Source organism: Diadema antillarum, unplaced genomic scaffold (genome assembly GCF_040938485.1).
Source record: "Diadema antillarum isolate AM-2024a unplaced genomic scaffold, OU_Dant_1.0 seq00001573_RagTag, whole genome shotgun sequence".
Lineage (NCBI taxonomy): Eukaryota > Metazoa > Echinodermata > Echinoidea > Diadematoida > Diadematidae > Diadema > Diadema antillarum.
In genome coordinates, this window is record NW_027272293.1 from 731,106 (window position 1) to 875,284 (window position 144,179).

General features: G+C 39.6%; 2 protein-coding genes across 2 annotated transcripts; one reads left to right on the forward strand and one right to left on the reverse strand.

The window, feature by feature from the left end:
• The first annotated feature begins 2,928 nt into the window (after positions 1–2,928).
• Positions 2,929–81,508, forward strand: LOC139710816 (ras-related and estrogen-regulated growth inhibitor-like). Its single transcript, XM_071622727.1, has 4 exons — positions 2,929–3,873; positions 39,398–39,454; positions 78,498–78,574; positions 80,790–81,508. The coding sequence occupies exons 1-4, from the start codon at positions 3,786–3,788 to the stop codon at positions 81,219–81,221; spliced, it is 654 nt and encodes a 217-aa protein (XP_071478828.1). The 5' UTR covers positions 2,929–3,785; the 3' UTR covers positions 81,222–81,508.
• A 22,831-nt stretch (positions 81,509–104,339) lies between these two features.
• On the reverse strand, positions 104,340–114,678 carry LOC139710834 (C-Jun-amino-terminal kinase-interacting protein 1-like). Its single transcript, XM_071622753.1, has 8 exons — positions 114,629–114,678; positions 114,123–114,260; positions 112,909–113,196; positions 111,085–111,339; positions 107,488–107,714; positions 106,914–107,032; positions 105,311–105,415; positions 104,340–104,412 (listed from the first exon to the last, which is right to left on the reverse strand). The coding sequence occupies exons 1-8, from the start codon at positions 114,645–114,647 to the stop codon at positions 104,340–104,342; spliced, it is 1,224 nt and encodes a 407-aa protein (XP_071478854.1). The 5' UTR covers positions 114,648–114,678.
• Between the last annotated feature and the right edge of the window lie 29,501 nt (positions 114,679–144,179).

A 144,179-nucleotide genomic window follows, 5' to 3' on the forward strand; every position in this document is an offset into this window, starting at 1 on the left:
GACCTGTGTTTCACTTAAACACTAAGTAGAATGAACGCAAACTACTTTTACCACTCGTAAGAGTGAGTTCATGACAGAGGGACTAAAAAGGTGGTTCTATTGGAATAATGGGTGATGTTCTTTATTCCGAAGGTTCGTCACTCCAAAAATGAAATACGATTCGTTATTCCGAAGGTCCGTTATTCCGAAACACACACATTCTTTATGTATACCTAGATGTTCATTAATCTAAAAATTTAATAGAGTTCGTTGATCCGAACATTTGTCGCGTTGTTCGAAGGTTTATTCCAAAGGTTAGTTAATCAAAAAAAAAAGAATAATGTTCGTATTTCGCTGCTTCGTTAATCCGAAAATGAGAAAAAAGAGTGCGTATACTAATGAACCTTCGAAATTACGAACTTTATGTCATTTTCTGATTAACGGACTGTAACCGGAATGATAATGAGTACATCGTATATAAACACTTATCTTTTCACCCTCAATCGTTGTCTTTTAGACATGGCATATCTTATGTTATATGCAATAAGCCCTCAAAATCACTTGCCATTGCCCTAGGAAGCCTAAATATACAAACGAGTAAATGCTAAGAGCCTATACGACGCATTTCACTGCAAGCAGTGTCAGCAATGGCCGTATTTGGCACAAATGATAAAATATGATGTTTATATTGCGTGAATTTGTACAGTAGCTAAAAAAAACAAACAAACAAACAAACTGTGGTAGTCTTGCTGCGATCTCAGCATCACACATGTGATCTTTGGCACAAGCGCCGCGGATCAAAGTATTCATATCATAGCGTGTCATAGTATTGTTTCTCGTAGACGCCGCATATGAGCTATCTATCTATCTACGAGTATCTATCCATCTATCTATCTATCTATCTATCTATCTATCTATCTATCTATCTGTCTGTCTATCTATCTATATATCTATCTATCTATCTATCTATCTATCTATCTATCTATCTATCTATTTATATGTATGTATGTATACATATAATTTCAATTTAGATTTATTTCTGCAACGTCCTTTTTTAAAGAATACAATGTACAAACGAAAATACAGTAGCAATTTTGGTTACATAATATTTTCTAAGGAAGATCAAGTGTTCAAACAAAATCTATCAATCTTTTAGAGGTAAAATACATTAAATTATTGCATTTTCACTTTCATGTCGTGTTCAGCGTTGCAAGGGCCGTCACAATCAAAGTACGTATTGATGTTTGACGAGATTACAAACCCTTCCTGACAGAGCCACTGGAAAACTATTCTGAATGATTTACTCGCATATTCTATAATACATACCATCATGGACCGTACCACTAGGGTCCATGATACCATTGATGATATTAATAATGTTATGATATAATATATCAATTTATAAAGAACAAAACCTATAGACATGATTATGTTCTTTTGCCCTGCAAAAACTCCTGATGTGCTTGATGATAATAGACAGTTAAATGAAAAGATGTGTTTTGAGTCGAGATTTAAAGACTGCTACATTTGGGGATTTCCTGTCTTCTATTATGGTAGGTCATTCCACAGTTTGGGAGCTGCACAGGCAAATGCTCGGTCTCAAAATGTTATTTTTGATATTTTTTAATATATTATTTGTTATTTTAAGAAATAGATATCGGATCAGATAACACCCACTCTTGATCAATCAGTGCGGCGATCCCTGACTCCACTTGATTCTTCCAAACTGAAATCCAAATCAGAAGTGTTGGCAGTCAGTGCTTGATATTATCAACAAGCAATAACAAGTAGATCACGTAAATTTTATATTTCAGAAGTCAATTAAATCTGCAGCTGTAAAGCAAAGAAATATAGTTATTATTATATGTGATTTCGGCAAATCAACTAGCGAAGAATGAAAAAAGACTGATGATCAAAAAAAAAAAGATTACAAGGTCTTAAAAGTCTTTTGTATGACAGGAACACAAATACCTTGTAAAAATCCCTATGTACATGTACTTCTAAGCACGGATGCTATTGCTACAACAAGTTCTCTGCTTTTATAGAGCGGGGAGGACGAAAAAGTGAAAGGTAGTCACAACAGTCGACTGGTCTAAATCTGACATTGGACGACCCAATTCACATATCGAAAGGAAGCTTGCGTTGTGCTTCAATATTCTATGCAGTGTAATATTCATATTTTCAGGACCAATCAGTCTAGACGTTCGCCATATGCTTATGAGATATTGATTTGAAAAGACCCCAAACTTGTCGTAACGACTTGTCGTAAACAGATTATGAAAATCTATCCCAAAAATGTATAATTCCTGACAAAAGAAAATTTATGATGATCATCTCAATTGCCATTAGGATGCGGCGTTTTTCTTTTCTGCTCATTTAGTCCTATTTTGATAAAAATTTAAATGCAAAAGGAGTGCTTTTCACACTGGAGGGTTTTGACAGGGCTGTTTTCACATCAAATCATTAGGAGGGTGCGAACGAACCAGCGCGTGAGCATACACACAATGATGCGTCTATTTAGGATGAGAATGGATAGACACTCTGACGACGACAAGCATGATATGATCGTCTATGCGACGCGTACTCCCATGATGTTACCCATGAGGAGGTAAACTATGTTCTAGGATTAATTTATCAGAGCGCCACCTCTTGATCAAAAAGTGACGAATGCTTTGTCCAATCGCGTGTGTCGCTGCGCCCGGGATTCCTTCGACTGCGGTCTATTCACATTCACTTTTGCACGGCGGCTTAGCAACATCGACAGGCAGGTTCTTCTGGTATCCTGTCAACCGTTACGACCACTTAAGTTCTTGTTAGTAGTGCATTTCTGTCTGGTTCGTGTTCTATGACTTTCAGCTTGAGAGGGAAGGTTTAGGAGCACTTCCGCCAGTACAAGCCATCATTTCATATCGTCATTTCCAGTTTGTAGCTATCAGGAAACATTCATGACAGTGGAAAGGAGGTGGATGTGGTTGGCCCATCCTGAAATACTCATGCACCAAAATTCCTATTTCAAGAAGAGTACATCCTGCAAAACTTAACCTTCTAAAACACGCTCCGATGAACGAAGTACATGGGCGTGGGACCTAATTTACCATTACAGATTGGAACAAGCCTGAGCTTCTATTGAAAATTTCACTTTGAACAGCCAATGTCATCGTGGGACGCAAAACATTTCGGAACAGCGAGTAAGGTGCCTATCTGGCATGTGACATAGCAAGAGATATTGGATACTCTGCGAAATACTCGTGTCACTTCGAATTTGTCCCGTGGCCGACTGACTGTCGAATTGAGAGCTGAGAAACGAACGAGTTTGCTCTCGAAGGAAAGAGCTGTCAGGCTTGCAGCAATCTCCGGGGACCAGGGATCCGTTTACTATCCCATCACTGAGGAACAACTTGCTCTATCTCTCGAACACCGAGATGTTATTGAAGTCTTCTTGATGTGGAGCCCTCCTACGTGCCTGACACGAGAGGAACAATAGGAGAAAGAAGTCCTTCTAAAGTTGTAATCTGTAGGGGGTTATTCGTGTTCGCTTTACATTCTCATTTCCTTTAGATAGAAAATGGTATGACATAATATATCTTCCTTTCATCCGGCGCTCATACTAGACATTATCCCTCATTTGTATGGAATAAGGACGTACATTTTGTTCTGTTCCTTGGGAAACGGAAAATTGGAGCAAGTAACAATCGGAAAGCTTTGTTTCATATCCAATTGAAAACCTCACCCCGATCAAAAGAAGAAAGTGACATCCGCCACGTTCAGTCAAGTTTTTGAGACCGTGGAGACAGAGAAGTGTCATCATGACGGGTTCGAACAAACAGTCACCAGTTAAAATGCAGCGTGACATTCGTTTCACCATCCTAGGACAAAGAGGGGTAGGCAAGTCAGGTAAGAAAGTCACTTTTTGCATGCCATTGCACCATGTGTTCCCAAAAATTCTTGAGTCAGGTGTAAGTGATATAGCAATCATGTGAATCCGTAAACCATCTCGGTCTGGCCTCGTTTAACCCCATCATGGCATCATTAAAACCATTGATCTGTGGATGTCTTTGTTTAAAGGATTACCGTTGACTCAGTGCATACTGTCATTCGCGGTATCAGCAAAATTAGCGGGGTTAACTTCGTTTCCTGATCTAACTCTATGGCAGAAATCCATATGTATGCAGGCTTCCTCCCCCCCCCCCTCCAGTGACAAGTGGCACCTCACTAATATTCATGTAATAAGATTAGAGATCATCAAGTGCGGAGTACACTTGAAAGTCAAATTTCAATATGGTGCCGAAATATAGAGCAAGTATTCTCAGAATTCAAATCCTGAGGCCCTGGTGGAATATTGTTTCCCACTCCACTCTCGGTTTGCGAATTCTCGAGCGATTATACCAGCATAGTGTGAGATGAACCATGGGTTGCGCTTTTGTTATGTCGGGTGTCTAAACTCTGTTATCCAAGTCGCAAGTAGGTGTGACGGCATTGTGTCGTCATGGTCGCGCGACGCAGAATGAAGTTCCAAATCCTTGCGATAAACACTTTTGTCTCGAGCCGTCATCCGCGACTCGGTGTATCAGCCTCAAACCACCGAAATGCTTAGAGAGAAGACTCATTCACTTCTCATTATCCTCCGCACCAGTAAGGTGTGAAACCAAAGAAAGCAAGCCTTTCGTTGTGGTTGAAAGTTCTCGCCCATTGAGAAGCGATTTCAGTGGCTATTCCTGCCAAACCCTCCGAGGAGAAGAATCCTCGCATGGCTGCTGTGTATTGCGATTGTTACTCGACTCATTTCAGTGTTCAACCTCTATCTCACATCTATTTATGTAAATCTAACATGCAATGGTTCATTCGCAGTATTAAAGGTCAGCGTCAGCGTTCTTTGTCTTTGTCTTTTAATCATGGATATTTTCCATTCTATTTCACACGTGTCCACCAGTGCCCCCTTTTTAGAGATATGTCTGGGTTAAACAATGACCTGTAATAGTATACAAAATCTATTAGTGGAAAATTGAGCTAATCATATACGGATATGTCTGGTCAGTTATCTTTTGTTTGAGTATACAGAGTGTTGTTAGTATTACGTAAACACTACAGGTTAGCACGTGTTCTGGAGTTTATAAAAGTGCCTGTGATGGAAATTGTCGAATAGCATTTTGTCAAAAGCTGGATAGTCATCGAATGAAAATATCTTGAAGCTGAATTTATCTGAATTAAGGACTGAATTCTTTGTAAATGATATTTAGCTAATTAGAGTAGGTCTCCCTATACCATATCTGCGAAAGATTTAGCGAAATAGGAACTGCATCAACAAATTGAAATTACACAACATTATGCCGGACTAGGACCTTGTGACTGGACTTGATGATAACTTCGCATCCAGTGTTGTGGGGGAGGGGAACGAAAATAGTCCAAGAGCATGATTATATTTCTGGATTTGTAGAGAGAACATCTTCCGTTGTGTTGGAGGAAGTGTTATAACACGTCATCCTGAATGCGTGTCAAACAGAAGTCATGAAGAATGTATATGCCTTTCGGAAGAATGTAAAGTTAAAAAATGTTTTACCCTATAACCGAAGTAGTCATGTGATCCCAGGGACGTCACAAATCATAGTTACGCTCAAGATAACCCTCTGGCGAGCCTGGAGCACGTTATGTGAGATGACCCACCAACATGCAAATTACCGTGGTTATTTCCGACAGTCAAATTAAGAAATAAGATGTCTGATTAATTTTTTGTTTCTGCCGTTTTATATGGTCTTATTTTTCTGCCGAGAATAATTGTTTGTATCATAATTGCCATTTCTTTTATGGGGGTACATGACTGATGTGGAAGAAAGCCAATCCATCATTTATCATTTAGAAGTCGTTCCAATTAATATTCACTTTTTGACAGAAAATAATTCATCATGGAGATTATTGTCACATAAATGACCATCACCATATTTTCAGCTCATAAACACATTGATCTTACTATTTTTGAATGAAACTAGCTCAGTGGAACCGATCCAGCAGAAATTTCAGAAGTGCTGCCGACATTTATCACAAGATTTTTGTCTTCCTTTGAACATTTATGATAAGTTAATTTCCCGGGAATGGTGATGCTTGTTTTCTAATTTAAAATCATGACGGGTGGTGGTTTCTCGATGCTATCCACACCCAAACACCTAGACGTGAGATCACGTTCTATTGCCATCATTCAAACTCTGTGTGTTGAGTCATCCCTGACTCGAAGCGAGCGGATGACGGGGGTTTCACATTCCTAATTGCCATTGCCAAGACTTTTTGGACTCGGGATACTGGATGGGATGGAGACCTGGGAGGACTTAACACAAGCCAAGTCATGGACTAGAGGAAGGAAATTATTTGCCGCAACACCCCCTTGCGATTAGCGTGTATAATTAGCGCACTCCTGATGACATGATTGTACTTTGTTATCATGTATACAGAGTGTTTGGGCGTGGATTGGGCTGTGAGCCCTGACACACGATCACGACTCTGTCATAACTGCCACCATGCCCGTCTTGCTAATCACTTTCTATCGAGGCAGCTTCACTATGCGATTGAGACCTCCTCAGTCTCAACTATGGCTAATTCAAATGGCGACTTTAGTCTTTATGATGTCGCGATTAAGTGGCCTATTGACAGAAATTTAATTCATAGTCCCAACGGGTGTAGTGATTTTAAATAATGGATAGTCTTATTTTGCTTTTTTATCTTTTATTGCAGGTTATAGGGAGCAAAGACGGATGAATCCACCCCTAGCAAGCTTTCCAAATCTTCACTATAACTCATCCGCAGATGTCGTTTTCGACGACATCGATTTTATAAAATTTGAAGCTCATACTACTGGTACCATACACATTTAGTGCAAAACGGGGAAACGTCTGTGCATTAGTATTTGCAGTAGTATAGCACAAAGCATAGAAAATCATAGTATTGTACCGTTTTTACCGAGTCTCACGTTAATTGCAACTCCTGTGAATCGAATTCCGACACTTTTTTTAAAGAGGGTTTATAGTAAAAAACGGATATAATGAAATGTCCGGCAGAGGAGAGTGGGATACGAGACCAGTTTCATCACGTCAGGTGTCCCGTTGTATCAAAAGATATAATCGATTATAAATATCCTTACCACACAGACTGCCGAAGACTTATGATAGAAATCAAATAATCACTCTTCATAAAACAGGTCCCAGAACTGATAATAGTTTTCCTTCAATCAGCGGTTGTAGGTGAGCCACATCGGTAGTTATTGAATATGTCTTTGTAAAGATAAAAACCTGAGATTCCCATTTAAATGCGACATTGCGACCGTGAATCATGTGCGACGCAGATATGTCATGACTCACTATTTTCTTTTTCATCGTATACTACATTGAGCCTTCAGTGCATTTCGGATGTGGGATCCCACAAGGCAGTCCACATGATGGCTTCGAAGGCAGTGGAGACGCGAGGAAGGGGGGGGGGTGCCAATAGAGACTTAAAGGACAAGTTCACCTTCATAAACATAAGGATTGAAAGAATGTAGCAATATTAGTAGAACACATCATTGAAAGTTTGAGGAAAATCAGACAATCCGTTCAAAAGTTATGAATTTTTGAAGTTTTTGTGCAGTACCCGCTGGATGAGAAGACTACTGCAGTGTATGAATAACTTAGATGTCACATGCGTACAACAATATAAGGAAAATATAAAGAGAATTTCACAAAATTCCATCTTTTGAAAAAAGTACACATTCCCTTGACTCGTTACCGATAAATGTTATGGGTAATACTATTCCCCCTGCCTTTTGAAAGAGGCAAGTCAATTGCTCTTTTATTATGCGAAAAAAGTGAAAATATGTTGAATTTTCTTTTATATTTTCTTTATACTGTTGTACGCATATGACTCACAAGCTGTAGTAGTCTGCTCATCCAGCGGTTCCAACTCAAAAATTTAAAAAATTCATAACTTTTGCACCGATTGTCCAATTTTCTTCAAACTTTCACTGATGTGTTCTACTAATATTGTTGCATTTTCTCAATCCTTATGTTTGTGAAGGTGAACTTGTCCTTTAAGTAGAGAGTATGGACTCGCCGTCGTCTATCTAATCCAAACGAGCAGACAGTTACAGCCAATTTCAACACGAGTACCTCTTAACATGAGCTGCTTTCGCTCTACACTTGTACTTGACCGTGATATGCTGACTCGCCCAATCACCATGTAATAACCGCCCCTCCGCATCAATCTCACAGTGCGCATGCTCGATGAAGTGAACATAGAGAGAGTGTGAATGGCTAGCGTTTCAGATGTATGAAGTGGGGATTAATGAAAAGAAATAAATCATGCTATCGTGCGCCGTTCTTTCATCAACACAAGATTGGTGAGTCATCGCATAAAGGATTTAAGAAGCGGGCAGACAGATAATGGGAAATCCCCTCAGTGCACCTGGTTGCCATACAGGAGAAATCCACATCACAGGACAGAATTTCAACACGCTTCTATAGGAGGACATTACGTGTACAAAGCTCAGTACCTTAAAAATAGATAAAAAGGGTAAGAGAAGAACAAGGCTGACTCGAATCAATGTCTCGAACAAACACGAAATGTTTTTCATCAAGTTTTGTAGGAGAGTGTGTTTTTTATGTGTGGAGTCCTGCTATGAAATTTCAGAATAATCATCTGTTTGGACAAACATTGTATTTGCTTTGATACTGAGTGAAACGTGGAATGGTCGAGCGGACGGACCAAGTCATCCCAGGGTCAGTGGCCGGGCTAATTGGCACAGTAAGCCTGTGTCACCTGGTGTAAGGTGATAATTATCTGATGGGCAGTTGGCAAAAGAAGCTCGGCTCTCCAACACAACAAATATTATTAACGAACACATCGGACATATTCATCATGGTTTTGGCAACACACATTGGCATCTAACGAAAGAGAAAAGCTTCGGTCAATAACGCCAACGACAAGTAAACAAAACGTTATGAGGTGTGAAAATGTCAATCCAATTACTTACAGTGACCACTTGGCAATAATCACATTGATTTTTTTTTCTATGAGTGTGTGCAAACACGATACATTGGATCATTAACAAGAATGTCAAATGAAGAGATGAACTTGAGAACACGAGAAAAGTTTCCCTTGTGTCCAAATGCAACCAAATTTGAAAGCGATGATGGTCTCCTAAGTCAATATGGATGTGATTCGTACATGCGTCCATTATGTTGATATAATGAATAAAAACTACATTAACGTGAGAGATATTGCATGTAATTTTCTCCAAACGTATGAAATATTCACTGATGGAGCACCGAGGATTTCTTAATAATCAAAATAATGGTCAGGAATTTGAATTAACATGATTAAGCAAAGGGTAAATGTGATGCATTACCAGTCTACCAATGGCAGGTCTGCTACCAAACCGCACAAGAGGTGTGACCACTATTGTTTCGTTCTTTCATCAACGAAAACTTGGTATCAAAGCTATCATAATATTCATTCGGATGAACTTTATCTAGGGTTTTCTACAAACGATGCTGTTGACAAGGCCATTTATTCCTTCCAGAGATAGCCGAGCAACTCATTATTATTCCTAAGCAAAATAAAAGAATACCATCTTCATCAATAACATGCTCGTTGTGCGGATCATTCTGCGCGTCCCACACTTGCATCTACGTTTTCTCAGTTCCTTTCAGGGAAGTGATATCACCTCCCTGGTTCCTTTGGAGCATGTCTCAAGCGTCGATGGCGTTTCACACTTTCATGTGCCTAGAATTTCAATGGTTGCAATTATTTTCAAACGACTGTGGGCGTATAACAAGTTATTCAGTCGTTTCTATCCTCGAAAGCATAATGTTTCCCTCCCACTCTTCCCACATCTCCCTCTCTCTTTCTCTCCTTCTCTACCCCCCCCCCCCCCCCCCCCCCCCCCTCCGTCTCTCTCTCTTTCGTTTCAAACGAATAAAAGTTTGAATGGACGGAAGAAGCGCAGCGTCGTTTGGGCTCCGCCAGCAAGCTGGAGACGGAAATGAAGCCTGGCCGTTGAGAAGCAGGCTGCGGGGTTGTTGGCACACATCTGACACTTTTGATGTTACGGTGGGCGATGATTGCCAACATGTACAGGTGATGACGCTAAAGTGTGCATTTATTTTCATATCGGAAAGGTGATAACTTGTTTGGCGGGCTGACTTGTTGTTTCTGGCCGCAGGCTTTCTCGGCGCCCCCCTTATATTTCATTTTGATCGTAATAAAATCTTAGCTTTCTTTCGCAGATTTACGAGAATTCTTTTATTGCTTTCTTTGTTTCCTTTGGTCGCAACGTCTATCCTCCGCTTTGCATCTGTCTGTATCTATTTCATGGTGAATCTTCAAGCTGTTGTATCAGTTTACCTCTACATCCACGTATCGGATCTCATATTCTTTTTTTTTTCAATCCGCTATTTCTGTCAACTTATTCATAGACTGTTGTTATTAAGTGGAATTATTGCATTCCTCTAAAGAAAACCACCAAACCATGCAATTGCATATTTCGTTACCTGATATTTCCTACGAACCTGATTCTTTTACTTTTGAAGACATGCTGGGTTGGAGAAATTCTGTGCACATTCTTGGTTCTGTCTATGTCACCTTTCTGCATACCGTAAATAATTAACTCATAATGATGCTGGCACTCGTGGAGAATAGAATGGAAACACAGCGACGAAACAGAAACGAACAAACTAGGACAAATAAAATGCGATTAGGATGTCTAAATCATGTTAATCGACGCTCCCATAAATCTATCGAGAATCAAATTTTGCAGACTTGTTGAAAGCTGTATGCCAGCTATACACCAAATACATCACCAGCAACAGCAGTAGATTCGCAAGTTCACACGTTAATTGTGTACCTACCAACTACACTAGCCTATTCCCCTAATGCAGTGTCTAGTTAGACAATAGACTTTTAAAGTTTTGCATTAGTTTTCTCTATAGAAAGCTGCAGTCTTGTTCGTCTGATTTTTACTCTTTTGTATTTGATTCAAGTTGATCCTGGAGTGAAGATTCCCTTTAAAAACCATCCGATATACCTCTTTCTCCGCAATTTAGAGATCTGTGCAAGGTGTGTGGATTCTGACATTTTCAAGCTTACTCTCACAAGACAGGCTCGAATTCGTCTGCACCCCGCAAGTGTGACAAGGCAGCTATTGCAAACGACAGTTTTGTGTGTGTTTTTCTCCCCACCCCCACCCCCTTTCACTCCGTTCATCTCTCTCCCCTGCCCCTCCCCTCTTTCTCCCTCTCTCGTTGTCTCATTATCAAGACCTCATCCTGTGAACACAGATTCCTTTACAGAAAGGTCATCAGAAAAGTTCACATTTCCGCCGTCCAGTTTCTAATCTGTCAAAATCTGAGATTTGATTTTCCATCACGGTAACTTAAAACGATTGACACTTGGTTTGAGGTGCATCGCAGCTAAGGGAGTCCAGGATTCAAACTCGGCTAACTTGAAACAGTGGGAATAGAATCCTCAAAGTGAGACAGATCCATGCGTATTGTATTGCAAACCTTAATAATATCTGGAAGCAGAGTGAAGCCCGAGTTGGTTTCATTTTCTGAGACCAACTCCTAAGATACAGCATTTTTGGAAGGATAAGTCACTAGTCTTAAGATGATCGATGAAAGGTATTTTTTTCTTCTCGCCAGCCTTCCACTTTCTTTTGAGTTGCTTTTGTTTTTTTTTTTAGGGAATGTGAGGAGGTTACCTGAGCTGATATCTAATCTTCAACGCATGTATTCCGTGGGATCTTTTAATAAAGTTCGAACTCACTCTCATATGTGAAATGCTGTGAGGAGTGAAGGCCCAAAATTCGGAAATCAACCCAATAATTCACTGTAGTATTGATATCATTTTTATCATTGTATTTTAATTATTATTATTATTATCATTATCATTATTATTATTATCATTATTATTATTATCATTATCATTATTATTATTATTATCATTATTATTATTATTATTATTATTATTATTATTATTATTATCATTATCATTATTGTTATTATCATTATTATTATTGCTATTATTACAATAAATTGTTATCATTATCATCATCATCATCATCATCATTATCATCATCATCATTATTTCTTTGATAACATCTTTGAAGAAGAGAATTATTTTCTATGTGTGCACAATAGAGCGCAAGGAGCCTTAGTTTTGCTTTAAACTAAAAGCTTGTGTAACTGAAAATAGCTGCCTTTGAGCAGGTGAATACACGTGACCTATCGTCATGTTTCAGATACATAAATGATGAAACATCGTGCGCTTGTCAGCTAAGGAAGGGACCGCAAGCCAGCAAAATCTCGAAGGCTTTCTAAAGTATGATAAAAGGCAGGTACAGCTGTACAAACATGTCGGGATAAGCGGTTGACATTATAGGCGTGAGACCCAAGAAAGTAGGCAAAATAATCAGCATAGGAAAAGGGTAAGGGTAAATGGGCTGGGGGACGGAAGGAGAGAGAGGGAAGGGATGGGGAGAGGGAGCCCTGTGACAGACAGACAGACAGACAAACAGGGGAGGGGACAGCTACAGTGACAATTAAATCGCTAAGCGCTCTTGTCTGCACGCCATCACAAACACACACACACACACACACACACACACACACACACACACACACACACACAAATGAAAATTCTTCATTGAAATAGTAATATATGCGTCGTAGGCCTAGATAGTAGATACTGCATCTTATAGTTATTGGTCACTGTCATATGAGGAGCCCTTACTGTAGGCCTCACGCTCCTAATTCAACTCGCGCATTGCCTACCGGGAAGGCAGTACAAAGATGAGGTAATGTTATTTTTTACCAAAAAAATCATTTAAAATCAGTCAAGTGGAAAATTGCCACTTTTGGTAGTGTTTGACATTGCTTGAGGACAGGAGCTTCTGCAGGTTATGAAGAAGTTGAATGAATCAGGGTTTTTGTATTTTTAATGATTTTTTATTGATGTATGAGGTAATTTGCTATTTTTATCATTTTTGAGAGTGACTGGATGACTAGTCTCGTATGGAGGCTCTTAACTTTTTTTAGAGCTGGACAACATCCCAAAATATGTTGTTTGCTTGAAAGCAGAGAAAATTTCCCTTCATCTACTTCAATTTAAAAAAATTCTATGATTCGATTGATTTTTTATGATTCATGGAATATGCTGCATTTAACACAGGTTTATATGGGAGCCCGGAAAAGGAGCGTGAGGCCTATACTGTGAGACTGGTAGGCAGTGGGCATGAGAGTCGTCTGCTAGAATGCGATGTTCTCGCCAGCGAACGGCGTGCAGAGTGTACGGGAAGGTTCCCGGGGTTACTGCCGTGGTACCTGCTAGCTTAAATTCGGAAATATTCTTTAAGGGGTAAGTCAGACCACTAGTAAACAAGTGTAGTCCTATTTCTAAGGTAGCCCTTGCCCTCAACTCTTACCATAGAACTAAAGTTGAATGCATTGCCAACCCAAAGTTAGATTTCAGCCCCAAATCAGATTCTAACCCCAAATTTAACACTAACATTAGCTTTTAAAACCCTTACCCTAACCCTAACCCAAACCCAAACCCTAACCCAACTCTAACCATAGCCCTAAAGTTGAATCCATTGCCGACCCAAAGTTAGATTTCAGCCCCAAATCAGATTCTAACCCCAAATTTAACCCTAGCTGTTAAAACCCTAACCCTAAAACCCTATTAACCCTAACCCTGTACTAACCCTAACCCTAACCTAACCCTAACCCTAGCTAACCCTAACCCTAACTAACCCTAACTAGCCCTAACTAGCCCTAACTAGCCCCAACCCAAACCCTAACCCTTACCTAACCCTAACCCTAACCCTAATCCAAACCATAGCCCTAAATGCCAACCCAAAGTAAGATTTCAGCCCAAACTCAGATTCTAACCCCAAATTTAACCCTAGCTGCCTAGTTAATGTGAACAAGGCTCAAATTTAACCCAGTCTAAGCTAGTGTAGAACTCTAGTCTAAAGTTAGACCGAGTAACTTACGCCCTAGCCCTCACCCTGCCTAGCTTCCCCTCGTCCTAACTGTGGGCCTATATCCTTAAGTTTACTTGTACACCTCAAAATTAGCACCCAGTGACAGTGTAACTGTATTATTTTCACTTTTACTGTGAAAATGGAGAGCTATGTGTGTAAAAACTGTGATGGACGTGCTTGGTCCCATGCAGACAGTGGTTTTTTGTGTTGGAAGTTTCCTTGCTGTACGAATTCATGTTCACGCACCAGCCATGTGCCATTTATTCACCACTCATGGTCTACACATTCACTCCATTGCATTTCATTCTAACAACGAACTCAGCATCATTCTCTCAGAAAAATGTAGCAGGACTATCAGTTTTCAAAGTGTCATAGTCATTTACTGACATTTAATGAATAATATATCTGTGTTGCAGGTTGTCATACACAATATTCTGGTCCTGGATCTGAGGGAGCCTGCAGGTTTGTTCATGAACGTTTTTATACAACAGTGTTTGTTTGTTTGTTTGTTTGTTTGTTTGTTTGTTTGTTTCTTTCTTTCTTTCTTTCTTTCTTTCTTTCTTTCTTTCTTTCTTTGTTGTTGTTTTTTGATGGGGGGGGGGGGTGTTTTATGGCGACAAGCAAGAAGATTTGGATATGAATGCGGAAGAGTGGAGCAAACATTATTCCAAACAGTTAGAAATTAAGATGGACAAGAGTGCGGGTGATGATCCAGTGGTATGCTGGCTTTTTACAGGCCGAGTCAACAAGGCTGTGACCATGTAAATGGAATAATAATACTGGAGAACAGTGAATAAAGAACACTTGCATTCTGACTCCAGATCCAAGCAGTCAAGCATCTCACTAACCCCACAAAACATAAAATGTATAAACCTGTACTCATGCTCTCTGTTGTTGCCCTTGTGTAGGGCCATTCTGTAGGCATGTCCTGGAACCCCCCCCCCCCCCCCCCCCACATTTCCCATCCTATCTTATTCTATCCTTCATATTCTAACCTCTGTGAACTCTAATCCCTACCTTATATCGAGTTTTACAGTGATATATATTTTAAAAGTACATCATAGTATATTTATGGCCTGGTGGTGGGCTCAAATGCTCCATGGAACAGTGAAATTGAACTTCCCTTTCTTGCTCATTGAACTTAAATATTTACCTTGATATAATATGAATAATTATTTTGATATTTTGGGAGGTTTTCAGGGTATCCAGCATTTAAACCTTCAAATTGGACTGAATGAATGTCATTGAATTATTGTCTATTTGGGCCCTACATCCAATTTCACCGAACCCAAGGTATAATGCCAGCAAGGGTGCATTGATTGGATTTCAGTACATGGTGCATTGTAGCTTGATGGGGTCCACTCTGCTGAAAACAAGCATGAAATGTAGAAAGTTTTATATCGTTGTAGTCGGAATTAATATCTCTACAAGATGAAAGCGTTCAAAAAGTGTTTGGAAGCACTTGACTGCTCTATAGGCCTCACGCTCCTAATTCAACTCGCGCATTGCCTACCGGGAAGGCAGTACAAAGATGAGGTAATGTTATTTTTTACCAAAAAAATCATTTAAAATCAGTCAAGTGGAAAATTGCCACTTTTGGTAGTGTTTGACATTGCTTGAGGACAGGAGCTTCTGCAGGTTATGAAGAAGTTGAATGAATCAGGGTTTTTGTATTTTTAATGATTTTTTATTGATGTATGAGGTAATTTGCTATTTTTATCATTTTTGAGAGTGACTGGATGACTAGTCTCGTATGGAGGCTCTTAACTTTTTTTAGAGCTGGACAACATCCCAAAATATGTTGTTTGCTTGAAAGCAGAGAAAATTTCCCTTCATCTACTTCAATTTAAAAAAATTCTATGATTCGATTGATTTTTTATGATTCATGGAATATGCTGCATTTAACACAGGTTTATATGGGAGCCCGGAAAAGGAGCGTGAGGCCTGTAACGGGGGCAATTTGATACCAAGTCACGCACATCGTTCAAAGATGGCCAGACTTCCGGTGGATAATTCGAGGCAAGACGTGCACGACAGTGCATTAACCCGTGAGTTTGCGAGTACATGACTACACCGGCATTACTATCTGTACATATTCAGCCGTTATTTCTGGGCTTAGAGCCGAAATTCAGAGGGATCAATAATTGAAAGCCGTACCATTTGGCGTGTGTGTGTCAATTAAACTGTACTCTTGTGTGCTTGTTTTCTCATGGTGACCCTTGCGAACTTGGAAAAAACTGTGAAAAGGTGTTTGAGCAACTGTAACATGTGTCTAATCATTTTTGCGTGTTATGAACAATGATTTCATTCCCTTAGACGGATTGATGCAAGTCACAGATAACTACGTCGTCGTGTATTCCACAACTATTTGGTTTAACATTTTGACTCTGTTGTTTTTTCGTTGACATTAAACTTCAAACTCCTCGGTAATGACTTCTTCTTTTTTTACATCACAGACTTGGTTCCCTATTTCTTTCAAAATGTATGAAAGTTTACTCTTAGTTAAATTATCAAAAAGTAGCTTCACATTGCACATTTTTTACTGAACAGTAATAAGTCCAGCAGAATGATAGAAATTAAGCTGAAGCTGGAAAAAAAATCTCATTTGAAATTGGCGTAAAAAAAAATGGAAAACAGGCCCAGGTGGAGTCGCGTACAAATTGCGCTGACACACCACAGCACAGGTCGCTCATGCATTGTCAAGGACAGAATGCCAAGGTTGAGGGCGAAATTTGATTAATTTCGATTTTTGCCCTCTCTGCCCAGATCTAGCTTTCTTACAACCTGTTCGTTTGTTTTTGTCTCTATTTTCTTTGTCTGATTTGTCTGCTTGATTATTTGCTACTTTCGCCGCAGTCGTACATTTATTTGATGTAATTTTATGCCCGGCAGCTACCGAATTTTTGAAATAAATCAGTCAATCTGTTACACACATGAGATATTACACGTAGAAAATACGTGAAGTACAAATTCATGTTTAGGGCAATATCATTTTGCCATGTCTGCATAACACAGTGCCTCAACCTTCTTCGCATCTTTTTGAAGTGAAAAAAAAAATGTAATCTTGATTTCGTAAAACTCATCTCTTCTTCTTTATATTATTGCATCGTCACCATCAGCGCAACGTATTAGCTTACTGTACCTTTAAACGGTTTTTTAGTAGTGGCCATGTGAGAGTAAACAATCCGCAAGCTTATAGGCTGACATTGCTCAATTTGTGACTGTACATGCTTCTGAATACTGTAGGCTGCATGCCATTTAGAGTCATTATTATTACATGACGAGTCAAATGAAGTGAACTGTTCTTCCCGGCTGGTACGCGTTATGGATTCACGTCTCGTCACGCCGCACTTTCATCATATCTATACATTATTATTATGGTTCCGCAAAAACACAAATATATGAATATGTAACTTTTTAGATATCTATCTCTCTTTAATATAACTGTATGATATATACATCTGTTTATCTATTCATCCATCTACCCTTTATTATTCTGTACTTTTTTCATCGATGAGTGAGTCAAAATTATTTCGTCGGGTCTCATTTCCGTTCCCTGTTGGGCTCGCGGGAGATTCCTTTGGTCTCAGCACTTGTCGTCTGCTGTCATTAATTCATTCAAAACATGAGCCCGCCTTGTTTGAGGCTCTATCTTTGCCATCAATCTTAGACGCACACCAATGTAGTAGAAATAGACTCCGATATTGTATGGGGCTTAGAATATCTATGCAACGTATGCAGTTGTTTTTCCTGTTGTTTTAGGTATCTATTTGTAGTCATCACAGCCATTCTGCGATGCATTGAAACCAACGGCACTGAGTTTGTCCGTGCCATATTTTGTCATACTGGTTGGACAACGGATTCAAACATTGTCTCTTCTCGTCACGTTTTAGCTCAATCAGCTGGAGTAACTACAGGTTCGTCAGCTGTCGCTGAAGTCTGTGGCTGGTGTGTGCACACATGTCTCTTCTTTGCTTTTTTTACTGCCTACTTCATACATTCAGATTGAGAGTCTCAGCGTGTAGAAGAAGATGATACAATAAAGGGAAGTTCATACATCACCATCTAACTTGTCTTTTGATTTCATGTACTACTTATTAAGATGGGAGTAGATATATAGTTAGATTTCTGTAATTTGCGGTGTCATTCGAGGTTCTGCCAAAATAACAAGAATATATGTGTGTGTGTGTGTGTGTTTGTGTGTGTGCTGTCTGTGTGTTTATTCTCTGTCCTTTTTCAAGGAAAAGGCTTACGATGTGTTTATCAACCCTGCCTCCACTCAAGACCGGGTCAAGCAGACCAATAACTATATAGGCATGGCGTCTGCGGACAGTTTTTCCTCAGTCACTTTTGGGTGGATGATATAAGAGCGTATGGGCAATATTCTCCTTTGAATGATTAATGGTAATGCGAATGCTCGCATCGTGATTCTACGGAGAGGATGTTCACGTTTTTAAGAAATTTACGTTTTGAAGGAATCAAACAGAACCAAACGGCAGCGAAGGTGTACCGGTAGCTCTCCCATACTTAAATGACAACGTATGATTAAAAAAAAAGAGAGTCTTGAATAAAGAAAGAAAAAGGAAATCACTTCAATCAGCATGAGTGAGGGTAAAGGGAAATATAATTCATGTCCATGTCATGGTTTGAGCTGATGTACTTCCACAGACCTATGCCAGTTTAACCCGGTGAAGTGGTCCCACCTCACATCCAACTGGACCCCATGGAAGACCAGCTTAACGTAGCTGAATATGGGCTATCCAGCCATCCTTTCAGATGGAAAAGAACAAACAAACAAACAAGCAAACAAACAAACAAACAAACAAACAAACAAACAAACAAACAAACGAACAAACAAACAAACAAACCTTTGATTCTTGCCAAGGTATTTGCGTATGTACTTGAATGATGGGTTGGGATTGAAAGGAAGCGAAAGTGTTAGTGATAATGTGTGTCTGTGTTAAAAGAAAACTCCACACGAGGGAGTCATCATGATATATCAAAAATATCATTTAGAAGCATCATAGCAATCAAACGTTTTGTTCAAGACAGTTGTGATCCTCACCAGAATAAGCCCCTTCACAGTTAGCAATTATTAATGGTCTGTGATGACCTCAGAACCGTAAAATTTTGAAAAACATGAATTTATTTTTAATCTCGAAGTGCAGTTGAAAGCAGCCAAGCAGAAGAGGTGGTAATTTGTATGTAAGTGCTGCATAAATGTCTTTTGTTAATTTGGTTGAAAAGAATATACATTGAAAAGAATATACATTTACTTGTGTATTGATCCCATATGCACCTAGCGCATCCATGAATACATTGTAACATAGCTTTCCTATCCGTCTTTTTTTTTCTTCTTCAAACAAATCAGTTACATATCAATTTCAAGAGATGATACATGCAAATATCCTTCATCTGTATGTTCAGATTAATTTGTAACTGTGAACTGCAATGGCTTGTATGACCAGAATACCAAGTCCTATATTCGCTCTCTCATTTCAATGACCAAAACTACACGATTTCTAAAAGCATTCAGGAAGCTCATGACTTCTATCTGTCGGCTGCAGAGGAGCAGACAGTGATGTGTGTATCACAGAGAAATGTAGGTATAGAAAGTGTTTACTTTAGGTACAGTACAATACACATAAAATCCACTTTCATAGTAAGCGCCCTCGCGATTATGTGGCAAATACGTCATCTTTTCATTTTTCGGTCAGCATTCAGCAGTCCCACATCGGTTGTTGACCTCCCTGTCATTCAATGATTATAACGTCCGTGATATAATCTCTCATAACAAATGCCTACATTTTCGCCGAACCTTTGCTATTATTGCATTAACTACATATTAGATAGCATTTATTCTACTCTTATACTAGGAGAGATTCCATCTACCAAGGCCTGTGCTGACTGATTTTTCCATCTAGTTAACATGACATTAGGGTGAATAATATGATCATGTACTACTTCCGTCGATCAGTGATTAATCGGTGGCTCTCTTCGGCGGCTCTCTTCGACCGACACTGCCTGCGGCGTCTTGCAGAATGCGTGTTGGGAGAGAAGGTGGACGAGCCGCAAACTGACTTGCTTTATGCAATCTTCAAGGCTGTTGAGTATCAAACGTGGCGCGAGATTGCTCCTTCCGGTAACCCAGGATGAGAGAGGAGAGAAAAACAAAATTCTACTCTCAGTTTTTACTTCCAGCTCTCCTTTTCTGCCAGGTGTGCCCACGTTTAATGTTTAGTCTAAGTTAGGTGAAAAAACAGGGCATGTTACTCAAACGTTATTATGAATGTGATAACCCCAACTGTATGTTTGTGTGCGTGTGTGTGCCTTCGTGTTGTCTGCGTATTATTGTGTTTACTTATAAGATTGCAATTCAAAGAATTTTGTGTTTCTTTCTTGTTTCCTTTTTTTTTTTTTGGGGGGGGGGTGATTTACGGCACTTCTTCCTGTGCTAATAGCACAACTTGATGAAGTAAGTCTTTCATATAAAGGTGAGCACTACGTGTATTTATCTTATTCTTGCCTAGAACTTCTGAGATGACAATTCTATGACGCCATGACTGACCTAGGCCCTATAATACACCAATTATCATCCAGAGCAGACACGTGGGTAATGACATGTCAGTAGTGACGTAATCGTAGTTAAGAATTTGTGCGATGCGATGCATGTGGGCGCCAAACTGAATCACGGAAACGAGCGAGTCAAGTATGATTCTTGAGAGAACATTAGCTCAAAAGGACTCATTCTGCTAGTCAACAATTAACTAATTTCGTGTGAATGAGCCCTTTATTGGGTTGCATTTTTAAGACAACATTGTCTGTCCAATAGAATATTATTCATCTATGGTTATATAAGACTGAAAGACAAGTCGTTTCTAATGAACTAGCAAAATAAGTGTTTTTATCCACAAAGGTCCAAATTATGTTTAATGTAGTGACGTCATGTTCAATTAAATGATTGTAGATTGTATTTCAGCACTGCAAACTTATCTCCATACCACTCCACTCATTACTATGTTGACTTTATTCTGCGCACGGCCACATGCAGTGTTGAGCATCTTAACTTCGTATCACACCCGACAATTTACGGAGCAGTACGTGATGTTAGTTTGTCTCAGTTCATTTTCAGGGAGAATGATTTGATGTATACCAGGTTTAGATGGGAAGTGTTTGTTGTTGAGGTGTATATGCATGAGAATCAGGAATCAATGAGAAATTAATGGGGGAGGGGTAAATGCGTGGGGCGATCTTTCTTGTTTATTCTGGGAGATTGTGTATACCACTAAAAATTCAATATAGCATGAAATTCAAGCTCAAGCGAGGAGCCATCACTTATTTATGATTCACTCTTCTACATAACACTTACCAGGTAGCATAGGAAATGTGAAATCGTAGCCTAAAAAAATATGAATAGGACTGTTACTTGCTATCTGAGATGTGAAGTAAGAATTTAAGAAGTAATGTTTTGATATCATCATGTATTTCGAAAATGTAACTCCCATCATTCTCCACCCCCTCCCCCCGGAAAGAACGCAGTGTCTCATAGTGTCCTCACAATATATTCACATAGTCGACTATGACTGTGAAAACGCTCGAATTTAACAGTGTGAAGATGATAATACTGTGGTGTGGTTTTTTACACAGAGTTGAGATAGCAATGTTTTCTTTCAAACTGTGAATTAATTTACATTGCGAACTGATGTTCACATTGTCAAAACGCTCGAAATTAAGGGGTCATCCCACTAGACCGACATCCATGAGTCATACAGCTCACGAGTTCGACATTGAAAACAGGTCCATGAGTCATACTGCTCACGAGTCATACAACCCATGAGGTCGACATTAGGCAAATAAAGCCCATGAGTTCGACACTAGGTAAAACCAGCCCACGAGTTCGACAGCAACACGGAGCTTAATGTGTCGGTCTCGTGGGCCTTGTTAGCTTAGTGTCGAACTAATGGGCTGTATGGCTCGTGAGGTGTATAACTCATGGGATGTATGACTGTCTCTTGACGTGCACCCGAAATTAACAGTGTGAAGAGATTTCACACGGTGTTCATAGTGTGTTCACACTGTGTTTCACATTATGACACACTGTGTTCATAGTGTGTTCACACTGTGTTTCACATTATGACACACTGTGTTCATAGTGTGTTCACACTGTGTTTCACATAATGACACACTTGTGTTCATAGTGTGTTCACACTGTGTTTCACATTATGACACACTGTGTTCATAGTGTGTTCACACTGGGTTTCACATTATGACAAACTGTGTTCACAGTGTGTTCACACTGGGTTTCACATTATGACAAACTGTGTTCACAGTGTGTTCACACTGTGTTTCACATTATAACACACTGTGTTCATAGTGTGTTCACACTGTGTTTCACATTATGACACACTGTGTTCATAGTGTGTTCACACTGTGTTTCACATTATGACACACTGTGTTCTTTCCAGCGGGGCGATCCTCTCTCCATCCATCCCTCCTTCCTCTCTCCCCCTCTCCTCCTTTCCCTCCCTCCGTCTCTATCCCTCCCTCTTTCTCCCCCTTCCAATATTATGTGTGGATTTGTTGGGTCTTTATTTCTTTTACCAAGGTGACAAACAGATGCAAGATTTGACATGAAAACGCTGAACGCCCTTTTGCGAAAATACGATGGACGATCTTATGAAGATGTGTATGTATAATGGTCATTTAGGATCTATTACTTTTCACCTCCCAATCTGGGGCCGACAAACCGTGTTATATTCATCATCTCGCTCTTCTGCCTTCATAGTACATGTAGGCCCATATGACGATGAAGAAAACTTTTTTTTTTTTTTTTTCAAGCAGACCTTGTTTTGTTGGTAGCTTGATGTAGATACAATCTACGAGTCCGATAACTGCCGGTGGGTGTGGCTGCCAACACGATGTCACTTCGATCTATAAGATCACCTGCTACCCCTATGGACTGATGTTTTTATACGTAATGTCTCGCCAGCATCTACAGCAATAGGTGTGGTCAGTTAATGGCAAAAGTATTTTAAAATGTAGTTTAATTTCCGAACGTGGGAAAGATGTTACTTGTGTGCTTGTGTAAGTAATCTGTAAGGGCATTTGTGTTTGTCTGTGTGTAGTGCGTAGTGTGTCTGTCGTCTGGGCACTCGATGTACGTATGATTCTACTGCGAGGACTAATGAATTATTTCAAACATCTGCGAACATTTGATGTGGTCATCCACTACATCTTTAGTCCAAACAAGCCTGCACTAATCAGTGTAGTTCCGCTGAATCAATGATATACCACAGGCCTACAGCACCTCCTTGGCCGTACACAAGTGGTAATAGATGTGGTAAACTCCCATATAGCAAGCTGCGGAAGTATTATAGTAGACGTGTTTGAGTGTGAATGACCAACCCCTAACTATTTACCCATTGCTTGATTTATATAATACAATATTAATTGGTTGCATGACTTGTTTTATTTTACAACTTTTATCATACGACGATTTACTTAAAAATTTGAAGTACTTAGCATTCATATTACCATGTTGTGTTCGTGAGTGTTATAAATAATTTGGTAAGAAATTAAAAATAATTGAAAAGAAATGAAATAAAATGTAGAAGTCACCACTGGCAACACCTGAGGAAAAACATACATACACACACACACACACACACACACACACACACACACAACACAGAGGGAGTGAGAGCGCGAGACAAAAAGAGAGATGAGAGCAGGTGCTACAGAAAAAAAAACGGAGTAGAAGCGGTCGTATAATGGTAAAAGGAGTCCACCTCTCAAAACGAGGAAAAGACATAAGAGATTTAGCCAAAGTCATGGTGGAAAGAGTTGAATGTTAAGTGATAACTGATTATTGCCAGCAGCTAGGTTAATGTGGTCTTATCATTGATCATTTTAACTGGCGTTTATACTGATCTGTACTCCTGTCTATTCCATACTTTGTTTTCGCACACCTATGTACGTGGTATATAATGCCATCGATTATTTCCCTTCTATTATGTAAGTCAAGAGTGTATTCAAAGATAGGCAATGCTGTGTTTACAATGAGCCTCCACCAAGAATAAAAAAAGAAACAACAAAACAGCAGTAATCAGTAATATCGAAGAGTACTTTTTTTTTCTTTAGTCCGAAACTCTCACCAACAATTCTCACCATTTGGTAAATCATGCAAACACTTCATCTAAAATCAATTCATAGAAATGCTAGAAAATATTAATACCTCCTCCTGTTCGCCTGCATCTCATCCATAATCCGAAGCTGTAGAAAATAAAGCGGGAATTGGCAGGACATTTGGAACTTTGGATTACAATGCATTATTTCATTTTATCCCTAACTGCAAGTTTTTTGCAAGAGGACCCAGGAGATTATACGGCGTTTTCTCATCCGAGATTTTCTTTCTGCTGTACCAGGGATGTATACGTTACAAAAGAAATGATGATTATTCCGGTATACTTTCGATAAAGAAAACCCCTTACTCTGAAGCAAAAGTTACGATGAGCTATGACACAGGCATACTACCAAACATACAACAAACACACAAACACACATACACACAGACAAATGTAATACTCGTATTGACGTCTGTTTGTTTCTTTTAAGTTTAAATGGTAAGGGCGCTCATTACGTTCATGACAGATCATGGAGTCCCCTGTGTAGGTTTGGCTGTCGTTTTCACCCATCATACCATCATAATAATGTGATTGGTGATAATAGCTGTCATTAAATTTCAGCCGTCACGAGTTTGATTGTCGAACCTTGGGTTCCTTTCAATTGTTTATAAAGAAAATCATACTCGCAATATTCATAAATTTTTAGTCAGTTGAGATACGGAGGAAAAACCTTGTTCATAATTGTTGATATTGTCGGTCGCTCCGACTTCCCGTCATTATCCATACCAATATCATCATAATTATTACTATGCGGATTCATCATAACAAGTTCTTATCATATTATGTTAGTTATTTCAAAAAGTAAGCAGTTATAATCTTGATGTCATTACGAACCGTCCTTGTATTTTGCAAATTTTGTATTGCAAAGTAGGACTTGAAGAAAAATAGATTTTGAAGAAGGTCCATGCACGAAATCCACAATTATCTCTTACTTTTTTTACTCACTTCTGATACTTATTTCCCGATACTTATTTTCTGTTCTTCAATAGTTTACTTACAAATGTTACAAATGCTATTTGTAACATTTGCAATGGTTATGTTTTCATATTTTATCAATATTTTTTTGAAGGGGATACATTTTACAAGACCTGCCTTTTAGCTTCCCTTCCATTTTCAACATTGTCAACATTATGTAGTAAATTGAATGTGTTTCTTCCTGAATTTATTGTGTTGATGTTATATTTCGATGTATGTAAGATATGCATTTTTTCCTTTCCTCATGCTACGTCTTCCACACAGACAACCTTTGTTGAAAATGAAAATATATGAAGTAAAAAAAGTCTTTGATGGAGGATATCTTTATCATGGGCAAAAATGTCAAGGTGCACTATAATTCATCATCAAAAAGTGAAATACAAAAAAAAATATTTGTTTTATCACACCTAACAAGTGCAAAGTATATAAATTCTTACTATTATCATGCTAATAGTTGACTGAACATACAACATGAACTGTACAACATTGGCATATTATATAGTAGACAATACATGTAACAGTGATCACAGGTTAAAATATCGCATTACAGAAGAAACTAGATTTAAAACAGTAATAAGAAAGCCGAAGAAAGGAGGGAGTGATTAAGCAATGCATACTTCTGGTTGTTATGAAATTGTTTAAAAGCTCGGCCCCATCCAGATGCCAATACATTATGCCAGAGCACTTTTCCAGCCTAACTCAGGTACACATACACAAGACACATGTACATGTCAAATTACGGTGTATCGTCAGAAGGAGCTGAGTTGTGTTTTGTCGATTGCCTTGTAGCACCCATTGATTTGATTATGTTTTGATGCTACTGTATTTATTTTTGTCTTCTTATTCCCTCTTTTTTAGAGTCTAGTGCTGTATGTAGAGTGACATCGTATTTCCAGATTGTGGCATAGATAAACGGGTTGGGTTGGCAGTGATGAAGGAGGAACAATTATAGAAGGTACTGTAGTTTAGAAAACACCCATCTAGTGGTCACGTGGGTGTCTGTAACTCTGACGTCATAGTCTCGGTATCCTCCTCTCCGTAACATAGATGGATGTCACAAAGGTGTAGGGAAGGACTTCACACTGCTAGGAGTGAAAAAAACAACAACATCCCATTCTCACTTGACCATACCAACGGATCACAGCTTCATAACAACGACTGAAACATTCAAAGATAGCGAGCCAAATCCATCTCGAGAGTAATTGATTGCTAATAGAATGTCAAACCGAATAATTTCGCAAATTTATGCTCATATTGGGAATGCAATAACCGTTTGTTGCCTCCATCATCGCTATAGATGGATACCCGTTCCAACTCTCTGTGTGTTCTGTTCTGATGGTAATTGCTTGGAGTTTGGTGGATGTCATCCTACTTATTTTAATTTCTTACCTGCGGGCCTTGTGAAATTAGGTCAAAACAAGGAGGACCAATCGTGTTTTCTTTGTCGCGGAGTTGGTTTGTGTGTACAGATGTAGATTTATATACCTATGTGTGTGTGTGTGTGTGTGTGTGTGTGTGTGTGTGTGTGTGTGTGTGCGTGCGTGTTTGTGTGTGTGGGGGCGGTGGGTGGGTGGGTGCTGGAGATCTCACTGTATCTGATTGGGTGGGTCAATGGGTTAATGCACCCTTCGGCCCGAATTCACGAAGATGGTACAATCTTGTCCATGGTTTAAACCATGGACAAAGACCATGGGGTGCCAAGTAGTGTCCCATGAAATATTTCGTTACGAAATCAGTCCTTTCGTCGACGAAATGGTTATTTTATATAACGAAATTACATTTTGTTAACGAAATGGTCAGTTCATCGACGAAATGACTGATTTCGAAACGAAATATTTCATGGAACACTTGGCACCCCATGGTCTTTGTCCATGGTTTAAACCATGGACAAGATTAAAACCATGAACAAGATTGTTCCACCTTCGTGGATTCGAGCCTTGAGTCTTGACGTATGTATGAGCTTGGTTGGCACAAACGGTCCCTGGAACCCCCACGCACGTTGTGACTACTATACGTCACCAGATGCAGGTATTACCAATAATGATAACCATCTTCATCTGGTGGCAAGGCTGCGGTCTAACGAAGCGAGGTCTTGTTCCTCGCGGATAGAACTGTAATAGGCGCAGGATGAGCTTTGACTATTCACTATTCACATCGACGAAGATCTTCTCGCTTATCACGTAATCAATCTTACTCGCGATTCACTCACGCAGAGAAAAAGCAGTGCATGATCCGTGATCTCACAAGAGAAAGGCTATAAAGCTGAGGAAAAACAAAACAAATAGCAAACGGAGATAGCAAGGTTGGGTTGTTTTCGTTGTGTTTTGTTTTAAACTGACCAAAGTGAGGAAAGCACACATACACCAAGTTAAGCAGGCAAGCATTCACAACAGTCCAAACAGGCGGAGCCGCAAGCGTACTCAAGCCTACTCGAACACTAGGAAATGTATCGGTGCTGTCTCCTTTTACTCCTGGCTAGGGAAGTTAAGAGTGTTCGCGGTTGAAGATGGATGGGGCACTCTTAAAAGTCCAGCCGCCGTGTCGTTACGCATGTGTAAACGATGATCTAAGAGTTACGATAATGAAGATGCTGCGGCACACAAACACGCCGATATATTACTTCAAGAGCAGATTGTCATGGCACAGTTCTTGACATCAGGTAAAGCGCATAACGTATTTCACCCTCTTTCACCTGCCGAAGTACCTCAAAGCATTCCCTGTGGTATACACAAGGCAGGCTACGGAATATCATGCTTACAAACCCCAAGCTTTAAACAGTCTTTGACGTTCAGTGCAAGTATATTTTCACAGTCCTCGTCTAAATTATGTACCTGGCACTAATTATGGACGGATGTGTGTCGACTTTATATCAACAAATTACGAATCCCATTTCTTTAAATACCCCCTTGGTGTAAACATGGGTGTCAGTGCCGATAAAATCAACCGAGTTAGTTTGACGGGAAAAGTGGTGACGATAAAATTTACAATCAGTCAGAGCGCTGTGGAACATCAAAGGAATCCCGGCTAAAGAACTTTAGTGAAGCAAGGTTTATTTGACACATTTTGTAATGAACCCGGGGCAATTCTGAGGCATATTTGGAAACTCTCCTCAGCAAGTGAACGTAATTTATTCTAAGTTTGATGATCCTGCGGAATATTGTAGCCGATATCATTCAGAACTTACCCCAAAATATTCCGAGAACTTTTTTTTCAGATAATTTTGATTGGTCCAAGTTCATTCATTCATTCATTCATTCATTCATTCATTTATATTTCATTTCCAACAGAAACATATTACAAAAATTGAATACAGTGCATAAATTTCATCATACAAAGTAAAGGATAAATTTACAGAAAACTTGTAGGTATAGGAAAATGTTGGAAATGGGGAGGAATGCTCAGATTTGTCTGTTGATAGAAAGTTCAGATTTGTCTGATGATAACTGAAACTTCGATAACACTAACGTATAGGTTTAACGAAATGTATACAAAATCAAACATTTTATTGTATCCAGTCACACAATTCGTTTTCTTTTGATTCTTTCTTTCTTTCTCTCTTTCTCAATCACTTCTCTTTTTTTTTCCCCACAATGGTTTAAGGTCACGTAAAAATGAAAGTAAAATTGGATTCATTTACTGCGGGCATTTATCAGGTCAAACAGGCGGAAAATGTCGAGTATGGTATTTGGAGATTGGAGCTGATGTTGATGCTCCAAACAGTCATGTTTCAGTAAAATGTCATGGATGTACGGAGTAATAGGTATGACAGGACAGACGTCGAAAAACTCGATGGCGTCGCTACGCCCCCTATTTCCTCTCGGCTCGTGGAATCAACGGCAATGCTCTCTTCGTCCCATCCCAAATCCCAAATCCCTTCTCCTTGCCCCACCCCCCCCCCCCCCGCCGAAAAACCAAAAGACACAAAAACATATCTCTTCCGACGGACGTTGACGGGAGAAAACAGCATGATATCTACATATTGCACGGTGCAGTGCTAGAAGTGGAGGCGGGGAGGCTCGTATTCATGCAATGGTATGAATCTGATCAGGAGAATGAAGTAGCACTCAGGAAGCGCGCGGAGATGTTGTGACTATGATGGAATTCGACTATGTAGAACGAACAGATCAAAATAAGAAACAACCGAAAACACGGCTAATATTTTGGCTCACACACACACACACACACACACACCCACACGAATAAGATGTTTGTTATGACGTCACTATTGATCTGCCTCGTTTTTTTTTTTGGGGTTTTTTTTTGTGCTGCCATGTAACTTTTTTTTAAATTCGTTTTTTCTCGGTGTTTATTGAGGTTCCCCACGAATAACATCTTTGATGAGTATGGTGTTCTAAGCGCATGTCACGTTAGTGATAGAAGGTAGTAAGCGCCTTTTTAATCTGCCTTAGATGACACCACCTCGCAATCGAAATGAGAACCCAGGGAGGAGATAGAGTTTACAGCAGTGTCCATAGATAATACATGGTCCTAGGGTAACGTTTGTGAGACATGTTCAAGTATTTTAGTTAGTCGATTGATATACGAGTCAAAGATGTCGTAAGCGCACAAAACAATCACTAGGCAAACTTTTAGGCAGTTCCCTATATGGGTTGAGCACGCGCTGTTTTAAAGTGTTTAGAGCTGAAACTACGATTTAAACGCGCTCCGCCACATCGCCCTATATCTTTCTTTTCCCCTCTGATGTCCTTTCCAGATCTAAGCCCCCCCCCCCTCCCCACCTCCATCCTCTTTTCTCTCTGATGAAGAGTACACCCAAATATGCCTCGATGTTGAGTGTTTTACCCATCCATGATCACTCAGTTTATCGTCCCTGCGATCAATTACAATCAAAGCGTAGGTCCACGAAAATGCCCTTTTATTCCATTAGCTATGGTTAGCGGTAGCATTAAAATGCGTGTGTGCACTGGGGCCCGCTATCGGTGAGCTCGAACTCGAAATTCAAATTTGCATACTGCCAGAAAAGGTCAGTTGTGGCGAGAGCACGAAGCAATTTCTAAAATCCTGTAAATTCCGACCGAACTGTGCCCGTGGAATACACGTTGACCATTAGTCATACGGTCCAAGGATGACATTTAGCGTAACGAATTGTCTGATACATTAACTTCCATTGTAGCTATATGCCAAGAGTTACTATGAGAGAGTCGCTATGTCTTTGAGATTGATTACGGAAAATCTAGAGATGGCATATGCCCATACCGAAAAAAACTTGGGACTGATTATTGTCAATTGGAACCAGCGCCAAACACAAAGTGGTAAATTACCGAAAGGGATATTAAGTCCATGCCTTGTCATACTTCGTATGCCTTCTGTTCCTTTTAGTTGAATCAATAAACAAACTTTAATTGTTTCGCCTACAAATTACCATGTTTCCTTCCTCACTTTGACTTTCAAGAGCTTGTTTTTGAAGGAAAAGATAAATTGCGGTCATCGGGAAAGAAGAGTTTATAACATCTCATCTATCTTAGTTGTTTCCTAAATCGGAATGGGTGAAAAGAGGAGGGTAGTTGGACTTTAAATCATTGGAGAGTTAGTTCTCTTCAGCGAATGTCAGTTAACGTCATTGCTTTTGGGGCAACAAGCTTGTCAGTTAATGTCTTGTGGGTTGTAGTTTTCTTTTTTCCAAGTCAGTTTAATCTATAATGTGAATTTCATTTGCCAGCAAATTAATTGAGAAGACAACAAGTAACATATTTTCATGGTCAGCGTAAATTAAGGAATTACAAGTCAAATTTCACTTTTTTTTTGTAATCTTTAACTATCAAGGGAACGTGTGCGGTCCACTGGAACAAGATGTCTGTAAACTGTATAGGTCCCTCGCATAAAATGATCACCATAGGAATATTGAAACTACGAAATACGAGATTTTAGAATCCTAGAATGCGGATCCTTGAAAGACTATATAGTGATCGCAATATTGAATGTTACTATTTATGTGCTATAAAAATGTTGTATCAATGTATATCGTTTTATAGATTTTATGGTGAAAAGGTTTAATCTCAGGTTTTCCCCTTAAATGTGTATAATTGCTTATGATCATAACCACTTCATAGACATACACAGTGTATCATAGTCCTGATTTTATGGCGGCGATGAAATGGGGAAGTGTTGAGTGACGTCACTAATTTGACACGGGAACGAGGTAAAGTTTAGGAGGGAAAATTTGAGGCTATTTTTGGAGACGTTCAATGATAGAACATCTTTGATGTCACCAACAGGGGAGTTCCAAAATCTCACATTGATCAGATGCTGATGCACAAGAATTATTCGGGCTAATGGTGTTCTCAGAAGGGGTAAAATGATTCTCATTAGACCGTCTGGTGTAGGATAATTTATGAGCGGATTGGTTCGGGGGAATAGTGGTAGGCAAAGTGCATGGGTGTGCATAGTTATTTTGATAATGCATAGATTGTCCCAAACAGTGGAGGTATTCCATCATGATATTGGGTTGCTTTGAATGAAAACAGAACCAAAAAAGAAAAAGAGAACTAAATCAGTAAAATTGGGGGGGGGGGGGGAGTCAGACACGCACACAAAAGGTATGAAAGACAAATTGGCAACTCTGTGTGACGTAGATGTTGAGTGGCTCTCCATACGTTTTATATACAAATTTCACTATGTATTAATTTTCCCTGAAGGACAACAAAAAGCTGCGCTTTAAATCCTTGATATTTTGATAATGATAAATAGTGAAGGGGGGGGGGGGGGTCATGAATTCCTCTCTTGTCTCAGTACATTATGCTTTAAACTTCGTCAAACTCTCCTCTCAAAGACGTTGCTCCTTGGCAATGTTACCCCCTTATCGGCCTCGCTGGATTCCACGTGAACCTAACTCCTGATGAGTAATGACTTCTTATACCTCGACTCGGAATCAAATGTAATTCCCAAAGCTCAAAGCAAGAGTCCTTAAAACGCATCCAAACTTACGCTTTCACTGTCAGTCTGACGTTTTTCATCTTGACTAGACAGGGAAGTACAATTGAGAATTTGATTGACGTTTACTGTTTTTGAAATATTCTTTAGGGCATATTATACATAATTCTCCATCCATTGTGCCTTTACCGACCAGATGCTGCTTTTTAATGTCAAAAAGTTCGTACTTTAGTTTGTATGATTGTTAGGATCTTTAATGCGACGAACGACTCGTCCCACATTTTACGAGATCTTGAGGGAATGGCTGTGCAGATTTGTACATGATTGAGTGTGGATAAGAATGAGTCGTTCTCTCTCGCTGATTACATTCGCCTTTATTTACGAATGTCTAGTTCTATCAGGTAGTTAGGTAATAAACCGATCAACCTCAACCTGTCCTACTATTGCGTGCCCTCTGAAAGTGGTAGTTGGGTAGGAAAGGAAGGTTTTTTTTTCTCACTATTCTGACAAGGTATAAGCAGCAGGACTCATTATTTCAAAGCCATAAACCATCAACCACAGTACTCAGATCTTTCAGCATTTGAAAGTGTACTAATCCGATATTAGCCTCTAGATATATGTGGATAATCTATACTTGCCATCTCCGTAAATCTAAAGGCGGGTCCTTGTCTTCATCTGCTGCAAATTCTCTGATTTGTGGTAGCACTTTCAGTTTAGATTGTCTGTGTTGATTTCACCAGAATACATCATTTGCTCATGTTCTTACTTTATGTCGTGTCGGTACAAATTTACAAATGACCGGTCAAAAAGTCCAATTATAGGACGACGAGGCTTGTACATGTATTCCATTTGCAGACTTCGAATCACTTCAAATGCCATACCCCACGAGTATGCGTTTGAATAAATATCCGATGATAATTTATTGGTGTGTTTTGAAGCCCAGTGAGGTTGACATCCTGGTCGTTATATTTTCTTGGGTTCTTCTTTTTCGCGCCTAGACGATGGCCCAAAGGTAACATGAGACATTGACTGCCTTGAACAGACAGCAGAACATGAAATGACCTATAACATGTTTACTGCTCTATAAATTATAGAGTTTTGATCAACCTATCGTTATTAGTACCATCAACACATCAACAAAAAGAAGGGAAGAGAGTAAGAAGAAGAATTTAAAGACGAAGTAGAAGAAGTCAGAGAAACAACAGGAGGAGGGGACAAGCAAAGATGATGACGGCGACACAGTCATGTGTAAATGTAAAGCTAAAACCTCCCGTTTGTGTCTTGACGGGGAGATGGGCGTACCCCATGTTGCGATGACAACGCATATTGCATCAACCATTTCGTTTCCACCAGTAACTAATAGCTCATATGTCATTGTCTTTATGAAGCGATGGTCTTGATACCCCTGGGTTCATTATGGGCTATTCACTTTAAAAGGCTTTAAGGCGCCCCTCGCAGGTGCAATTAAAGCGATTCTCTTTCGATTGACAACGATTGATCATGTGAAAGTTTGTAAAAAGGACTTCACATCTCAGAATCCCAAATGGATACGTAGTGTTATCACACGACCTGTAGCATAAGATAAATTCATAAACATCAAATGGATGGCGTCATACTTGTGGTGTTTTTGTTTTTGATTGTTTATTTGTGTGTGTGTTTTGTTTTTGTTTTTTATTGTTTGTTTATTCGATTGTTTGTTTCTTCATTCGAGCAACAAGAAGACGCTGCTTATACGATGGATGTTATCTCGGTGTCGAAAAACTCTCTTCAACGTGCAAAACTTCAGTCGTAACGTATCGATCGATCAAGATTCCCTATTTCATTTTTTCAAGATCATCACGTACAGGCATATTAATCTAAGACATAGTTAAAGTGATTTGCGTAATTTACTGGGCAATGGTATCGCTGAGGCAGATTTTCCTATCACATTGCGTTCAATGTCTTTGCCCGTAGAGGTTGTTGTTGTTGTTTTTTTTTAATGTCTAATGAGTGGAGGGGGTAGGACATCGAAACGATCTGGTAATGTCTATGGGAATCGGATCACAGGGTAGTTTAATGACTAAAAAGCATCTGGAAAGTAGAACAAATCACCGTTGCAGTATTCTGTGAAAGACGAGCCGAGAGAGCTAGGGGGTCAATAGCAAGCGCCCCTCCGAGCAGGGACCTCATGAACAGGTAGTTGATCCAATAGCAGGATACTTGGCACCGGAAAAGAAAATAGACAATCGGTGTGGCTTGTAATGGCAGCGAATAGTCGCATATACCAACTTCTGCTTTGGCTTCTGCTGAAATAACGAGTGAAATGACTGTAATCAGCTGTCAGAACAGACGATAGTGTTCTGTATTGACCTAGTCATTGAAATTTTGTCCCTATCATGTATCGAGACTTTTTTCTTTTTCTATACAAGTGTATATTCCTTCTCTCTCTCTCTCTCTCTCTTTAAATATTTCCTATTTTTGTTGGTGGGGGGGGGGGGGAAATATGCTGACCTGCTCTTTGTGATGAATGAATGAAGTGGAACCTTTTACTTTTTTTTTTTTACTTGCGTGCGGAGTGGCTAACTCACACTTGGGATCTCCATTCTATGTCTTATCCGAGGGACAGAGTGTTTTGCCTTTTAGTAGAGGTGACGACATGATTACAATGACCTTACTAGTTGTTAAAGATGATAGTAATCACACAAGAAGCTAGCATTATGTATCTCACAAGAAGAAATAGGAGCACAGCGACCACAGACCATCACCATCGAGGTATTTGGGTACCACCGAGACTGCAAGAATTTCCTCACATAACTGCTTATTCCCTCTCTAGTCACTTTCAGAAAGTTCTACTATCCAATAAGAACTTGGTGTCTGCAACGCTGTCTTTATACTGTTCTCAACTTATTGGCCCTGCTAGTTTTCCTCGGGTCAAACGTTATTACGTCACACGAGCCCCCTCTTTCGTCGTCGTCAGTACCCAGCCTCTCTCCCTTCACATCTAACAATGACAGCAACACTGCGGACTGGAACACAAACAGTAAATCCACGCACTATACGCGTGCCATGACTTGTTGATCCGCCAATGTACGGATTGCTAAATACAATGTACCACGAATGACCCGCTTTACATTGATTTCTGCATAGAGCGACGCTCCTTTTTACACCATATCCAGCCGAGCTCACTCCCTCTTTCCCTACCCCCCCCCCCGTCTCTCTCTGTCTCCCTCTCTTTCACTTTCTGTATTTGAAATCTCTGCACCTATCTCTGTATCTATCTATCAACCACAAGTTCAGGGAAGAGCATTTCACGGCGACCACTTTAACTCAAGAAATTCATCTTCTTCGGATACGAGGAGAAACCTCCTATCTGGTCAACAAAGGATGAAGTCTTTCTCGTCTTCCTTTAATCCATGTATGCCTGATGAATGAGATGTTGCACGGTAACATTTCGGTAAAATGGAGATATTGTATTAGTTTTCAGAGCAGATGAAGATTGATTGAGGATACTGGTATGCTTTGAAAGCAATTTCAAGCGCATTTCTGTTTGACAGGACACCGACCGTAGGCATAGACGGTGTCGATGTCATTTCTACATTGCCTGTAAAACCCTTTACTGTCCTTCTGATAGTCAGTTACTGGTTTGGGCCGCGGCTAGAGGCCGGACAATCTGGATGCGTGTGGAAGAAAAAATATAGCATATTTTGGCAGCTTCTTACACTATGTTGAAACGTTTGCCGATGTTTTTTTTCCCGTTTCTTTTTCTTATTTGCTGCTATACTGATGAAGTGGAAAGAGTTTACTAATCTGGGGTCGCATTATTTTGACCTTGAGCACATTATCCTGTGTCAATAAGTTCCATTTCTGTGCTTTTCTGTTCATCGGTAATTCTTATATTACAGAATATGTCATATTACAGAATATTTCATTTTACAGAATATGAAATTCTGAATTCCTCATGCTGATCTTTACGTATACGTGTATCTTGGAGCGGTGGGGGATAATGTGCAACATTAGACTGGGGTTTTCATCATGTTTACTTTCAAATACAGTAATGCCTTAAAATCATTATTTCCGTTCTTCAACGTTGATGGTATATCAAGAGACTTTTCCGCTGTTGCCCGCATTCTGTTTCTCCTTTAAAAAAATAAAAATGACATTTTCTCATGTTACTCTGTAAAGAGAGAGCTTAGGGTGGGAGACCTTTCCTCTTCTTTTTTTTTAAATAATAAATGCATGTTTTTAAATCTCACGTTTTCACAAACCGAACCTAATACATGCAAATATCAATAATAGCCTCACCTGGTGTAGTATGAATCGATGTAGCTGTCTATCGTGGTGCGAGCTCGTGTGCGATATATAGCGTGTGTGATTGTGGGTAGTTTTGACATAAAAGGCAACCATGCCAAGGGGAAAGGTTTGTTTGACATCCCCATTTCAATAATTAGGTCAGTATTAATTTGCGCCACCCTGCGGCAACATGGCGTCAACCATGTCGTTATGTTCACAAGTCAAATGGCGCCTCCCTGCACTGAGAAGGAACGACACCTCGAAGAAATACGCGTGGTGGTAGGAGAGGATACTAGTCTAAGCACAATGCTGCCCTCATAGAATGTATTCTCAACCTGCTGACTTATGCAAACATCTGAAAGTGCTTTGGTTTATGCTACGCATTTGTCACGAATGTAGACAGGAATATTGCCTCGTTGTTGCTGTCATTGTTGTTGTTGCTTTTTCTTTTTACTTCAAAGTGACGCAATGATGCAAACACTGTCCTCTGCAGGATTTCCAAATGCACTTTAGAAAGAATGTATCCACGACATTAGATCTGTGAGGCAATATTCCTTACTTGATGTTTATGTCAAGAGACGTACGATGTTAACCTATCACCTCCATGTAGCGTGGACATTGCATGGTAGAAATACATTACACCCTAACGGCAACACCACTCTGAACTCCCGTGACAGAGGAAGTACCGTTCGATCTCCTCCTGTTTGTTGCTTTAATTCTCAGTGCAGCCTTCCGATCATACTGTTACACATTATTTTAAGCTACAAAAACAATTATTCTGCCCTTCTTCCACTCAGGTTTAAACTATGCTCTCTTGCTGTGAGATTGCATTTATTAGAAGACGCATCTGGAGAGACGCCCATGGCCCTTGCCAAAAATGGCGCACAGACAGAGCTACGTCATCGGTACACAGCAAAAAGCGGAAGGCAGTGTACGAGAAGGAGGTTAATGATTTATGCGTGCCGCTAAACTACCATTTTTGAAGGGCTTTGTCCTCTGTGGCGAGCAGGGTTGAGCAACAGTTACGATGAACATCGGAGTAGCATTTGGAAAGTTAATAAGAGCTGCTGCCTCAGGCGAGTCAGTCTGATGTTTTCCTCCTCTCAGCCAACAGCTTCTCCAGCTCATTTCATCTCCTCCTGCTACCCAAGTGCGCTGGAAGATCACAATAAAGCTGAACAGTCAGTTTGATTTAGACATTTAGGTGAGAATATTGAAGCCATCAAGAGGGGTTCGCTGATGAAAACGGTTCGACAAAAGGAATCAGAGGGTAACAGTGGGTGATCCCGCTGTTTATGCGCGGGAAGTCCAGCTTGTGTGGCTGATGAGGGAAACCCGGCTGCGTGTTAATTAAAAGAAGCAAGTAGGACAGGGTGAAGACCTAGCATCTGATACTAACATGCAGAGACTCTGCCTGCAGGACTAGCTGGATGGCTGTTGTAGTATAGAGAATAGCAGGAATAGATACCAGTAGATGACTGTGATAGATAACTTAAAGCTAATAAGGGCATACACCCCCTGCTGGGAAAAACAACAGCGTCCCACAGTGTGGAACATAATGTGAAACACAGTATGAAGACACTGAGAACGCAGACTGTGAAATTGCTTCACACTGTTTAATTTAACAATTCTAACATTGTGAACACATGTCATTGTGATTCATAAATTCACAGCGTGAAACAGAGCACGGATGTGAACTCTCAGTGTAAAACCACACCATAGTGTGAAATCATTTTCGCACTGTTAAATTCGAGCGTTTTCATAATAGCTCTAGTCGACTATGTGAACATTATCATCGTGATCACACTGTGGGACACTGTTCTTTCCAGCAAGGCAATACGAATATTGACAATGGATACATTCAAGATGCAAAAGAGAAAGCTCGATCGACAGACAGACAGACAGACAGACAGACAGATAGATAGATAGATAGATAAATCAATAGATAGATAGATAGATAGATAGATTGACAGGGAGATAGAAAATTGATAGATAGATAGATAGATAGACAGATAGATAGATAGATAGATAGATAGATAGATAAATTGATAGATAGATAGATAGATAGATAGATAGATAAATAGATAGATAGATAGATAGATAGATAAATAGATAGATAGATAGATAGATAGATAAATTGAGAGATAGATAGATAGATAGATGGACAGATAGATAAAGGAAGAGAGAGGGAGGGAGAGAGCGAGAGAATGAGGACTTGAGTAGGGAGAATATCACGAACGACTAATCAGTTACGTTTCTTGCTTGTTGTGTATTTTTTTTCCTTTAATGGACTTTTTTCCCTAACCGCCCATTTTCCCTCTCAAGAATAAAATCCTGGCGGTTTGTGTGATCCTTCTGCATCGTATCGATAAACCTACAGGGATATTGCCAGCATTTTTCTCACCCAACCTCTCTCCAACAATGAATGATCCCCCCCCCCCCCGTGGGAGAAATACAAGCCGTAGAAGAGATGAGATCAACTTGACGCTAACGCCTCCATATTGAAATCGCAATAAGATCAAATCCACTTTGATTTGAAATATTGTTTTACAAAGAAGCTGATTTAACCATGCAGTTTGTTTGTCAAAGGCATGGATAGGGGTTATCCTCGCTGTATTTGCCTCGACCGGAACCAAAGGATTGTAAACGGCTGGATCAACCTTTCAAGCGGAGCTTTATCCACAATCAATAATTATGACTTGCTGGATCAACGTTGTCAAACAAGGTCGAGCTATTTTTCTCATTCTGTGAATAATTAGCTCTTCTTCTCATCAATCGAGGCATAACATTTGCAAATGTTGATTATAATTACAGTTCACTAACTAGTGTTCTTTCTTGTTCTGCGTTTTGAGAAAAGACCCCCCCCCAAAAAAAAAACAAAAAAAACACAACAACAACAACAACAAAACACCAAAATAAAATAAAACTTAATGAAGGTCAAGCCGCATTTGTGAGTAAAAGTTGGAAATCGGACTCTTTGTTCATGGTATGAAATTGATGTTTAAGAAAATCCCACTGCAATCCTTATTGCTAGATTATCATTAGTGATGACCCAGTAAAGCGTTCCCATTTCTTTTTCTTTCATTTTTATTTTCTACAGCTCTCGTCGTCCGATACCTGACACATCGATATATCGGCGATTACGATCCGGACCTCGGTGAGTACAACGCGAATCAAGATTCTTTCACCTCTTTTTTGTGTGTGCGTCATTTTCCTTTTTTTGTGTGTGTGATTTAGTTTCCCTTCTTTTCTTTTCTGTTTTTTTTCTTTTCTTTACTTATCACTGAATATTGTAGACTCTCACTGTACCTGTAAATTTTTTCATTTAGTTCCTTTTTTTTTTAATGTTTAGCGTATACAGTGTATTATTTTGAATTATAAACGTGGGACTCTGCCAAGCGAGAGTCGTATTTTACAAATGCGGCTGAACGGGCAGCACATCCCCTTTTTCTTCATACTACATAATGAATTTTTCCTGCAGACTGCAGATATATTTTATCTGAATAGGGAAATACAACAAAAACAACAACAACAATAGCAATATCTACTTCTCAATTCGACTGTTACAATTTGCAGGTGTTACATTCTGAAAGCCTGCGCTAAAGAGTTTGAAGTCTTCTTATTCTAATATTTGACAGCTTAGATATAATATTTTTTCGGGTTTTATATGATTTGTCTCTTTTTTTATAGGAATTTGAAAAGTCTCAATACCTGTGGAATTGAGAGACACCTTGACATTAACATCCTGATCAAAAATTGATTGGACATTCATCCTTCGAATTTTATTATATTTTGATATACAAGTATATTTATAAATACAAAACGAAAAGGGTAAATTTAATAGATGCTATTACTAAACGACAATTACAATTTACAGAAAAGTAACAGCGAACATTGTAAGATGCATTTCACAAAACTAACAGCTGACGATAACAATGACTCTCATCAACGGAGTACATTTTATGTCTTGCTGCACTAGCTAGGACAAATATATAAAAAAGAACCAATGATACAAGACAAAAAAAGACAAATGAGAAAAGATAGCACCTGAGGCAAAATACATTCGGGACAAAAAAAAAGAAGAAAATCCTGCAACAAGTTAAAATTTAACAATACAGACGCATGGTTGAAACACAAAACCTAAGACAGTCGAATAAAAAAAAGATGCCGGGCCACGACTACAACACCTTTAACGCTAAATAAGGTAATCATTACCCAACGTCACATTGTTATATAATGCCATGGACCCAAAGAGCGAGCTGGTGTTCGCACTATCGCACCTTGGCGTGTCTAAACCAGATGCTCACCCTAATGATGTTGTTGCATCAAACACTGCGTGTTAGAGATAGCAACGTTTCAATTCCCTCGTCTGAGATAAAGAGAGTGCCTGAAACCTCCGTGACGCAAATCATGGCATGCATTGGTATGAACAAGTTTTATTCAAATCATTCCTTTTATCTTTTATGATATCTCCTATCATCCCTTCAATTTTTCATGTTGTCCATTTCATGAGACTATCGCACCTCGCCATCTGCAATGGCCTTTGAGCACATGGAAGCAAATTCCAACCCCCCCCCCCCTCCAGAAATTTGCAATAATCTTCCGATGGATTGTAGGCTAAATTGCGATGACTGCGCATCCGGGCGAGGAAGAAAATTGAAATGATTCTCGTGGTGACAAAGTGTTCTACAAGAATGGAGGCAAATTTCAAGCGTAGATGGCTATCAAGCGGTATTTCTCGTATCCTTTGTGTCACGATACCATGTCATACACACACATATACACACAACATACACAACTCTTTGTCTCTGTCTGTCTGTCTGTCTCTTTCTCTCTCTATCTATCTATTTCATATCTCCCCTTTGTAAAAACATTTATACTCACATAGACACTAACATACATGTTCCTTTTTTTAACAGATATATTTCACACACCATCCGAATTTGAGTAGGGACATTACTGTATAATCGTGTAGAAATGTATTTTCATGTTGCAAGGAAGTAAAGCAAAGAAAGATGTACACGAAGCAACTCCAGATTAATCTTACAAGTATATGATATAATTTACATACAAATTACAAGAGATGAAACGAAAATGAGAACAGATGAAACAAAGTCGAGGAAGAGTCCTTTTGTAAAAATTTGAATCAGTATTTATATGTTAAGTATTGTTAAATATTCAAAATGTGAACAATAGTTGTAATAAAAATGTTTCGAGACTAAACCGTCGATAGTTTATAAGTTTAGTCAGAAAAATAGAGATATCTCCTTATATTTTGGGCTTAATTAGGACATTTTTAAATGGTAGGATATTTTGTTATACAACTGACCTACACATATGCATCAAATGTGATATCTCAAACATTCTTTAAATCACTGCTCCCAATGGTAAAGAGTACCTTTAACATTGATTTCCTTTCACTATTTTTGCACTCGTTCTCTTTACGCAAACAGTCCCCATGCAAAACATTAGACGAGAATATGAGCGCCCGACATGGCAATTTATTCATGATAAACAATAAATCATATCTATGCTTCAGACCGAGCGCCGATCGAGGCTATGATAAACCATCAACCCATCACCATGCGCCAGTGTGCTTCTGTTTTTCCATTTCCTTCCCTTCTATTTAACGCAGTGACGGGCGCCTGACATTCTCCGCGACTGAACTGTATATTATATGCTCGAATTGAGCTGCTTAAAGGGTGGCATGGAGACTCAATCTCCTGGCATTAAACTTCTGCAGACATCATAGCTGTCATTTTGCTTGGGTTAGCATGCAGGAAAGATGCTAATGTATGCAGTTATAGTATATGTTCATATATCAATAAATAGTAAAGGATAAATATCAATTATTGATTTGTTGAGAAGATGTCATGATAGGTAGGCCTATACTAGTCATGGTCACTTACGTGCTATTGTTTACTTCCAATGTCTTATACACTGCTACAGCTAGATTATAATTATACATATTCCTCCTCTTTGTGTTAAAAAAAAAAAAAATCTGTCGTGATTTCTTTCACAGCCTTAGTGTAAGTTTTAGCAGATTTCCGCGGACTAATGATGAAATAAAGGAGAGTCAAATATCAGTCTGAATGTGTTGATTCTTTTTAGACCTGTATCTTTGAGGGGGACAGATTGCATACAGGGAAAGGCGGGAACCATCTTACAAACATAGCTGTAATGAAGTACGTACCTAGGCTTGTATTCGGTGACCATAGATAATGATGTGTTATGCAAATCGCCTGTGGGAGCAAAGAATCACGAATTTCCAAACATCCAGCAAACATCAATATCTGCTTGGGAAGTAACCAGTCATAGGTGCGAAAAAGAAGTCAAGGTGCGATAATAAGTGCGAAGAACAAGTCACGCATATTCGATGCTCCACCAGTAACTCGGTATCACCATTGTACTATGATAAAATGAAGGCTTCTTTATTAGATAAGCCGCCAGTGGCTTCACTATGTGCTTTCTTTCCGCCAAGAGTTTTAATCAAAATCCGTCCCTTTTCTGCAGGATAAAGCGCCACAAATTCTTTTATTTTTCAAGATGCCCCACCTACTGAATAATATGTGGCCTATATAGAATTCCGCATCCCCGATTTCGTGATTTGAACATTGCTATCCCCGTGATTGATTAAGATATTTTCTAGAACCCGATTCGCCGTAAATCTAGGCCGAGTCCGAGTTAGCGAATTACTCTTGTTTTCTCTTTTTGATCTTCAAAAAGGTTCGATTGGCAGATACAAACGGTATATCCATCAAGGGTTATTGCCTGTGAGCTGTGTTTACTGTTGACGTAATAAGTCAAGGCTGAAAGGAGGTTGAAAACAAAAACATCTTCCTCCGACCGCACTGATTCTTTCTGAGAAAAGAAAATTTACCTGAATAAATTGTCGATCAATCAATGAGATGATTTAAAAATAGGTGATTCGTTCATTTGACCATAGTACTGTTTTTAGTTGTTTCAAATAAATACCAACTGAAATTATGGCAGATTTAGTCCATACGAATAAACAGACTTCACACATACATACATAATTCAATTTAATTCAGTTCAATTAATTTATTTTCATTCTTCTTTTTCCAACAAAACATAACACAAAATAAATCAGGAATTACATCAGAAACATAAACATTCGACTTTGCAGAAGATAAATGATACAGATAAACATAAGAATGCATATTGGCAACAACAAAAAAATACGAATTTATACTTCAGTTGAGAAAAAAAAAAGAAGAATTGAGAGGTCCACTAAAAAGCAAGCTTGTATACTGTGAACCACTTAAAAAAACTTATGAATTACTTATTTACAAACACTCATCACAAATATGTACTACGACAGGACGAAACAAAACAGGAGAAACACAACACGACTCGACAGAATAGATGGAAAGAATGGAAGGAAGGAAAGAAAAAAGAAAAAAAAACACATGGCAGGCCTACAGTACATACATATACAGAAATACATCCGTAAATGAAAATACGTGCATGGAAATTGATATTTACTGGAATATTATGTCCGTAATGACCTGCTATATGCACACATGAAATTTGTTAAAATAATTTATCATTAGATATCATTATTAGATTATCATGATATTAGATTTCGGAGGTTGTGTTTCGATCTAAATTTGCCGTATAGCAGGTATATATATATATATATATATATATATATATATATATACACACACACACACACACTCTCTCTCTCCCTCTCTTTAAAATTCATACACACACATTCTCATTGTTATGAGAATGTGTGTAAGTAAGTAGGTAAGTAGGTGGCTCGCCTTACAGGCAGACCCCTTTCAGGCTCTCCATATTTCTGCTTATAACTGTTGACTGTGATATCTGAGTGTACTCAGTTTGCCACCAGTTGTTTCATCTTAGTATCAGGATCACACAGGACAGGTTTTGAGATTTATGATAGCTTGGCAAGAGAGTTCTGAGGAGACAAAGTTTTTTGAAGTTTGTGTACAGTGAACTGGGAGAGGTACATGCATGGCCTCCATGGATCCTTGCTGTGCTGTACAAGTGCACTCAACCATCATCGCCTTTTGTGACCTTGATTAGCCTGTCCAGCCAACAATGGATGCAGTCAAGTTCTTGTCCTTTCTTCTCATTGTGTTCATCCTGGGGGTGAATGGACATGAAGCTTTCATCAATCCCTGTGCTTACAAGCAAGATTTAGTGTGCCATGCACACCATAGGCCCATGCAAACCAAGTTTCTTGGTTTTCGCCTTGCCTACTACACTAACTCCACATCGACCTTCCAAATCAAACTGCTTCTTGTATCGGGAGACATAAACCCAAATCCAGGACCAGGATACAACGATGACTCCTGCAGTGTGCATAATTGCAGCTACACAACTAACTACACTGCAATTGACAGGGTGAACAGTCCAAGTGTTTACGGCAAGCATGAGCTACTGCAATTAAACTCACTGGCGTTACACAAACAGAGACTTGACGTTAACCTCTGGGAGACTCTCACTTCACTGGGCATCGCCATGAAACGGAGATGTCATCGGGGTAAGAGAGCTGGTGCACGGAAACAGAGACACAAAATTCCTGTCACATCCCAATTGTTTTCTACCACCACACCCAGAGTTATGATTCGTGAACGCAGGCACATTCGTCTCACAAACCCTATTGAGAGGCCTCCATCTTCCGCTCATGTCATCTCCTTAGATGATGCTGCATTGAATGAACCGACCAGAATAGCAGTATGGAATGCCCAGTCAATGATGAACAAACCTGATTCAATCTATGACCTTGTGGTGTCAGAGAGCTTGGATATTCTGGCCATCACAGAGGCATGGCTCAGGGGTGATGATCGTGACAGCCCTACCCTAGCGCAAATCCAGAATACCTTACGTGGCTACCACATTCTAACAGCTCCAAGGAAAGGTAAAGTAGGAGGTGGTATATGTGTAGTCCTGCGTCAGAACTTTGGCACAAACATGGTGATCCATTCATACACCAGTTTTGAGTGCATGGAGCTTACCCTTCGCTCAACCAGGAGCCATGTACTCTCACTCATAATCATCTACAGACCTCCTGGCTCTAAGGGCAAAGCTGTAACACAATTTCTATCTGATTTCTCACATCTTCTGGAGTCAGCCAGCTTGCGAGACAACCAGCTCGTGATCTGTGGTGACTTTAATTTCCACATGGATAACGTGCACAGCAGTGAAACCAAATCACTCATAGATCTGCTCTTTTCTGCTAATCTGAAGCAGCTGGTCTCTCAGCCTACGCACGCAAGGGGGCATACCTTGGATCTAGTCATTACAAGAGAAGCCAATGAATGCATTAAGGAGCTATATCTTCGAGATGCGATGCCTTCAGATCACAGTGCCATTGTCTTTACAGTAGCATTGTCACGGCCAATGCCAGTTAGAAAAACATTTTGTTTTCGGAAGCTTCGTGACATTGATTATGACATCTTCAGAAGAGACCTGGAGAACTTGTTTGCAGCTTCTGAGGATCTTGATTACCTCGACATAGACCAAAAGGTCAACCTCTATAACTCCTCACTCATGAAGACACTTAATCATCATGCGCCTGTGAAGTCTGCCAGTGTCCAGTTAAGACCTCATGCGCCTTGGTTTGACCACCACCTTATTACTCTTAGGCGCAAAGTCCGTTCAGCTGAAAGAAAATGGAGGAAGTCTCATCTGACTGTTGATAAAATGTCAATGAGGTCTGCTTTGTGTGTGTATCATTCTGCTCTCAAAATAGCTAGGAGAAATTATCATCGAGAGAAGATGGAAACATGCTGCCAGAAGGAACTGTTCCAGTTCGTTAACGGCATCTCAAGTGGCAACAATACCTCTCCACTTCCATCTCATAGTTCGAAACAAGAGCTAGCTGAACTGTTTCTCAACAGTTTTCAAGCAAAAGTCTCAGACTTATGCCATTCTCTTGTACCTACAGCAAGTGAAGTTCACAGTGCATCATTTAACGACTCAGCAGAGGCTCCACAGGAGTTCATGTTACAGATATTCGATGCTGTCAGTCACTCTGATGTTCAGGAGATTATTACTACATCCAAGATAAAGACATGTCAGCTTGACCCGCTCCCTGCATCTGTCATAGGAAAATGTGTCGACATTCTCCTTCCAGCTATCACTGATATAACAAATCAGTCATTAGCATCAGGGATCTTTCCACGTGACCTCAAGACTGCTTTAATCACACCTATTCTAAAGAAGCCCAATCTTGACTCTGAAATATTGAAGAATTACCGACCAATCTCCAACCTTCCTTTTTTAGCCAAAGTTATCGAGCGAGCAGCCTGTAGCCAGTTCACTGCTCATCTTCACTCACATTCTCTCTTAGCTAAATCACAATCTGCTTATCGACAAGATCACAGTGTTGAGACGGCTCTTGTGAGAGTGATGAACGATCTTCTCCTTGGCCTTGATGCAAGAAAGGAAGCTGTGGTCATCCTGCTTGATCTGACTGCGGCTTTTGATACCGTTGACCATACAATTTTATCCCATAGAATGAGGCAACGTTTTTGGATATCTGGTACTCCAGCAGAATGGATTGAGTCTTACCTGAAGGAAAGACGACAGCAAGTGGTATTGGGACAACATGTATCTTCCTGTGCACCATTAGAATTTGGAGTACCGCAGGGATCAGTGATTGGTCCACTCCTCTTTGTGTGTTACACAACACCAGTTCAAGACATCATTGAATCGCATGGTTTCAGCTGCGCCATGTATGCTGATGACACACAGTTGTATATCACCGTAGACCCCGTTGACATGGAACACACTCTGGAAGATCTGGCCCGATGTCTGCATGAAGTCCGTCGCTGGATGTCCAACAATTCTCTGGTACTAAATGACAGTAAAATGGAATTGCTTCACATTCGTTCCAACATGAAGCCATGTAAGGAACTCACCCCTTTGACTGTTGGCAATCTTGAAGTTAATTTTTCTTCATCTGTCCGTGACCTTGGTGTGCTTTTGGACAGTCACCTCAACATGAACAGTCACATAAACAATATTTGCCGTCGCGGATCCTTCGCTTTGAGCAAAATAGGGAAAATTCGCAGTTATCTCAGTAAATCCACTACTGAAATAGTGGTCCACGCTCTTGTCTCATCAATCTTGGACTGTTGCAACAGTCTCCTCATTGGTCTGCCGGACAAACAGATCTCCAAACTTCAAAGAATTCAAAATTCCGCTGCCCGCCTTGTTACACTTGCCAAGAAACGTGAACACATAACCCCAATCCTTCAAAATCTGCACTGGCTTCCTATAAGGTATCGCATCCAATACAAGATTCTCCTCATCACTTTCAAAGCACTACATGGAACAGCCCCGCACTACATTACAGAACTCATAACCCCATACAAGCCTTCTAGATGTCTCCGATCCTCTGCTCGAAACTTACTTGTCGTACCCACCATGCGAACAAAGTCTTATGGGGAAAGGGTTTTTTCTTTTGTCGCACCCACTTTATGGAATTCTCTGCCAGACCCACTGAGAAGTCAGATGCCAACAGACAGTTTCAAGCAAAAACTCAAAACTTATCTATACAAAGTAGCCTACGATTGTTAAATTTGAAGTCATTAATGCAGTTGTCTCAGTAGTACTGGCAACACTAATATATTGTGCTTAGTAATGTGTAATTTCTGTTATATTTTGTATTATGGTATAATTTGTTTGTTTGTAAAGCGCATTGAAATTCTTTTCAAGTTTGAAATGCGCTATATAAGAATTTGTTATTATTATTATTATTATTATTCTTATAAACACTACAATATAAGTGTGTTGCTCGCTCGTGTGACCATCTCCATACTATTATTTTACACATGACTGAAATAATGTCACCCTTTTAACATCAGGACGATGAACTTTTTAATCCCAAGCCCCTCAGAAAGAGACTGGAGCTGGGAGACGAGGAGAAAGCAATGTAAACTGGATGGAAAGACACACATCTATGTCATGCTTACAGCACACACACGCAAGCACACATACGCACAGACAAACAGACACACACACATGCACACGCACAAACATACACAATTCAATTCAAATCAATTCAAATAAAATTTTATTTCCAATACAAATATGTATCACATTTTATGATACTATTGGAAAAAAAGTTAATGTAATACATAAATAACCGCTCGCAAGCACACGGAAAAGATGTGATCATACACACACCATATCACGCAAACTTATACACACACACACACACACACGCACACACACACACACACACACACACACACGTACAAACATTGAGAGAGATGTGAAGTGCGCGCGACGTCGCCAGTGTTACCAAGACAAACAGTGGAAAATTACGTTGCACAAGACTACTTAATTTTTATTGCTGTCATCGCTTTTCGGAGAAGGACTCTATGATGATCTGCGTCAGATATCAAATAATTTTGGCAATGGGTGCATGTTTACGTTCCACATTGGGGGAATGAGAAAGGATTTAATGGCTGCCACGATGCTTCGTCCAGCAAACAGGCGTTTCATCGCAGCGGCAAACGGCAAATTAGAATTGATTGCTCTTCTGGAGATGACGGAAGAGTTTAGAGTAAAGCAAGAAAAGCGAGCTACAATGAAGCTTCTTGATGAATAAACCTTTTTGACAGACTGAACAGAAAGGGACGGCGGAAGTCTAATGAGGTTTACGACAAAAATTTCTTGTTGATGATTCTTCCCTACGGTTATAGTGAATGCTCCTTCTGAAAAAAGTTTAAAAATACCTATCTCATCTATCTACAATCAGATGCATTTACTCTGCCAGTTGGCATCAGGTCTTATTGAGAAATTCTTTGGTGAGCAGACTCTGCCAGCCATCTTGCTGACAATGAACATCGTCTGACAACTTTAGGTGTTGTTTTATGGACACACTGATGAATACTGGGATTTTCTAGAATACAGATAACTAGACTGACGATAGTATGGAGAGAAAATTAATATACATGTACATTCTTTTCCTGTCCTGCTTCAAAGAGCAAGGAAAAGCAATGGGGGGGGGGGGGGACAATGGTTACCATGCCATTTGTAGTAGTATGGTTTGGTTTAATAAATGTGATGTTATACAAAAACGCACATTATATATAATATCACATTATACAATTTACGTATATGATATGATATATTATAATATAGTATAATATAATATAATATAATATGATATAATATAATATAATATAATATAATATAATATAATATAATATAATATAATATACCATCATATCATATCATATCATATCATATCATATCATATCTATATATGAGTCATGAAGACATCTTTTCACTTATCACATATTCATTAAACATTGTCACTTTATTGAAATCGAAAATTATGCAAGTTATGAAATACAGTGCTGTTGTTGAGTCCCATGGCAAAGTGTGTGTTGTTAGAGGAGCAGACATGTCCTCATTAATGTAGCGACAATGGTCCCACGTGACCAACAACGAGGGCAATTACTCACATATTTATCTTTTTTTTTTTTGTCGTCGCGAATGGTTTTATAAGGTCATAAGTACTAAAACCAGGGTGACTTAGATCCAGGTAAAGCAATGTTCTGACACGATTATTTTGTCAGACCCTTAACTCCGTAACGCTAACTATAATGTTCAGTGATTAAACAGATAATTATTACATGAGCTTTCACCAGCAGATGCGACTGTCAATATTCTTGCTTTTCTTAAACTTTTTATTGTGACTCCTCTAGAAATAATTCGCCCCAAGCAACGTAAGTTTCAGCTCAATTATTGTACCACGGTGTTTACACAATATTATCCTTTCTCACATCCAGAGTGTGATATCAATCATGGCCGTGTGCGCTTTACCTATAAAAACAGCGAAACTGGTTAAATCTATTATGTTGTGGAGGATTGGGGGAAAACAACATCTTTAATCACATGTTTTTGCATGTGCTATTCATAAATGTAGTCTTTGCAGTCCTTTGTTAATTTCCCAGTAGAACTTCTGATATTTTTTTTTTAATCTATAAAAACATACTCGGACTACCTATGTTCAACACTTTGTAATACAATCTGCATCAATCCATGTCGTTTCAAAGATCTGTTTGTTTGTTTTTTAACTCCATCATTATTTCAAAGAAAACCATTGAAGATTTTGTCTCAGAATAAAGTTCACCACGAAAAATTCACAGGGGCTTTGATATCCAGAGTAGATTATAGGGAGAGGAACGTCATAGTAGGCCTTGAGGTTGTATGGCAAGAACAACCTTGTACTGTTCGTTAGCAGCACTGGTAATGAGGCCTGAAATAGCTCCAAAAAACAAAAAACAAAAAACCAAACTTCGTGTTTTGTTCATATCGCAAAGTGTCTCTAACTCTGACGCCTAATCATTCCTCTCATTTGTTAGCATCTGATCTCAGATGTTATGAGAATGCGTTTCATGTTGGGTAAACGTTTGTTATACTATAATAAAAACAGATGCCTCCCTAGCAAGAAAAAATATCATTATTATAAAGAATATCTTTGCTTGTTCAACAACGGTGAAAAACATTTTTGACAGAAATACACATTGACACAGATACAAATAATCGCTATCAATGTAAGGGAGGGAGGGAGGGGGAGGGGGAAGAAGTCTTGTTTTCTTCTAGCGTCATTATATTTGTTTGTTATAAGTTTATCCATAATTCTCCGAAAAGAGCGATGAAATCATGTGCAGATTTTGCTTTCACGCAAACTACCTTAATCCTTGCTGGATGATCGTTTTCATCAACTTTCGTGAGATGGGGGCCTTAGGGAATTCTTTCGGGAAGCACACGATGCACGCATGCTTAATGGCTAGTAATGAATACTCCAGCGCGACCGTGACAAGATCGCGAGAGGAAAAATCGTTGTTGGCATCATGGGAATAGAGGCAGGATATTTGCCACAACGCTCGTTACTAAAAAGAAAAAAAAAATCATTCAGATTGAGTTATACAGAAAGCATTGACAAGACCTGGCGACACATTGCTCGTCGATTACCAGGAGGGCCCTAAAGCAGCACCAGTTATTACGTCCTGCTTTTCAACGAATCGGATTATTAGCAAAGACGTCTGCTCAATCTTGGAACCCCTGTTGCGGTCAAGAAGTGAATGTTTAGTTTTCTCTAGGAGCTTCCGCTCATTTTAATGGATTCTGGACCATTTCTCCTTCTACTACTGACATTCTGAGATGGACATGTGGTCAAATATCTCTCCTGACACATTTCAGAGTGTATTGAAGTTTATGTGAAGCATATTACAATATTGCAAATCTGTGCCCTGGAGTTGAAGACTAGCGTAAATAATTTAATAGGTGAAATGGCTCAGTGTTCTGTTGCCTTCTAGTAAAACGCCTGTTCATAATCTAATGTATGAAGCATTTAAAGGACTCATATATGAAATGTTAATATATATAGAGCCTGCACAATAGATTTATACATAAGTATAATGTACATTATACACGATAGTTATACTTGTTTATGTTTACGAGAGAGAAAAGGAGGAGGAGAGGGGGAGGGGTTGATCTACCAATCGGAATTTCTCCATCTTGCCTGTTCTCTGCCGTAAGTGTTTTTGTTCATTTTTTTATTATTACCAGCTTATATACGTTCATCGTCTTTAGGTCTTCCTGTCCAGTTGTGTGTAGATGTTTGTTTGTGTGTGTGTGTGTGTGTGTGTTTTTTTTTTTGTGTGTGTGTCTGTCTGTCTGTCTGTCTGTCTGTCTGTCTGTCTGTGTCTATGTGTGTTTATGTGTGTGTGCCGTGTATACTGATGGTTATTACTGCAATGCCCTAATTGCTTCGGCTCGCAGGGCACAGTGGTTGATAGCATGCCCGAGTTCCCGCTCCTTGGGGAGTCTGCCTTTGGTCCCATCGAGTTCTGCGTTGTTCATCGTTTCGAGTCATTGGCGGTGAGACTGTAATGTAAGGTTACGTGCCACAGCTTCAGATCTATAATAGGCGTGCATGTGCATAACATATAAATGTAAAAATGCATCATGTTACGTGCTATAGTATATTGATCTAACGGTCATTAAAGTGAAGTTTGATAAAGCGTACAATCATTCGTAAGGATTTGCTTCCTATTTTGTCTTTAAAAAGCCAAAAAATGCATATAAATTATACTGAAGTGTTACATACATAATATACCGGTACATTTTACACAGCTTATGTTACACACATGTTACATACAGTTTATTACTCGTCAGATGTAGGCCTCAAAACATAGACTGAACCTGCACGCTAATCAGCTTACAAGACAGCAAAATCTGGGGTGGGAGGGCTTACTGTATGCATCTGTCCATAAATCCGTTGAGAATATGATGAGGATAAGGTTACAAGGTTTGGTCAAGAAATACCATTATAAACGTTTTTCTCTCAACTTGCATGCACTCTATTTTGCCCTATCACAAAGCTTGGTGGAAGACTGGCGGGGTGCGTGCGTGTGGGTGTGTCATGTGTCCATATTGTTGTTGATACTGTATGCGTCAAAGATAGAATTATTGTGACTTCTTTGTGTAATGTAGGACACTGATACTATCATCACCGGCCTGTCTAACTGGAATATCATTTCATCACTCTTCCGCCATATGTTAGTATAATGTATGAGGCAACTCCTGTGACTAATGCAGAACGCTCATTGTCTTTTCCTGGGGGAGATGCCTCCTAGTAGGCCGACTTGTGTTGTAGATAACGTTAATTTGACCCAGATCTCCAAATCTGATTGGTATAGTGCATAACAATCAAACTGGAACACCTGATTTTACAGAGAGTACATAGTACAAAAACAAAATGATGCTGAGAAATCGTCATATATTCATTAGACTTTACGAAGCCGTGTCTAGCATCATATGAACTTGCAGTGACCTGCCGTGTGGCACCACTAAAGGACTTCAATAAGCTATCCTAAAAAAGGTTTAGATCTAATATGTAGCTATTTGTTGTATTTTGATAAATATTTCATCAATTATAAGCTTTCTCAAGGATATTTGTGATACGATACACCCCTTATTTACAAATCAACCCCCCCCCCTTGTATAATATGTCAGCTATACGCGGTATTCATAGTGATTATGATTAACACTCTTTACAGGTATAGTCGTCACTTTTTGCCACCTTTTTTACGTGATTAAAAGAAATTTTGAGCTGAAAGTATATTATGTAAAATGAATATCATTAAGTATTGTATGGAAAATGAATACCATTAAGTATAAATAAACCCTAGTGGACATCGTTTTCACATGTTTCTGCTTCATCTAACGACAATCAACTACAATCGTAGCAGTTGCTACAGCCATACAGTGTTTGCGAAATGCTAATACAGTGTATTACAACGCTTTTAGCGCTTTGCTTGTTTCAAGGATGAATAAATCTTCTCGCTGTTAAGTTAATGCGATGTGCTCTCTCTCCCATTATGACTCCAATTATTTTGTAAATGTATCAAAATGGCTGTCGAAAATTGATATGATTATACGGATGCAGACCGAGTACATTGTATAGTCTGTATTCCATCACAGCCTCTTCCTTTGATGCTCTCTGATATTGCAATGTTGCCAATTCTCTTCTTTTCATACAAAGGGAAACACACACCGTGTTGTTAAGTATCTTATTTGATTGCTTCCCCCTGACTCCGCTTCACTTTTGAATGATGTGTAATACTGGCTTATCACTCCCCCAGCGTTTTAAGCGTTACAGAGCATCGAATTTAGATGGCTTCCGAATCTGCGCGTTGAACAATGTACTGTATTCGATTGCTGGAGCGACATGTAGCTGCCTGTTACCATGGTTACTAAGTGACTGCCACCTAAACAGGTCAGGGAGTCCCCCTATACCTCCTAAATGTAGTTTCGAAAGAAATGTCCCCTTCCCTGGGCAGGTTTCCTTTGCGGCAAACACCTTCCTTCCGCTAAAACGGGAGGTATAGAAAGGTCGCTGACATTTGGCAAGGAGGCTACTACTCAGAGCTCATGCAGAGAGGGGATTTACCTCATTCTAAGCGGGTTCCGTATTGTCTTCACTCTCTTTTTGAAAACAATGACCGCGTATATGTAAAGGCATTAACAAAAGCGACCGTATTTAAACCGAAGATAAGATGGGGAGTAACGAGGCGATTTGTTATTCCAGTAAAGCTTAACCGCTGATTTTCGTTTTGGGGTCAATGATTGGTATAGTTCGTAAACGTCTGTGCTTGCACTGATTGGTGTTTATAATGTTTGTTGTCCGTGAAAGAATCCTTCACAGACCATGCTGTGTGTGTGTGTGTATGTGTGTGTGTGTGTATGTGTGTGTATGCGCGCGCTCTTTTGCTCAAAGCCGAAGACACACCAGTATCTCTATTCCATACTCAAAATGTACTTAACTGGCGGCCGTGTGCAAGTGTTTCCGGTTTTTTTTTTCATTCTTTGTTTTGCTTCGTGTTTGATGAAGTTTACGATTTCAGTTGTCGAAAATCACTTTAAACGCATAATTTAGCATTTGTAGATGAAACAAACACCCAGCATTAGTGCTTCAAAATATTTCTAAAATGTGAGTTAGGGATAGAAGCAACCACTGTAAAAACTTTTTTCGGTAAAGTCGACATTAAGTATTGTTGAATATACAAAATGTGAACAATAGCTATGATAAAAAATGTTTCCAGACCAAACCGTCTACAGCTACTGAGTATACGGTTAATTGAGAAAACTACAGATATCTCCTTATATCTTAGGTTTTATCTCGAAAATTTTATATGATAGGATGTTTTGTGGTGCAACAGACTTTCACACGTGCATTGTATGTCATATCTTGAATATTTTAGAAACCACTGTTCCCAAAGGTCAACAGGATTTTTAAACTATAGAGCCGGACAGTAGCTGCCAAGGCAACGCCATTTTGTGATTTTCGGTTTGGAGTGTTCCTTCGCAGTCGCCTGCTTGGAACGGGTCTCTGTATGTAGTAGAGCGATGTTACAACAGTGTGTTCTCTTTATAGATACATTATGGGTGTATTCCTCATACCACTTAATCCAACCTGCCTGTGGAGGGCTGTTAAACCCACAAATGTGAAAACGCTCACAAATGTAAAAACGCCCACAAATGTAAAGATACATTGCCCACAAATGTAGAAAATCGACCACAAATGTAAAAATTTAACATCGCCCACAAATGTAGAAAACGCCCACTAATGTAGAAATGATTTCAAACGTCGCCCACAAATGTAAAAACGACAAGTAGGGATAGTACGTTGATATAAATAGACTCACTTCTCTAGGATAGCAGTGCACTTCTTGTGAAATAATGTGTATAAACGTGTACGGAGACGAGTGCGTGTGTGTGGAGTGTGGGTATAGTGGTGGACAGTTCGGCGGGGGAGATGTATGTGCGTGTGTCTGTCTGTGTGTTACGGTGTGCTGCGTGTCACACCTTTCGGGCGGGCAGCTGCGCCTCCGGGCAAGTTACGCGGGTTTGTTGCAAGTACGAGCAGTACAATTTCTGCGGGTGGACAAAGATGTTAAAGAGTTCCGTACTTGCGTTTTACCTGCTAGACGCGTGCCACTTACCTGCTACTTGCATGCCGACCTGCCATGGAGTATCGTTGCATGTACTACTGTGATTACAGTAACGTGCTTGTCTTCTGTGTGTGTGTGTGTGTGTGTGTGTGTGTGTGTGTGTGGGTGTGTGTGTGTGACTGTGTGCGTGTGTGTGTGTGTATGTATGTTTTCCTGCAAGTTTCTGTTTCTGGGCGGCGGGTGAGGACTGACTTATCTGCGAAGGAATCCCTCTGAAGTAATTTGAAATGGCAGAAAGTCATACAGAATGTCTATACTCTCAACTAACCAGCAGAGAGGCAGTAACCGACCCTCAACATGCACGCAGATGACCAGCGACACTGGCAAATCAGACTTGCGTGCGTATCTCCGGGTATAACTAGTGCGGGCCAACACCACTGCGGGGAGCTCCGGAGGAAAAAAAAACAACTCCCGCAAGTCAACCCGCAGGCTTCCCCAGACACGATATGACAAGGCCTTAGTTTTAGAGCTCCAGTCCCCGCATGTCGCTCGTAACTGAAAACGGATCGGCTTCGACAGGTCACAGTACACGGAATACATGCAATTAAGTAGCGCGCGTCTAGTAGCAGGTAAGACGCACGAAATTAGGGTCTACATAAACGCCCACTTAGTAGAAATACGTCAACCACAAATGTAAAAAATTTTTACATTAAAATTTTGTGGTTGATGTTTGAATTTTGTACTACATTAGTGGGCGTTTTTTACATTTGTGGGCGCTGTTCGTTTTTACATTTGTGGTTGAAATTTTTTTTTACATTTGTGGGCGGTCTTTTTTACATGTGTGGGCGATTTTTACATTTGTGGGTTCAACAAGGGCGGTAGTTCGGGTAGTAACAGAAAAGTTAGAGATCAATGAATTTTTAGTGATACTGATCATAAGGGAAATCTATAAGAATCGAAAGTGGAGTGTTTAGATAGCCATTGCAAGACTGTCATGTTTATCTTAATAAACATCTAATGGAGTTTGCATTTGACTCAACAACAATCTCGATAATTTACCCCATTACTTTAGCACATCACTGTCATTCCAAAGCGAATTTCATCTTTCGTGATATGAGAAACTGGAAAAAAAGTGATTATGAGAATAAAGCTTGATTATTAGATGAGAAGTCCATAAACCTGTAACATAATTGACAGAGAAGCAGGAGGATGAATACAGATAACAAATACGTTATCCTCTTTACACAAGTACAATATCAAAAGCAGTTAGTTTTCCTTGAAAGTACGTGAAATGTCCGTTGTATAAACCCAGCCGCAGTAGTCTTAGTTTCAGCGGTGTAGCGCCATCCGGCCGTCAAACCCACGAACGAAGCTGAAGAGTATACCATCCGCCCTAAGGTTATTTCCTCGCGTTGTTTACGTGCCGCGTCCCCCACCTCGGGTTAGGCCAAAATCCGATCATCTTCGGTCCCAGTTTTCTAATCTTGCGCAGTTTTCCTTCACCAGCTACATTATTATCCACCCCCGTCACTATCTAAGGCAGAGCCACGTTTCTAATCATGACCAAACCCGATCAAATTTCATGCTGTGATTGAAAGCATTTTGTTGAAGTGATATCTCATTTCACTCTCCCTCCCCACCCCTCGAGTCTGACAATCACGTTTTTGAAGTCAGCCATCTTCCATATCTTGATGTAATTCTTCTCGAAAGAAGATACTAAACAATATATTATTTTCGTGAGTAAATCATTTATTTGCTGACTACGCAAGATGTGAAACTATCACTGTGCTTTGGCATCAGCTCACAATAACGAGGCATGTGTGATTATGTTGCCTGTGGTTTACTTTTTATTTCCTCTCCCAAGGAACACGTGATAATCTTTGTTTTTTATAAAACAAAACAAAACAAAACAAAACAAAGCAAAGCAAAAACACGCACACCTGACATCTCTTCAGATGTTCCTCTTTGTTATGTTTGTGTCGTTTAATACCATCACGTCTTGTATTCCGGAGTTTGCTTAAGTAACGTTAAGCTCAAATGATCGCTTCTCGTGTCTTCCGCAAGTCTAAGATGCTACCACGAAATCTGCTGCCTCCGGACGTGTCTACGGTGCAGATTGTGCCTTAAGTTCTTCGGTCTTCTTCTTCAATCATCGCAGTAAAGTAAACATTTATTCCCCAAAGACGTGAAAGACAAGACCAGACCACTAGACGTATATCCTGTCTCATCCAGCTTAAATCACGTAAACAGAGTTTCAGTTAATTCAGTTAATATGAGTAGAGGAGGAATCTAAAAGAAGCAATCATTGAAAATACACAGTGTGCATGGAACGGACATTTTGATAGACAGTAGGTTTCATGGTAGGCCGTAAATCCTTCCGAGGAAGTGAAGCGGATGTGCGGGTGTCTGCTTGGTTTAGACTCTGTACAATCGCTCTGCCGGGTTTAGCAACAGCTGAGCAATGCGTGTAGGAGGAACCGGAAGTTCTCACTTGTTTCACGAATAAAAGAATCTGAAATTTGCAGGTGAGAGTTCTCGATCCTCACCAAGAGGGGGTATCTCCTGCACCTTGTTGAAGCCTTTCCTGTGAATATGGTGCAGTATTCATGAGGCTGGAGTGTGCGGCCGGCTTAGCGCCTCCCCAAATCGATCTCGTTCGACAAGCGACAAATCCCAAGGCGTTGAGCTGCTAAAATTAGTCTCATGTTCTCTGTCTCCTGACAAGTCATACGTGCCTCTTTCTTTCATTGGAAATAATAACTTTAGAGTTAATCTTCCCTCAAGTGCTGCCGTCCCTCTTTAGACGTATTCCACCGTGGAAGAATGACGTCAATATTTCCACACACGGAACTAATATTCATGTTCCGCCATGACTTTGCTTGTGATGTTTGGTATTGTCTGGAATCTTCTCCTAAAGAGTTGTCTTGAAAATTCAGAGAAATAAATGCAACTAATGCGTGAACAGTGCGGAGTGTAGGTATGCAAATTGATAGACCTTACTTTGAAGCAGTCGCAAAGGCCCAAAAGAATACTGCTTCCCTCACGGTTTATAAAATGTTATATACACAATAATTCATTCATACATCTGTTCATTTTCAGATGTTTATTCTGCCTAATATCTTTTATGTTATGAAATTAAATTGGGCAAGGGTCGTAGTATGCTCTGAACCCACGTTCTATCATAACCCAAGTATCATATGGAGATATTCCTCTTTCCCCATTTTAAACATGTCAAAAGAAAAAGAAAACGAGGATTTGGTTTCTTTTCACACTCAATATAATCTCCTTTCCGTCTTAATTCTTATTCAAGAGATAGTCCTTTTCTGAATGCAGTTCCTCAAAGTCTGTGCATAATTGTTGGACGTCTGTATATTTCCACACGTAGCTAGCCGGTCTTCTTAATGACGAAAACTATAACTTCAAGATGTGGTACTAATTAGCAATAAATCCGTGCGTACTCCTCGTAGTCAGTCCATACTGTGTTGGTAGTATATGTGAAATATACTGCGAATGTCTTGAAGGGTTTTCACTCGCGCTCCATCCATGCCAGATTGTATTCAATTTCATTCCGTGTCAATTCCATCCATATTTTGTTACAAAGCAGACTTTTATGTTGTTAATCGTTCGGATGTCGGATTTGCCAGGTTCACGAACATCGGATTCATGATTGTTTCCGCCCTCTTCTTTGTTAGAAGAGAGTACGACCTTGCTCTCCCTGACATGTCCGCCGCCAAAGTAACAATTTCCTTTATCTTCACTCCTCTTTCCGACTCCCTACGATGTCCTCTAAGGGACAGGCCACCCATGAGAAATTACTGCCCACGATATGACGAAACTCAATATTCAAGACGGGTGAATTCTTAATTCACCCGATAGCATGATAACGATCTCCCTCGGACGGTGATCCGTTTCCGAAATGGCTCCCACCTCTACCTCCCTCCAACTCCCAAAACCACCTCAAGATTTTGAGAAAATGGCACGCATCATCTTTGTCTTGGGGTGACTCACCGAGGTGCATTTTGTTTTGATTCCCTGTTTCACTTTCTGATGGAAAACAGTTGCGCATGAGCTGTCGCGCTGGATAAAATGGTTTGTCAATGCCCTTACGCCCTTCGGGATTTAGGGCGGATCTGATGTCATGTGTGTCACACCGGGTTAATGGAAAAAAACAACAGGACTTCACAAAAGGCGCCTGAGTCCAAAATTATGCACAGAGTGAGCTTTCAGGGGACATCAAAAAGGTTTCTCTGGTAGCAGAAACAAAATCCCAATAATCCTTTCTTCTTCGATATCTTCGTTGGATGGAATATGCCATTGTTTCTGTCTAGAGACTGTCGGTTCGGGAACGTGGTTGTAGAAAGTAATGTAAAACAGAATGTTCATTATGTGTTTCTGTAATAAGAAACTCAAGAGATGATTCTCAATTTTTGAATAAATTCATACTCTCAGCAGCGGATAAGGTATAGGCAAGTCTTCATTGTCCTTATACTTACATGCTTCCAATAAACTCTACTTATGAAGATGGTCCCCTGTATTTTCCCCCTTCTACTTACCTGTGTGTAGCCTGATATTTTGCTTGACGTCACAAATGACTACTATGATCACTATCATGACTATGACAACTCTTCAAAGTTGTTTCGTATCTCTTCTTATATTTTCATACTAAAAAGACAAATAAACAACATAACAATTCCACCAATCTATCGGATCAGTTACTGTTTTGGTCGTAGCATCTTTTACCTTCGTCTATCCACTTATTTCCGAATAATCTTATTTAGTACATAGAATTTTGAACCGAACAAGTTAAAAATTTGAAATCTTGCTTATAAAAATTCGTAAAAATGCATTAATGGCTATTGATGAGGAAGAATTGTATTAAATATTCTTGATAGTCTTTACGAAAGGTGCTGAGGCACACGTACATACAAATAGAAATTTCTACATACAAATTTTCTCATGATATAAACGGAATTACCGTCCTCTCTGTCCGTTATGGATGTGCGTGTTTTCTCCAGTTCTGAAACAAGATCCCGTTGATTTATATCACAGACGAGATATCATTTATCAATTGTTGTGAGATTCATGGAGGCAGAAACGTCTTCTTCATCTGTGGATTTCTTCTTTAGTTTGGTCGTAGGAGGATGAGAACCTGTGAAGATTGCGTTGAAAAGATAATTCTTATTATTCTTGTTGTTAATGCAAGAGTGGCTATGTCTGACAGGAGAAATGTAACACCGACTTGGGAGACATGTTAGCACACACAATGCACATAACACAGGGCGCTATAGTAATAATTATTTGCCCCATCCCGATAGTAACTTTGAATCAGATAAAAACTCGCAAGGCGAATCCGATTGTGTTGCATGGACTGTGGGCGGATTATTTTACTAACGCCCAACTAAGTAATGTGCATTATTTATTTTATGAAATGGCGCAATGATTTAGATTCCGCAGCAGCCATTTTTGCAAGATCCCAGGCCAGCATTAGCTAAAGGCTAACTGGATACTAACTCTACACAAGAATAGCAGCAATGCAATTGTAGCACGCTATGTAATACAATGCAGCTGAGCACAAACGTGCGGTCGTTGGTACCCGTCGTTAGTATACTATAAAAGTCAAGCTGGGCCTTAGGTGAAGTAAAAGAGTGGTCACGTGATAGCTCTCAGCCGATCATTTGATTAGAATCCTTCACCATTTTATGATAGCTCACAAATCATGTGAAGCTGCTAGCAGTAAGTGACCTTGTTCAAAGCTTCAAATCAGAATTTCAAATTGAGCTCAGAAATCTGAAAATATCGGTAAACTACCGATCGTGGACCTCATAATTTTGGTTTCAGATTCGAAAAATTGAATAGATGAAAGTTACTCATAGCATCCAAGGGTTATTTGAATAGGTATGATCACACGAGCCACGTACTTTCACTGACACAGGGAATTCGACCAGCAAAACGTTTATTGATAGTGTTTCTTAAAGCGTAGGCCGCTGCTTAGGTACGTACATAAAGAGGTATAAACTAACTATACACTTTCTGTACTACTAAAGTTGTTTATCAGGCATTTTACGTACGGTGGTTGCGACTGGTTGAATTCAGCAGCCAGCGATATATCGATCTACATCATATTATTACACCGAATGATCAATGATAATCCTTACCGATCGTCAACCTGGCAAAAGACAGCACAAAATGTTATTTTACGGAGTCAGTGGGGATTTTCGAAATGAAAAGAGTGTAGTGATGTTTATTTGTGATGTTTCTGTCATACACCCAAAACCTAAATCCTTGCCGTTTTGATACCCTCTAACTTCAATCATCATTCCTCATGCTGACGTTAAAATATGTAGATGCGTATTAATATTATGACTGTGTATCCTATGACTGCAAATTTGCAAGGATTTGGAAAGATGGTGAATCTATCCTCTTGCACATAAACGTTTTCTTAGATTTTTCCAGCTGCCATTATAGTAAAATGCGATTTTGTTGATTAGGATCGAAGGATAGGTTTCTAATCTCCCCCGTCTAATAATTGTTTGAATCCAAGGGGACTTGCTGCTGAAAGGTTTGCGGTCAAATGGGACTTGTACGAGAATGACAGCAAAACAATTATCTTGAAGTCATCGGGGAGACACTTTTTACCTTGTTTTGAGATTGCGTCCAAGCAACTAATCCAGTTCCTCGTATTTTTGTAATCATGTCTTATATTCAAGGGAAATTATAAGCGCCAACCCGGTTCTTGTCTTCCATAATTATTGAAATGCTTTGCGACACCAATTGTGCAGAAGATAGAGAAACGCGTAGTGTAGGCAAGTAAAGATGAAATTTCATAAGTTAACCAAAAAGCCAAATTCCAGCTGAATTCAGCGTCAGATGAGACCGGAAATTTATTGTATCATATGTCATGCTAATGCTGATTTAGTCCATGAGTGATTATAATTTCCTGACTGACAACATAAAAAGCGCAAAGCAATGCCCTTAGTGCTATTATAAGTGATGTAAGGATACTGCCCGAGGGTGTTCAATATATGGAAATGTCTTCACTGGCGACATTTATTTATATCTACCATATCCAGGAGGCTAGACTGATTCCTGGGAGATTTATCTACTGCACGTCTGCTGCCTATGATTAATTCACATGCACAGGGAACAGAGTTAGCCCGTAGACATGATGTATCCAGGATTATTGTCATTTTAAATGATGACGTCCCAGCCGTGCTGTAGAATTTAACTTACCATTATACTGGAGTAATGTTACGTTGGCGGTATTATTGAATTTCTCGTATCTCGCTACTTTTTGGGGGGTCTATTTCTTAGCAAAATGTTGTCTACTGTCATGTGAATATAGAAAAGGAGGCGGCAATATGCAAAGGGAGGCAAAGCTTAAGACTCTATGAGCAGTAATGCTAATCGATGGTGGCGCGAATAAATGATTGTTCTCCACTGGAATTCTCCTGCGCTTGTGACGACAGGGAGCTAATTCACACAAAATTCATGACTGGTTCGTACGTTCAAGACGCCAAGGAGATAACCTGCATGCGCTTCTGATACTCGCGTCTTTTGCCCCATTTAATACTGTAAATTCAGTAAGCAACTGGGCTTGATAGAATGAAAAGTAACATGTGAATGGGCATTTTTTCTTCGTCTCCGGCACTGAGAAAACCAGCTCGATGCGGTGCTGGTCAGAGGTCATATTATTATGACAACTTTTGCATGTCAAAGTTAGTTTATAGTATGGGATTCATGATAAAATGTGGCACGGTTGTTTTCGAAACCCATGAATGATCTCACCATGATGAAAACTGTATTGCATGGAGATATTTCTTCATTAAGATATGTGTCTCACTGATATCTCAGCATGGAGTCCGCGCGCTGTAGACTCACACGGTGTTCCGACAGTGACGATATACTTTTCTTGCTCTTTTTTTTTTTTCTTATTTGCGTGGAGGAAACACATGGAAAGATGTAGGAATACAAGACGATTTTCTGCTTCGTCTTAGCAAAGATCAAAAGGTTTTGCTCATTAAATTTACTCGTTAGTTAGATTACATACTTTTGGTGGGCCTGATTGTTTGTTTGTGCACTTTCTTTAGGTGAAACAGAGCGCCGACTTGTGCTTTAACATGGTCTACACCGGCAAAGAATAACTTGCAATGATTGAATGTGTGCCAGCTATTTTGGAACCAAGATAAAGGCGCGCATTGAATTTTGAGCATTCTGCTCACGTGTATTTTATAACCAAATTTTACCTTTAACTTTTCAAAATGTGTTTATATAAAACAAGTATTTAATCTTATCCAACTCGTCATTCTTCTGATATTTACTCGAAAAAGAAATTCCAGATTATACTCCCTGCTCAAATGACTGTGAGACATAATCGGCCCTGATGTATGGAATTCGTTACCCGAATATTATTATGAAAGCTTACACTTGTCTGTTTTCTTTCAAGACTTTAATGAAAAAGCATTTACTGTCAATACTAAAATGAATTGTTTATCGACTCAAATGTCGAGACCCGATTATGTTTTCTATTTTTTCTTCTTAAATTAAAAAACATTTTTCTTCTGAATAATGGCAATAATCACAATAATGGCAATCGCAATGATTATTATGATATAATAATGGCTGGGAAGAAATTCCCAAGAATATTCACACTCCGCCAAGACACTTTACATGCATAGCACAAAAGGTTAATATATGCGGTTCCCCTTGAAATTATGCTAAGTCAAAAATCATTAAAATGGCGACATTAATATCTTGGGTCCTCCATACCCATACCTGAAGGTTATTTACCTTTTAAGACTACTATCGCTTAAAGTATATGGCTTATGATAATCTCACCTTCTGCATTAATCACAATGGATTGTGTTTATCTTATCAAACAAGGTTGTTGTTTTTTGTACTGATATCTGCTTTCACTGTATAATATGTTTGTTTATCATCTGTTCATTTTTTTTCATCACATTATGACTGTCAACATTAATTTTTCAATAAATGCAGAAAAATATGTGCAAACAAACAAACAAACAAACAAACCACCCCTCCACAGAAGATACGCAAGAATTGTGATAATTATTTCATTTGGTCTGCATGAGTTGCTTAACACCAAAGAAATCTTTGTACACCTGAATCGCCCATTTTCATGTATAATGCATGATAAGTCGAATCGTATTTTTGTTTGTCTGGCCTTTAAGAATTGCCCTCGTTTTGTATAAAGTATGTCACACTCCAGTTGTTATGAGACGCCGTTCCCGCAGTAATCTCAACTCGAATCTGGACTCGAGGCATGTGGGTATGACTTCATTTCGGGAGTCGAACATGGAGTAAGCAGAATCTTACCGGGGCTTGTAGACCCATGGTGAGAAATAAGTTGTTTATTTGCGCCCCTTCGGTAATTTTTCCGGCAACTTAATTTGATTTTGCGAAATCGCTACGGGAATTCTGGGTCAGCTACGGGCACGGGGCGTACGGCGTGCATTGTTTCAAGACTTTTTCTTATAAGGAAATACGTGTCCTGCGAGGAATAATATGTGTCTGTGATTTGTTCAGTTTCTTTCGTCACGGAATATATCATCGCCAGATATAAATTTCACCAGTGCGTGCGTACAGATACAAATCGCATTACATGTGTAGTCGTCGTTACTATACCTGCATTGAATGGGGAATCAGTATCGGCGTGGTCAGGTCTAGAGATGAGACTAATAACACCATGCCATAATATCTTTCTAATTAACGTGCCTGTAGTGAAACGAACCAGTTGCATGTAAGAGAACAACTCATAAGCAAGTAACTCAGTGTCTGTACCATTGCATATCTGTCATAGAAATATGTGATTCAGTCTATATTTACTTCAAGTCGAAAAAAAAAATCAGAAGGTAGCGGCGATCGATCCATTCAGGCATTATACCCGCCAAACAGCTTCACAAACTCAAGTGCTAACGGAAATTAAGGTGACTGGCCTGAAATATCAAGGTGAATATGTCTTGCACAAGACTGCCTAAGTATGTACAGGAATCATAAGTAGGATTTTCCCAGCAAAGTAATGCAATGATAGTAAAATGTAATGAAATGCTATGAATTAAAATTCGTCTGCTCACCCAGCTGTCACATGGAACAACATAAAAGAAACTTCTGTAACGTAATGGTTTAGACAGGTTTTCGACCATTGCTTACTTCACGCCGATTCTCAAACACACAGTTAAATCTTGAATTACATCTCAACAGCGTAGTTAGAGAAGATCCGCACAGTGCATGACGTCATAGAGAACACTGATCTTTCTACATTATTATCAGACCTCAGAGTTTTGTTATACCATTGGTCACATTGTTGGTAGATCCAATTTATATCATTCGTTATAGATCCTTCTGCGATAAGAAGATTAGCCTAATAAGGAACGTCATAACCTTGGACATACTGAGTTAAGGAACAAATCAGTAGAATACATAATACCTAGAAATACGTAATGATAATTTCCCAATTACCAATAAGATCATCTTTCTCTAGTCTTCGCAAGGACATTGCAAACTTTTACCCTGTAATACTGTCTACCTTATTGTGTAAGGACTCTTCCTTCGCTTAGACTCAGGTATGTTTGTAAACGTTGTAGTTTTTGTAAATAATAAATTCCTAATTGTTTCTTTATGTTTTGATGATATTCTCTTTTCTTATGAGGGTGTTTGATTGTGGAGAATAGGGTTTATTACTTTTACGTGATTTGATGAAGTCCACAATGTGTCGAGTGATTCTTTAGTAAAGATCATGGCACGAGGCTATAGCACTGGAAGAGAAGATGTGCGGTATATGGGCAAAGGTGATGGTGGCCTTAACAGACGTTGTTTATTACATGATATTGCTTCTGATCCATTAAATTTGTTCACAGACAGAAAATAAATATTATCACTACCACTACTACTCCTATAAGTTCAATCTAACACTGCTACTCCTACTGCTAATACTATTACTACTACACCAACGTCGTCCACTACTACTATAAAGGACGACGACTACAACTACTACTTACTGCTACCACTACCACTACTGCTACCACTATACCACTACTACTACTACTACTACTCAGATGATCTTTGAAGGAAGAAGTACTACTACTACTACTACTATACTACTACTATACATATACTACTACTACACTGTACTACTACTACTACTACTACTACTACACTGTACTACTACTACTACTACTACTACAACTAATAGTAGTAGTAGTAGTAGTAGTAGCAGTAGTAGTAGTAGTAGTGCTACTGCTACTACTACTGCTACTACAACTACTAGGCTACTACTATGCTGCTACTACTACTACTACTACTACCACTACTACTACTACTACTACTACTACTACTACTACTACTACTACTACTACATTTGTGCTACGTAACTATTATTACTACTACTACTACTACCACTACGACTGCTATGTTGAGATGTATTGGATAGATGTTGGACTATTTCAAATTTTTTGTGGTGTAGTTCTATATCTGCATAGTTTTGCACTGATTGCATTATAGTAAAGTGTCGCTGCGTAATCAAGCTTCAATTCGATGTTCTCCTTTTACAACCTGTATGGACGCGTCAACGAACCTGGATTGACTGCATGATGCTGCCCTCTTTCATGTGTCCCGATGCGTGTAAGTCGTGGCATGTCATCGATCGGCTGCTCACCGTTTCACCCCTCTGAAGACCTAATTGGCTAATACCATCTTGTTTCACGCCCGGTGGCGTTCAGTCAGTGGGTAAGATAGCGGCCGCCCTTCCCCCATCGTATTCCCCAACCGCTGATGTCGAGACGGGAGGCGGGGATTCTTCACCAAATCCGATTTACGTTCAACAACCTAAATAGTCATCCTTTTCTAGCCATCGGCAGTGTCTTTAGTATTCCTTCCATTTTTGTTTTCTTAATGGCACACCACGGCTAATGCACATTATACGAAGTAGAATTCAATTGGAAGCGGACTAAAGTGACCCTCCTAAAGTCGACACCAACACCGAGAGCCAGAGTCCAGTTCGTTCACCACCAAGTCATGGTGGAAAATAAAAATGACTGTTGAAATGGGAATACACTAAACGCAAGGGCTGATGTGTGTGGAACAGCTCTCGATATGCATAGCAACGAGTCCCTGTAGATGTAATTCATACGAGTGTGTGTGTATGTGTTTCAGTTTTCAACTCCTAATTTTTGCTTCTACTTGAAGACATTATAAAGAGGAATGGAAATGTGTTATTTTTGTATGTGCCCAAATTTTGGAATGTTGTAGCTTTCTTCAGCAGTACCCGTTTAGAATATTGTCTAGGTGTTATTTGAATGGAACTGAATAAGTACCATTAAAAAAAATAAAAATGTTGTCTTTGTGTATGCGCGCAGTTTGTAAAATCAAAAGTAACTAAAACGATTGATTGTACCTCAGAGTTCGTTTTGTCAATGAGCTTCACCGCTTGATGAGACTTGTGACAGTTCAAGACAGACTTGATCAGCATGGAAGGTGAGGTCATGTGAATTTTGAAGACATTAAATTAAAAAAAGCCTTGATTGTTACAATGCACAATCAAACTGCTAAAGGCCATCTATACACTTCCGCATGAAATTCATTCGTTTATTCATTTTCATCGACGCCCCCAGTAGGCTACACGTGACTGACGTAGATCCCCGACATCATGACATGAAGTTCATCGCACGGGGAAGATTAAATTTAGAGTTTAAGACGGGTATACCACGTGTGTGATATAATGAGCCACATGCTCACCGTTCTCAGCAGCGAGAGAAGATGATGATTAGTGTCTCGTCTAATTGCATAGGAATGGAAGCTCGATGCATTGTGGGATGCAATCTCTCAATAAGTATAAACGCCAGAATAAGAGTTGACTAGACACCGTAGCAGCTAACTCCTGCGATATTGCATCAATTTTCTGGAGGACTTCAATTCCTGATGCTGCCTGCTCCTCTTCTGATGATGAGCCGCCTCTTTTCGGCCATAGAGCACCAAAGAATAAATCTCTGGAGGCAGAGTGGGAGAGGTTCAAAAACATGATTTCCATTAGTAATCTCGAGAGAGTTGAGGGAGTGCATTGGATGTCATCCATTAAAAATCTCTCCCAAACTCAACACGGCCTGAAATGATTACCGCGTTGCTTTAAGAGACAATCTAACATGCAGATGGAAGAATATTATGAATAGTCTTAACTTTCAGAAATTGAACCCACACTCGTCTTGTCCAATTTGTCTCAATTGCTGAGTTAAAATAGCTGATAGATTTTGATGTCAAAATGTGATTTAGAAAGCAAGCGGTAAGGTCCTATACATTACATTGATATTCTAAGCTATGAATATCATGGCAAGAGGAATTCACCTTTTTTGTTGCGTTTTTCAGTAAACAAGCCACTGCCCGAGAGATTTTCTCATAAATAAACGCGTTGTTTACGCATTTTTCCTTGATAAGGAGATACTAAATCACGAATGGTCATTTATATATACAAAGTCATTCACGATTTCAATAAACACTTGGTGCGTGGGCATATATTTCAGCCCCAAGCAGCAAAGTGTGCAGCGCCGGCTGGTGATCAGCTGGAAAGACTCCGACCCAACCGGCCTGAATTAATCTTCAGCCGTCGCCAATTCATTTCGTGGAATTGAAAAAGCCCGAAGAGTTCATGATTAACAACCCCTTGGTGATCAGACGGGATGCCTGTGTTTGTCTGGCGGGAGCTATTTACTGTAAATCTTATCGAGGTGAAACAAGTGGGCTGCTTTTGCAGTCGAAAGTTATGAATGTTCAACAGGTAATTAGATTCGCATATAATCAGCTGGTAATGTTTGCCAGCGGGAATATGGATTTCGAAGTACGATGTACTTGCAAATATTTCCTCACAGCTTCGTGTATTCTCGGTAGATTGCACGAATTCTTATCGTTGTGTGCATATTCTACATAAATACATTAGGCTTTCAAATTAAATAATGGCTGGTCTCACTACACACTTCACCACAATATCAGGAGTTCATTATCTTTATCGTCATGATTACAGACATCGTCAATCAGACACCATTATGTGGTCGTCATCATGAGCAAGTACGTAGGGCCTACACATAACACTTATAATTGCCTTCATCGTTGATATCATCATCATCATCATCATCATCATTAGTGTAATCTTGCTTATAATCACTGGTATCTTCATCAGAATGATCAGTATCACCATTAGTATCATAGTCCTGACATCATTGCATCGATTGTAATCAGTAAATCTTAAGACCAAACGCTTCAGTCATTACAATCAGGTTATACACGCCCATGTCGAGACAGAGAGAGAGTGTGTGTGTCTGTGTCTGTGTCTGTGTGTCTGTGTCTGTCTGTCTGTGTGTGACTGTGTGTGAGAGAGAGAGACACACACACAGACAGACAGGGAGACAGAAAAAGAAGAGGATGGAGAGGAAGAATTAAGGGAGAGAGAGAACGAGAACAATAGAAAGGAAAGTCTAAGCAGCACAGATAGGCAGAGTGAGAGATGGTATCATATTGACTGATCAATCTAATCCCTTTCGGCGGGCAATTACGGAAGATAATTCTACGACATTTCATTGCCGAATTAAAGGCCGACACGTAAGGACGTGACTGACACGGGTATTCGTAGTGTTTGCATTGAATGTCCCGTTGTCCCAAAGGTAAATGCCTGGCTTGACGATACTGCAGTCTTTATGAGTGATACTAATCCATATGGCTAGATTGTCTGCTATCAGTAAATCAAGACACGGAGTTAAAATCATACATGACCTGCCTCCCAATATCATATTGCTTGTCGTTTTGATCAGTCCATGGATGATCAAAAAACATCTTAAGCGTCCTCTGGTTTTGCAAATCATACTTAGTTGATTAACACAAACCATGATACTTTGGATCGCTAAAACTCATTGTGTATTACTTTAGTTTCCTCTGTCAAGTCCGCCTTTGTCCTTTTTCCCGAGAAGCAACATTCACCTCCAAATGTACCAAGACATAATATATGAATTTGAGGCACTCGCTGTTCACCATAGAAATAATGAGATTTCATCCAATGCCACTTCAAATTCGGCGCAGTGTCAGAACCTGGGCAGGAGCGCCAATGCCGAGAAAGAAAAGAAGAAGACAGAATCAAAAGTGTGCTGCCTGGTAGTATTATATCAGCACCTGCTTCCCTAAACGTGATTGATATATTGCATCATATAGCAATGCACAGAAAACGATTTACCGCCATTTCATACTGCCGAAAATGTCACTCTGAGAAGCAGATTACATTTTTACAGTGAATGAGAAATTTCGAAGAAAATGCCATGATGATACTGAATTGAATATATTGGAGGTCAACTAAGAGCTTATTTACAAACAAGGAAATAAAAGCGAGAGGGTGATTGTTATGATTCCTACATATTTTCTTGAATAAGTTAATATTGAAAATATATTGTTTGAGGCTGTGTTAAGAAAAACATTAGACCAGAAGGGCAATATTATCACACTGGATACGTAAATATGTTATGTACCTCTTTACTGCCGTCACTCCTCGTCTCCCTCTCTCTCTCTCCCTCCCTCTCTCTCTCTCTCTCTCTCTCTCTCTCTCTCTCTCATTGGATAAGTTATTTGATTAAGGAGGGGAAAAGTGTGTTAACTATCTCAATCACGTCACATGATTGATTCGGTTGTTAGATTACTTCGCGCTCATTTTACTAATCAGTCACTGGACATAGCATGCAATAGATATGTGATAGATGGATCGATGTCATTATAGTGATGAAAGTTCGACCCACCAGCAAATTTATTCCTTTCAAGAAATCCCTCCATTTTCTTTGTGTTTATGTATGTGTGTATGTTCGTGTGTGTGTTTTATTAAGGATTCTTTAGTGATAGTTGGTCAGTTTTGTTGGCTTCGTTGTTGGCTGTGTTTTTTTATGTTACGCTGATTTTTTTTTTTCAGATTTAGTGCTCTTCCGAGCTAACCCCGCCCATGAATTTATTGGTGGTTACAATAACCACCAATTTTGCCATGAAACCTGACATAATTATTGTCATTTGGTGCCAGTATAGAATGTCACAGGTCGGAAGACAAGAGTATTGCAGGGCAAAATGACAAGGAGACGCTGATATTTTAGTTGAAAGTATTGGCAAACATCAGAGAGATCTATAAAAGAGTAATTCGTTGTTGCTAACACTGATTGCTCATGAAAGAGCATGGTGGTCACGATCTCGGCGTCATCGTATATAAGTGATAAGTTCCAGGTTTTGTTCAGCAAGCCAATAAAGTGGCAGATGGTTATCACACTTCAACACTGCTTGTCATAAACCTATTTAATGTAAGATTAGCAGACATCCTCCTAAAACAACTTTTCATCTCATCCGCTCCTAGTGAGATTACAAAGCAGAGCAGAAGAGTCACAAGTGGTAAAAGGGTTTTAGCATTAAGGCGAGAAGTGTGTTCCGTAGAGTCCATTACGTGAAGAAACGAAAACGATTGATACTGAATCTCTCCTGCTTCCTTTTTTATCTCTCCTCCTTTTTCACACACACACACACACAAACACACACACACACACACACACACACAAACAAACACACACAAACACACACACACACACACACACACACACACACACACACACAAACACATATCTCATTCTCTCTCGCGTCCTTACTCACTCCTGTACAACCTTTCATGAATGTTATCATTTTTTATATCTTTGTTACATCTCGCTTTGTGTTTTTGCTTGATTTCATTTTAAGGGGATGTTAAATCACGAAACACCATAGGGCACTTATTGTGTTATATTCAATGTCTTAGTCTTGATCTTGAGTTTGGTGTGACTTCTTGTTAGTAGAACAATTTTTAGGTGGCTGCTATAGATCAAGGCCCTTGTTCCGGAGTGTCATAAATCACAGGAAATGAATGATGTCTGAAAACACCAGACTAAACACCTATATCCGTTATGTGTGTATTCGCCCTTTTAAAACACCATTACTGGCGCTGCTATACGCACTCAATGTGAACTGTCAAGACAATATCTCAAAATGATAGATTGGATGGTCTATCAAATGAAGGCTGATATCATTTTCTCGCCATCAGTGCGCATCACTTACCCTTAAAGGAAGAGTGAACTTCAATGCAGACTTCTTCAATATCTACGTAAGAAAGCCCAACCGAATTTACAGAAAAGACTATAAATAGTTTAGTCCTTTAAGAAGTATAAGTGACTGCTAATGGCGTCTTTATGGTTGAATAAAAGCTAAGACGATATGCTAGTTGGTGAAGATGACCTTGATTATAATAAAGACAATAGTACTTTGGCTGATGAAAACGACGACGACGACGATGATGACGACAGGGAGGCAAGACGCAGTCAGTGTAAGTTGATGATGTGGATAGTCAACAAAATCGGCCCGCGGATGAGAGTTAAGACGAGAGGTTTACAATCGTTCGCAGAGTGAATATCCTCGACTCCTTCACGGTGGTGTTATTGCGCTCTGGAGTTAATCTTTGTGCGTCATCGCAGACGGAATCCAAGCTCTTCGTTCCCTCATCATTTTACAATAGATTTCATTCGTCCTGGGAGACAGTGAAGGTGACGAGAATCCGTAAAATCTGGAAAAGTCTGGACAGCAACGCGTATGATCAGATCGGGTGTCGCACGGTTGATCCGACTGCCACGCGCACTCAGGTGAAAACATTACGTTTCCTCTCCTCGCCTTACCATCCAAGTGCCGTTGGAACTGTCACTGAAGAGCCGGTCTGAAAAAGCCTTGCATTATTCAAAGAACCAAAAAGCCATTCTACAGTCTTGAAAAAGAAGTAGAGTTTCGATTCTGATGTGCAATCGTAAGTGAGGAAATATCTTTAACATGTCTTGAGGAAGAACATACAGGGAAAAATGATAGGACCTACCTCTAAATATTTCGTAGCAGTAACATGTGGTATATCTCATTTACGTCTTCGTTTGGGTCTTCGAAACTTGTTGTTTGCTTGGAAGGTTCAAAGAAAAAACACCGCTGTGTGGGAATGCGTTTACCAATTTTTACCAGTTTTATACGTGCGAACGTGCATTTTGAATAATGAAACTTGTCCTCTGCATTAAGTGATGGCCCGAAAATATATACTTTTGAAAAAAAAATAATCCATTGTGCGCATATTGAATTATGAAGTAACAAATACAATGTAACAATGGGGATGTCGTAATCAGGTTTGATTGACAATTTGCTAATCATTAGCGAATCCAAGAACAGTATTCTGTGTCATCTCGCAGTGTTCTCTCTTTTAGATATTACCATTCAAAATTAGCTCCATGCCACTGACTTTACTATTTTGATATTTCTGCTTCCAAGATATACCCAGTCCAAGTATATACCCATACATTTTCGGTCTTCACATGGGCGTCCTATCATTATGTGTGTGTGTGAGTGGTTGCGTGCGTCTTTATTAGAAGTGCCTAAGTGTGTGGGTACCAATGCCTGCTTACGCTGACGCTGTGTTTACCTGTCTCGCAGTCATTAACGATTTTCCATGTGTTCAATCACACGTAATTACAGCATCGCACGGAGCTGTGTGTTCAGTCTCTAGGGGTCAAAGGCAACGAACTTTTACGCAGATAAAGTCTAAAATCCGTCAGTTTCATTTTTTCCTTCCTTCAAACTCCTGCCCCCTTTTTTTCTAGAAGATGCATGTCTTCCATATATTGCGACTCGCTTAGTGCTGTTTTTAATTCACTTGCTCAAAAAAAAAAAAAGCAGATCTACTTAGAATGAAAGAGAAGAAAAAAATATCCCTGTCATTAGCTGGCCGACATCATCCGTCATTCTATTTCTCTCTGATACCCCCAGCGGCTTCAGAACCACTTTTTATGCAATACGTGCTCATATCTTCTTGACCAAATGAATAATACAGGGCCCAGTGTTAGTATGGCATCGATTTATCAAACGGAATCAAGAAGGAAAGGGAGAAAATAAAAATATTGTCGTCTGTTTGGCTTGCTTTCCATCTGGCCGACGCATTTGGGTCTCCGAGCCCGATGAGAACATAAATGTCAATACGCTTAGAGGCAGGAGCCATTACCGGAAACAGAAGGCGATTTAACTTACCCCCTCTACAGTCAATATCATGATATAGAGCTTCTACTCTAGATCTATAGTGTAGGCCGACATATTGCTCACATACTGGTCTAGTCATGTTCTCATGTTGCCGATTCAATTGTTCTTGGCTGTGTTTTGCTAATTATCCTATTTCATAAATATTGAAAGAAATAGTGCTACGGCAATAGTAATAACAACATGAGCATCAACAACAAAACTACTACTACTACTACTACTATAACTAATAATAATAATGATATAATCATAATGTTATCATTATTAATACTATTATTTTTCTCATCGTCTTTATCACTGATTATCTTGTATTATAACCATTAGATCATCATCAGTGAATACAATGTCAATCGCCAGTGCAAAAGGAAAGTGTGAATATACAACATATTCATGATGATTATTCGTATTATCACATACAGTTGCTGAGATATTGATCATAGTGTAACTATTACAGAAAAAGGTTCTCACCAATTAAACCTGTGCGTTTATCCCTGATCTTACACACTCACAGTACGGATTAACCCTTTTTAATATGACCCAAGTCATGGTACTCATCTTTTTTTTTCTCCAATGCCAGAAGTTGATTATCGTCATTCGTCATGATTCGTTGTGTACATCAGTCGGAAGGAAATAGAATCTATCCATGGACTTTTTTTCTTTTGCTCTTAGCGTGTTTTGTGTCAATATGTGCCACGACGAATACTCGAACAAGTTGTTACTTCCAAGAGAGAGGTTAAACAGTGTGAATTGTGCGGCAGTTGGGCTAGATTCAGCCCATGATTGCTGAGTAAATAGCAGACACGTCACATGATGGACGGATGTCAAGCACCAGTGAGACGTGAGAGCGTAGATGGAGAGATAGATAGATAGATAGTACTACAGATGATGGATAGTTAGATGCGTAGGTGGATGGATGGATGGATGGATAGATAGGTGGATAGATGGATAGACAGATAGAAATTTGATGGAGTACCCGGTGCTCACAGAATTCATCAATGCATGTCAATTTCGGTTCTATCGAAATTAATGGCAAAAAAGTCCGAGGACTAACCACATTCGGTTCACATCAAAATTTGACAGAGGAATAAACACTCCATCATAACAGCAAGGAGACACAGCAAAGGAAAGGCACTAAGTTACAGCCAAAAGGCATATATTGATATGACTGTGCTTACATAATAAGAACGCACATTATAAAGTCTACCAAATTATGCGATGCTCACATCCGTAAAATAAAAAGCTCTTTCTGCACAGTACTAATAAAGTGGAAATTTTCGCTCATTTCGCGCAACCTGAAACTAGCACGAAAATAAAAACACGCAAATATTTTTGCATGCCATAGGTTCCAGTATAGTTGATATCTTGATTCCGCGGAATTAGAAACACGCGAAACTCTTCTTACCCGTCTGAGCGCGAAAAATGAGTCGCGCGAAAATATCCATTTTTACAGAATAACCTGAACATATTTCCTGTGTGCAAAAGAGAGAGGTACAGAGAGAGAGAGAGATTGTTGTTCTATAAGATGCTTTGAAAACCATCACAAGGTAAACATGAGAAAATAACTAAGAATAACGTAAGAATTGATAATGGTAAGTTTCACAACACAGAAAGAGCATTAACAAAAGTGAGATTGCACAAAATCTATTTTCTTTTTCACTCTTATCACAGTCTTTCTCATTTATATCTTGTTTTCTCTCCCCTGAATTCGATGTAGGTGAACACAAAATCCTCAGGATGCCACAGTAACGTGGTAGAATGTCCTGGCAGGATCTGGTATATGCTTTGAATAGTTAATAACCATTTTGTTTTCTTTCTGATATTCGCCCTTGTCAAGCCCTTCGTGGTTCAAATGGGGAGGGAGGGGGGTTCAAACCGATGATTGGAAAATGTCCAAAAAGTAATTATGATCGGAAGGTATGAAGGCGTCTTTATAGGATGTAACGTAGTTTTCTGTAAGGTCAAAAAACGTATAGAAGCATGCAATCTCTTACCACTTACTTCCCCACTTTCATCTCTCCGTCTTCCTCCCTTCCCCTCCCCCTTCCCCCATACTCCTCAACATCCAAACAACTGCAGTAAGACATGATATGTGCCTCTCTGGGTTGTGGATATAGAGCTTTTTATCGATCACTGCGTCGCCTCCTGACAATGTTATCGATTAAACACTGACAAGTCCAACCCACGCACAAGGTATGGCTGAAACGTAGCCACCCACCACTGCCATTCGGAGCAGGAAAACGGTGAACATGAAACCCAGAAGAAGGAGACTCCGAAAGTAGGCCAGTCTGCCTCTTACAATCCATTTAGAACCCGAGTGAAGTCTCCGCAAACCAGAATGAAAATAGCCAGAGTGATTTTTGTTTTCCTTTTTTTCTTGTTTTTTTTTGTTTTTGTTTTTGCGATGACAAGAAAAAGTAACAAGCGTGAAGTATGTTCGTGAGATTTGGAGTGCAAAAAGGGGCTTATGTCATGAAAATTTTAAAGTCACATGAACACAAAGTGTTTTTGTTTTTAAACCACACTAAAAAAACTATGTATCATAATTCCAAATCGTCAGTTTCACATTTCATTGTCTGTCTATGTACATCATTTGGACATTTTTTCGTCATATTTTCAGCTTCTTTTTATTTTTTATTTTTGTAAACATTCAGAGGTCCTGACGAATTAACAAATAATTCAACAATCTTGTGGGCAATTGTAGGTGAAAAAAACGTAAACATATTCCTATTTTTGTTGGATCGACGAAACTTACAAACTTACAGACAACCAAGCGTCATCTACACTGAAATGTGGTGCCTGCATAATGGGTCATTATGGCACAGATTTATATTTTCAGCTGATCAATATCAACATTCATTGTATCAATCGTCTGCAGTATGAGAACGTATGTAGGCCTGCTCTGGTGATGTAATCGTCAACCAATGATTATAATATAATACTGTTCGCCTGTTGCTCATCGAGGACAAAATGTTACTTTCGACATGAGCTACACATGCATGTTTACCGGTGTTTTGATATCTATACGTCATCCATCATTAGTATCATGTATACCTCCTTTTTTTTTTCTTTTTTCTTTTTTTTAGGGGGGGGGGGGGCGGGTCAGAGCAAATGCATCAAGGAAATCCTCTTTAACTTGTTGCCTTTTATTCCTTAACAAAATCCTGTAAACAAAAAGAGACTTACAGAGCTCTTACTCGAAATATCTCAACATGAATATCGCGAAGATAAGAATAATAACTGAATACAGTAATAACTGAACAATGTGGTATTCTCAAATTTCTCGCCATATCAAAGTTAATATCCCTATACATCTGCGTTAAGGGTTGAATTTCAATACCCCCAGCCTTGAGACGATCAGTAGGCCCTATAGATTTCTACCCGGCAGGCATATTCAAGATGCGTTTGATTTACAACAACACGCGGTGCATTGTGGGTTATAAGTCGACCGACTTTCAAAGTCATCAAATTGGAAGACGGTGGGGGGGGGGGGGGGGGGGGGGTGTGGACCTGAGCAGTTGTGCGCATGCGGTGGCGCGCTCCACTAAAATCATTTGATCCACGTAAGTACCTCTCTGACTTGTATTGTTTTATTTTTCTTGTCTTCTCCTATTGTTTCGCCTACAGAGTCCGTGTATTCACAACCGACGCGTATCGACGATCAAAGCATCACACTGCACGTCCTGGATACAGCCGGAGAATTTGTGAGTTTTTGAAATGACGATGAAATTCCTCATAAAATCAGCCCCTATCAATCAAAACATCCAGCTCTAAATTCGCATGTATCAGGTGGCTTGTCGCCTGGGGATCGATCCCATGACAAAAACAAGCAAACATACATTTTTATAGCACACTGACACGTATCACCTTATTGCCAGTCTTGCTGAAAATAACACCATTAATTCTAATTCTGCATGATGGAAGCAAAATATTTACGGGAGCCGTCCCGCTTTATCCCTCACGAATACCATGGCTCAATTAACCCTTTCCCTGCCAGGGACTTTCGGCAGTATGTGCAACACTGTAGGGTTTTCTATTCTAATCAACACTTAAAGCACACAAAGGATTAAGAGATCATGATAACGTATCTAATGTGAGTGCAGAGACTTGCGATATCAAAAGAAACTATTTCAGTAATTCTCATTATTCACCCACAACTCTGGTTAAAAATAGGAATCCCATACTGACCTGCGTTTCTGAAACTTTTTTTTTTTTATTCCATGGAGCATACAATAACGCATTTTCTACATTTTGCTTAATGATGGTTATAGAAGGGTGACAGGTACAGTCAGTAACGGATCGATTGTTTTGCGTCCCTTTTCAAAACAGAATTTGCAGGTAGCCAATATTTCGTAGTTTGTAGAGTAAAGATAATGATGTTTTTGTAAGATGTATAATGAGGCGTTGGCAAAATGAGACTGTATCTCCTGGGTATACGGTAGGAGACCGTTTGGTTGACAACACCCTAGGCAACTTTTGATTTTCAACTCTTGGGTTTTGCTTTGTTTGTTTTTGTTTTGTTTTGTTTTTTGACAGCAGACAAGGGAAACAGTTTAAAATACCATACAAAATACCTTTTGTGGCGCTCATATTTTGTATTCTCCCGCATGACAACCCCCCCCCCAAAAAAAAAAAAAAACAACTATCATTAAGAATGTTTACGACAATATTTTTGGCTTTCTGCGTTCGATTAATTTGTTAGAAGTGGTTTGTCTTCGGATGAACAAAAACATACAAGCGAAAATGATCCACCTACGGATAACAGAAGAGGTACGAGCAGAAACGAAGACACAATGTCAACAGTCTAAATGACGCACAATAGAAATATGGGGATGTCGGGGTATTCACCTGTCTTTCAGACGTCCTTGAGATCAGCAGACAAGTACAATCATTTTATAAAAATACGTCATATAAATGCAATTTTCCTTTCCAGTTTATTTCTATATTTTGTCCTTTGTATCTATGATCATGCAGCATATGGTAAATGTCGTTGAATTTATATAAACAAACATCTTAAACACAAGTTTTCCATATTATGTGATGCATTATGGGATAAAGTCGCTCTAAAGGCAGATTGTTTGATGGCCCACCGGTATTTACATGTAAATTGCAGACATTGCAAGACATGGCTCTCCCAAATGCCTTAAATTCATAGCTTTCTTTCAATGTCAATATTGTCAGGACGTATTTAAACTCTCGATGTAGTCCATTTGCCGTATATTTCATTCTACTACTGTAATCCACGGGTTCAATTGTATGTTATTATGTCGCGGAGCTCGCTTCCACACAAATACATTCACTTAATATCTGCGCAGATTCCGGCAAATGAATGCAGTCGATTTGCTAAGTTTGTTCTTTTTTTTTCTGTTTCATTGCTTCTGACGAGGAAACACAATTGAAAAGAACCCTAATTCATACAACTGTATGATGTTAAGGACTTTATGACCCCCCCCCCCCCCGTCTTCTCTCTTGTAGGCAGACAATTATTAGTGAGGAAGAGTAATTTGTTTTTCAGAGACTGTACGTCACATAGCGCAATAATCTTCATCAGTCTTTGTCATTCTTCATGCCTTTCAATATCTCTTAGAGGGAAAAACGTCACCTCGTTGGAAATTCAAATTGTCAACAGGATGTTTCTAACTGTTACAAGTGTGCAATAGAAAAGTTCCCCCATTGAAAAAGTAGCGAATTTGCAATTTAAATCACGTCCAATGGACAATTTCCTCGTCGTGCTTGCAATCAAGAAGTTATACACTGCGTCATGGGCTTCTGGTTATAGGTCACGTGATTTCTGTTGTTAGGACGTATCTGTCATTTATTTTTTTAGTATTGGCGTCTTATTGAATGTATATATGAGTTATTAGTAGAGGTTAATTGTCATCACCATAGCAACAATCCTGTTCCTGTTTGTTCTTTCAGGATTTCGAGAGCTCAAGCCGGATTGAGCAAATTCGAGGATCGGATGCCTTCGTGCTGGTTTACTCTGTTACGGACAGGTCGAGCTTTATCTACCTGCACAAACTCAAACGTTTCATCTTTAAGTCAAGGCGCGACCTGGACCGCGCCCCGACGCTCATCATCGGCAACAAGGTCGACCTTTGCCATTTGCGAAAAGTGACGACACAAGAAGGCGTGCAGCTGGCCAAGGATTACGGGTGCGCGTACTGCGAGATGAGCGCCAGCGAGGGGTTTGTGCCTGTGGTCGATGCGTTCCACGATCTCTACCGCGAATTCTACCGCGCCGAAAAGCGCGCAAAAGTCAAGAAGATCACATCTCGATTGCAGCTTCGCCAGACTATCAAGAATTTCACCGACAGGCATCTCTATCGATCGCGAACGAACACTCTATAGTGCAGTGACCCTTGCCCACTGACCCCAGAATATTGCGAATCCGCGATCCTGAACTTGTTTGAAAAGGCAGTTCTGCGTTGACTACCATGGAGGATACATAGGATGATGGAGTGATTGCCCGTATCAGAGCAAGGGATTTAACACTCACTGTTTATCCTCTGTAAAACCTGTCCATGTTTAAAGGGGCACGGTCCCAGGATTCAAGAGGGCGCTTTGGATGGCGTGATGATCGACGCCATCTTTACGAAGATCGACGATGTAAAGCTAGTCAAACTGTCAATAAAAGTAAATCGCAGGACAGTATGTGTGAGCGCTCATTTGTACAGGTTCAACTGTTCCCGGTTCACTGTAGACCTACGTAGCTTAAATATGGTACGCATGTGTTAGACCGGACAGATCATGTTATGCTGAGTAGATCGTATGTAGATCGAAAATCTAGTCTCTTTATATTACACAGCAATCCGTTGACTACTCGTGTACTAAAAATGTTACACGTATTTACACCCATGTTTCCGCGGCTAGCAAGCAAACAAACTTTGTCTTTGAAGGATCAGCATGAGGTAGTCTGAACCAGCTGGGAGCAACTGCCGAATCTAAAGACGAACTGAGATTGTCACTGTTTCGACAAACTCACGGTATGAATTGGTTTTCTCTGACGTTAGAACAAGGCAGATCCGGAAGAAAAGGTCCATGTTAGAGCGCCCTCATGTATCCTGGGTCCGTTTCCCTTTAACCATTGCCGCCAATATCCATTGCCTGCATTTTGTGAAGACTACTCATTGCTGACGTATTGGGTTAATAATGCACACAGCTTGTACACGCATTAATTGCACTCATTCAGGATTCAAATAGCTGTCTACAGAAAAAAAAGCCCGGATGTATGGTAGGCCCTACACTTGGCATCGTAACATCTGTATCAACACTGTGAATGGATTGACACCATTTTATTTCTAAACGGAGAAACGATTCTATTATCAGGAGTGCTATGATGTGATGATATCGTATGATGACCGGAGTAAATGCACACGGTATCGTTATGTTTTGCGCACTGTGATTTACGCATCACGTGATATATTATCATATAATATCATTCCACCATCATGACTAATAGATTTGACTGGTATTACGTATTCATTACGGCTATCCCACAGTAGGCCATGAACAGTGGTTGCAGTATATTAAGATATGACTACATTCTTGATTTAAAGGCAACAAGTAGAATTAATGAGAATGATGAGCAATGTGATGCAAAATACATTTTCCTATAGCAACAAAAGGCCCAACCATACGCGTTGGTCAGGTCCAATCCTTCATGGCAACCACTTAATTTCTTTATCGCATCGTGAGAAGCCGAGACGGTAGGATGATGCTGGGCTTATGTCATATTTTGATTTTATTCCAATCTCTAATACTGCTGACTGATTGCCAAGGGCTCCTTGAGATAGAAAGGACAAGGGTATCGTGTTTGTTCAACAATGGTGATGTGAATCTATAGGAATATTGTAAGCGTTGCGAAAATTAGATAAAGGAGGACAAGGCTGAAGAGAACGTGACTTAATGTTATTATTAACTTTTCCTCTTTCACACAACTTGACGGGAAATCTGTGAGTTTTGAAAACGTTTGGGCTTCGTCAAATTTGAAATAAAGATTGACTGACGTAGACATCATAATGTTCATGAAAACATTCGTTGTCAATATTGACCTCATTTTCAGGTGGCTCGATACCGGTCGTTCGATGATCTGAAGTCAAATAGAAACTAAGACATTTAAAGCCAATCGTTGGGAAAGTAAGAAAGTACTGTATTTATTTCTTATTGGTAAGCACATGCTGGTTGCAGCTCCGTGAGCTACTTATGATACAGAGCGCCATCATAAGGCAGTTTTGATGGACATTGGAGAGGTTTGGAGGGAAAATGCAGTCAACTTCCAGGATGCCAACCAACATAATACCAGCTACAAATGCTGACGAATGCAACAACTATTTTCTTCTCGAGATGTCTTCTATCCCATATTCTGCATACTCGTACAATTAAAGACCAAACATTCTGCATTGCCCCCATTCCTTGCTGCTCATCCTCATTGACATAAGAGCGAAGAGCAATCATTTGTTGGTCTACTGACCTCGTGATGTGGAGGCAGCTGCGTTTGTCTCAACGCGCGGTCGTATTTACGATGCGCCGTGGGAGGGAAGGGCACTCCATTGCCCCCTCGCAGGATTACGGTCATTCACTATGGCAGCATTTTGCAGGATGAAAGTCTTTCCATATAAGTCGAGATGACACAACTAACGGCAGACTACGAACAGTAATCAAACGGCGTGAGACGAAACTGAAAATCGATTTGATTAGGCTATTTCATAATTGCGAATTCTTCTTTTCGAAAATCCGTATGTGTATTCCACTAGATTGATTTAGCTATCCCAAGCAATGACTTCACCTTCGTCATTCATTGTTCGTCGACATCATTGTCTGCACATTATTTATCATGTGCATCTATGATTAAAAAGGGAAGTCGTAGAAGATTGGGATTGTGTACTCCTGTGAGACGAAATCACATAAGGAGCTTTTGGCTGAAGCTGCTGAATGGCAGACTGACACAACTATATCACGATTGGCAACCAATACAGTTAACCATAATTATCCTGAAAAAAAAAATATATATATATTCAGTTATTATTGCGTGATATTCACACAGCGGTTATTATACATAAACTTGTATACAAACATCTGAAGAGTATAAAGATCAGTCTCCCATAATACTGGCCGTGCAATCTATTGTTAATTTTTGTCTCTTTCTAGCCAAAGGTGTCACAGAGGTGAGAATAAGATAGTACAGAAGAAACTTAATGAAATGTTCTATTGTTCACTTTGTAGTTCGGCTGCCTTTGGTATGAGAATTGCGCCGAAGATTGACGTTGCCAGTTGAGTAGCAGAAAGTAAAGACCATCCAGATTTGAACAATCTTCAGAAAGGCCCGTTCGTAACAAGGACGGATGGTATTACCGATCGGAGTTGAATAAGACCAGGAATGTGAGACGAAAACTCTCATCTCCCTGGTAAGACTGGCGTATCTTTGGGAGGGTAGGAAGCAGGACATAGCCATCCCTTCGTCTCATGTCGGTCAAAAGCGGCAGCAATAATGACCAATTTCGCGTCGAAATGTCGGCTGTCACTCCGATTAACTTGTCCTTTAAAACCTCTCGAAGACTCTTCCGATGGGTTGCGGCGCTGATGAATGAGCTAGACGCTCGTGACTTATGGTCAGCGCCTGCTGCTTGGTCAGTAATGTCCTCTTGATCACTAATATAATATATGCAGAAGTATCTGTGGCGTGTTCCTGACTTAATGGGTAATGACTGCCAATGGATGGTGACTCCTCTTATTTACTGGTCAATGATGCCCCCGTAGCCGCAAAATAGTAGTCACAAACAGCACTGGATTTGCAAAATCTGCGATGGTATCCATATCTTTGATATAATATATCTGCAAGGTCAAGTATATTAGCCAACGGTTTTCATGTTTGGTTATTTTCCCCTAGACATGCTAGATGCTTTCAGTAGAACAGAGAAAAATATGAAACGCAAACGGACCTCATTTGATTTTAGTCCATGGAAGCAAAAGTCAAGCACTGAATGTATACAATTCCATAATCAGCTGGTTCTTGTTTCCTTGTTTTGTTGTTGCATTTGTTCTTGTTATTGTCACTTCTTTCTTCTCCCTCAATATCCAGTGATATAACTTGAATTGATGATGGAACGCTGGCGTTTCATGCTCGCTTTTTTAAATGTTATTCGCACATGATTTATCTCATGCATATTCAATGTTACTCTGACGACACAATGATTTTAGACGGTCGATGTGATTTAAATAATGACGTATGTAAATTTGACATGTATGTATATCGTTTTTATTTTGCAACATGATATTTGTTTCCAAAGAATTTGCATCACACACATTAACAGATGATTACTATGGCAGTATTAGTTATGGTACTGTATATGTTTGTCAGTTTTGACAATTAGAATCTGTTGGCATTGTACGCAGGCAGGCACACCATCACTACGCAATTTATGACATAAAGAAGTTGGTCTGCGAGAGACACCGCTATACATTGCAGTGGATCATTCTTAAACTTGTCTTGCTATACAGCCTCAGCTGCATCAAATGTTCAAACGCACTGATGAAGAAACACAGGCATACAAGTCTTACTGAAAATTGTTGTCAAAGTGTATATGTGAAAAAAAAAATATAGCACCGTGCTGGAAAACCTTCGAGGTGCAAGCTTTCATTATTGTCAAACGAAAAATTGAAGTTCACTCTGTGTATGGATTTTCGCTCTGTTGCAGCATTTAATAAACAGTCAAACACTATGTTGTTGTTTTTTCCCGCAATCTCACTTCTATTATAAACACTAGTAGAAAGTAGAACCGTAAGGCTAATATTTTTTAAAAACAATATTGCTGTCAAACTCTGCCTTGAAATGACCGATGGAGCCATCTATGCAACTATAACTGTATAGAATGAGTTTCCTTGGTTTATTTCTAGACGCAAACCCATGATGCATTAGAAACCCATTAGTAAAAGCGGAAATGGGAGGTATGGAGACGCTTTACCTCGATAACTGCCTTATGAAATCATCTTCATCCTAATGTCACTATTAGCTGACCCATATTGATACACAGTTAACTCTATTTAAAGTCTACAAGGGCGTTACTCCACACAGCCGATGAATACTCTTTTTTTTTTCATTAAAGAATTTGATATGATAGCCATAACCATTTACAAGCGTACGTACTGTTCAGTTGATTCGCTCTAACTTAATGGAATCGTTTATGTTTTTGAAATGTATCCGTAAACTCAGCCTTCATCAACTGAGGAGATGGAAAAAGGCCTAATATCTCATTCAAGTTCAGACCCTCAATTCGCCCATCATTCTTTCACGTAAATGTCATGGTTCCATGATTCAAATTACAGTCAACCTCGCGTGAGTTGAATCCATGGAGACCAAAGAAAAATGACTTACGACTTACATAATAGAATTACACAATTTGGGGCGAATTTTTCTTCAACTTCTGCCAATTTTTTGACTTGCGCGTGGTCGAGTTACAGGGGATACTGACTGTACAACGGTTTTTGTATGTTGATACTCGATCATGCGAAGGAGTTGAGAGTTTCACAATGATACCACGATGTTTCCTTTTGGCAGCGAGTATGTTGATATCATCCCGTAAAAGGTAACTTCCTCCAAATAGCGTGACTCCGCAACAGCATCTTCTCGCTTTTGTGAAAATGTTATGGCGAGATGAAAAACATCCCCAGCGATGTTTCATGTTTAATGTTTTAGCAGCAACACGGCTAAAACATGCATGGAAATGACATACTACAATTGTTCAAGCGCGAGGGTGAACCATGTTCGTGTGCGTCAAAGCGTTTCTATGGTGATGGACATCATTGCGAGCAGAGATTTGATACCTCCACCGTATTCACAAGACTCCGGGTAGACCTTTGACTTCAGAGTCTATCCGTCTTCATCGTCCCTGGAATTGTGACACATCACTTCAACACTGTCTTTGTCTAAGTAAACAAATAACTTCGTGTGTACACAGCGAAATCATACTATTCCATGTTCAGTGTAATTGAGAAACAATATTTATTTGTTTGGTTGACATTTACTCCAAGATACTACACTGTTTGAATGTTCGTTTGTCTATCACGGGTCTATTCTATTTACGCGTTTACTCGTGTGTCGATCATTTCAAATAAAGAGCAACTGGATGAGAAGAAATTGTCAAATTCGTTAATTCTTTACGTTGTATTTTGTGTTTCATATAAATATGATGACAATTCAATCACTATGCCTAAAACACAAGACTGCATGCGACATCGTTTGTTGAACTCCCGTTGAATCAAGATTCCTATGTAAACAACACGTCAACACTTAGAAGTTTATTCTTTCCACATCATTACCATTGAAGATTGTGGTTTTCTGTCCTCTCATATAGTATCTTTCTAAATCGACTGAGTTATGCCTTTTGTGGTATATGCATCCAAATCTTGTGGTTGTGTTATGCCTTTATGAAAAAAAAAAATCCATAACTGCATTTGATTCCTCGAGTAGTTGATTGATCGCTTTGCTCAAATTATGACGAAAACGCAAACTGACGAAACAGATTCACAGTCGAAGAGCACTGTTAAATATTGTTTAGTAGTGATGATGCTTAATGATGACGATGATGAGAATGATGATGGTGATTATAATGGTGGTTGTGGTGACAGTGACAAATAACACGTTAAGATTATAGTTACTGAATGTGTCTCATGAACGGTTGCGAATAAAGAAAAAATGATGGTTATTATGGCAAGAAATATATCATAAGATAATATGACAGACAGGACATAGCACCTCATCAAAGAGGCTTTACCGCGTTTATCACCCATGAAATCTAAGACCATCCCTATAGTCACTGTGGCTTCAATCACCGTTCAAATATCGTGATCTTTGACTAGGCACGCAATGTACAGCAGCTGATCACGCAACGCCGCCAAACGTTTCTTACGATGTATTTGGTAAGAAGGGATAAGCTCAAGGGAAACGCCCCTTGGAGGGCATGTGGAGACGGAACCCCGGATATCCTTAGGTTTATAGTACAGCTGTATTGAAGGGGAATTTACACCCAAACACGTATGTGGATTCAATGAATACAGAAGTATTATAGGAACACATCAATGAAGTTTAAGGAAAGTACGGCAGTCCGTTCAATAGTTATAAATTTCAAAACGTGTATGTCCTTGTGCCATCATTGCTGGACAGTGTTTGATAAGAAATGAAGTGATAGCACAGTAAAGGGGAATGATACAAAATATATCTTGAATTTCATTGGGTGTTTTTTTCTGGAAGGGCCTCTTCCCTCAAAATAATCATGATGTTAAGAGTAATATCATTCTCTCTGCCCTCTGAAGGAACAAGTCATGAGTCATTTCTTTGCTTCATTTTCCATCTGACAAGATGGCTGGATAGCCCATATTCAGCTGCAATAGCTGGTCTTCCATGGGATCCAGTTATATGTATATATATCAGGCGGGACCGTTTCATGTGTACACTTCTGGTCGAGGTAAGGATTTAGCTTTTAAAGTTTTGCGAGATATTCAGAAACCACTCTATGAGATGTAAAAGAGCAAGGGGTATCAAAAGTTTATTTGATGAAAATCGGTTTTGAAATGGCTGAGATATCCAAAATCAAGGTGAAACAAAGGGATCCCATAATAAAAGGCGCGGCCTGTCGCCTTTTATAATTATCACTGTTTTTGATATCTCAGCCATTTGAAAACCAATTTTCATCAAATAAATATTGCATCCTTCTGAAAACTACATGCTCTTTCATATATCATAAGAGGTTTCTCATTATCTCACTCAGGAATGTTCAAAACATGAATCCCTACCTCAACCAGTACTGTCCAGTCCCTTTAGGCACCTGCTCTTATGCGATGAATAAATGAAGTTGGATCTTTTACGTGCATGAATTATGGCTCTCTCACACACTGGACCTCCATTTTATATCCTATCTGAGGGACAGTGTTTTGCCTCTTACAAGAGGGAACGGTGTGATTACACACAACATTGCTCAGTAGGTCCTTTAATCATAAAGAAATAAAATGGTAGGTAGAAATCTGTTCATATAATTTCTTCATACTATCTTTCCATTACTTCGCAGCCTTCTTATCGAGTATAATGACGGCTATTGGTGTCTACAACAACAACAACAACAAATCAAATCTATAATAACAATAATATGGAAAGTGTAAATAGCATCTAAGACAAACATGTTTCGAATCGCTTTACAAATACCAAAAGAAAACAAACATAAATCAACTATGAATACAAATAATCGACAATATATTATCATCAGTACTGTTCATGAAATAAATGGGTCATGAGTTTCTTTTTGAAAATGTCAATGGAGGAGGAGGACTTAATATGACTTCTGAATGGATCGCCCGATTTTCGATAATCAGATTACGAAGTCTTGCATTGAGTTTGAATGAGAATGTTTGAAGATCTCCTACTAAGTGTCTTCCCTTTTTCTTTCCTCTTTCTTTCTTTATTTTCCCTCTTCTTCCTCCTCTGTTTCCTGTGATCACTTTTCAAGATAAGAATCTTTTTAAGATTCAAAAATCACCTGTAAATTCTGATAGGGATTTTTCTTGTGGAGAAGGAGAAGTGTTTTTTTTCGTATCAAGTTATTTGTGATGAGAAGTAAGTCATCAATCACAGCGACAATAATTTGTCTGCTTTCTCATGATAAAGGGTAGAAAGAAACGGGGTCATCCCACTAAACCGACACCCACGAGTTATACAGCCCACGATTTCGACACTGAAAATAGGTCCATGAGTCATACAGCTCACGAGTCATACAGCCCATGAGTTTGACACTAGGCCCATGAGTTCGACACTGGGTAAAAACAGCCCACGGGTTCGACAGATACAACACGGGGCTTAATGCGTCGGTCTCGTGGGCCTTGTTTGCTTAGTGTCGAACTAATGGGCTGTATGACTCATGAGCTGTATAACTAACTCATGGACTGTATGACTTGTGAGCTGTATGACTCGTGGGCTGTATGACTCGTGGGTGTCGGTCTCGTGACGTGCACCCGAAAGACACTGCATTAAATCTCATTTGATTAAAAGGTATAGGGCCTATATATATTTTTTTTTCAAAGACTATAGAGAGACAGTCCTCTCACGAAGCAATAGAGATAGTAAACTTTTTGAAGAAGATTCATTCTGGTTCAAGTGACGAAATCTTATGGGGTTATGCAGATTGTGTTATCTCTAATCATTACACATGATGCTGAAACACGTCCAGCTTCTTAAACCAGTGGGGAGATAGTCGCTAAATCAGTTAATAATTGCTGTACAGGGAGTCCACTCTATAATTTGCTGGTGAAGGACAAAATGTGTTTTTATTTTGTGCCATGATAGAGAGAGAAGTCGAAACCTATATGCTTGCTTGTTGTCAGGTTTGTTGTTCGTCCGTGGTCTTTTTTTCTCTCGAATTAATGGGATACATGAACGTGACTGACATAAAATTTATTCTCATTTGACATTGCTCGAGATAGTTCGAACTAGGAATAGTGTTTAAAGGCCATACTCTCCAAGCATCGAGTCAATTACACCACATTACCCTTCAGCAGATGGTCAACGTGGAAAACACATGTTGTTGTTTTTAACTCGCCTGCCATTAATAACTTAAAGGATTACACAAACGATGCGACTGTGATTAGTGAAGACATGATATTTGCGTCATTCATTACCAACACCCGTCCTTCAAATGTAAGTCTGTGTTACCTTTTGAAAATAAAATTACTGTAAAGCAGAGACAGAGAAGCAAGAAAACGGTTAGAGCTCAGGCAGATTCACACATTTCACAACAAATGGCAATTAACAATTCACGATTGTCATGATAATATCAATGTGACTTACGAAGTGCAAAATCGTCTCTGCAGAATGCTCACGCGCAACAAACAAAGAACAAACCAAGGAACACAGAAAATCGACACGGTTGATGAAGAAGTAAGTGGGCACATTATCTGTTATAAGGTGATTCTTAAAGAAGTCGAATGATTTACATTTGTTTATGTCTTCAAGAAGGCTGTTCATAGAGAAGGTTCGGGATATGCGAAAAGGCTCTTTTTACATACCCACGTTCTAGTCGATTTTGAAATAACAAGGGCACAATAATTTGTTGATAGCAATTTATGAGTAGGAACATAATGACTTTCTAAAGAAATGTTATATCATATCAATGGGCTAAAACTTCAAAGCGATTAAAAGCAATTACGCAACAGAATCTTATAATCAGCACGATTTGTAATTGACGGTCAGTGCACGCAGATGTTATCAAATTTGAGTATGTGGATGTGTCTAGTAGAAAAAGTAATAGTGCCAGTTGCAGTGCTCTACAGTTTTTTTTTAAATGTATACAATAGACTTTGGGGAGACTAATCAAAGGTGCTTTACTAAAATCGAACCATGATGTCGTGACATTACAAAATGTGTCTCAAGCCATTCAAATAAATGGAAAATAGGGAGGGCCCACCCACACAGTCCTGGGGAACGCCACGCGAGAGAGGTATAAGAACGTGATTCTGTGTCTTTTTATTCAAGCAGATTGCAAGAGATGAAAAAGTTAAGACTGAAACCTTCCCTAATATGCCTGACCCCAGTTATGGCGGACACAATCTTGATTAAACGATTATAAGGTATCTCACATATTTCTCTTCATTAACTATCTGACTATATAGAGACACGAGCCCTTCCCAAATCCAATCCTCTCTCCCGGCCCAGGAGAAAAACAGCTTCGAGGTTTGCCATGAATTTCATTTCCCATCTCCTCACTCTGCCTCATTTCTCTGAACTTGAAGAGAATTCTCAATGGTTTACATCCAACCCCCACCCTCCATAATTAAATTGGACGGAGCCATTTTATGATATATTCTCGTGAGCAAGACAGAGAGATATGTGACTGATATTCCATGATAATGATTTCCGACGCCGAAACCGAGATGATATCTCTGTCTTCTTATGCCTTACGTTTTGTTCGAAAGTCAGTCCTCCGATGCTCTGGACAATTCTTTGTACCCATTAAACAGGAATAAATCAAGTGAGGGATAGAGAGATCAGTGTGATGTTTGCTTGCACACGTTTTCTTCATTCTGCGCGTTCTTGTTCATTTCCACAGACGAAAATCGAAACTTCATTCATTCTTACATTCATGACCCAGAATTCATAGCATACTTTGGGAGGCCACGAGCCTCATGGCAGCACACACAAAATAGAGTTAGGGGAGTGAGATTGTGGAGTGAGATCGGGGAGTGAGATCGAGGAGTGAGATCTGGGAGTGAGATCGGGGAGTGAGATCGTGGAGTGAGATCGGGGAGTGAGATCGAGGAGTGAGATCGGGGAGTGAGATCGGGGAGTGAGATCGGGGAGTGAGATCGAGGAGTGAGATCGGGGAGTGAGATCGAGGAGTGAGATCGGGGAGTGAGATCGGGGAGTGAGATCGGGGAGTGAGGTCGGGGAGTGAGATCGGGGAGTGAGGTCGGGGAGTGAGATCGAGGAGTGAGATCGAGGAGTGAGATCGGGGAGTGAGATAGGGGAGTGAGATCGAGGAGTGAGATCGGGGAGTGAGATCGGGGAGTGAGATCGAGGAGTGAGATCGAGGAGTGAGATCGGGGAGTGAGATCGGGGAGAGAGATCGAGGAGTGAGATCGGGGAGTGAGATTGTGGAGTGAGATCGGGGAGTGAGATCGAGGAGTGAGATCGAGGAGTGAGATCGGGGAGTGAGATCGGGGAGAGAGATCGAGGAGTGAGATCGGGGAGTGACATCGAGGAGTGAGATCGGGGAGTGAGATCGAGGAGTGAGATCGAGGAGTGAGATCGGGGAGTGAGATTGTGGAGTGAGATCGGGGAGTGAGATCGGGGAGTGAGATCGAGGAGTGAGATCGGGGAGTGAGATCGGGGAGAGAGATCGAGGAGTGAGATCGGGGAGTGAGATCGAGGAGTGAGATCGGGGAGTGAGATCGAGGAGTGAGATCGAGGAGTGAGATCTGGGAGTGAGATCGAGGAGAGAGATCGAGGAGTGAGATCGCGGAGTGAGATCGGGGAGTGAGATCGAGGAGTGAGATCGGGGAGTGAGATCGGGGAGAGAGATCGAGGAGTGAGATCGAGGAGTGAGATCGAGGAGTGAGATCGAGGAGTGAGATCGGGGAGTGAGATCGAGGAGTGAGATCGAGGAGTGAGATCGGGGAGTGAGATCGTGGAGTGAGATCGGGGAGTGAGATCGAGGAGTGAGATCGAGGAGTGAGATCGGGGAGTGAGATCGGGGAGAGAGATCGAGGAGTGAGATCGGGGAGTGAGATCGGGGAGTGAGATCGGGGAGTGAGATCGAGGAGTGAGATCGGGGAGTGAGATCGGGGAGTGAGATCGGGGAGTGAGATCGGGGAGTGAGATCGGGGAGTGAGATCGGGGAGTGAGATCGGGGAGTGAGATCGGGGAGTGAGATCGGGGAGTGAGGTCGGGGAGTGAGATCGGGGAGTGAGATCGGGGAGTGAGATCGGGGAGTGAGGTCGGGGAGTGAGATCGGGGAGTGAGATCGGGGAGTGAGATCGGGGAGTGAGATCGGGGAGTGAAGTCGGGGAGTGAGATCGAGGAGTGAGATCGGGGAGTGAGATCGAGGAGTGAGATCGGGGAGTGAGATCGAGGAGTGAGATCGGGGAGTGAGATCGGGGAGTGAGATCGAGGAGTGAGATCGAGGAGTGAGATCGGGGAGTGAGATCGGGGAGTGAGATCGGGGAGTGAGATCGGGGAGTGAGATCGGGGAGTGAGATCGAGGAGTGAGATCGGGGAGTGAGATCGGGGAGAGAGATCGAGGAGTGAGATCGGGGAGTGAGATCGAGGAGTGAGATCGAGGAGTGAGATCGGGGAGTGAGATCGGGGAGTGAGATCGAGGAGTGAGATCGGGGAGTGAGATCGAGGAGTGAGATCGGGGAGTGAGATCGAGGAGTGAGATCGGGGAGTGAGATCGGGGAGTGAGATCGGGGAGTGAGATCGGGGAGTGAGATCGGGGAGTGAGATCGAGGAGTGAGATCGGGGAGTGAGATCGGGGAGTGAGGTCGGGGAGTGAGGTCGGGGAGTGAGGTCGGGGAGTGAGATCGGGGAGTGAGGTCGGGGAGTGAGATCGAGGAGTGAGATCGGGGAGTGAGATCGAGGAGTGAGATCGGGGAGTGAGATCGAGGAGTGAGATCGAGGAGTGAGATCGGGGAGTGAGATCGAGGAGTGAGATCGGGGAGTGAGATCGGGGAGTGAGATCGGGGAGTGAGATCGGGGAGTGAGATCGAGGAGTGAGATCGGGGAGTGAGATCGGGGAGTGAGATCGGGGAGTGAGGTCGGGGAGTGAGGTCGGGGAGTGAGATCGGGGAGTGAGGTCGGGGAGTGAGATCGAGGAGTGAGATCGGGGAGTGAGATCGGGGAGTGAGATCGAGGAGTGAGATCGAGGAGTGAGATCGGGGAGTGAGATCGAGGAGTGAGATCGAGGAGTGAGATCGGGGAGTGAGATCGGGGAGTGAGATCGGGGAGTGAGATCGGGGAGTGAAGTCGGGGAGTGAGATCGAGGAGTGAGATCGGGGAGTGAGATCGAGGAGTGAGATCGAGGAGTGAGATCGGGGAGTGAGATCGGGGAGTGAGATCGGGGAGTGAGATCGGGGAGTGAGATCGAGGAGTGAGATCGGGGAGTGAGATCGGGGAGTGAGATCGGGGAGTGAGGTCGGGGAGTGAGGTCGGGGAGTGAGATCGGGGAGTGAGGTCGGGGAGTGAGATCGAGGAGTGAGATCGGGGAGTGAGATCGGGGAGTGAGATCGGGGAGTGAGATCGGGGAGTGAGATCGGGGAGTGAGATCGGGGAGTGAGATCGGGGAGTGAGATCGGGGAGTGAGATCGAGGAGTGAGATCGGGGAGTGAGATCGAGGAGTGAGATCGAGGAGTGAGATCGGGGAGTGAGATCGGGGAGTGAGATCGGGGAGTGAGGTCGGGGAGTGAGATCGGGGAGTGAGATAAACAGATGACGAAAAGATAGAAGGGAAAAAGATTACAGAAAAAACAACAACAAACAAACAAACAAACAAACAAAAAAGCAAACAAAAAATAAAAACATGTTTCCCTTTAACGACCTGGGGAGTGTTTCACAAAGAATTTAAGTTGATCTTATAAGTGAAGATCGACATGAACTTAGGGTATATCCTGGTTTCTCTGTTCAGTTTTTTTTTTAAGGTTTTCAGAATCCACTTCAAATTGTTATCAAAATTGACAAATGCCTTTGTGTATTATTTTACTTTGTATATTAATGGCAGCATTAAAAAGTCTCCAAAATTTTCGTTTTCACTACGAAGTTATAGAATATTATTGAAGACACTCACAGCATACCAGACTTTTAAGTTGTTCTTTACTTTTAAAATCAACTTAAATTCTTTGTGAAACACACCCTGTGTTTTATATTGGCAAGCATGCAGACAAGTCCAAGGCAAATGCGAAAAAACACAAAACTAACAATGCATTTACTTCGTCAATGATTGAATATTCATTTTCTTTTAATGCCGCACAAATTTTAACTAGAACATCCACGTATACGTACATGGTAAATTCTTCAGGCCGAATACACTGCGACTAAACGCGGCTAGATTTGTCGTTTTCATATTGATATATTACTATTTGTACTGTCATATCTACAAGCCTTCCAACGGGCAATAGAATAGCTTTTGAACCAAAATAAAAATTCAAACAGCAGTTGTATAGCCATTTTCTTATGCACACACATAAAATGTAGCACAGCTATTTACAAGTCAACCAATACAGAGAGCAGATAAATAGCATTTCCAAGATATTACATATATATATTATGATTTGAGAAACATTTAATTATTGTGTCGATTCATTCATATGAAAGAAGGCTTAAACACAAAGCGGTACAGCTTCAACCGCGAGCTCGCTTCGGTAGCAAGCAATCCTATTGACCTGATACAGACGATATATTGTGTGGATTCGTAAGGCTCAAATCACTTTAACCCAATCAAACGTCTAACGGTAGAAGACACTGAATGTCCAATGGCACACTTGCATCCAGGCTTTCACTACGTACTTGACAGGGCCCACGAGAACGATTACACGAAAGAATCGATCACTGTGTGAATGGAATACGAGACAGAGGCGGCGATCTCACAGCTAGGATCCTCATCATTACCTCACGCATGACCTTGCTGGCTGTTATGAAACATAATTCTAATCAAAAATTGTTGTCTCAATTACCCTCACATAAAATGCATGTAATAGTCCTTGTTGACAAGATACAATGTAGCTATGCTTTCTAATGAGCATAATTCCTTGTCAAAGTCTCTATCAATTTTTTGCGAATTAGGGCTACAATGATCATTATGAAACTACGACGACAAATACAGAGGTGATGATGGCACTAAGAATTTAACATTGATGACAATGATATAGATATTCGCATGAGAAATCACATGAAGGATGATTACGACAGAATTATGAAAGTAATGGAAATTATCGATACTATATAGGATTAAATGAAAACAACCCACAGAGCTCTCTAATGCTCCATGGGTTGTCCTCAAGAGGCAATGTAGATATAGCGCCTCAATCCTCTATCCAATGCCGAAAACGTTTTGTTTCAATATTTAGGGTAATTACATGACTTCGGGGGTCACATGATTCCCAGGTAGTTTGGGAATACATGTATAAGAATTTTACACACTGCAATACATAAATTAGAATTTCTCTCTTTCTTTTCGTGCGTTTTTTGTCGTTCCCGTTCTGGAGACAATCTTCTGTGGACGTCCAACATGGACGGACGCACACGAGAAATGGATCAAGGCGTTCGTCGAACCATTAATAATGAAAAATGCGATAAATTGATTTCGTACGGTATGAGGAGTCCAAATGACATCTGGAAACGTTGGGATCCAGATGCAAGAAATTAGTGTTAGAGGAAGCACAGGATACGAAGTCGCCTTTGGAAATCTATACTCTTTGAATAAACCATTACTTGGATAATAATATTGAGCCAATATTGAGCAAGCATCAACAATATACCAAGAGCGTAGCGACAGGTGCAATGCACAATATAGCTGTAACAGTATGATCCGCTTCCAAAATTGAAAACAAAGTTATACTATGATGTTAACATTAAAGCCTTTGTTATCTTTACTCACTTCAAATTTACAGCTCTGAATTGAGAAACAAAAATCAGTCATACTTATTGTATGATTCGACCAGGTATAAGTTTGGAAAACCGCTGGTAAGTAGAACACTCCATTGCATTTTCGTACGATATGAAAATACATTTAAAAAAAAGAAACATAACCTATGATGTGACAAGGAAGATAAAATCAGAAATCGCATAAAGGTGAAACGTTTGAAGTGTCATCACTGATAGTCTCACCCCCTCATTTCAGTCTGGGCACACTTTTTACCGTTATAGCAAGACTTCACATTAACACATTTAGTTCTTTCTGATCATATCATTGAGAATAAACCATTTTGTACATACCCTGGTACCAAATAGAAAAGAGCAGAATTTAGACACTTTCTCTAAAAAATGATTTCATTAGAAACGTTGAGTAATTGACTGAACCTTGATCCAATATTCACTTCCACAGACGCCTTTGACAGTAGCTGTACCATAGCAAATCAACACAAACCAATGCAGTGCGATACAATTCCTTGAAAAAAAAATCCTTTTTCAAATATGCACATTCAAAATGTTCATTTCTCTTTACGTCTCAATAAATTCACCAAGGTACAAAATAAAGGCTCCTGTACACTCAAAACTGACAAGGGTTTACAGTATTTTGGGGATGGCAGTGGTGTTAAATACACATTATACATATACCAGAGACTTTAAAAAGTACATACAAGTTACATTACATTCATATCTTCTTCTTATCTTTTCCTCCACTTTGATCCATCACACTTGTGAACAACGAACTCCTCTTCCAATACATTTCCTACAGGAACAAATCTTTACATGCAATACATATTTCATTGACATAAATTAACCATCATGCCCTCAAACATACACCTTCATTTCCATGCCAAGTTGAAAGCAATGGATAAGAAACCCTAGAGTGGGCCCTAGCTGATGAGAGTGTGCTGTTAAAAGGCATAACGAACAGCAATTAGCTATAATATTGGAAACGTGGCAGCACTTAGACAAACATGTCTGGGTGCATCCATTGGTCTCTCTCTCTCTCTCTCTCTCTCTCTCTCTCTTTCTCTCTCTCTCTCTCTTCCCATGGGAAACGCAGCATGAGCAACATGCAAGATGTAGGACACATTCACTCTCTATCCAACAAAATATCAGAGTCACTTTTGGTGTGTCATTCAAAGAATCAAATGGAAGTTGGAAACATAGCTGGAATGCATCTCATTACAAGGAGAGCTTGATTTCAATCATTAAACAATATCAAAATATCAAAGTCATGACAGCCAAAGTGTGCTCCATAACTGTCAGTATTCTAATAATATTCTTGTTTTGCCCTTCTTTTCCATTTTAAACTGACATTAGTTCACAAAATTTCCACAAAGCTTTTGTTCTCCCTACAATATATTTTTTTCAAGTTAATCACGTGACTGATGACTTTCATCTATTAGATCATAGTCACACAAAATGGATAAGAATAAAAGATCGTTTTAGACCATGTAGCTACTATAATCACTGTTGATATTCAATCACCAATTATTTCTTACATATCCAATAATCTATCACTAAAAACTATGATTGTCAGAGCAACAAAAAATGTAGCTAAAAATGCAACTTTTTGAGGTTGTCAAGTTCCTGATCAGGAATTGTGTACATTGTATTACATACACAAGTTGACGTTGCATGTTGCAAGCTGAGGTGAAGGCTATATGGAGTTGTAAACTTTGGCTGCGGAGATTTCAATCTGCAGCAAACAATGTGGTTATGCTAAAAGAAATATTATGATACATAATATGAATATTATGATATACAAACTGTATTTCATTTATGAAGAAAAAAAATGTGCAAAACGTACTAATAAAACGAATATGGAATGGTACAGAACATAATTCAGCTGCCATAAGCAGAAATAAGAATTGTACTCAAAGTCAAATCAAAACAAATTGCAGCAGAAAATTTACTTCTGAAAACTGCTGGTTTTAAGACCCTTTCTGCTTCTCAGCAGAGCAAATTTTCAAAATGTAATCTAAATATTTACTGAAGAGATGGTGTGATTTGACTAGCCTGATCAATTTCATTCGACAAAAAGTGGGTCTTGGCAAGGTTTCATGAAGTAGTGATACCTTAGCTTGATTCATCCGCTACTAGTCACAAAATTTGTACAGTTTAACCTTTTCAGTACTCCCATGTCTGACCATGTCTATCACATAGACAGTACTCTCATGTCTGACAAACTCTTTCACAAAATAGTCACTGTGTATCAAAGGACACTCGGCCAATATTTCACATTTCCACAGATTTCATCAGAGTACTTCTCACGATGCCACCTTCTGCTAGCATTCTGTTTCATACAAATATCTCTTGATTTCATTAAAATATAAAACCCAACATACAAATTTTGCATGATCATCTAAAACAAAAGCTGGTGTACCTTTTGTCATCTGTACAAACACAAGCACAACTTTGCATTCTATAGATTTCTACCAAAACATAACATTTTATCTCTCAGAACCATACTTGAATGCATGCAAGGTGATAGAGTTAATGTCTGACAAACAGAACTCATCTGCTGAAGTTGGAATGGAACAAAACGGATGGACGGAAAACAGATTAAGTACTATAAATAATATATCAAACCAATAAGCACACACTATAGAGATATATATAAGCAGCAGAATGCCTACAGTAGCAATTACTCAGTGCATGTATTCCTCATACTGGTGAATGTTTCATGCCAGAATAATATATCACAAACAAATACAAAACCTGGGGGTGTTTCATAAAGCTGTTCTTAAAGTTATGAATGACTTAAGAGCAACTGGTGATCAGCTCAGATGTGCTATACGTATCAGAATTTCAATAATTCAGCACAAGAACTGATCACCAGTCGTTCGTAAGTTGTTCGTAACTTTAAGAACAGCTTTACAAAACAACCCCCCATAAGAGGAAATAACCTCTATACAGGAAAGAGGTGTGATTTTAATGCAAGGATATGGCATTAAAGGACAAGTCCACCTTCATATATATAAGGATTGAGAGAATGCAGATATCAGTAGAACGCATTAGTGAAAGTTTGAGGAAAATCGGACAATCTATTCAAAAGTTATGAATTTTTTAAGTATCTGCCCAATCACTGCTGAATGAGAAGACTACTACAGTGTATGATGTCACATGCGTACAACGATATAAGAAAAATAAAAAGAGAATTTTACAAAACTTTACTTTTTTAATAAAGTGCACATTCCTTTGACTTGTTACTGACATATGTAAAGGGTAATATTATTCCCCCTGCCTTCTGAAAGAGAGAAGTCGAGTGTTCTTTTGTTATGCAAGAAAAATGGAAATATGTTGAATTTACTTTATTCTTTCTTTATTTCGTTGTACACATGTGACATCACAAGCTATAGTATTATTATCATTATTATTATTATTATTATCACTGTTCTTATATAGCGCATAATACCTTTGGCAAGGTCTCTATAGTAGTCTTTTCATCCAGCCATGACTGAGCAGAAACTTCAAAAATTCATAACTTTTGAACGGATTGTCGCATTTTCCCCAAACTTTCACTGATGTGTTCTACTAATATTGCTGCATTCACTCAATCCACATGTCTATGAAAGTGAACTTGTCCTTTAATAGAAAAATACCCTCTTGGATGCTGCATTACAATGCATTTTATCATCTGTAAGTATCTTCATTTGCTAAAAATTTTTTGTTCTTTCTGTCCACAAAAAACCCAATAATTTGACACCTTAAGTAAGCATGCATCTTATGACAATTGGAAATTATTACATTGAAATGTCGCTTTATAAATACACTCTCACATCATCAATTTCCATGAAAATAAAAAGACGAAAACATGCCAAAACTAGATATATCGCTACGGCTACTGATATGCCTCCGCCATAATGCATGGTTCTCCTAATAGGTCTATAGTACAATGTCTTGACAATGTGTGATGACAGTTTCACACAATTGGCACAATATTAAAATGACAGGTTTGACACAAATGTGCTGAATGTTCACTTTCCTAGAACTAGGTTCAATTGGATGAATGATTAAAATGTCAGAGTGCAGGTATTTGGGGAACTGATGATTTTTACTTGACTTTTGACCCTTTTATAAGTTTATGCATTGAGTAATTTTCAAGGTATTGAGAAAAAGTATAATTTCAGTATCAAATGGGAAAATAGCATTATCTAAACCTGGCCTTTGACCTTTGACCTCACAGTTCCAAAGAGAATCACTGTTAGGTTGAACATGCATAAATATGTAAGTTTCATGATGATACCTTGAGTTACTTTCGAGATATGGAGGAAAAAGTGCAATTTAGCACTTTCACTTGACCTTTTACCTTTTGACCTTTGACCTTTTGGCAAGAAACTTCCCCAAAAATATATATTGGGTAATACATGCCATACATCAAGTTTTAAAAAAAAACCCTTCAGGCATATTGCATTTTAAGGAAAGTAGTGATATTTTGAGGAGTTGACCTTGACCTTTGACTCCCTGACCTTTGACCCATGTCCCCCAACTTCCCTAGATAATCACTGCCCATCGGTACAAGCATATATACTAAGTTCCATGAAGATACCTTGAACCATTTGCGAGATATGGAGAAAAACATGAAATTTCATTTTTTTTTCACAAAATAACCTGTGACCTTTGACCTTTGACCCTGTGACCTTTGACCTTTGACCCTGTGACCCTAAAATCCACATAAAGTATTATCCCCCAAGGATATACCCTCATACCAAGTTTGATGTAAAACCACCACACGGTTCTTGAGATATCGACAAAAACAAAACGGGACGGACGGACGGACGGACGGACGGACGGACGGACGACCCGCAAAAACATAATGCCTCCGGCCACTTCGTTGCGGAGGCTTAAAAATTAACTGTATTCCAACTATCTTACCATCTCTGAAGTTGAATATCAAATTTCATTTTGATTTTGTGACTCTGTTTCAAGGACCGCTAAACTTCCCTCAACTTGAATATTCTTTCACATTTCTGCCTTCCATAAAATCTCAAGCCTTCACTATCAATCCATTTTTGAATAGGAATGGTCTCATGCATTTGAAAGTTTTGAAAATGTGTCCACAGTTATTGAATTCTGTCAGTTTTTTTCTTTGTGTGTGTGTGTGTGTGTGTGTGTGTGTGCGTGTGTGTGTATGTGTGTGTGTGTGTGTGTTTTGTGTCAAGAAGCGAGTTAGAAAGAAGTATTGCACAACTTGGAAACGGCATTCAAAGTTACCAGGTCCCTGTTGCATAAAAGATGAGATCAAACATATGGCAGAACTTCACACATAAATCTCTGAATACTCAATTTTGATTGGGTGATACCTGACTTACATTTGATTTCTGACTTATATTTGACTCTTCCTTTTTATGCAGCAGAGCCCAGGTCATACATCATACATATGAGCACCTACAGTGCACCAATGAAAAAAATGATGTTTTACATTCCTATTGGAGCAACATCTTTCCACAAACAATTCTGACTATCTAACTTGACATAGGTATTGTGTTGATGTTAATTTCTACTCTAAGGAAAAATCCTGACAAAAATTAAATAAACAAATAAATGCCAGAGGTAAAATAAATCTTGATATCATCTAATCATATCTCATCAATTGAAGTCCAAAGTGAATTGGGAAGCCAATATGAAAGATGGAAACCTGATCAGGTGACTGAATACTGTTATACCTTCATACATCATTCTCATATTTTGCCTTTTCATATACTCTTACAGCCTTTTCAATACTGTACCCTGTTGCAAGTCTTTCAGCATAATGGGCTATAGCACATCAAGCACAAAAGGGCTTCCTTTTCTGGGTCAACTTTAGAGCTAATGACAACCTAATAATAGATATGACGCTTCTGAGGTCTTCATTTATACTCTTGGGATTCTTTACCAAGATAGATAAATATACCTTCACATTTGTCCAACATTGACGTATATACCATGTACTTGCATGTCTTCACACATCTCTTGTATAGATATTACTGTTCAAGGTTTGCAAAAGTAAAGAATTTTCATACATTAGCTAGAGCATGTACAAAGTGATTCTTCTATTCTAGATGCTACCAAGAAGAAAAATTACAATGTAGAATCTGCTTTCACAGTACAGAGGTTTGTAACTTGTAATGGATAGTTTTCGTTACCCGTCTTAATTAAGTTTGTGAAAACACAGAATATGTCATGCACGATGGCTGGTTTTACAATATACCTTGCAGCAAGCAGGCCACACATAGCACATACATTGTAGTAGCACACAAATAAGGTAAAACGTTATGAACCAATACACACAGCACCATTGAATAATAACTAATAAGAACAAAAGCGGTAGGTCTACTACATGAACAATGTGCCTTTAAGAAACTTAAAGGGATAGTACAGTATTGGTGGAGATTAGAATTGGGCTTTTAAATTTTTGTGAGATACCAAGAAAACACTTATGAAATAGTACAGAGCATACCATTTTAAGAGGAATTCAAAGTTTATTTGATAAACAACGGGTTTGGAATGACTGAAACATCCAAAAACAAAGTAAAATAAAGCGATCGTAATAAAATGTGGGTCCCACACTTTATTGAATCGCTCTGTTTTCGATATCTCAGCCACTTCAAAAGCAATTTTCATCAAATAAACGTTGAATTCCTCATGGAATTACATGCTCTTTCATATTTCATAAAAGGTTTGCCATTATCTCACCAAAAAATGTTAGAAACCTGAAATTAGGTCTCAACCAAAACTATACGATCCCTTTAAATATGCAATGGTTGAGCTGCAGATAATCTTGAGAATTAGCCAGAGACACAAATAAAATATTTTCATGAATTGCTAGATTCTAATGACAGCATATGACACAGGCTTGGAATCCAGTAGAAGCATAAACCATTAGCTGGATACCTTGCCAAGTAAAGATCCTTAGAGTTGCATTCATGACTTGAGATGTGACATATTGAGTTAGTCAATGAAGTTTGTACAGGCTTCTTACTTGTACAGGCTTTTTACAATTGCCTAGCACTTTGTGATTTAACTTTTCCTTTCTTTCTAAAGTTTTTTTTTTGCCATCTTTTTTTATATCTACACACCCTGTAATTTTCAGCTCTACAGAACTCTTGGAGAAATAGAAGAGAAGTCATCTTTGATAGAGAGTGGTTCAACCTTACTGTTCAGGTGCTCGTTGAAGTGCAGTCTGTGGACATGATAGGGATCAAGCCTCTGCCCTCGAGTGGGATGCTCCACCTTAAGAAGGGGTGCTACTCTGCCCACTGAACAGGGAGGGGGCTACTCTACCCACTCTAGGAGGAGCTACTCCGCCCACTGAAGGGAAGCTACTCTAGGTAGATATCTTCTGTTGGGTTGGTGTAGTCTAAGAACTCAGCATAGAATCTCTTGAAAGCAGCTCTGTTGGTATCATCATTGTAAGGAGAAAAGACAAGCAACATGCAAACATTTGTAAAAAGAATTAAAGATCTTCAGGGCAAGATTAGAGAAATAAAGTGAAGATGAATGTGTGGAGTAAAAAAGAACAAAAAAAAAATCTTGCAAATTGACAAACATTTCCTCTGAGGGCAGTCATTACTGGGTATCGGTTATCCATTTGTCTAATCAAGGCAGAAAAGGATGGCTTGGATGTAGCTATTTCATCTCAGGTTGATAGGAGATGAAAATCACATGTTGTGACTGACTTGTTTTCCTAGCTACTAAGTGCCATGAGTTCCAGTCACTCATACATAGTTTAGTGAAACTATCCCATATATGCATTACATTTTTGTTCTAGTTTGAACCAAATACACTGTAAGACATCCTTAGGCCATGTGACCATAACTTTGAATTTCAAGTAAATCTTACAAGCCTCTGATGTCCATAGCCATACAGTTCTCATTTCTTCGCAGATTTGTAAGTGGACAAAAACAATTGAAAAATATTTCAGGGTTTCCATCTACATACTTCTATCCTTCAATCCTATGTTCAACTGACCTTTAACAATATCTATCAATAACATCATAAAACTCATGGTATCCACTACTGTAAAAACAGACATGTTTGGGTGCATTTTTAAAATCTGCACATTTTCATGACAGCAAAGATTGGCGATAATAAAATCCACGCAAAAGTTCTTGCCTACACTATATGCAAGGAATGCCTGAGGCAATTCACAAAAATTTAATGCCATGAGAGTATCTTGCTTTACAATATTTTGATGCCTTTTGTAAGTCTTTCAATGAGTTTGAAACCAAAGAAGTTGATAACCCCCCACTGCTTGGCATAGAAAGATTAAAGTTGATCAAGCTGTACTCACCCCATAGCCTCAGCCAAAGGCTGGGCAGTCTGTCCATTCTCAGTTATAAACACATGGCAGGCAAACCTCCCGTCACTTGGATGTTTGGTGATGAAGCCAAAATATCTGGTGAAGGAGCAGGCATGAGTGAATTCAAATTTGAGTCCTATCATACAAAAGTTATCACTGATCACAACTCAACAACAACAAAAAATGACAACCTTGCAACACAATCACACACCTGGAGAGTTTTGCTTCTTTTTTTTCTTTATATTCACAGCATCTTGGATTGCCTTTAATGGAAAACCAGAAAAGACTGCATGAGTTGGGGCCAAATAATTTCTGACATCCTTTGAAATAAAATCATTTAGTACAATCACTATTTGATTTGGCATTCATGACTTCATGCATTTTTTTTTTTATTGTTCAGTAATGCAAACTGAGCTTTTGCAGCCTGCCAAATGCTTACAAAATATTTGAGTAATTGCAGTCCATAAAACTATAACGACAACACACATTGCAGTTTAGCACATGTCTCGCAATGAGTCTGAGCAACTCACCAGCAATCTTTCTAGTGATCCGCGATATGAGTTATTGTGCAACTTCGTCGTTACGATTCAAAAAATTACCATTCTCACGCGTTGATTACTTGTGTGCATATACTTTCTGATAAAGGCAAAATAACTATGTTCTAATATTGGTTACTGCAACAGTGCAGTTTTCTATGCTGTTAATACAGCCACTATCGCATTATTAACACAGCAAATATGATGTGATATGGGAATCAGACAAGCTACAGAAGTTAATATGAATATGTTCTGCACAACCACTCTGACAAGTTACAGAAATTAACCGATATACCAGCTAATATCATTCATAGTAACTGTTATGCTTTTTGCCTTGGTTACTCAGTCAATCTTTATAGACATCTAAGTACTGCTTGAATAACCTAGATTACATTATGTTGTTTTTTTCAATCACACTGGGCTTATCTTCAAAACAACAACATATTCTTTAATTATGTCACTTGCTTTTCTCTTTACTCCTTACAAAACGACCACTTTCCTCTCTAAATCTTAGTTTTCTTGGAGGTGTCAAAAATAATTGAGAGAATGTAAACTGTAAGCACTTATTCAGGTGCAAAAGGCCCAACTCCTTCACATCACGAAGCAAACAGGAGCTCAAATCAAAGTAACTAGCATTCTCTTTTTGGGTAATATCTTATACTTCATGTATCTCTACAGTCCTCTTTGAGAACACATTGACTTTGAATGTGTTGGTACCTGATAACACTCCATGTGTATCATGGCTTGATACCAACAGTGGCCCAGTCGCCATGGGCCTCTAAATATTGATGCTAGGCCACCAAATTTCCAAAAACAGGTTCATCTTTTGGTGGCCCAATCAGGCAATTAAGATTTAAAGTGGATTGTTATGTTCATGTTTTCTTTTATTTGGGGAGGATACTCTTTTTTTTTTTCACGTCACAAGATTTGAAATTTAAATATATTAGTGGCCCCAGCAGCCGACCAAAGTGTCGAGCCCTGTGTACATGATGACCACAACACTTTCTGCAATAGTTCCATTATCAATGAACAGATCGTTGTAACAGGTACAAACTCACTTTGGGCTGGAGGGGTGGAACCCACAGTATGAGATGTTCTTCAGTGAGAAGTAGTAGTTAAGTCCACGGTTCTTTCCACTCAGAAATTTCTCAACTTTTTTCCTGACAGAATCCTTCTTCTAGAATTCAAAGAACACAAAATAAAACATAAAATTATTGTTGACTACAAATGAGAAGACTATAGCACTGCACAGACTTTAATCAAGATTGCCTCCATCACTCTTTCTGTTTATGTGTATCAAACCTTTATTCTGGGTAGTAATTTTGATGTTATCCATTCACACTTACACACACTGCTAGGGTCTGTGGATGGAAAACTTGCAATGTTGATGCAAGCAAAATGTTAACTTGTATAACTTATAAAATCATGTGATAACTCACGTCTTCTTATCTCTGGTTTTACCATAATCAGCGATAAGAAGAACATTGCATATTACTAATGTGCACCATCTTTTTCTAGCAACTTTAGGTAACAGGTTGAGACATTCCTCATCATATCAAACTGAACAATTAACTGCTGCATCAACAAATCACTCCATATCAGACTAGAGAGTCTACACGTTGGTCTCTTCACCTCCTCACTCCTAGGCGACTTTGATTGGTCCACCATCCGCACACCATTATCACTGATCTCTAGGATGCACTTTGTTGGGGGTCGAAGTTCAGGGGTCATTCTCCGTGCTGTGACGACCTTCTGCATGGCTCGGCACAGCACCTCGTTGCCGCGGTGAAATGATGTTTCGATGGAGCCAAGAAAGTTGAGTCTGAATCGATTCATGTGAACTCTCCTTCCATGAACCCCTGCATGGGAATAGGTTGATCACCTATTAATACAATGCACCTGTCTCTCACAAAGTTACTTACTGAAACTTTCACTTAAAACAGTTAACCCTTTCCTTTCAGGGACTAAGACCCCGTTTACAGTGCGAGGAGAGGTCGTGGCTCGGCCATGGCCAAGCCCACCTTCATTTCAGTGTAAACGCGCAAAAGGCCAAATGCGAGGCCAAAATTGGCCTCGCATTTGGCCACGCTCTGGAGGTGGTCTCGGCCGTGGCCGAGCCGCGGCCGAGCCCGGCCTTTTCTCAGTGTTAATGTAAACTGGGTATAGTATAGTATACCAGGTTCCTAAAATGTACACAAGAATGTTTGCATTCATGGCCTGAATTCACACTTCTTTGTACTATAATGAGTCGAGGAGTGACTTTGATAAAAAAATTAGAGTTTCTGCCATCAAGTTCAGTTCCTTTACTGTCTCAGAATTGCATGCATTTTTGTATAATTTAGTTCAGAGTTGGCTAATGTGCAAATTGGTACAAATGACCTTACTTTTTTCTGTTGTTAGGCCTTTCACTCATTTTCAAAGCGACATGATGCAAAAAACTTGCCCGACATAACAATTTATCTACAATTCAGCTGTCTAGTTCAAACAAAAAATGAACGTGCATATACCAGGTGACCAGAATGGGTCATCACTTTAAATACTTATGGGAAGCATCCATTTCATTTTTTTTTGTTTTTTGCATTGAATGTACTGACAAAATATTTACTATTGTCAAATACCTGGTTTGCTGTCAGGCGGATGTGCTCGCAAGCACATTTATATAAGGATTACATGAATAATCTGTACATTTCCGATGCTTATCTCAATAGATTTAAAAACCAACATGCCCATAGGTAACATGCCTATAGGTGCCAGTGACAATTTCCTGCTCAGTTGCAAAGCAATTCCGATGCTGAAAACTTATCTTTTTAATAGATAGTCCTCTGGAATAGCCCAGCTGTGTGTTGGTCGATGGAGGTGCACACTGACTTTGATTTTTAGTATTCATTTATTGTATTTATACACTGTATCTAATGTTTGACTTACATAAGGTTTTTAATATTTTTGTATTTTTGTATCATTTTGGGTTAAATCTTTAATTTTCCAGTAAATCATGCGATTAGAAACATCTGAATTTGGTAAGTGCCTAATAAATGTATGGTATTAATATCATTATTATTACTGGTATTAGTATTTCCAAACTGGCTTATTGAGGCCATAGACTCCAGAGTGAAGAAGTACTTGGGTAAGAATTACCAGTTGTTACTATGCTTCCTACTTTTAACACAACAACCTTTATTTTAGGGTTTACCCAAGAGTTCAGAGAAGTTAGGTCTGTGCAATAATTTGTGTCCTCATACCTTTTTCTGAGACAACAATTAGTATGATTGTACAATTAGCATAGATCTAACTCAGAGAAGTTAGATCTATGCAATAATTTGTGTACTCATACCTATTTCTGAGACACAACAATTAGTATATATGATTTTTGCATTCATAAGAGTGCAGGAGACATATTACACTTAACCCTAACCAGGCCGGGCTTTTTTGGGTGTTCTGTGGCCGGGGAGGGGTTGATTCAACCCCAACCCCCCCCCCCCCCCCCGAGATCTCGGCCGTCGATCGCACAATCGCCATGAAATTTGGCACGTGCATTACCTGTGGCGTAATCTACCAAGCTATGCAAAAAGAAATGAAAATTTTTGTCACAATAATTAATTATGCTAATATATGCATAAAATCATACATTTTGCTCTAAATCAGAAGTTAAAGCTCCTAGAATCCTAATTTTTGGTGAAAACATTCTTTGTAGCATTCGTAACAAAGTACTTGAAAAAAAATTTGGTATCAAAATCAATTTCTTATGTATTTTATTGTTTTATGAATTTCTTATGTATTTCTTTGTTTTTTCGACCTTTTGTTTTATCATTTTTTTTCCACAAAATTTATGATAGAACCTATTTCAAGCATAATTATGCTAAAATTAATTAGTTTCAGCCTATGAAAGTGAAAATAATCATATCTTTATGAATAAGAAGAGAAAACTCCATTTGCATAGACTTTATACACAAAATCACGTTTTTGAGCCATTTTCGGTCTGACAGGCATGTATAAAACGTCATGCAGCGTCGTAACGGTATGCGCGATTTTTGCAAAAAAGGTGTCAAAAGATGCGCGAGACTTGACAGTAAAAAGTCAGCGAACGGCGCGATCAAAAAATTTCGCGCGGCGGAGTAGTCACGAAAAATGTCGAGGGGGGGGTTGATTGAAACCCCCCCGGCCTTTTTAGGGTTAAAGGACAAGTCCACCTTCATATACATAAGGATTGAGAGAATGCAGCAATATTAGTAGAACACATCAGTGAAAGTTTGAGGAAAATTGGACAATCCGTTCAAAAGTTACGAATATTTTAAGTATCTGCGCAGTCACTGCTGGAAGAGAAGACTACTACAGTGAATGATGTCACAAGTGTACAACTATATAAGAAAAATAAAAAGAGAATTTCACAAAACTTTACTTTTTGAATAAAGTGCACATTTCTTCGACTTGCTACTGACGTATGTTAAGGGTAATATTATTCCCCCTGCCTTCTGAAAGAGAAAAGTCGAGTGTTCTTTTGTTATGCTAGAAAAATGGAAATATGTTGAATTTTCTTTATTCTTTCTTTATATCGTTGTACTCATGTGACATCACAAGCTATAGTAGTCTTTTCATCCAGCCGTGACTGAGCAGAAACTTCAAAAATTCATAACTTTTTAACGGATTGTCCGATTTTGCTCAAACTCTCACTGATGTGTTCTACTAATATTGCTGCATTCACTCAACCCACATGTCTATGAAGGTGAACTTGTCCTTTAATTACAATAATAAAATCAAATTGGCTGCATGTCTATAAGGGCCACCATTTTTGTTTAAATCAGAGCAGTAAGTCGCTCACTGCTGCATTAACTCAATATCTGATGATTACCTCCTCTGTACTACTGTATCAATATTTGGCTCAGATATGGCTACCACTCTTTTGAGAGGCCGACACATTTGTATGTCTTATTGAACAGGAAATCTACAGTCATGAACCTATAGAGGATGTGTCCTGTGCTCACTCATAAGCAAAAATTCACTGGATTATTTATCAACGCAGCATCCAGACTTGCTGGACTTTTGGCATAGCATTGGAGTCTAGAGCGAAGTGTCTGCAAAGAAATAGCAAGCGTTCCTCGCAATAGTTACCGAAAGTAAACACACAACCTCTGTGAGAAAAAAAAAAGACGTTTTGGATCCTCGGTTCCTAATTTAACATTTTTACAATCAACTGGAGGTTTTACAAAGCTTTTCATGAGACTGACAACTCACCTGGCTCTGTATCCACATCAGCTGTAAATTCCCGCACATATCTGTTTGGGAAGCACCCCTCATCACCTGTTCTCAGGTTGATGCCCTCATACCACAGGTCGTCACCTTTGACCTCTACATAGATGGGATCACCCACATCCAGTAGGAGTTCATCGTCATGGCGAGGGAAGAACCGGTAGAGAGCTTTGTGGGATTGCATCTTCAGTTCACCATCAATAACCAGAGTGACAGGCTGGAAGCTTGGCTTGTCCTCATCTACGCAAAATTGTAGACAATCTTTAAAATTAGTGCACTGTTCTGTGACTCAACACACATTTCTGACATATAAACTGCTCAGCAACTTGCAAATCTACAACTAATATGTTTGATATCTGCCCATATGTTCTTGCTATCATATCATGTTACAACTTTGCAGCAGTGGCTGCAGAATTTTTTTAATTTTTTTTTTTTTTTTTTTGGGGGGGGGGCTGAGGGATGATTAGTGGTTAGCCCTCCCTGATTTTGTTTTTTTCAATTTTTTCTTTCTTTCTTTTCTTTGGACAGGCTAAAAAAGTGCCCCACCCTTCCCCCAGTTCTGCAGCCCCTGTGGAGGGGAACAGTGCATGACTTGTAACACATGTCATTGATAATTTCGGTGCACTCCCATTATAATGAACACTGTTGTAACAAAACATGTCACAACAAAGTAAAAGTTCAGGTCCCAAAATCATTGTCTGTATATCTTTATTACATACTTTACTGTTTGCCTATAATGAAATTTCGACATAACAAAAGAAAACTGCTGCTCCCAAGGACTTTGTTTTCTAACGCTAGCCGCCAGTAAAATCATTACTAAACAACTATGCAAACAGCATGGGTTGCTACTTAACCCTAACTTACCTGGGCTATTTAGCGAGCTTGAATTCCTGGGGGGGGGCATTATGGTCCCCCCTTCAGATCTCGGCCATTGATCGCGCGATCGCCGCAAAATTTTGCATGAACATAAAGCTGGATGTAATCTACAAGACTGTTAAGTAAAATTTTTTAAAAATTTGCATTTTCTATTTTAAATTAATTAATTATATAAATATATGCAAAAAACCTCATTTTTGTCTGTAATTGGCTTATAAAAGCTTATGGAATGCTGATTTTTGGTGTAAATATTCCTAGTGACATTCCAAACATTTGTGCGTAAAAAACAATTCAGTATCAAAATTAATTTCTTATGTTTTTTATTGTTTTATCAAGTTTTTATGTATTTCTTTGTTTTTTTGAACTTTTGTTTTTGTTATTTTTTCAGCAGAATTTGTCAAACACATTTTTTGAAGCATAATTATACTAAAACAAATTGATTTCAGCCATCAAAATTAAAAACATGAATCATTATGTGAATTAATTGAAAAAACACAATTTGTATTGACTTTGTACACAAAATCACGTTTTTGAGCAATTTTGGGGTTGACAAAAATTTTTTGAAGGGGCGTGGCTTCGGAACGGTATGCCCGGGAGCATAAAATTAGGTCTCAAAAGTTGCGTGAGACTTGAAAGTAAAAAGTCAGCGAGCGGCGCGGTCAAAAAAATTTGCGCGCCAGAATGGTCGCAGAATTCGTCGAGGGGGGGGGGGGGCATTATGCCCCCCCCCCCCCCCCCCCCCCCCCCCCCCCCCCCCCCGTAAGTTAGGGTTAAGCAGGGAGTGTAAAACAGAACAAACCCTACTAAAAAAAATTAAAAATAAAGGTCTGTGAAGTGATAATTCTGATGGGATAACTTAGCGTAATTGCATCAAAGTTTTCAACATCAGAGAGAGAGTGCATGCCAATGGTTTTGCTAAGCAAGGTGACTCACCTGATGGGTCATCGTTCTGAGTAGGTGGTTTCTTGATGGGTAGGGTGCGGTGTTTAATGGAGAACATCCTGCGCTTTGGGTGGCTCTCTGGACTAGAGTCCTCCTGGAGCAGTAGGTTAGTATTTGAGAGGAAGGGGGTGTAGTGAGGACTGACTCGGTTCACCGTATTGGCTGGTACTTCCTCGTGCGGCAAGACGGGCTGGAGAAGGTGGGAATGTGATGGCGGAGGAGCCGAGGAGGTATGGACGCCAAGATGGTTGGGTCTGGCTGGCTGGGATGACGGTAGTACTGTGAGGAGATATTGACAGGGGTAACACAGGCATTATGGCTATGCACATTACCAAGCATTGTAGCTGCACCAATAGCTTTATACACTCCACTTTATTACCTCCGCCAAGGGGGAAGGAGGTTAAGTGATCATCAGCGTTGGTTTGTCTGTTTGCAAAATAGCTCAAAAAGTTGTGTACGGATTAAAATGAAACTTGCATAAAAAGTTGATATTGACACAAGGAACACCTCATTCAATTTTGGTAGCGATCCGGAATTTTTATGGATTTTTGAAGGATTTTTCATCTTTTGGCAACAAGGTCAACAAACTTGAGGTTCAAGCTGTGTGTACTGAATCTTATAATACGTGCAGTAAAGCGCGTGCTCTGCTCGGACAAGGCACCGTGCAATGACGTAAACAAAAGGCTTCTATTTTGAGAAATTGCATGCGTGAAGGAAGGAAATGAGCTGCTGGCTTGGCGGAGGTCTGTGCTCTCCGAGTGCTTTTCTAGTTACAAATTGTTACAATCTAAACTTTATTTTTATGTCTTCTTAACTGCCCTCTGATCATGATTTTTTTTATTCCATTTTATTTTTGTAAATGTCTCACTTGTGCGACATAATCAGTAGGTCATGAGACAAAACTATAAAAGCTTTGCCATTCTACATGTAAGATGCTAATTTTAACAGTGTTCTGTAATAGTATCACATTTTGTATCAAGTTAGAGTTGGGGGTGGGGCATGACATGGTCAGAAGGCAATGAAGTACAATTACGAAAGCTTTGCACATCAACAGAATGAAAATAGATAAGTGCGTTTACAGATTTTTTTGGAAAAAAATAATCAACAAACTAAAGAATAAGAAGGATGGATGCTAAAGAGACCTGCATTATTACCGGTACGAAGAATTCATTAGGGACCAAGAATTGAGTGAAAACGACGCCTACCTGTGAGGGGAGTTTCAGGCGTGGTAGCAGGAGATGTAGATGACTGGGGCTGGCAGTTGTCTGTGGGTGACTGTGAATCTTCGGTGGGTGATGAAAGAGGCTTCTGTTCCGCTGCCATCAATTCTGCTTGGAGATTGGCTGCAGGACCACACACAAATATCCCATCACAGCATGATCAAGACATGGAGTAAGTAATTATATCCTCAAAACATTGCATGGTAGTATGAAGAAGTGGGACTCAGTTACAGTCATACAACAATTCATCAATATTATATACTTTGTCAAGGCTAAAGACTTTTTTTTAATACTCCCATACTTCTTGGGGTTTTTTTCACATCAGTCAAGCTATATTGATCCATTACCACTTTGGAATCAAAATAATTCACATTCTTGTGCCATGAGAACAAAAAAGCAGTTTGATTTAAATAGTGAAATGACAAATCATTATCATGATCTTTATTGGTAGTCAGTTTAAGGTCTGAATACATTTTCTCAATAACTCTTACCTGGTCGCTGAGTTGGCATTTGTGGAAGTTTCCTTCCTTTTCTCCTGGATTTTTTCCTCCTTTCTGAAGACTTCTGACTTGGACTATGCTCATTTTCCTAAAAATAACAAAAAACATACAAACAAATGCACGTATTGTATGAACACACACACACACACACACACACACACACACAAAAGAAAAATTATCCCTTTATTCTAAACGTCCATACAAATATCAAACAAATCTCATGTTTGATGTGCAATCTTTAACGAACTGTAAGTGTTAGATTACAATCCACACTGAATATGAGAGTCAAAATTGACGACAGAAATTGTGCCTTCCTTGTCATGACACTTTCATTAGCTGAATGTAGTCAGCAATCACTACCAGTACCTAAACACATGTCACATTGTTCTTGATGTCTTTCATCTATTTTCTCTTAAACAGAAAACAATTTAACTTGTACCAGAACAACAAAAGTAACCACACTGCCAAGTCATTGTTAGCTGTGAAATACTGATTTTTACACAGTAATTACAATCTTACATTTAAAAACAAACAAACAGCACAGCATACTTTGAACAAGTACTTTTTAACAGCAAAAGAATTACATATCACACAAGTATAACATCAGGGAGTGTTGCTTGTATTTTGCAATTATCACACTGATGTATGCTGCACTTATTTATTTGACTCACATGTCTACAGTACTTTTACCTACAAATTGTGTAAGTGATGATGAAAGGGAATTACAATTTAGATATCAGTATTCAAACATCATGTAACTCTGTCTATTGTCATTGCATGCAAATATCAATATCAGGAAATTCTAGGCATGTACATGGAAGAAACTGTCATTTAAAATGGCACACAGCAAGTAACAATGTGTACTGGTTTGAGTACTGTCATTTGGGTTACTCACTGAGAAAACACACCATCATGATCTTTCCCGGGCTATGAACAGAAAGAGGAAGAAGAAGGAAAAAAAAAACGAAGGAAAAAAAAAAAGAAAAGCATGCCTTCAGAGGAAGTGTTGTGGTCAGTTTATCAGACTATCTATCCATCACAAGGTTTGTCATTCAAGTTTCCTGGTTGCGGTGGTTGTGCTCCCAAGCAAGGCACTTCATTCTCATTGCCTTGTACCTCAGAGTGGAAATGATCACCATCAGTCCTGGGGTTACTTCCATAGCAGCCATGTAAAACAAATCATAATTTGTATTTCAAATTTGGGCTGTGGACTTTTGCTGACAGAAGTGCACCTTTGTGCATATTTCACCTTGCTCATAGTGCATACTGTGACTTACCTTTAGACTCCTTCTCCTCCTTGTAGATGAGTCCTTTGTCTTACTGACAGAGCCCTTCTCTTTGTCTCTGTCATCCAGCGGCTCCTGGTCCTCTAGCCGCTCCCCATCCCTCAGCTTTTTCCTCCCTTCATCCAAGATGGCCAGCAGCTTTCGAGCCTCATCCCCCGCATCCTCCTGACTCAGTGGATGAGACTTGATGTCTTCTGAAATGTCAAGCTCAATCATGTCGTCTCGAAGTTTTTCTGCCTGGGAGCCATCTTTGGAGCTGGAAGTTGAGCCTAACCGTCTTGGCTTATCTGAGACACGGCATAAGGTATATATCATATGTAAAGATCTACAGTGAACATTCCTAAAATCTTAGTCGGTCAGTTGTTAGATAAGTTTCTGGGATAACATATAGAAGGCACTGTATATTGAACTGCATGACTTTTTGTGTTTCTGTTTTTATCAATGACAAATTGAACAATCATGTGTAACATTGTAAATTGACAGAAGGAAAGAAAAGTAACTACATTAGCAGCATTTCCCTTGTTTTATATCCCAGTTCCTCTTACATGTACATGTCTGGTCAATCTTTATCTAAATTTTCATCTGGAAGATCACTCAACAAACATGTAGCTATATGCTAACCAAATTAAGTGACTGTGTATAGAGAGTAATGCTGTTTTCTTTCCTTTCAGACTGCAACTGCTAGAAATACAACATAGTGGCAAGAATGAGACATCGTCACTGTCAACCACAACTTACTACATAATGTGAAGGAATCGTTGCTGAAGACAGAACCTGTAGGAGACCCTCTCTCCGGGCGCTCCAAAATGAAAATGTCCTCGCTCTGAAAGCTGTCCAGACTCAAGTCATGTGTCAGTCTGTAACTGAGGACAAAATAATAATAATAATAATTTGCTTAAGGATTAGACAAAGAGTGGGACTAAACAGTCATAAAGCTCTTGTATTGGGCACTGGGATGTACACTATGCCTCAAAATGTGGCCATGACCCAGGCTACTTCAAGAAGGACTAAATCTGGATCTCAAGATAGAGGCTTAAAGCCTGCGTTCAGAATCATCCATGGGTATCCATCTATAGGTAAAATGCTTTACGTTTGCATAGGAATGTGTGTATAGAAACAAAACTCTGCATTAACTTGCAGTACAAAAGAGAACATCATAAGATATTCATCTGTTTTATACAGTTGACCCATATGATTGTCACAGAAATCTGCTTTGCAGCTTTCAATTACAAAGTAGTACATGGCTTCAAACACGACAAATATTCATAACTTGATGTACTACACATGGTGCACAAAAATCCCATGAAATGCATTAATTGACTGGCACTATTATTGAGTTTATATCACTGACTTCATGCTCATCAGTGACCAAGTTCTAGCATAATGCACAATGAGTCAATTGCAGCCTGCCTTGTACTGTATCAAGACTGGACTGGCCTTGTCCACATTAAATGCATTTTTGTTTGTGTTCTTTTAACCAAAATAATGAAGAAATATCACCTGTTGTGACTTCTGTTGTTTTCATGCTATCTGGTCCCTAGATTCTAGGATTAATATTAAATTTACTAAAATCAATATGGTCAAGCTAGAAAATCTAGAGCACTGGGCCTATACTAGACGTTAATGTCCAGCTAGCTAGGGAGAGGCTCTGCGTAAAATATCTAGACAATCTAGTTAAAATTTCTCAGACTACCCCCATTCATTCATTGAAGCGTATGGCACAGTGTGTGCCTGGTTGATACTGTTTGCTGACTATTGCTAAACACCTGGGGCGAACCACGAAGGGTTGCTAGTACTGAGATAGTAGCACTAACCGTTAGCACCGAACTTGATTGAAATCATCCATGGCATTTCAGATTTGGCATTGTGTGTGTGACCATGACTCAGGTCATCACCCACTGAGCCGAGTTCAGTACCATGAAGTTTAAAAGGACATAGGCTGGGAATGACTTCAGAACAAAACAATATCATGAAATATTTATTTGAGGTTTTTCTGTGTTATCATAGCACTACTACAAGGTAGACAGGGTAAAATTCCCTCTGAAAGCAAAACTTCCATTAACTAACACAGATGTTAGCACATCGGACTGATGTATTCACACTCCCAAAAATATTCTCATTAACCAGCTGATGGCAAATAACAGCAAACAAGAAACTAACTGCCCATCCGACTAAGTGTATACAGAAACCACACCTATGAATCAATAATATCCTGACTTACCTGTATGAATCCATTGCTGTTTTGAGAGATTGACATCTTTTTGACGTTTCCCATTCATTCTCGTCAAAGTCAAAATCTCCCATCTTGACGGTAAGTATCCTACATCTTCGGGCAGATGATTTTTGTGCACTGATGCAGCGCGTAAGCGATGCTTCGTACGCTCCTTTCATATGTTTCTTCCAATACAGATACGCGCAGCACCGTGGGCTTGCGCTACGATATCACATTGACGTCAACCCTCTCGTTGCGTGACGTACAAGACCTCTCGGTCCAGCAAAAGAGCAAATTAGTTTGGGGTTGATCTCATTCGCAACCTAATGGCCAGACATACATCGAACTGAGTAGTTACCAACCTGTTTAGATAGTAGGCCTAGGGGTCATTCCATGAAATGTTGGTCTGAAATGTCTTTATCCGTTATGATTTGGTTATTGCTGTGTAACTCTATCCTCCAATCGCCTCATAACTTTTCATTAGGCTTGAACATATAAAATGCATGTAGAGCAAATATTGACCCTATCTTTCTTAAATCGGTAAATCTCCAAAAAGAATTTGGGGTGAAGGATATTATAAGTCTTCCTTGTAGATTTCGTGTCATTGTTTTGAAGATTTTATGATCAAGCAAATTCCTTGTGGGAGGAAGGAGGTTCAAGAGATATGGAGTGGCAACGGTCTTATTACCTTTGATCCATGTTCGATGCCGCCACACAATATATAAGTATATGTGCCAAACTGGATCTGACCCATATATAAGAACACAATATATCCATGTCTGATTGCATAATGATCATGCCATTCTCTGAGGATGATAATTTTCTTATGATGGTAGGCCTAATTACTTTTTGACATCCCTGCTCAGATAAAAGATGAGCGGAAGAGACACGGGATGCGAGAATATAGGCATTGTGCATATTGCTGAAATAAAAATAGAAATAAAAATTACTTGACGGGCCACGCCCTGACACTTATCAGTTTTCATTGTCGCAAACAGTTTTTCTTTTCGCAAAGAAATTTTGAACATGTTCAACTTTACGACAAATTGCGACATGGAAAACTGTTTGCGAGTTTGATTACAACTGTTAACGAACTTGATTGCAACTTTTTACAGAGCCAGCACCTGACAAGTTTTTCATATTTCTGAATCAAAATAAACAGATTGTATCAGTGCTATACCTAACAAATGATAATTTCACTGGGAGGGGGACTATCAATATTTTTTTCTAATTCTTCTCTATGACAATCGTATATATTGAGGTGACTTCACTGTTGCGTTTGTCTGCTTATTTCAAAAGTTAAAGAGCCCTTTTATGTTCATTGGCGAAATTACGTAAATCGTGCTTTTGTTAATGAAAACGTGTAGTCTGTTTTTAGAGCCCCTACTGAGCATTGTATAAAGACTGATTGCGGGGACTGATTGGAATTGATATGTGTATTAGATTCTATGCTTTGAACGGAATTGAATATAATTCGCAACATACTCACACACAAACACAGACATATACTTAGTATACGTATGATCTTTTATATCATGTGATGATGAAATAAAACCTTCATTTTCAATTTTCCATTTCAATCTATCTGCAACCTTTTTCAGCAATGTTAACATACACCTACAAACGAAAATACACTAATTTACATAAATTTTCTACATGAATTGAAATATCATCTCCCGCAGCGCCCCCCCCCAAAAAAAAATAAATTAACAATCATTTAGCTACAAAATACAGTAAGCCATTGCATTTTCTCTTTCATAACATATTGCTATGATGAAACTGAAACTGTTGCAGAGGCTCTTACAATAAACATACAAAATTATGCTTGATGAGATGATAGCCCTTTGCTCATGACAAACAACTAAAAACTATATTCTAGGATTTACACACAAAAGAAGGAGAAAAGAATGCAGGGGTGGGGTAGCGGAGGATTTACTAATGTCTTTGTTAGATCTTATTCTAAAAAGATATAATAAGGGATAATCAATGTAGTTATGCTTATTGTATAATAAATATGGATGTGTGTCTCTGTTGGTTGTTGGCAATATTATTTCGTTATTGTTTTATCTATGGGTTTGATCATTACCAGAATGGCATGACCTTCACATTATGTACTCCTATAATTTGTCACTTTGAAAACTATATATTTGTTGTTAAACTGCTGATGAACGTGAACCAATGTTGACTGCTTGTCCTCGGTAAATGTCGAAATTTTATCAGAATATTTCTTCTTCTTTTTTTTTTCTTTTTTTTTAAGGGGGGGGGGTATAGAATTTACTGTCATTCTTGTCAGTGGAGAGGGGACTCACCTGACTTTGTAAATGTATTTATTTAGTAACTTCTTGCATCTGTCCCGCTGTTTGTGTGCTTGTTTGTTATCTATTTTCATTACATGTACAAGGAAAGTTATTAATTTGTCATAAAAATGTACTTATTTAACGATTCATCATAACGAGTGGAAGAATCTTAGTATGTAGTACACCAGTTTAAAAACATTAATAATGATGTGTTTGCTTAACCGCCTTATGCATCCAATCTATTGTTATCCCTCACAATAAAAATATAACAATTTGAAGAGACATACAGTAAACGACTCCTATATGGCAATTTGCAGTGTTAAGATATGCGCATAACCGATTTTGTGTTGACGTTGCATGTCAAATCTATGTAAGCCTATAGTTACAGTAAATTCTATCAATATGGATAAAACGCTATGCCTCGTCCGTTAGCGTCCACAGGAAACTTCACATGTGAAGCCACGTTTGCCCTTTGACTTTTTAGCATAAGGTTAGTTTTCCTTTTGTTGTTGGTTTTTTATCGCCTATAACTGCATGATGGTCTTCACGACCAAAGTGCAATGCGATCCCTGTCGTAACTCGTCTGACCAAGTCATTATCGTTTTGGAGTTGTCAAAGTTTCCAACTTTCCAGCAAAATCAGTTTAAAGGGTGTGTAAAGTTCTGGTTGAGGTGAGGATTTAGTTTTTAACGTTTTGCGAGATATTCAGAAACCACTCTATGAGATGTCAAAGAGCATGCAATTCTAAGGGGTATCAAAAGTTTATTTGATGAAAATCGGTTTTGAAATGGCTGAGATATCCAAAAAAAAAAAAAGATGAAACAAAGAGATTCTAATAAAAGGCGTGGCCTGTCGCCTTTTATCATTATCAGTTTTTTGGATATCTCAGCCATTTGAAAACCAATTTTCATCAAATAAACGTTTATTACATGCTCTTTCATATTTCATAAGAGGTTTCTCATTATCTCACTTAGGAATGTTATGAACCTGAATCCCCACCTCAACCAGTACTGTGCAGTCCCTTTAATTTAGAAGCATCATGAATGCTAACTGTCATCGACATTGGGGTTGGGTGGTCGTTATCACGTCATTTTGCGTCCTCCTCGTCGTATTCGGAGTTGTCTTTTCCTTTGGGGATTTCTTCGTCGAATTCCAGGACGAGTTTAACTCCAGCGCAACTCTGACAGGTTCGTATATTAGCATGCTATAGACAAATAGACTATAGTATACATTCATGATAGATAAATATGCGAAGAGGAGGGTAGATAAATGGATAGATGGATAGATAAGATGGAAATAATTATAGTCAAATAATAGAACATAATATATAAGAAAAAAAAAACAAAACTGAAACATTCAAAATTTAATTTTATTTGTTAACACCTTTCCACATAACAAAACACATGAATTTAGAATATGAGTGACTGCTATACATCATAAGTAGAAATCAGTACATAAATTGCAAGTATATTGATTGCATGGCCTGGAGATACAGTTTTTTCCTCTTTATTTGAAGTTTATACTACAGTGTCCACAGCATGATCATAATCAATTAAAGCTACTGAAGTAGTCGGTTTCACGAAAGGACAAGATATATTAATAGTGGGTCTTGGGCAATTACCCCCCGGGCAATTACCCCGGACCCTTCCCCTGGCCCTAATCCTAATCCTAATCCTAATCCTAATCCTGAACCTAATCCTAACCCTAACCCAAACTCCTTACCCTAAACCTAACCCTAACCCTAATCTTTACTCTCACCTTACCACTAGCAGTATTTAGCCGGGGGGTAGTTGCTTTCTGGTGGTAATTGCCCGGATACGATTAATAGTAAACACAAGATATTGTGCGACATTAATCCACCATGAGGTGGTATACATATGTACTACAACGGATTGTTCATATTAGTGAGAATGGCTGTACACATCGTACGATACAACCATGACAACCTTTCAAAGTGACCATACTATAATTATGTATCAACCCCCTAGCCAAAGTCCAGTTTCGACTTTGCATACCAAAAGGACTCTTGTACGCAGGTGATATCACATGTACCTATATAATCATAATATGTACCTCATTTCGCCCCAAGCAACTGCCAAGGGGGTGGGGGCGGAACTCAGAGGAATATTATCGTGGGTGCTATAATGCAACGTATAAAATGATATATGAATAAAATAAATATACGTAACTGCTGTATAATTTCTTTTTTTTCACTTTCACTTTTTGTCAACTTTTTGGCTGTTGAAATAGTATGGTGTTCAGTTGGTGTTGGTGTGGGATTTTTACATTCTGTTACTTTCGTATCCTGCCCGATTTTCATGAAATTTCCGATCATTCATGCAGCTATAGTACAATCTCATTCCGTATTCATGCAACTCATCTTGGGCATGACATTGAACGGATAAACCATCTGATGTCCAGGGCTGCACACTAACCATTTTTCTTTTTCTACCGGTCCGACCTGTTACTGTCGTATCAGTAAACACCCAGTTGTTCCAACTGTAACTCTCATTGGTATGAGCAGAAAATTTACTGGTAAAAAAAAAGAGCATTAAAAGACTTTTACCTTGTTTTCATATTTGTTTGTTTGTTTTTGTCGCTTACTGTTAACCCCCCCCCCCCCCAAAAAAAAAACCAAACACACACACACACACACACACAACAACAACAACAAAAACCCACACATATTTAACAGATTGATATTTTGTTACCTGATATTCTTCTTTTTTATTGTACTCTCTGGACGAAAAAAAATGTAATATTATTAATTGGTTGATAATACACACGTATAAAACTCGACATCATGACTGAATGTGAATGACGTACAATGTATAATACTAGGTTGACACACGCTGGAAAGTCATTCAGTGAGAACAAATAACATTGGCAAATCGTGAGATAGCTTATAGACATCATTAAAGAACATTGTTTAGATGTATCCCACCTGTAAGATTTCATTATCGCAATGTCTGGGTTCAATTCCGAAATACATAACTACATCAGCTGTTGAAGAGTCGTAAATATTGATACATGCCTTGATTTATGTTTTTCCGTGTGAATTTGAGCAATTATTTGTTTTGTAACTTCTCACAAAAAGAAGTTAGTTAGTAAATTGCACCGTATCCAGAATTGGCATTCTAGATTACTTACTTACACTAAGAATTCAGATAAAATTTCATGCCATTACCCCGTTATACTTTTGTCCTTCCATTGGCTCCCTGCATAAGTCATACGCGTGATACACTTATATACCTATATAAGATCCTCCTCTTTGTCTACCTTACATGACACAGATTTGCTCCAAAACACCCTTAATTTTTTTAAAGACTCAGCACAATATCCGTTCGTCTAACTCACAAATCCTACATAACAGGTGAATATGGGAGGGGGGGGGGGGAATCGTGCATGCATTTTCACATTATGGGCCCAAAACTTTGGAATAACCTTTCCATATCTCACCAACAAGCACCTTCACTTGACGTTTTGAAATTGAACGTTGAAACTTTACCTTGTCTACGGGGCATGGGGTGCAAAAAAATAAACAAACAAGTATTTAACTGACACCGACAAGATATTCAGGGATAGATTCCGTGATTTTTGGAGGGTGTGGTAAACAGGATACATGGCTGCTGACTCTTTGACACAACTTCATTCCAGGATGGGTTGGAAGCATCGCTCTTTCCTTCACAGTACTCCTAACTCCTTAACTTTCCTTGTAAATCTTCGCGGTCACTTTTTATGTTTTGCTTGATGATTTACACGGCTGTGAGCCTCTGTATAATAACATCATTAAGAGAGCAATAAACCTTTGGAGCCTTCAACTGTTTTGGGTCTTCTCAAAAGAGGATACCATCAGACAAGAATTTTGTTAAGTTGCCCCAGTTTAAGAGAACAAATTTCTGTCAATCACCATATGGTAAGAATACAGGATAATTAGATTTTTGTCTGTCCTGTGTTTGATACAATCAGTGTTCGTAAGTGAATACACATTATCTTCATTGATAAATTATATTTGAAAATGAATAATCTCTTGGTTGGTGTAGTCTCTTGAGATACCTTTATAATTGACAAGTCGACTAGATTTTGTGATTCTGTGATGATTGCCAATTAGTTGCAATAGATTTTGTGATAATGGCTGTGCCTTTTTTTTTAGGCATGTTTGTATACGCCCCATTCGTCAACCCCTTCATCAAGCGCTACGGATGGCGGGTGACCATGCGCATTCTTGCTGCTCTGATGTTCGGCGTGGGCTTGCCCTGCTCTCTCACCTTCAGCGAGCTAAGACAGAGAGAAGGCGACCATCGAGGCGATCAAACGATGACATCTTCAGAACAGCAAGAGTTGGTAACAATAGTCGATGTGGTCGACGATGACCGCAAGTCTCCCCCAGAGAAAGTGACGAGTGATGAAGACAGCAGTTTCGGGGAGCGTCTTGTCGATGGAGCAGAGCAGGGAGTAAAACTTGACAGCGAGAACATGTCTTAGAATGACGGGAACAGTTTCGCAAAGACTGGCCTTTTAACAAAGATTTGTGAAGTTATTCGCTGTCCAGAAGTATGGATGATATCCGTGGCTGTGATGATCACTGGAGCAGGAGATTACTTCTATTATGTCAGTCTGGTGAGGAATTTGTCACTATATGTATCTATCTTCTCTCGTTGGTTGACACACAAAATAAATAGAAATCATACCATCATTCCATTCCATTTCATTCCATTGTTTTATAGTGGTACGTAATGGACAGAGGTGTCTATTGCGAGATGTTTTATGTGGTAAAAATGTTGAAATCTTATCTACATTCTCCAAAGCCTGGCTGATATTGTGTCAAATAAAGTCATGAGTTATAAGCAGTTCTTTTAAGAGCCTCAAAAGTAATTCCAAGTCAAGTCCAGGTCATTCTTAGGCCGTGTATCCACAAGAGACAACACTATAGCAATAATATTTAATGCAATCATATATGCGTTTCTTATGGTGATGTTCGATATTCCGAAAATCCGTTAATCCGAAGATTAAGTCATGCTCGTTATTCAGAAGGTTTCATTATTCCGAAACAGGCGAATACGCTATACGTTCATGTTCGTTAATTCTAAAATGAAATAGGCTTCGATATTGCGAATGTTCGTTATTCCAAAAACAGACAAATTCCCTATACCTGCATGCTCGTTGATCCGAAAATTAAGTAGTTTACGCTTCGCTAGTCTGAAAATTTTGTGGCGTTATTTGGAAGGTCCGAAAATGTAATAATATTCGTTAACCCAGAAATGAAATACTTTAAGGATCGTTATTCCAGAGCAGTGGCGTATCTAGGGGAAACGGCGCCCGGGGCAAGCGTGAAAATTGCGCCCATATTTCTGAAAAAGTGTTCAACCCCAACCCCATCCCGGTAGGGACTTTAAACAAAGTCTACATGATATGCTTTTTTCAAGCACTTAAAATGGGTCTTTTGAGGGTGATTTAAATGTAGCGAATTTTGATAAATTTTGGCGAGCGAGCGCAGCGAGCGAGCCGAAAATTTTTGTATTTCAGCTTACAAAACATGGAATTCTTGCCATTTTTTGCTTATCAAATCTTACAATTCTAATCAAGATATAGTGACGGCCTTATAGATAACGATTTATACCAACAAACTGAGGACTTTAAAAGAATACTCTAAATTAGTGCGCGCGAGTGAGCCGAAATTTGTATATTTCTTCGTCATCATCACGTTTTGTTCTTATCTCTCTTTTATATATATATATATATATATATAAATTTTGGCGAGCGAGCGCAGCGAGCGAGCCGAAAATTTTGTATTTCAGCTTACAAAACATGGAATTCTTGTCATTTTTTGCTTATTAAATCTTACAATTCTAATCAAGATATAGTGACGGCCATATAGATAACAATTTATACCAACAAACTGAGGACTTTAAAAAAATACTCTAAATTAGTGCGCGCGAGTGAGCCGAAATTTGTATATTTCTTCGTCATCATCACGTTTTGTTCTTATCTCTCTTTTTTGTAATAATATATATAAATTTTGGCGAGCGAGCGCAGCGAGCGAGCCGAAAATTTCTGTATTTCAGCTTACAAAACATGGAATTTTTGTCATTTTTTGCTTATTAGATCTTACAATTCTAATCAAGATATAGTGACGGCCTTATAGATAACGATTTATACCACCAAACTGAGGACTAGAAAAATACTCTAAATTAGTACGAGCGAGTGAGCCGAAATTTGTATATTTCCGCGTCATCATTGCGTTTTGTTCTTATCTTGTTTGATTTGGGGTTTTTGTTGCGCCCCCCCCCCCCCCCCCGTATGTTCGAAACCGTTGGCGCCTTTTGATCCAATTGGCGATCGCTTCAGAACGAAAGAAATTGCAGCCGCTGCTCAGTGAAACATTTTGCCTGCTAAATATTAAATGACATGTGTGAACACAACAGACATTGTCATTTTGTCCGCGTCATCATCAAGTTTTGTTCTTCTTTTTTATATATATTTGGCGAGCGAGCGCAGCGAGCGCGCCGAAAATTTGTGTATTTCAGCTTACGAAACATGGAATTATTGTGTGAACACAATAAACATTGTCATTTTGCCCGCGTCATCATCATGTTTTGTTTTTATCTTGTTTGATTTGGTTTTCTGCCCCCCCCCCCATCATTCTCCCTCCCCCCCCCCCCCTTCCGGGCGAACTTTTTTTTTTTCTTCTTCTTCTTCTTTTTTCTTTTCTTCTTTTTCTTCTTCGTTTTTTTTTTTCTTCTTTTCTTCGCTTTTTTTTTTTCGTTTTTTGCGCCCCCAAGGAGTGGCGCCCGGGACACGTGCCCCCCTTGCCCCCCCCCCCTAGATACGCCACTGTTCCAGAGTTACGTTTGGCCGAAAAATGAAATAAGATTCGTCAGTCCGAAAAAGAAAAGAAGGCGCATTCAACGAACTTTCGGAATACGTACCTTATTTCATTTTCAGATCAACGAACCCTCGAACTACATAAACGGGTCGTTATGCCCTTATTAACAAATTTGTGCACTTTGATGACGTTTTGGTTTATTCAGGTATGAGTTTGTTGGTGTCGCTGGGTATCAATGAAACCGTGGGATCCCGGCTGCTCACGTTGATGGGTGCCTTTTCGATAGCCGGCAAACTATTTCTGTCGTTTGGTGCCGAGCTGCTCCCTTTCCCTACTCTCTTCCTCATGATCATCATCGCTTTGGTCAACTGTGGGGTTATGATGTCTTTTATCTTCGTCAGATCAACTGTTCTACTTTACATCATTGGAAGAGGTAACTATATCAACCCAAGATGTTGAATGTAAAGCGAAAAAACGTCATTTCCAAAGTTTTTTTATTAACTTTATCAACAACTAAATCAGTTATATCAATTATATCAATGATACCAATCTATACAGATAACATTATTGCTATCATAACTGTATTCATTGTCATTATCACTGTTGTCACCATCAGTAGATATAGACTTCTTGTTGTAATTGAATCAACCGTAATCCATTGTACGTTGAACCCCATAATTGCACGAGAAGCAAAAAGAGCATCGGGACTAACCCCGGCGCGGTGCGCTGTTAACGACTCGATACGTGTTGGGATCGCTGGTGCGGTTAAATCGGGACATGCCCATAACGGCTTATGGAAACTTGGACAGGTACTTTGCATCGGCATTAAATAAAAGGGATTGTGTTTCCAAAGACCAGTGACGATATCCATACGTATGGCCGGTCTACTTTATGATGCTAACTCGTCACACTTAATTGACTATCAAAGTGACCACATTAAAATTATCACCACGTCCAAATTCTGTCTGTCTTTCGAGTAATCGGTGTGCTGCTGGGTATGTCGTCGTGTCTAACGTACACCATAAGCCATCGCTTCTTCGACGCGGAGCGAGGGAAGGGCGCTTGGCCAATCATCGCAACGTGCAATGGACTGGGATTTCTCCTAAGTTCGCTAAGTGGTAAGTCTAAATACAACATCCCAATTCCAATTCGATTTCAGTTCATTTCCAATTTCTTTATTTCCATCGAACAAAAGCCGATACGTGGTACAAAGTATACCAGCAAAAAGTAAAGAAATATAAACGCTATACCACGACTGTAACTTTCCAAGTCATCGGTGCAGGTCTTTTTCACGAGGTATATCTTATTTCGTATGTTCAATTTCACTCACTTAGCATTCTTTTTTTTTTCTTTTTTTTAATTTTTTTTCTTTTTTTTCTTTTTTTTATTGTTGGGAAATGTGTTTCATGGTAACTCCATATTTTGAATGATAATCATATGATAATGTGATTTCAGTTAAATTTTTTCAGATTTTTGGGCAATTGATTTGAAATTCGGCATATGTGACTGTTATGATATGTGGGTGTGCACAATTCATCATTTGTTCACGTTGAACATTGAGTCGTTGTGGCAACAATATCACAAATTAATTGTTAGCTGAGTTTATATTCTCGGTGTTTGACACATTGAGTGATAGTTTTAGTTTTGATTTGTACACATGTGCTTCATTTTTATTTTTATGCTGACGACAATGATGATTATGTCCTAAGAGGTTAGAGGTTTAGGGTTGGGGGTCGGGTGGAAATCCAGGAATCTTCGACATTAATGTTGACGTATTTTTTTCAGTTTTTGAAATTAATGTATGAATATATTTATAAATGAAGTCATGGGTTGGATGATTATATTGGAATTGTATAGTGTTTTTTTTTTATGTTTTGAAGTTTGATAAGGATTATGGAGTTAAGGGATGGGGATCAGGGGTTGAGTGATACTTTTTTAATGATTGTTAAATGTTTCTTAGGGGCAACATGTGTGGGTTCACATGCCTACGGGCAATAGTAAATGTATTTACTTTTGTGTGCCCTGACCCTCATGTAGTCTCCATTCATTTCATTTTCACATTGTGTAACGTGTACAGTACAGTTTATCCTTTGTAATGTTCATTCTGGTTTTTGTTTCATGTTTGTGATGTTAATGATATGTATCCTATAGTCTTTACCTGGTCGAATAAATAATAATAATAATAATAATAATAATTCTATCGGTGGTTAGTGATGAAAGGGCTATGCTTCATGTAGTGTGGAACGACTCTTCAGGTTAAAGACGTATTAAGAGATTCCTTTGGACTAACATGCTAGTTTGAAATATTGACAAATGTCATGGCCTTCCATTCACTATCATCCTGTTTGCCTCGAAACGGGAAATTGGTTTTTTTTTTTGTGTGTGTGTCATTTGACATTTTGGATGATTCATGTAGTCAGGAGCGCGGAGGGATATCTGAGAAACATTATCATCCTCCGTTTATCAGCAATAAGTAACCTTTCATCTGAACTCAGAAATAGGCCTACATTTTGATAATGATAGATAATCAATAATGTTCGGATCTGCTCGTTAGATGTCCACATAAAAGCAAGACATTGAACCTTTGTGTCCTAGGCCAACAGAAAGACTGTTTAAAACTATTTTTTGAAAAAAATGAATAGATGAGAGGAATGTTAAAAAAAGAACGCAATTACAGCCTGACGATTATTTCACAGCAAAGTGAACCTCAAGCGTCAAGTTATTTGGGAAGCATCATAGAATTTCTGTTTCGGGATATTTGGAGAGGCTCGAACTTATTCTTATTAGCATTATTAATCATTATTAAGCATTCATATAACATAACAGGATATACAAATACATCTAACCAAAGTTTGTCCCGAGTAAATGCATACTCTTGACATGTTCCCTGTACATGCAGTCATTGATTATGAACATCATTTCTGTCATAGTTTTGGAAGACGATGATTTTATCTATTTGTGTGTTTGTTTTGCTAATAAGACTTTAGACGTTCACTACGATTTATAATCCAGCAACTTTTGCTTTTTGTACTATAGGCCAGAGCATTGACAGGTTAGGCTCCTACATCAGTGCGCTCATCGCGTTTGTCGCCCTCTACGGGGTCGTGGTGGTACTGCTGATGACTGCGCCAATTTATCAGAAGTTCGTCGCTCCGGATCGCTACGTGTTCATGGAGAGACATTGGCAAAGTCGTACAGGAATTCCGTCACAGGAAGTCAAAAGTAGAGACACTGATGCAACCTCGTCGACGAGTAAAACATAAAAAGTGGATTTTATACACTGCATTAAGTTTTTATCAAAATATTACTCAACATAACCGCGAATTGCATTCATTGATTAGAAAAAAAAAACTCTATAACAAAATAGTATTAAAATGACACTTCATAATCTATCTGTGCAATGGTTCTCTGGTTTTCCTCCCGCCCCCTCCCTCTCTCTCTCTTTACGAGTGCCTTCAGAGATTATAATCTGTAAAATTTTTATGTTGTTATCCTGACTGTAAACCGATATATTGATTGCAATGTTTTGTGGTGCTTTTAAACACTTTGCTATCACAACGATTAAGATCTGTCAAAGTGAACATTCAAAGAAAATTACCATTGTGCACAAATTTGTACGGTGCATTTTTGCTAGAATCTTGGAAAAGACAAAATGTAAGACTTTTGCTCAGTCCATTTTTTCCATCCACTTTTGCTCATTACAAATTTCAATATTATCAATCATCCCAGAGAGGCATCTAGAGGGGGTGATTTACCTGCGTCCTGTATAGGTCTGCTGCGCGCTGTGTTGTCAATGACTTTCACAAATGTGTGCCTTTTGAAATTTTGGATCTCACGATCCATCCCACTTTTTCATCTACTGTTCGGGTTTATCGCATTTATCGCCCACCCTTTTCCTCTCGTCACACCTTTACCAGCAACAACTTTCGTGATGAGTTTCGCTGCTGTTGATGTTAATCCAACCATTCTTCTTGATGACACATGACATTATTGTATGACTTTACTGATAGCTTCGCTCAGTCTTTTTTCAATGCCGGTGACGGCAAGATGAACACGACATGACTGGAAAGTGCGAGGCAGGTCATTAATGAAAACACACACACACACACACACACACACACACACACACGCACACACAGATATATATATATATATATATATATATATATATATATATATATATACAGTCAAACCTGCTTTTGCGGCCACCTGTCTATAGCGGCCACTGAACCCCCCCCCCCCCCGAGAGATAAACCCTGTTAAAGACCGTGTGTATAGCGGCCACCTGTCTAACGCGGCCAGCGGCCACAAATTTTGTTTCCCGCGGTAGATTTTAACCTGTCTATAGCGACCAAAGAGCCGATAATTCAGCGTGTTTTTCTGCTTTGTAGCCGTGCCAGTCATTCACGGTCAACGTTTAGTGATCGTCATATTCGCCATCACTGCATTCATCACTCGTTCAGTCATAATGCATTAGTGTTTCGCTTTCTTCACAACTGTACACATGCTGATGTGCACCAAACACCTGCATTGTTCAGTGCATGAAACACATGAGTGTATACGTACACACATACATGTACCTGGATCTGGATCTGGATGAATACGCTGAAAAACTCTGGATAGAGTATCACTCAGCACTACCTGTAAGTACTGTACTTATAGATGTATACAACGATGATACATGTACATGTAGGCAATACACAAAAAGTTGGATGACCTGTCTATAGCGGCCACCTGTCTATAGCGGCCACTTTTTCGTCTCCCTTGGGTGGCCGCTATAGACAGGTTTGACTGTATATGATATATAATATATGTTCCCATATTACTGTATTGTCACCTTTGCCATCTGATCACTTCGCCAACCTTTCCATCATTAATCTTAAAGGACAAGTTCACCTTCATAAACATAAGAATTGAGAGAATGCAACAATATTAGTAGGACACATCAGTGAAAGTTTGAGGAAAATTGGACAATCGATGCAAAAGTTATGAATTTTTGAAATTTTTGTGTTGGAACCGCTGGATGAGGAGACTACTACAGCTTGTGAGTCATATGCGTACAACAGTATAAAGAAAATGTAAAAGGAAATTCAACATATTCTCATTTTTTTCGCATGATAATAGAGCACTTGACTTGCCTCTTTCTAAAGGTGGGGGAATAATATTACCCATAACATTTGTCGGTAACGAGTCGGGGGAATGTGAACTTTTTTCAAAAGATGAAATTTTGTGAAATTCTCTTTATATTTTCCTTATATTGTTGTACGCATGTGACATCTAAGTTATTCACACACTGCAGTAGTCTTCTCATCCAGCGGTTACTGCACAAAAACTTCAAAAATTCATAACTTTTGAACGGATTGTCCGATTTTCCTCAAACTTTCAATGATGTGTTCTACTAATATTGCTACATTCTCTCAATCCTTATGTTTATGAAGGTGAACTTGTCCTTTAAAGGCCCACCAAATCCTAAAAGGAAGTAAGCTTTAGAAAGCTTCGCGACATAGACACCAACTCTTTCCACCATGATATTACACAGGTTTTGTTAACTTCCCAGTGTACATCTTGTCCTTCAGAAGCAATTTCAAGTTATAACGACTTGCTGAGTAATCTGATGGACTAGCATGCTCCTGTTATAGCTGTGACTGTTACAATCAGACCCAATGCCCCTTGGTTTTCTGATGAGATTAGGGAGGCCAGGAGGCGTAGGCGTCGTGCTGAACGTCGCATGTTGAAGTCCAGCATGCAGATTGACATGGACCTGGATCGTCAAGAATGTGAGTCGTACTACAGGCTGATCACGGATGCAAAGTCCCAGTACCTGAGAAATGAGATCGTCAACGCTGACTCTAACGACAATTCAACTTCTGAGTCTTCTATCAATCCTGAAGATTCATCCGATTATGAAGGGGCGCACAGGTTCAGTGTATTCTTTAAGAAGATAATCGATGGTGTGTCTTCCTTTGCATCTGACGTTAATCATTTGGAGTTATCCGTCCAGGCTCCTGAGAACTCTTTAAACCGTAACACGAGAGAGTTTAGGCCAGTTACTGAAGTTCAGCTTCGACGTCTCATCATGCTATCTCCACCTAAATCTTGCAGTCTGGACCCTCTTCCAACTTGGCCGCTCAAAGAATGCCTTGATGAGCTGCTCCCGGTTCTAATAAACATCATCAACACATCATTGTCATCGGGTATAGTTCCAATACCATTCAAAGACATCTCTTGTTTCCCCTCTGAAGAAACCAAACCTGGATCCCGACGTCATAAGCAATTACCGTCCACTTGCCGATCTGCTATTTGTGATTAAGCACCTTGAAATGTTGTGTCTTAACAGCTGTTTTGTGTTGACAGTAATCATCTACTTCCTGCAAACCAGTATATCAGCATACCGCAACTTCTGCTCAACGGAACAGCATTGTTGAAAGTTCTCAACGATCTTCTTCTTGCGGTTGACAAGGGCAATGAGGCTGCTCTTCTTCTTCTTCTTCTTCTTCTTGACTATTCGGCAGTGTTTGACACGCTCGACCACACTACTTTACATCAACGACTTAGTACTGACTATTCAATCATATGCACTGACATCAAATGGATCAAGTCGTAGTCCCCTATATAATCAAGTTCACACACAGGGCGAGGGAGATAATCAATGGGACCTGTTCACCCTCTAATATAGTTCTCTCAGCTGTGGAGTTCCGCAAGGGTCCGTTGCCGGTCCCCTTCTTTTTATCGTCTTTACAAATCCGCTCGCAAGAATCCTCAATTGTCATCATGGAGTCAACTACGCTATGTACGCTGACGACACTCAAATTCATATAATTATGTCACCTGGCGATAGGATTGCTGCTGTTAACTCACTGAGAGAATGTCTCAACGACATCAAAGCCTGCTCCACTGCCAACAGACTCCGTCTAAACGAAGACAACTCTGAACTCAAATTAAATGATTGAGCTTCAACCAACCTTTAATAGTAGAGGGCAAGCTTTCGTCCTGCTCCTGAGGACTTTCTCAAGCCTTATGCAGTGAAGTGTTGTCTTGCCGCCGTTGCCTGTCTTTGTTGATCACTGGACCATAGATTGGTGAAAGGGTATAGCCCGAGTCTCTGTTGAGAGCTGGATTGATCCTTCTGATCCAAAGTGCTTCCTTTATTTTTCTTTTTAACCAGTTGCTTTCAAAGTCAATGATACGCGCCCATCCCATTCAATGTTGTGTCCTGTATTGTGAAAGTGCTCAGCTATCGCCGAGTGTGATGGATTGTTTAGTCTCAGTGCCCTTTTGTGTTTCTTAAGTCTCTCGTTCAAGGTTCTGCTAGTTTCCCCGATGTAACAATCATGGCAATCAGCACAAGTGATCTTATATACAATGCCTGACCTTATTTGCCTTGGGACTTTGTCTTTAGCATGGACTAGTCTACTTCTCAGGGTATTAGAGCTCTTGAATGCAATATCAACGTCCTTGTTGTGGAATGCTCTTTTCAGACTGGAGGATATTGCGTTTACGAAGGGGAGGACTACCCTATTGCTAGTCTCCTTCATTTCCTTTGTGGGTTACTTAGTTCTTGTTTTGTCCTTGGCTTTATGTCTCATCCAAGCTGGGTATCCACATGCTGTAAGGGTCTTGTCAATATGGTGGAATTCACTCTGTAGTGCATCATTGTCAGAGGTTACATTTCGAGCTCTCAAATACAAAGATCTAGCAACCCCCTCCTTTGTGTTGAGTGGATGATCCGAATCGAAGTTCAAATAGGAGTCATCAGTGTTCGATTGGTTTCCTGTACACAGTGATAGAAACTGAAAGGTCGTGACCTTTGAACTTCTTGCTCACCAGTGAATTCAATGTGTTGGTCTATACTATTGATGTACTTAGTAAATTCGTCGATATGGTCTCGGTCAATGATAACAAAAGTGTCATCCACGTATCTCCACCAGATTCTAGGGGGATGGGGAGCATTCGAAAAGATCTCTTCTTCCAGATGTTCTAGATACAAGTTACAAACGACCGGTGAGACAGGTGATCCCACAGGTGTTCCCTGAGTTTGTTGGTATAACTTGCCATTGTAAGTGAAGTAGGTGTTTTCAAGACAAATACTCAACAGCTGACCAATTTCATTAGGGCTTAAACCTGTTCTATCATCAAGTGTTTGGTCTTCTTGTAGATGCTCTATCACAACTTCCACAGCCCGTTTTACTGGAACATTTGTGAAAAGGGAACTGACATCATAGCTCACCAGTTTCTCATTGGCTGTAACTTTGCATGATTTCACCTTCTCAACAAAATTTGTTGTGTTCACAATATGTCTATCCGTGCGACCAACAAGTTATTGGTTGAATTATCTCAGCAAGGTTATATGTGGCTGAGTCAACAGAGGAGACAATAGGCCGCAGTGGAACGTTGACTTTGTGAATCTTAGGAAGACCATACAATCTAGGGACAGTGCACGGGCACGAAACAGGAGAGACACGATGATAAGCTTTCTTTGATATGACCTTTGTCCTTGAGTTCCCTCAAAGTTTTTGATAAGGAGGATTTCAACTTACTTGTGGGATCCCTCTTGAGACTGGAGTAGGTATTGGTGTCCGAAAGTAATTGTTCCACTTTCTCTTGATAGTTAGACTTGTCCAAAATAACTGTAGCCCTTCCTTTGTCGGCTGGAAGAATAATTAGGTCTTTTTGCCAAACTGTTGAGTGCTGCGCTTTCAGATCTAGAGACGTTAGGTCTAGGGGGTTTAGCAGATTTCAAAATGCTGGCAACCTCAGACCGAAGGTCGTTACCGGTAATTTGTGACATACCTGTTCAGTACTTGCAATAATGTCATCGTATGGAATGGACGGGTGAGCGATAGCAAAGTTCAATCCCTTTTCAAGAACACGGGATTGCTCTTCACTTAGTGCCTTAGAGGATAGGTTCACGACAAGTCGCTGATCCCTGGTGTTGGTTTCGCGGACAGTCGACTTCAACTTCCGCGATCTTGTTTCCAGAAGATGTAGTTTCTTGATGTGTCGTTCCTTGGTCTTCAGAAAGGTACGCTCCTGTCTTGCTTTGCACTGGATCTCCAATTCCTTGTAGAGGTCTTGTGTGATTGTGTTTTCAAGTGATGAGGAAAGGATTTCAATGCTTTGATTTAATCCATGGATCTTGTGTATTTCCTGGATACGCTGGTGAAGAATTTTACGTTCAGTGTTCTTGATAAGTAGTTTACACGACGCGTTCTTGATGGGGCAACGTAGTTTCAAACTGGGAGGTGTTAAATCCAAGTCAAGACAACGATGTGTATACCGAAGATGGTTGCGGTAATTTGCGAGAGTGAGCAAGGTTTGTTCGTATTCCCTAGATGGAGGCCATCTTGGCCAAATAGTTCACGAATGATACTAGAAACTTTCATCGGCTGAGGATGATGATAAAATAAATGAATGAGCTTCAACCAACCTTTTAAAGTAGAGGGCAAGCTTTCGTCCTGCTCCTGAGGACTTTCTCAAGCCTTATGCAGTGAAGATTTTGTTGAGAAGGTGAAATCATGCAAAGTTACACCCAATGAGAAACTGGTGAGCTATGATGTCAGTTCCCTTTTCACAAATGTTCCAGTAAAACGGGCTGTGGAAATTGTGATAGAGCATCTACAAGAAGACCAAACACTTGATGATAGAACAGGTTTATCAAGCCCTAATGAAATTGGTCAGCTGTTGAGTATTTGTCTTGAAAACACAAACGCAGATATTATATTTCAATCATCACGTGAGCAACTTCTTGATCAAATACAAAAACTTCAAAATAGAGCAGGAAGAATCATCTTAAAGATTAAGCCACGATCTCATTTTTCCGTATCATCCATGCATGAAATATTACAGTGGGAAACGTGCATAATTAAAAAGTAAACATGTTTGTGGAGTCTGCGGTGCTAGATCCCCGATATGTATGTATAGGGCAACGAACTTTATGTATAAGTTCGGATCTTCTAGGCAGCAGACACCGGCAAAGGATGAAAGAGGTGAAATAGCGTTCTCTGATATTAGATAACAGAAACGAATTAAATACATGTACTATGAATCGGTACACATATACAATACTCATGTAAGTTTCTTTCCAAGAAAGCAATGTTACTTCCCTAAGCAGACATGGCACATCATGACTTAGCACGACTGCCAGAATGTAGAAAACCGTTAGTTCTCAAAAGAAAGAGACCGAATTGATTTCTGCCAAGTATTGATCTGAGTAGATGCATATGAACAAAGTATCTTATTCTCAGCAAATATCCATTGACAGGCATATCCATGTGAACGTAACAGGTATATGGATGGCTAAGTACGCCGTATACGGGACCTTAAAGGGATCGTTTAGTTTTGATTGCGACCTAACTATATCATAGGTTTTTAACATTTTCTGGTCAAAATGAGAAAACTCTTATGAAATATGAAAAAGCATGTAATTCCAAGAGGGATTCAATGTTTATTTAATGAAAATTGGTTGTGAAATGGTTGAGATATCCAAACAGAGCAATCCTACTAAATGATGGAACCCATCTTTTATTAGGATTGCTTTGTTTTACTTTGTCTTTGGATGCTTCAACCACTATTAAACCGATTTTCAGCAAATAAACTTTGAATTCCCTTTAAAAATGGTATGCCTGTATAATTTCAGAAGTGGTTTCTTGGTATCTCGCAAAAAGTTAGAGTTTAATCCTCATCTCTACCAATACTGTAGTATCCCTCTAAAGTGTCATTGGTGTCATTGGCATTATACATATTACTCAAAACATTACCAGTGTGTCATTAATTCACCAGAGCATGGATCGATGGCAATGCGACCTTGGGTCAAAACGGAAAACCCGGCACAGGATGCTTCCTTAATTCTGAACACGTACAGATAATAATTGGACCAATAATTTGGAGTTACTTTCACAACTGCTTTACGCAGAAAGTGTTTTTTCCTGAACAAAGCACACTTAGTTGAAGAAAAATATAAATAGGACAAAGAATAAACAAAGTTATATTATTCACAATACATCAAAGACGGGTATCATTCAATACCATGTATAATATGCATGACATGCAAATCAGTAAAAACAATACGCCTACCCTATCTTTGATTTATTAGATCTGTGATCAGAGGGACAACAGTCATGGAATGAGAAGGGGGAAACCCAGAACAGTTACTCTTCCTTCTTTGCGTACAGAAAAACAAAGATTGACTAGTTGTTAGGACTTACTTCCATGACCCATAGAAGAACTAAGACATGACAAAAAAGGGTTTACTCTTAAACAAGCACACTTTTGATAACTAAAGTATATTTGAATAAAGAAATGTCATTCAATTTTTTAACAATATATCAATCAGCGAGTGCCATCATTCGATTCCAGGCATAACATGCATAATCATTAGTATCAGTTATCATGCCACAGTGTCTATAAATTCACCAGATCTGGGATCAGGGGCACTTCAACCACAAGCAAAAACAAGGCAAGTGCGAAATTGTGTCTCGCCCATTCGCGTATACAAGAAATTAATATTTTCTAACTCCCAGAAGTTCATTGACCCGTATATGACCTTTGACCTTGTGGTGACCTTCACCTCCCCAGGGACATTTACCATCCAAGTTTGGTCACAAACGGACAAAGGGATCAAAAGTTATGAGCCATAATCGAAACGCGCCATAAAAACTGAACAATGGGCCCTAAAAATTTGTTGACCCCTTTCTGTGACCTTTGACCTTGTGATGACCTTCAACTCCCCAAGGGACATCTACCATCCAAGTTTGGTCACAAACGGACTTAGGGATCAAAAGTTATGAGCCACAATCAAAATGCACCATAAAAACTTAACATTGGGCCCTAAAAGTTTGTTGACCCCTTTCTGTGACCTTTGACCTTGTGATGACCTTCACCTCCCCAAGGGACATCTACCATCCAAGTTTGGTCACAAACGGACAAAAGGATCAAAAGTTATGAGCCACAATCGAAACATGCCCTAAAACTTAACATTGGACCCTAAAAGTTTGTTGACTCCTGTCTGTGACCTTTGACCTTTTGGTAACCTTCAACTTCCCAAGGGACATCTACCATCTAAGTTTGGTCACAAATAGACAAAAGGATCAAAAGTTATGAGCCATAATCGAAACGCGCCCTAAAAACTTAACATTGGGCCCTAAAATTTCGTTGACCCCTGTCTGTGACCTTTGACCTTGTGATGACCTTCACCTCCCCAAGGGACATCTACCATCCAAGTTTGGTCACAAACGGACAAAAGGATCAAAAGTTATGAGCCACAATCGAAACATGCCCTAAAACTTAACGTTGGACCCTAAAAGTTTGTTGACCCCTGTCTGTGACCTTTGACCTTTTGGTAACCTTCAACTTCCCAAGGGACATCTACCATCTAAGTTTGGTCATAAACAGATACATCAAAAGTTACGAGCCATAAACGAAACGTGCCCTAAAAACTTAACATTGGGCCCTAAAGTTCATTGACCTCTGCCTGTGACCTTTGACCTTGAGGTGCCCTTCATGTTTGGTAAAATGTGTAACTTTGTATAACCACTCTTCCCTCCAAGTTTGATTGAAATTGAAATCCTCAGTAGAGAGTTATTCAAGTTTTTGTAGCGTTACGGACAGACGACGGACGGACGGACGACGGACGGACAGACGCCGCAGGCAATCCCTTAGTCTCCCCACACCTCCGGTGGGCTCGCCAAAAAACGAGGAAAACCGACACAGGAAACTTACTTTTGTGCCAACTGCTAGAAATTTGGCCTATAACTTGGACTTGATATTCTCATGAACCATACAAAAACTGAGAGGCAATAAAGGTGTTTTCTCATAATAAACAAGGCACACTTTTGGATCGTTAAATTGAGTAAGAAAAACAAATCATAAGATTCCATTTTCAACAATATATCAAAGACAGGTATCATTCGATACCATGCATAACTTGATTAAACAGTATTATCGGTTATGACCGCTGTGTTTATAATTCTCCATTTCTGGGATCAGAGGCACTACAACCACGAAAAAAGAAAAAGAAAAAAGAAAGTGGGAACCGGGACATGATACTTCATTTTGAGCGCACAGATAAGAATTAGATCAACAAAATTTGGACTTAATGTACAAAACACACCTCAATTAAAGTAGATACAAATCAGGTTAGTGAATCATTCAATCTTTCAATACTTGAGCGACAACATCATTCGACACCATGCATACAACGTAACACGTGTAACATGCATATCAGTAGTATCAGTTGAAATCATGTGCCTTTAATTTACCAGAGCTAAATGGGGACAATACAAACAATCCGTACAGGGGAAAAGCGAGACAGAACGTTTTCTTCGTTACATACCGAAAAGAATTAATTGATCAGTAATTTGGACTTATTGAAACAAGGCACACTTTAGTTGACTAAAATTCAAATATTCAAATTTCAACAGTATATCAACAACAGGTTCTTCTTCTTGCAACTGATTGACAAATTGCCCTCACATCGACGTAAACATGGTAAATAAGAACTGAATTGATAAGTGTTTATGATCAGAAGGTTCTTCTTGCGTATAAAGGCAGCGGCAGCTAAGTAACGTCTCTCAGTTGTTCTAGCCAAGTTACAGTCTCGGGTAGGGTGTGTTAGGTCCATGTTGTTCGGTGGTCCGAGATCAGGGCACTCACTCAATAGATATGTTCAACCAGGGAGGTTCAACAGTCTACTGGTGCATCACACCGGCATGCAAGCTGCTGACGAGCGCAGCCCCCACCGATGCATGGCTGCGTTAAAACCCCTAACTCCCGTTCAAATCCGATTCTTGCTAGCTCTCCATACACGTGACAGATGGTCAAGTCTGATCCCCTCAGCGTTGCTGCATGGCGCGAGAAGAGGCGACGAGACTTCAGTCGCTGCTGCTGGCCCAGAGATAGGGAGCCCTCATGACTGTAACTACGTTGTGGAGGAGGTATATAACTTATAAGGTTCGGGTTGCTGTAACTGCGACAGCCGCCACACGCAGACTGGCGGCGCGGTCTCCGGGGCTAGGGTTGCTGGAGCCCTTGGTGACCAGCCTATGGGTATGGAGTTCTCGACGCATGGGAGTGGGAGCACTAGTGCCTGAGAGGATAGGTAGACATTAGCTGTTGGTGTTGGCCGGAGACATCCTGTAATCAGCCTCATGGTGTCATTCAGGATCATGTCAAGTTTCTTGGTGTGCAATGAGTGCTCCTTCAGTACGCAGGAAATCTGAAATTGAGTTCCTTAAGGCTCTGTACTCCCCACCCCCCCCCCCCCTTGCTCGTCCACATATATATCAGTGACCTCACGACAGTATGATTATGCAGATGATCTCGCCCTTCTTCACTCAGACAGAGCCTGGTCAAATGTAGTGAACACCCTCACTGCAGATAATTATGTCGCAAATCACGAAGTATTCCAGGACCTGGAGACGTGTTAGTAGCATGTCCTAGACAACAGTAACAACCTTCTACCTCAACGCCAAGCTTGAGGCTAATCGGCAGCTCGATATCACCCTTGCACACCTCTCCCTTACAATATGCAACACCAACCTACCTTGGAGTGAACTTGGATAGGCAGTTGACCTACAAGGAGCAACTCGCAGGGTCATTAGTGCAATTAAGTGTCCTCAAGGAGCTATACCTCCTTCGCCGACTTGCAGGCTCAAAGTGGAGTGCCAGTGCAGCCATTCTTCGCACTAGTGCGCTAGCACATACAGTGTCGCGGAACGAGTATCAGCCGATACGTACCATGCATAACATGCAATTCAGTGGTAACAGTAAAGACCACCATTCACCAGATCTGCGATTTGGGGAATGTACAACCACGAGATGAGAAGGGAAAGGGGGAAAATGAGGAGAGAATTACGAACACTTCCTTCCATGCGTATAATAGAGAATTGGACCATGCGGTATGTAGTTTGCACCATTTCCATAATCCATACAAGCAATTGAACACAACATTAATATTTCTCTTAAATGAGGCACACTTTCCCAGTTTATGTAACTGTAGGCCTAGATACGTATAGGAATATGGCAATAAATCAAGTAATTTACCTCAATTATCCGAAATGGGTGTCTTACAGTGGTATTTAAGTAGGCCTACTCAGCTAGCATTCTTCGGTCCTCGTGTCAAAGACGATGGTTGACCATTGTCTACGGGGTGCATCTGGAAAATGGCTCTAGTTTAGACTATTAGTTGACAACGATTCTAAGTTTTTCTCCTTCGTCAGGCGGTACACGCCCAGGGATGTCAACCTGCCGCGCTCCCGCTTCATCCCCGGCGGCAAGTCGGTCATGATGGTGATACCGTGCTGGGTTGGGTTCTGCCTGAGGAGTTGTGAGGCTTGAAGGAATCCTTTCACTATCTCCCATCCTGCCAAATCGAACGATGATGGGGTCCGGTCCGACATCGCGTTAGGACTGGCCACCAGTTGACGACACGTTCCTTAGAATTAGGCAGTCGATAGGCATTCACAAGAGGGATGGAGTGCACAGCTTCATTACTTGTTACACCAAAAAAGTGGGGAGAAGACTGAACAATTATACCTTGTAGATTTGTTCATTGGTGGATTTCGGAACACCATAGATGATCAAATTCAATTTCCTTTCATGAATTTCGTATTGAAGCAGTTTCTCATCAATCTCCTTTTCATTAACCGCACCAGCGACCCCAACGTACTGTTTTTGGTTACAGTGCCCAAGGGTTACTTTTTCATTGCTCAATGTACTATTAGTCGTGGCCGGAAGCTTGGTGTTTTCTACTTCGCCCGATCCTCTTCTATACAGTATATCGGCCAAACTGGCTTCAAGATCCGTCACGGTGTCTTTAATGCCTGACACAGTTCACGTTTAAAGGAGGTTAGCTCACCAATAAATGACGAAGTCAAGCCTTTGCATTGAGCAGACAAATGGTGCTAGATTTCCGGCCAGTGGCGGCGAGGTCAGCTGTTAGTAGTATAGGGGCAGCCGGTTCACGCGTGACTATGCTGGTATAGGAGTGTACAGATATTAAGCAAATTATATTAATAATCAACGTTGGTGAAAGTGATGGGACAAACTGTCATTTCCGAGGCGATCTGGATGTAGCTATCTTTCCGAAGCGCAGCTGAGGAAAGATTTCAGATTACCGAGGAAGTGATATTCATTAGTTTGTCTCATTGCCTGATACCCAAAGTTTATTATTGCTTTATATTCCACATCTATATCCCCGTTTAGTTCCACATCTCAAGTCATTTTAACTGTCGGGAACAAAGCGGCGGGGGGGGGGGGGGGCGAACAACACAGCTAGATCTAGTTACACTAGACTCCATGTCCAAAAACACTAAAACTGCAGATCTGTTGGGCCTACGTTAGGTCTATATCTAGCGAGAGTCGGAGAGTCTACACCTATTTTATTAGTAGTAGGCCTACTAGGTAGTCTATAGGTATCCTTAGCCCAAAAGTTAGGGCCTAAGCTACGTTCACTTACCAATCATGTTGTTGCTAAAAACGCTGGACATTCTGCACCAGCAGGCAACTAGACGGTGCGGTAACATACGAGTCAATTTTAGACAAGGGCTGGTGATTGCAACATGGTATCGTCTCACTGACGCTACGTTAAAGTGCGTTGCACTGTGGTCTATCACTTGACCCAGGTCAAAATGATAGACCACAGTGCAACGCACGTTTATTTCGCGCATACTCAAAATTGTAGGTTATATCACGCGTTATATAGGACTGTGTGGACATAGAGATCAGCAAAACAAAATGACTGTCATCATAGAGCATAGAGCTGTATTTACATTACAGCTTTATGTCATAGAGTGTAATTAACTTTTTTCTCAGGTGATGTGATGGGCAAAACTACGCTTTATCACGCGATCAGCTCTTGACCAATCCTATAGCTAGATTCTTAGTATGCGGAATATTAATCGCTTTATCGCTTTATAGGGACGTA

Coding starts and splice junctions, on each gene's coding strand:
- LOC139710816 (XM_071622727.1), top strand. CDS start 3,786: ATGACGGGTTCGAACAAACAGTCACCAGTTAAAATGCAGCGTGACATT. Junction 3,874..39,397: donor AAGAGGGGTAGGCAAGTCAG/GTAAGAAAGTCA, acceptor TATTTTCTACAG/CTCTCGTCGTCCGATACCTG. Junction 39,455..78,497: donor CGATTACGATCCGGACCTCG/GTGAGTACAACG, acceptor TTTCGCCTACAG/AGTCCGTGTATTCACAACCG.
- LOC139710834 (XM_071622753.1), bottom strand. Junction 113,197..114,122: donor GCCTGAAACTCCCCTCACAG/GTAGGCGTCGTT, acceptor ATCTCCTCACAG/TACTACCGTCATCCCAGCCA. Junction 104,413..105,310: donor CCTTTGGCTGAGGCTATGGG/GTGAGTACAGCT, acceptor TGATACCAACAG/AGCTGCTTTCAAGAGATTCT.